Here is a 144,179-nt window from a genome sequence, read left to right as displayed (position 1 = left end):
ACTCTGTGGGGATGGCCCAGTCTGATCAGCACATAGGGACTGTGAGGGGAATGAACATGCCCAGTACAGATAGAACCTTCAGAGATGTTAGCTGCCAAACTAACAAATTGCTACTGAGTTTGTGCAAACTGCCATTATTCACCCACTTATTTGGGCGAATTTTCACAGGGATGGTGAAAAACACATCCCTAACACTAGCATAGCCCTCTGGGCCTCCCACCAAGTTTTAAATCCCTGCTCCAAAGCACAGAGATGTTAGAGCTTCTCCTCAAAAAATGATTGTCAGAGGGCAAAATAGCATTTTTCTTTAACCTCATTTTCAGAAACAAATGAGCTGTTCTAGCTGAAACTTTTCAAAAGATTACAGCCCTAGAAGACACCTGGCATAGAATGTTTCAGCCCAAACATTTTAAGTTTGGCAATGTTACAAACCACTGAAAACAGGATTGTGTCCTGGGAAGTGTTGGGCAATCTTAACTATAAGCGTCTCCACCTGTGCCGCCTATAATTTAAGGGTGCACAAGGAAGTTAAGCTCTGTAATATTATGTCAGTCTTTTTACTTGAGTCATTGCCAAGAGTTATGAGAAATGTAAGGTTTTATGATGTGTGTGACACATCTGTCATATCCATTGATCTTAACAGATGACTATGTAGCAAATATAGTTAGGAGTTACAGCACTTGCAAGATTTGGGTTCTATGATTATTTGCTGACATATTGCAAAATACAGCAAGTTATGCTGAGAGATGCTGTTTTTCATTAAAATAAATATCCTGTAAGCAATTTAACTAGGTGTGGTAAATAATTTGACTATTCTGCAAGTCAATTATAATTTAATGGTTCATGTTATGGCAATGGGTGCTAATGTCATGCATATTATGAGTGATCAGTATATAAGCACTCCGAATTAAATTCTCCATGGCAAGAGTTAAAGGAAACTCAATGCATTAACTGTACCCAGACACTTGTTAAAAGGGGATTGCGTGGGTTAAATTACTGTCCTTTGTCTAAGTGGGCAGTTAAACCTATTCTAAAGGTTTGTCTGCTTGGTGCATTAGTCCACACCAGAGGGTTGTGGATGTTAGTCTTCACGAGCGCATAGTACACAAACTGGCCCATATGGACCCTGCTGGTGCACATTAGAAATTCCCTAGAGTGCATGAATGTAGTCCTGCTTTTACTGCATACTAGCGAGGTCCACACAGGCCAGTTAGTATGCAACATGCTAGTGCACACTAGAATTTACACCCCGCTGGTGTGGACTAAAGCACTGTGTAGACAAGCCCTAAGGTTCATTTGTGTTTCAGAGCAGATGCACAGAAAGAGAATAAACTCCCAGGCTCACCTTACCAGACCATATGCTCCAAGATAAAGAGTTTTGCATTGGAGGTTACCAAGGTGAAAAACTCAGGGGCCAAAGCTAGAAAAGTAGAGTGTGGTAAACAGGAAAGTTCAAGGCTTAGTCTACATTAAGACTTAGAGGTGGGATGTTAGCACTTGTGTTGCCAACATTTGCTAACATCCCACCTTAAAATCCTAGTCTATACAAGGCCCAAGAGAAACCAGGATCAAGAAAGAAGCTTCTTGGAGACTGGACAGTGGTGTCTTAGCTGAAGGGTTTCTGCAAGAAGGAACTGCCTTTGTGGTGTCTTCACCACTTCTGTTCCAGGGATATATTTGTAAAGAAGTCAATTACACTACAAGAGATCTTTGTTCTGCATCACCAATTTTTCCTCCACCAAAGAAAAGCTGACTTGCAAGACCTCAATCTGCTAGTGCTCAGCAAAAGGGCAACAGTACTACATAGCCAAAAAAATTTTGGCAAATAGTACATTTTAAGAAAAATGCATTTTGTGGGGCACCAAAATTTTTTCGTGAAGTAGGGTCAAATTCAGCAAATAGTTTCAGCTGAAAAAAAAATGAAAACAAAAATGTTGAAAAGAAATGTATTTGAAAATTGACATTTAAAACATTTCACTTGACCCAAATGATTTTTCCCCCAGTTTTTCATTTCATTGAGTAAAACAAAAACAAAATCAGTTTTGGTTAAAAACTAACCATTTTTTTTTGCCAGTTTAGCCACCAAATTGAAAAAAATCAATTATTCACTCAGTTCTACTATATAAGTACATAATATTCATCATGTTCTTAAGTGTGTGCAGGATCAGGACCTTAAAAAACCAAATTTCTTATTATTTTTAAATTAATAATTTAGTATTGTTTTTACTTAGTAACCAAAATCTTGTATTATCTTTATTTACAATAAACTTCTACTTAGTAATTTTTTTGCCATGTATTACTAACATTACTACAAGAGAGACAAGGAGGGTGAGGTAATACCTTTTATTGGACCAGCTTCTGTTGGTAAGAGAGAAGTTTTTGAGCTTACCAACTCACCAACAAAACTTGGTCCAATAAAAGATTTTTTACCTCACCCACCTTGTCACCCTGTCTGGGACCAACACGGCATACAACATTGCTACAAATTACTTATACAATTGAAACGTTATATTGCCACTCTTTGAAAGTTACAGTATTCTTTACAGGAGCCTGCCCTGCCCCTGGTGCGCGTTGGGCTGGAGCCTGTCCCCCGAACCCCTCCTGCAGCCGAACCACCTGCACTGAGCCCCCTGCCGCACCCCGACCCCCTGCCATGAACTCCCTGCCACACCCTGCACCCCAACCCCCTGCCTTGAGCCCCCTGCCGCACCCCGCACCCTTCCTGCACCCTGACCCCCTGCCCTGAACTCCCTGCTGCACCCCGCACCCCTCCTGCACCCTGCACCCCAACCCCCTGCCACACCCCTCCTGCACCCCACACCCCAACTCCTTGCCCTGAGCCCTCGCCACACCCCACACCCCTCCTGTACCCCCTGGGGGCAGGAAGGGGGCAGAATTGGGGTGGGAATTTTGGGGAAGGGATTGGAATGGGGGCAGGGAAGGGGGAAGAGGTGGAGTGGGGGCGGGGCTGAGGGTGTCGGGGGGAGATGTCAGTAAATGCAGCTCTCGGGCCAATGTACTAGTCCTCATGTGGCCCTCATGGTCATTTGAGTTCGAGACCCCTGCTCTATTGGAATCAAGTACAACCGAAGAAAAAGTCAAAACTGAATGAAGAGAGAAATTAGTAGAAGATGAAGTGACAGTCACAGATAATGGAGAAGAGAAACAATTCAAGGGAGGAAGAAAAGACCAAGTCCTGCTCCTAGTGAAGGCAACAGCAAAATTCACTTCCATGGAAGGGAAGAGATGAAAACATAGAACAGAGAAGGTACAGGTGGAAGGAAGAAAAATGGAAAAACCCATTCTGAGAGCTATTTCTGACCTCTTATCAATATAAGTGAGAAATGTCAGCTCCATAACAGAAAATTCAGGTGGCATCAAACGATTTAGAAGCAATAGGTAATGACTTATTAAGGAACTAAAACTGTGTGGGAAGAAAATACCAGACAAATTGGAAGAACAGAAGAAAGGATGATAATATTTGCATTAGAATGCTTCAATATTTTATCAGTGTAACAGATTGCTTATGAGATGCTCATCTCAATATGGGATTCAAAATCTGTAGCAATCTCAGACTTTTCTTGATATTTCTTCCTCTCTCTGCCATGTAATCTGAATTAGTTACTGTACTTGTTACTGGCTGCCCACAGTGCAGTGGCTGTGCAGCTGGATACCATTATGTATTTGGCAGCCTCAATACCTCTCTTCCCATCATGCTTGCCCTATGTGCAGTAGGGCTGTGCTGGCCAGTCCTGCTCTTAAAGGGACAGTATGTCCTGTGACAGAAAGCATTACCTCCCGGGCTATGCTGGTGGAAAACGGTGGGCTTTTATCTTCCATACATCTTGCTGTTAGGAAGTGTGTGGATTTGCTACTGCTTTTCCCATGTGTTTTGGGGAGGAACTGAGTTTTTCAATTGTTTTTCTCCCTTCCTTGCATGTTTTGGGGAATCCAGAGAGCAGGATACATGCATGTTACTGGTACTTTGTTAAGAGTGCAGGAATGCTAGTGCTTAATACTTCCCCTTTCATACACTTATCAGAGAAAGCATGGATTGTTGCTTTGAATGGCACTTTCCTTGTTCTGAGCGAGCAAAGCAGGACAAGTCAACTGTCTCAGAAAACACATACCAGGGTTCAGACTGCTCTAATCTTTCCTCCTACTGCCCTCTAGGGGCTCAGTTAGGAATTCTAGTCTTTCCATCCTGTAATTAGATACTACAACTTTATATATAGGGCACATGCCAACTCTTTTTCTGCCAGTTTTGGTAAATCCTCCTTTACTAGATGTGTACTTGAGTTTCTGTTGAGAACCAGCAAGGAGCCGAAATACTGGGCCTATTGCTTGGACTGCCTATACTAGTGCCTCTGAGTTTATTGTAAATGTAAATGGTGTACATGCTAGGCAGTTTCCATACATTTAGAAGGATGGTCACTTATACAAGGTGTTTATAGCCCAAGGACAGAGGTTAGGGGAAGGAGAATGGCAACAGGAAATGTATACACAATCTGTATATGCCAATATGAGTCACTGTAAGCAGAAGTGGTTCTTTAAGATGGAATTAAAAGTGGCCAAGATACATTGTGGATGAACTCATGGAGGTCATACCATACACCCGGCATTATGTGGAAGAAGGCATGGAGGTTCTTGTGTGAGAAGCAGACAGATAAGAGGACCAAGCTGGGAAATTGGCAGAGCGACAGTGATGGGGACAATGTGAAGCTTGACAAGGGAGGACATGCAGGGAAGAGCAGAGTTGTGGTGAGTTTTTAAGATGGTGCCAGAACCTTAGATTTGCTGTGATGGCAGACGGGGAGCCAATGGAGGGATCTGAAGTGTGGAGTTACACAATGAAATCAAGGGGCAAGGAAGATGAGTTTACCTGCTGTATTAGATATGGATTGAGTGGGGGGCAAATACATATGTTTGGGGGGGCAGAAAGCAAGATGTTGCAGTAGTAAAGATGGGATACAATAAAGGCCTGAGTAAGAGATATGGTTGTGGGGATAGAAAGAAAACAGTGGGGTTTGGATACGGCCAAGATGTTTGGGGCAAGTGTCTCACATAGTATTCTACCATATATCTAAAAGGGTTTGGTTACCCTGGCCCTCATGATGACACCCTGAGGGAAAATTGGTAATAGTATTATTACAAAGCAACACCCTTCTCAAGTGAATCAGAAATATGCTAAACTGCTGACCATGTGACTGAACATCAGTCTTGACAGCCCTCTTGAGCTCAGCAGACTTCCATAGATATCATTTCAAAGAATTTTAAAAACTTGTATATCAATTCCACTATTATCTTGTGGATGCCCACAATATGGGTGCCAGAGAGACACTCCACGCACCCACATTTTCCTGGGATATTCTTGCTTTCATATATTGGCATCCCATGTCCCAGCTGTTATATCCTTGGGGGCAACAGTTTTAGGAAGAAATTACTGGAGACACAGAGAGCTGTAAACCTTAAAAGCAGCCATTTATTGCCACACACTGAACTAACAAAAACCAGCCAAAACTGCCTAGGCTATCCCCTAATAATCTAACTCAGTTGCCATAGCAACAACAAGATTCTATTACCACAACAACTAAATACACAACACCAGCAGCAGTTCTAGTGGTCCCAAATGTAATTGTTTGGGGGTATTAATGCTGTTGAATCTAAAGAAAAGTTTTCTAGAAGTGGTTTTGCACTGTATCTGGGATTTAAAAGTCCAAGCCTGAATTGCTGCATGCTGCTCTTTGGTGGTGGCACTATGTCTGGCCAACAGCACCATTTGTTTTAAAGCAAACTTTTAATTACGGGCTGAATGCAGTGAGCTCATATGGGAAAAAGGGCTCAAGGTTTCTGGGACTCATTCACCATTCATTTACTTCATCAATTATTAAAAGTTGCTGCAGTAGTAAACTGCAGCTAAAATAAAACATATGCATTTCAGAGCATTATTATAGAATTAAAGACACACTTTTACTTTAATTTATCACAAAGAACCTAATTATTACTTTCAGTACAACAAAACTATTTTTATATAATATTCTTACCAAAACATCAGAGAGCACCTGGTAGCAAATTACACTCTGTGCACCCTGCAGATTATATCGTTTGTATCTTATGCTATGTGTACCAACTGTAGATACAGCTGGACAGATCTGAAGATGTGAATTATTAAACTAAAGAGTAGGATTAATTATTGTAGAGCGTATTAGGAATCATAGACCATGGAGAAGGGATGGGATTTGAAAAAAAGCCATAAAGTTACATTTTGTTCTGAGTAACATAAAGGCTGTTCCAGATAATAGGAACAGTATTTCCACTAACACTATAGAAAGGAAGTGTGTTTACACTCTGATGAGCGATGAAACAGCTGCATGAACATCAACTACATCTAAGGCTATGTCTATGCTGGTGCACATACTTGGTTACTTGACCATGTACATGCTTGCGCACGTTCTCTATACCCATGCCAAGTGTCCACATATGCTGTGCTGGACACAGGTGTAACACTATTTACATGCATATACCCGTGTCCTCATGGCCATTTTTGTTATACAACTTTAGGGCAACCATTTCAGGAATGGTTTCCCAGGATTCTGTGCACAGAGATTCTTTACTATGTGCTGTTGATATTGGCCCCTGCTTTTACACATTTGCGATGGCAATTCCTGCTCACCTCTCCATCAACTGGATGATGATCTGGTTCTGCTCCAGCTCCTTATTGCAAGACAAATGTTTATGCAGTGGAGTAGGCAATAGGTAAGATGCTGGATGGAATCGGGAAAAGACTTTCTGACAACTTGAAGATGGTAGTATGTATGATGACAAACCCTCCAGGAGTGACAGTTTGAGTCTTTTGTCCTCCTGTACAGAAGCCTCAAGTACCCAGCTGTGGGCTAGAGGCCAGTGAATGATCACCTTCTCCAGCCTCTGTGAAATTTTCCAGGTCAGGTGAATTTTCCTTGCTGCTCCGGGCCACATCAGGGAGTCAGGGACCTTTATAGTTTGGGTAAGGGTCAGGCAGAAAAGGGTTCAGTGCACTATGGGAATGAGGTTAGAGGACCATTGACATTCAAGCCCTGGTACATACACCTTGCCCTCCATTATGAAAAGGTCCCTTGACTGGTAGAAGGGTCCTCATAATATTTGCATGGGGTTCTCTTCATTCGACCATCGTTAACATTAGTAATAATAACAGATGCATCCCTATTGAGACAGGGAGCCCATCTGGATGCTCACATGGCTCAAGGCAGGTGATCACCTCTTGAATTCACACTACATATCAACTTGCTGGCACTCACAGCAGTCAGTGTGACACTGGCAAACCAGCTAACCTGTGTATGACCCATAATGTCTTAAAAAGAGGCACTGCAATTGTAATCAGGAAATGTACTTGTATGTCAATATCAGAGATGTACTAGACCAGCAAACACCAACCCATTCATTTGTAGTAACAGAAATCAAGGGCAGATGCTAAATGTGTTTGTCTATGTAACTATATCCTGTTAGAAGTTTGCCAATGTAACCAAATTAGCTTTTTAGATGCTAAATCCTTTTCATGTCTCAATTGTCTTATGTATGGACTGCGTTCAGTTAACCTTAACATCAAACATGTGAGACACTGCAGGAAACTAATAATATTATCTACATTGTCTTCATCTTATCTATCCCTGTTATAATGAATGGCTGGCTGTTGCCTTATGTAAATGAGTGTAACTAGATTACCTGTGTATGCATAGGAAATTGAATGTTAACTTCAAACTGGTGGGTCAGTGTGTGCTCAACAAAGAAGAATCTTCAGTCACATGCGGTGCTCAAAACACTTGACAACCTGCTTCAGCTATACAAGGGAAACCTGAGGCCTGAACCTGCATCTCTAGTCTGCTGAACTTTAAACAAGGAAAGGTTCAAGCCATAGGACTGGGATCTCCAAGTAGTTTCTTAAAATATCATGGAAAATGCGAGGAAAGACTCTAACAGACTCTACATCTAAGGGTACGTCTATACTTACCTCTGGGTCCGGCGGTAAGCAATCGATCTTCTGGGATCGATCCCGGAAGTGCTCGCCATCGACGCCGGTACTCCTGCTCGGCGAGAGGAGTATGTGGAGTCGACAGGGGAGCCTGCCTGCCGTGTGTGGACCCGTGGTAAGTTCGAACTAAGATAGTTCGACTTCAGCTACGTGAATAATGTAGCTGAAGTTGCATATCTTAGTTCGAAGTGGGGGGTTAGTGTGGACCAGCCCTAAGCTGCATTTGGATTCTAACCTTTTAGGAAGATACAAGAGAGACTTTTGCAAGCCAGCAGACTCCTCTATCACTGCTACAAATCTGATATAAAAACCTTACAAGCATTTCTAATGTATATAATCTTTTTTAACCATTCAATAACTCTAATAAAATCTTTCGTTAGTTTACTAAGGATTGGCTGACAGTGTGGTATTTGGGTAAGATCTGAGATATATATTGACCTGGGTTAATTGTCTGATCCTTTGGGATTGGTGAACCTCACAAATGGTGAATTGGGTTTTCCACAACCTCTCACAATATTAGACCTGTTTGTCTGGATGGGAACCAAAGCCTGGAATGCCTAAAGAGGACTGTATCTGGCTACTTGTTAAGTGGTACTACAGAAGCTCTTTCATTACTGGTTTGGTGAATCTAATTATAGAATAAATCATCATTTTCTGGGGTGTGCCTGCCCTATTTCTTGCACTCTGCCCTGTTTCTTGCGCTCATTCTCAGTGTGGTCCATTCTAGGCACCAGTCACAGTCAGAAGTGCCTGTCTCCATTTTCTTCCATTGATCAGGGCAAATACATTAATTTCATGACAGACAACATGCCATGCATGTTTTATATCAACTGTCAAGGGGGAGCAAGATCATCCACCCTCTACAACGAAGCAGTGAGGCTCTGGAATTGGTGCACTGGAAATCAGATAATCTCAGCAGTTTACCTTCTGGGCATGCAAAACATCACAGCAGATGCCCATAGCAAGGCACTTCTCACGGGATCAAAAATGGGAAATAGATTCCATTACACTCCACCACATATTTCAATGTTGGAGAGTCCCACAGATAGACCTGTTCGCCACAGCCAAGAAGACGCCACAGCCAAGAAGAAGATAGACCTGTTCGCCACGAACAAGAAGTCCGACCAGTTCTGTTTGAGAGGTGAACTGGGTTGCCACTTCCTGGCAGATGCCTTTCTCCTTCATTGGAGTTCAGGCCTGCTGTATGCTTTCCCCCTAACTCCCTTGATATCTAAAGTGTTAATCAAATTCAAGACAAGGGTTATTCTAGTACTTTTGACATGGCCAAGACAATCATGGTTCACCCAGCTCGCTGTTTGTTAACCGATCTCCTTCCAAATCATCCCCCATCTTGTCTCTCCAGATGCTGGTGAAATTCTTCACACCAACCTCAAGGTTCTTTGACTCAAGGCATGGCTGACTGACAGTTTGCAGAGTTAGAAACAACCTGTTCTGAGGATGTAAGGAAAGTGCTATTACATAATAGGAAACAATCCACTTGTAATAAGTATCTGCAAATGTGGATAAGATTCAGTCACTGGTGTGACCTAAGATGTTGTTCATCTGCATCCTCTCTGCTGTCAGATATCTTATAGCTAAAAATGTTGAGGATGTCCATAAACTCTGTTAGAGTACACTTGACAACTATTACGGCCTTCCATCCTATGTTGGAGGGTTTTTCCATGTTCCCTCATGCTACTGTGATGAGGTTTCTCTAGGGATTGGAGAACTTCTTTCCACAAATCAGATTCTCTACTCCAGTTTGGGACCTCAGCTTGGTGCTTAGATGCCTTATTAGGCCTTGCTTTGAACTTATGGCTACCTGCTCCCTTCTAAACTTGTCTATGAAAACAACCTTTCTCATAGACATTACTTCTCAGCTCAAAGAGTTGAAAAGATGGGGCTCTGATGGCATATCCTCCCTTTTTGGTATTTTTTTAAGGATAAGGTCATGTTGCAACTGTACCCTAAGGTTTTATCAAAGGCATCCTTGTACTTCCACATAAACCAACCTATCCACCTTCCAGTGTTCTTCCCTGAACCACACCTGGATAAGGGAGATGCGGCATTACATACACTCAGTGTCAGAAGGTCATTAGCCTTTTACCTAGACAGGACTAAGTCCTTTAGGAAATCTCCCAGATTGTTTCTTTCCTTTGCGGACAGAACTGAGCAGGGCTTAAATTCAGCAGGAGCTGTCCATAGCAAAGCTCCAGTAAATATTTTCAACCCCCCTGGACGTTTTATAGCATGGGGAAGTGGGGGAGAGGGGACCTCTGGGAAATACTCTATGAGAATTTAAGCCCTGTCCATCATCCAAAACTTATTACTTTTATCCACTATATGAAACAGCTTTAAAAGTAGTTCTTTCATCAGTGGATTGCAACATTGATTTGGGCTGCAGAGGTTCAATTCCATTCAAAACCATCTTGTGAAATCATTCTTAAAAGAGTTGCTGTTAATCCGAAGCAGCAATTTAATGTTACATTGCATCCCTCCCCCACTACTCCCCTTTCCAGTTCAGAGCAGGGAACAATGTTTGGACAGAATTCAACAGTCTCACTTTCTGGATAGACTCTCTAGGAATGAGGAGGGACTTGAATTCCCTCCATATGTCATTTCCTTTCCTCTAATGGCTAGAAAAAATAAGGCTGGTGCAGTCCATATAACTTACAATAGAATGTACTTTTTTTTTTAAAAGGCACTCATATTCCATTCCCTAAAAACAGTCTAGCAAAATTTGACCTGACTTAGGCGGGATGGTTTTTCTCCCACTTTGGTTTCTATATTTACTATCTTCCTCTCATCCTATCTTTATTAAATATATCAGAACCTGAGGACTGAGACCGGAATTGGGGACGGGCCAAAGAAAAGTATCTAGGAGAGGGGAGGCATCAGGTGTGCAAAATATGAATTTAAACAGACTGAGAAAACAGCAGAAGCAGCTGGGGGCAGGAAGGCCTCAGGTATCTGGTAAGTGTCTGGTAAAAACAGCTTTCATAGCAAATACATCATAGAAATTAGAGTTAAGAAAGACATAGTAGTTCATCCAGTCTATCCCCATGAGCCAAGACAGATTGTTCCCTACAGTACTTCCTCCAGTGCTTTTGTCCAGTCTAGTTTAAAAATCTTTTATCTATGGTATAACCAATATCCTATACTTCAAATAAGTTTAGGAGACCGAGCTTTTGTCTGTCATATAGTACTGTGGATTAGCACCTGTCAAGGCTGCTTCCCCACTCTGAACTTTAGGGTACAAATGTGGGGGCCTGCATGAAAGCTTCTAAGCTTAACTACCAGCTTAGATCTCGTCCGCTGCCACCATTCCCAAAGCTAGTTCCCTTCCCTGGGAAGCCTTGAGAAACTCTTCACCAATTCCCTGGCGAATACAGATCCAAACCCCTTGGATCTTAAAACAAGGAGAAATTAACCATTCCCCCTCCTTCCTCCCACCCACTCCTGGTGGATCAAGATCCAAACCCCCTTGGATCTAAAAACAAGGAAAAATCAATCAGGTTCTTAAAAAGAAGGCTTTTAATTAAAGAAAAAAGGTAAAAATCATCTCTGTAAAATCAGTATGGAAAATAACTTTACAGGGTAATCAAACTTAAAGAGCTCAGAGGACCCCCCTCTAGCCTCAGGTTCAAAGTACAGCAAACAGAGATAAACACTCTAGTAAAAGGTACATTTACAAGTTGAGAAAACAAAGTAAAACTAACACGCCTTGCCTGACTGTTTACTTACAACTTTGAAATAGGAGAGACTTGTTTAGAAAGATGTGGAGAACAAAGAGCACAAACAAAAACCTTCCCCTCCCCCAAGATTTGAAAGTATCTTGTCCCCTTATTGGTCCTTTGGGTCAGATGCCAGCCAGGTTACATGAGCTTCTTAACCCTTTACAGGTAAAAGGATTTTGGAGTCTCTGGCCAGGAGGGATTTTATAATACTGTACACAGGAGAGCTGTTACCCTTCCCTTTATAGTTATGACACGCCCCCCAAATCACAGATAGTGTTGGACAGCCGTGCATTTCTTCCTGGAGCTCTAAGAGAAAACAGAGTTAATAAGACACATGCACCTTTAGACATACTAGTGATTATATAAAAACTAACAATATGTTCCACATTCCAAGAACAATTTTTAACCAGTTGATTCTGGGAAACTTTCCCGGGAGAGTGCATCAGCAACTTTGTTAGAAGCCCCTGAAATGTGTTGTATTTCAAAATCAAAATCTTGGAGAGCTAAACTCCACCGAAGAAGTTTTTTGTTATTCCCTTTGGCGGTATGAAGCCACTGTAGCGCAGCATGGTCGGTTTGTAGTTGAAAACGCCGTCCCCAAACATATGGGCGTAGCTTTTCCAGCGCGTACAAAATGGCGTAGCATTCCTTTTCGCTGACTGACCAGTGGCTTTCCCTCTCAGACAGTTTCTTGCTGAGAAACACAACAGGATGGAATTCTTGATCCAGTCCTTCCTGCATTAAAACTGCTCCTACGTCCCGCTCGGACGCATCTGTGGTTACTAGGAACGGTTTGTCAAGGTCTGGGGCCCTTAACACAGGGTCAGACATGAGTGTCGCCTTAAGCTGGTGAAAGGCCTTTTGACACTCATCAGTCCAATGAACTGCATTTGGCTGTTTCTTTCTGGTTAGGTCTGTCAGCGGGGCGGCGATTTGGCTGTAGTGTGGTACAAATCGCCTATAATATCCGGCCAAGCCTAAGAAGGATTGGACCTGTTTCTTTGACTTTGGAACCGGCCACTTTTGGATAGCATCCAGTTTGGCCTGTAGGGGATTTATAGTTCCTTGACCCACCTGGTGCCCCAGGTAAGTCACTCTGTTTTGGCCTATTTGACACTTTTTAGCCTTAACAGTTAGTCCTGCCTGTCAAATGCGCTCGAAGACTTTTTCCAGGTGCTCCAGGTGTTCTGTCCATGAATCAGAAAAAATGGCCACATCATCAAGGTAGGCAACTGCAGATTCTCCCAATCCCACTAGGAGACCATCTACAAGTCTTTGGAAGGTGGCGGGTGCATTTCGCAACCTGAAAGGGAGTACATTGAATTCATACACCCCTGCCTGGGTGACGAAGGCTGACCTTTCCTTAGCGGGTTCATCTAGTGGTACTTGCCAGTACCCTTTGGTTAAGTCTAAAGTAGAGATGAATTGGGCATGTCCCAATTTCTCCAATAGCTCATCTGTGCGTGGCATTGGATAGTTGTCAGGACGAGTTACAGCATTTAGCTTACGGTAGTCCACGCAAAAGTGTATTTCCCCATCTGGTTTGGGAACTAGAACCACTGGAGATGCCCATGCACTACTAGAGGGGCAGATTATACCCATCTGTAGCATGTCCTGGATTTGCCTTTGTATAGCAGTTTGGGCATGAGGTGACTCCCGGTAGGATGGGGTTCTAATTGGGTGAGCATTACCTGTGTCAATGGAGTGGTATGCCCGTTCGGTCCGTCCAGGAGTGGCTGAGAAAATTGGTGCAAAGCTTGTGCACAGCTCCTTGATCTGCTGCCGCTGCAGACATCCAAGGGTCGCGGAGAGGTTCACCTCTTCCACACCACCATCCCTTTTTCCTTTGTAGTAGACACCTTCAGGTCACTCCGCGTCATCTGTTTCCTGGGCTGTAAACTGGCAAACGTTTAATTCTCTGGAATAAAAGGGCTTAAAAGAATTAACATGGTATACCTTAGGCTTTATGTTGGAGGTGGGGGAGGCTATGAGATAGTTAACAGCTCCTAGGCGCTCCTGGACCGTGAATGGTCCTTCCCACGACGCTTCCATTTTATGGGCCTGGAGTGCCTTTAAGACCATGACTTTGTCTCCTACTTTGAAGGACCATTCTCTGGAATGTTTATCATACCAGGCCTTTTGCTCTTCCTGAGCATCCTTTAGGTTTTCTTTAGCAAGGGCTAAAGAGTGTCAGAGGGTGCTTTGTAGGTTGCTTACAAAGTCTAGAATGTTAGTTCCTGGAAAAGGCGTAAACCCCTCCCATTGCTGCTTCACCAACTGTAATGGCCCCTTAACCTCACGGCCATACACAAGTTCAAATGGTGAAAACCCTAAACTGGGATGTGGTACAGCCCTGTAGGCAAAAAGCAACTGCTGCAACACTAGGTCCCAATCATTGGAGTGTTCATTTACGAATTTATGTATCATGGCCCCCAAAGTTCCATTAAACCTCTCCACCAGGCCATTGGTTTGATGGTGGTAAGGGGTGGCAACCAAGTGATTCACCCCATGAGCTTCCCACAGGTTTTTCCATGGTCCCTGCCAGGAAATTAGTTCCCGAATCAGTAAGGATGTCGGAGGGCCAACCTACCCTGGCAAAAATGTCTGCTAATGCCTGGCACACACTTTTAGCCGTGGTGTTGCTTAAGGGTACTGCTTCCGGCCATCGGGTAGCAAAATCCATGAAAGTCAGTATGTACTGCTTTCCTCTGGGTGTCTTCTTTGGGAAAGGACCCAGAATATCCACAGCTACTTGCTGAAATGGGACTTCAATTATGGGTAGTGGCTGGAGAGGGGCTTTAACCTGGTCTTGGGGCTTTCCCACTCGTTGGCACACCTCACAAGACCGGACATAATTAGCCATGTCCTTGCCCATTCCCTCCCAGTGGAAGGACTTCCCCAACCGGTCTTGGTTCTGTTCACCCGAGAATGGCCACTGGGATGATCATGGGCTAAGCTCAAGAGCTTTACCTGATACTTAGTGGGAACTACCAACTGTCTTTGAGGATGCCAGTCTTCCTGGTGTCCACCAGAAAGAGTCTCCTTGTATAAAAGTCCTTGTTCTACAACAAACCGGGATTGGTTAGAAGAGCTGAGAGGCGGTGGGGTGCTCCGTGCCGCTGCCCAAGCTTTCTGAAGGCTGTCATCTGCTTCCTGCTCGGCCTGGAACTGTTCCCTTGATGCTGGAGACATCAGTTCCTCCTTGGACTGTGGACTGGGGCTTGGTCCCTCTGGAAGCGATGCAGGTGCTGGGGCTGTTTCCATTGACTGTGAACCGCTGTCCGCTGGTGCACTATGTGGTATTTCAGGCTCTGGCTGAGCCTCTTGGGTAGGGTTATCTGCTGCGTCTGCCAGGTCAGGCTCACTGGTGCCCTCTGGCGTTGGAGTGGAAGACGGGTTTGCAAGCGCTGGACTCAGTGCTGGCAATGGGTCTGTTGCTGGTCGCCTTGCCAGTTCCAGTTCTGGGACTGGCTTTGGCTGGGTCTCTGGGATTGGATCCACTACGGCTGTTGCAGTCGTTGGCAGGGGATTCGGTTCCACCACCTTTGTTTGGGTCTCTGGTAACACAGACAGGGCCCTGGTGGACGGCTCAGGAACAGGGATGGGGGTGCAAGCTTGCTTAGTCTGGCTGCAGGTGACTATTCCCACCCTCTTGGCTAGCTTCACATGGTTGGCCAAGTCTTCCCCCAGCAGCATGGGGATGGGATAATTGTCATAGACTGCAAAAGTCCACATTCCTGACCAGTCCTTGTACTGGACATGCAACTTGGCTGTAGGCAAGGTTACAGACTGTGACACGAAGGGTTGAATTGTCACTGGAGCCTCCGGGTTGATGAGTTTGGGGTCCACTAGGGATTGGTGGATAGTTGACACTTGTGCCCCAGTGTCCCTCCAAGCGATAACCTTCTTTCCGCCCACTCTCAAGGTTTCCCTTTGCTCCGAAGGTATGAGAGAGGCATCTGGGCCTGGGAATCTTTGGTGTAATTGGGGTGTAATGAACTGTAATCGGTTGGGGTTCTTGGGGCAGTGAGCCTTTATATGTCCCAGTTCATTACATTTAAAACATCGCCCTGCTAAGGTATCATGGGGGCGATGTTGGTTGGTGGAGACTGGTGTGGTGGGGTGAGAAGGCATCTGGGGTTTCCCTTGGGATGTGGGTGGGGCCTTGGGTTGTCCCCGGTGGTAAGGTTTGGTTTCGGGTTGCCCCTTCTGATATTCGCTCCAACTGGTACTATTTTTTTCTTTTCTGCCACCTCCACCCATTTGGCTCCAATCTCCCCCGCCTCGGTTACAGTTTTGGGCTTCCCATCTAGGATGTACCTTTCTATTTCCTCAGGAACACCCTCTAAAAACTGCTCCATTTGCATTAGGAAGGGCAACTCTTCCGTAGATTTAACATTTGCTCCTGATATCCAGCCATCCCAATTTTTCCCAATGTGGTAGGCATGTCGGGTAAATGACACATCGGGTTTCCACCTTAGGGCTCTGAACCGCCGACGGGCATGCTCAGGTGTTAGCCCCATTCTGATTCTGGCCTTGTTTTTAAAAAGTTCATAACTGTTCATGTGTTCCTTAGGCATTTCAGCCACCACTTCTGCTAAGGGTCCACTGAGCTGCGGCCTCAGCTCTACCATGTACTGGTCTGCAGTGATGCTGTATCCAAGGCAGGCCCTTTCAAAATGTTCTAAGAAGGCCTCAGTATCATCGCCTGCCTTGTAGGTGGGGAATTTTCTGGGATGGGAAGGGGTACCTGGAGAGGGGTTGCTAGGATTGGCTGATGTATCCGGCCTAGCCCTTGCTACTTCCAGCTCATGCTTCCTCTCTTTTTCTCTCTCCTCCATCTCTTTTTCTTTCAGCTCCATAGCTCTCTTGTGGGCCTCCTCTTTGGCTTTCTCTTCTCTTTCTCTCTGCTCCATAGCTCTCTCATCAGCTTCTTTCTTGAGTTTTTTTAATTGAAGCAGTCTCTGATGTTTTCTTTCATTTTCTTCTGCTTCTAGTTTGACCAGTTCTATTTTGTTAGCTTCTTCTTTGGTAGTCATTTTCCTGTTTTCTTGTGCTGGGCCACACCCCTCTGCAGTTGACTGAAACTGGGATGCACTCAGCTCAGGCTGCTGCTGAGGTAACAGAGACTTTCTAACTAGCTATTTCCGAGGAGGTAGAAAGAAAAAAAAAACAGTTCAGCTTGTAAGTTCCTTTTACCAACTGTTTGCTCATTGATTGAACCCTTCTCTTAACAAAGGCCCTTGCTAAAAAAAACTTAACACCTCTGCCTTCAGGCAAGGAGAGATAAGATATGCATCTACCTTCAGCTCTGCTTTCCAAGCAGCTAGAAGGAAAAAAAAAAATCTTACTGGCTTTTGGGTTTAAAATGAATCCCACCGCTCTGCCACCATGTCAAGGCTGCTTCCCCACTCTGAACTTTAGGGTACAAATGTGGGGGCCTGCATGAAAACTTCTAAGCTTAACTACCAGCTTAGATCTGGTCCGCTGCCACCATTCCCAAATGAATTCCCTTCCCTGGGAAGCCTTGAGAAACTCTTCACCAATTCCCTAGTGAATACAGATCCAAACCCCTTGGATCTTAAAACAAGGAGAAATTAACCATCCCCCCTCCTTCCTTCCACCCACTCCTGGTGGATCAAGATCCAAACCCCCTTGGATCTAAAAACAAGGAAAAATCAATCAGGTTCTTAAAAAGAAGGCTTTTAATTAAAGAAAAAAGGTAAAAATCATCTCTGTAAAATCAGTATGGAAAATAACTTTACAGGGTAATCAAACTTAAAGAGCTCAGAAGACACCCCTCTAGCCTCAGGTTCAAAGTACAGCAAACAGAGATAAACACTCTAATAAAAGGTACATTTACAAGTTGAGAAAACAAAGTAAAACTAACACGCCTTTCCTGGCTGTTTACTTACAACTTTGAAATAGGAGAGACTTGTTTAGAAAAATGTGGAGAACAAAGAGCACAAACAAAAACCTTCCCCTCCCCCAAGATTTGAAAGTATCTTGTCCCCTTATTGGTCCTTTGGGTCAGGTGTCAGCCAGGTTACATGAGCTTCTTAACCCTTTACAGGTAAAAGGATTTTGGAGTCTCTGGCCAGGAGGGATTTTATAATACTGTACACAGGAGAGCTGTTACCCTTCCCTTTATAGTTATGACAGCACCTATAAGCATAAGTGCAGTATTCCATGGTAACCGACGCACGGATACATTTTAACCTCAGGAATAAACATTACACAAACATCCTAACTAAACAACAAGTCTACTTCCTCCCAGGTAAGTATACTCTGTATACTTACAGAATATGGGTTAAACTCAAAGAAGGTCATAATATCTTTCTAGAAATGTATTCTAAATACTTATTATTTTTTTAGCAACCAAAATTATGCTAGGCACTTTACGACAAACGGGAGCAACAAGGCACTTGTTCAAAGAGCATGTCATCTGAGGCCTAGATCCTACAATTGGATCCTGAGGAGTGAGAGGGTATATATGCATTGAGCCCTGTGTGGCCAGAGGGTTCCATCCATTTGGATCCAATTGCAGGATCAAGGCCTCATATTGGACTTCAGGCTGCCTCTAAATTCTTTCTTTCTTTCTTTCTTTCTTTCTTTCTTTCTTTCTTTCTTTCTTTCTTTCTTTCTTTCTTTCTTTCTTTCTTTTATAAAGCAGCATCTTTCATGAATAATGTTTCAATTTTTCCCCTCAAGAGGTTTTAGCCATGAAATCAAATTATGTGAAAGATTTTTCTTCAGATCACATTTAGCATTTCAACAGTCCCTTTGACCTTCTTAAATATCTAGGCTGTTCTCTCTCTAACTTGCAATCCCTCTTGTCATTTTTAGGATGAAATATACAAATGGCATTTTATAAATTGGACTAGGCCATTCATCACACTTTCCTTTAAGTGGCCATGGATGGTAGTTGAGGATATGGAATATTAAACTCAGCAATACAAAATAACAGATGACTTGATGGTTGGGTGTTCCCCCCGACCCTCCAAAATCACTTCCACGATTTGGAAGGTTGGATGACACCACTGAGGTCAAGCACATAAGAAGCTCATCCAGATTCTGAGATATGTAAATGTCTCATATAACACTCCAGCAGTTATTATTAAAAAATGCTGCTGAGTTGGATTTAGCAATTGGAAAGAAGTGAAAGGATAATTCTAATTTTTGTTCTTTTGACTCCTTTGTGCTTTACTGAATCATTACATCATAGGATCTATGTTCTTCACAGACACTGAAGTTTTGTATGTTAATATCTACAAAATTGTTATATATAGATAAGAGGAAGCAGCATGGGTTGGTGGTCAGAGCTTTGGAGTGAAAGCCACTTGGCCTGGATCCATTCCTGACATTGAAAGATTTGTTTTAGGACTTCAGGCAACTCACTCCACTTCTTGGTGCTATAGTTTCTCCATCATTAAGGATAACAATATTTCCCTTCCTCCTGGGATTATGAGTCTTAATTAACTATTGTAAAGTGCTGTGAGCTCCTACACATGAAATGATCTCTAGAAGAATGTGTTGTTTATTATTATTTGGATATTTCCTCCTGAATTAATCTCATGCCTGAACCTAAATCTTTGGAGGTATTACTAACACAATCCACATGCAAAATCTCCCATTTACCTCAAGGACTCCAGATCAGGACCATGAGGTGATGCTCTCTGGACAATTATATTTGATACCACTATAAGCTCCTCCATCCAAAACCCCTGCCTAGTCACAGGAACTGTAATATGGGATCAGACCAGGGCTTAACTTCAGCTGGAGTTGTCCGGAGTGGAGCTCTGGTAAATATTTTCAACCCCCCTGGAGTTTTCATAGCATGTTGAGGGAGGAGGGGAGAGGGCATAGGGGGCTCCGGGAAATACTCTATCAGAATTTAAACCCTGGAATTAAGGGATCTTCAATTTCCAAGCAAAGACTCTCTGGATGGATATCTGGCTGTATTACCTATTGCTATCAGTCTCATGACCTTCAACCTTCTTCTAGAGCAGGGATGGCCAACCTGTGCCTCCGGAGCCGCATGCGGTTCTTCAGAAGTTAATATGCGGCTCCTTGCATAGGTGCTGACTCCGGGGCTGGAGCTACGGGTGCCAACTTTCCACTGCTCAACCCCAGGCCCTGCCCACACTCCACCTCTTACCCTAAGCCCCCCACCTCTTCTTGCCCCCTCTCCTGAGCCTGCTGCACCCTTGCTCCTCCCCGCTCCCTCCCAAAGCCTCCTGTACTCTGCGAAACAGCTGATCGCAGCGGGCAGGAGGCACGGGGAGGTGCTGATCGGCAGGGCTGCCAGCAGGCAGGAGGTGCTGGGGGTGGTGGCAGAAGGGGGGGGGATGATGGGGGCTGCTGCTGAATTACTGTGGCTCTTTGGCAACGTACATTGGTAAATTCTGGCTCCTTCTCAGGCTCAAGTTGGCCACCCCTGTGCTAGAGTGTTAACACACTCTTCAGTAGCCTTTCTTAAGAATGTTCCTGTCACAGACATATGTAGAGCTGCAACCTCGATCTCCATTCCTACTTTTTCTGAACACTATGCAGTTACTCAGGCCTCAGCCTCAGATGCGATGTTTGGCTCTACTGTACTGTCTTCAATCTTGGACTTGACTCCTGTCATAACTATAAAGGGAAGGGTAACAGCTCTCCTGTGTACAGTACTATAAAATCCCTCCTGGCCAGAGACTCCAAAATCCTTTTACCTGTAAAGGGTTAAGAAGCTCGGGTAACCTGGCTGACACCTGACCCAAAGGACCAATAAGGGGACAAGATACTTTCAAATCTTGGGGGTCGGGGGGGGGGGGAAGGCTTTTGTTTGTGCTCTTTGTTTGGGAGTCATTCGCTCCTGGGACTGAGAGGGACCAGACATCAATCCAGGTTCTCCCCATCTTTCTAAACAAGTCTCTCATATTTCAAACTTGTAAGTAAAGAGCCAGGCAAGGCATGTTAGTTTTCCTTTGTTTTCTCAACTTGTAAATGTACCTTTTATTAGAGTGTTTATCTCTGTTTGCTGTACTTTGAACCTGAGACTAGAGGGGGGTCCTCTGAGCTCTTTAAGTTTGATTACCCTGTAAAGTTATCTTCCATACTGATTTTACAGAGATGATTTTTACCTTTTTCTTTAATTAAAAGCCTTCTTTTTAAGAACCTGATTGATTTTTCCTTGTTTTTAGATCCAAGGGGGTTGGATCTGTATTCACCAGGAGTTGGTGAAAGGAAGGAGGGGGGATGGTTAATTTCTCCTTGTTTTAAGATCCCAGCGGGGTTGGAACTGTATTCACCAGGAGTTGGTGGGAGGAAGGAGGGGAATGGTTAATTTCTCCTTGTTTTAAGATCCAAGGGGTTTGGATCTGTATTCACCAGGGAATTGGTGAAAGGTTTCTCAAGGCTTCCCAGGGAAGGGAATTCATTTGGGAATGGTGGCAGCGGACCAGATCTAAGCTGGTAGTTAAGCTTAGAAGTCTTCATGCAGACCCCCACATTTGTACCCTAAAGTTCAAAGTGGGGAAGCAGCCTTGACAACTCCAAAGCCCCATGCCTCCCTAGAGTGTACTGCTCAGTGGTTACCTAGAGTGGAGCATCCATAGGGACATTACTCAAAGAAGAAGTGAAGGTTTGTCACATTGTGCAGTAACTGCATTCCTTTGAGATGTGTCCCCCTGTGAGTACTCTACTACTCACCCTACTCCCCTCTGCTTCAGAGTTCTTTGCCATGGAGTTTTGCGTCAGAGAAGGAACTGAGGGCAGTTCACCCATGGAACTCTATATAGACACAGGCTTCATGGAGCACATGTGCAGGCTGAATGGGCACTGCTACTTAAAATCTCTGATCTGAGGTACATGGAGCACATATGCACCTCGAGTGGAGCACTCATGAGGACACACATCTTGAATAGAGTTGCCAATGTTCTTATTGCAGAAAATCGAACACCCTTGGCCCGCCCCCTGTCCCACCCCTTCTCTGAAGCCCTGCCTCCTCCCTCCAGCCCCCCTCCCTCTGTCGTTCTCTCTCTCCAACTCTCATTCACTTTCATGGGCTGGGGCAGGGGGTTGTGTGTGGGAGGGGGTATGGGCTCCAGCTGGGGGTGTGGGCTCTGGGGTAGGCCAGATAAAGGGGTTTGGGGTGCAGGAGCGGGCTCCGGGCTGGGGCCGAGGGGTTTAGAATGCGGGAGAGGGCTCAGGGCTAGGGCAAGGGGTTGGGGTGTGGGAGGGAGTTGGGTGGGCAGGCTGTGACCTGGAGCAGGGGAATGGGGTATGGGTAGTAGGGGCATGGGGTGCGGTATCTGGGAGGGAGTTAGGGTGCGGGAGGGGGCCCTGACCTGGGGCAGGAGGTTTGGGGTTCAGGCTCCAGCCTGGTGGCACTTACCTCAGGCGACTCTCAGTCAGCGGCGCAGTGGGGCTAAGGCAGGCTCCCTGCCTGCCCTGGCTCCGCACTGCTCCTGGAAGCAGCCGGCATGTCCAGCCCCTAGGCAGAGGCGTGACCAGATGACTTTACACGGTGTGCGCTGCCCACGCCTGCAGGCGCCACTCCTGAAACTCCTATTGGCCATGGTTCCTGGCCAATGGAAGCTGCAGAGCCGGTGCTCAGGCAAGGACAGTGTGTAGAGCTTCCCTGAATGCCCCTGCACCTAGGGGCTGCAGAGACATGCCATCTGCTTCCCGCAGCTGGGTGGAGCCAGGGCAGGCAGGAAGCCTGCTTTAGCTCCTTTGCGCCGCCAACTGGACTTTTAACAGCCCGGTCAGCATTGCTGACCGGAGCCACCAGGGTCCCTTTTTGACCGGGTGGTCTGGTCGAAAACTGGACTCCTGGGAATCTTAATTCTTGAAGAACCAGTTACTGCACAGGGTGAGTAGCCTTCTCTTATGGCAGAACCTTGCGCTTGGACCCATGTACAGTTATAGTGTATTCTCACCTTAAGGGTTGGCTACTTTAGTTATCTATGTAATGTTTCACTGGGTCCACATAATGTTGTTTTTGCTAGTACTTTATTCTTTTCATACTCTCTGAATTTTAGTTGTTGTCAAGAGCAACAGTTTATATACCTCCTGAGTCATAAAGTATGATGTCTGAATTTTGTTTAAACTCCTTAAAGCTGTTTTTATTCCACAAGTGACATCATCAAGTGTCCAATTTTCAAAGTCTTCTATGAAGCAAAGGGAGTACAAGGTGTGTATGTGGGAAGATGTTGTATGAATGTATCTTTGCGTGTTCTTATGTATGTGTATTTGTATGTATGCATGAGTATGTGTAGTATCCATTTTTGTGTTTCTGTGCTTGTCTTCATCTGTCCATGTATGTACTCATCTGTGATTATGCATGTGGCATATGTACACTTTTATGTGGGGGTGTGTGCATGCATATGTTTGTGTGCATTCATGTGTGTGTGTGTGTGTGTGTGCGCGCTTGTGCTGATATGCTTGTGCATTTGTCTGCGTGTTTATCATAGTGACTGTGCAGAAGTGTGCATGTGAGCACCTGTATAAATCCTTGTGAATTTGGGTATGTTTTCTGTGCTTGATAAATGCAAAGTAATGCACATTGGAAAAAATAATCCCAACTATACATATAAAATGATGGGGTCTAAATTAGCTGTTACCATTCAAGAAAGAGATCTTGACGTCATTGTGGATGACTCTGAAAACATCCACCCAATGTGCAGCGGCAGTCAAAAAAGCAAACAGAATGTTGGGAGTCATTAAGAAAGGGATAGATAATAAGACAGAAAATATCATATTGCCTCTATATCAGGGGTGGGCAAACTATGGACCGGGGCTGCATTTGGCTCTCCAGACATTTTAATCCGGCCCTCAAGCTCGTCCCGGGGAGCGGGGTCTGGGGGCTTGCCCAGCTCTGACACTCCAGCTGGGGAGCGGGGTAGGGAGCTTGTCCCACTCTGCGTGGTATGTAGGGCATGTCCCCCCTCTGGCTCCTATGTGTAGGGGCAGCCAGGGGGCTCCACATGCTGCCCCTGCCCCAACGCCACCCCTGCAGCTCCCATTGGCTGGGAACTGTGGCCAATGGGAGCTGCAGGGGTGGCGCCTGCAGACAGGGCAGTGTGCAGAGCCACCTGGCCACGCCTCCGCATAGGAGCCAGAGAGGGAACATGATGCTGCTTCTGGGAGCTGCTTGAGGTAAGCGCCGCCCAGAGCCTGATCCCTCTCCTGCTCTCCGAACCCCTCGGTCGCAGCCTGGAGCACCTTCTTGAACCCCAAACGCCTCATCCTCAGCTCCACACCCGAGTCCGCACCCCCAGCCAGATTCCTCCTGCCCCGGACTCCAAACCCTTGCCCCAGCCCGGAGACCCCTCCTGCATCCTGAACTCCTCATTTCTTGCCCCACCACAGAGCCTGTACCCCCAGCCGGAGCCCTCACCCCCTCCCACACTCCAACCCCCAATTTCGTGAGCATACATGGCCCGCCATACAATTTCCATACCCAGATGTGGCCCTCGGGCCAAAAAGTTTGCCCACCCCTGCTCTATATAAATCTATGGTATGCCCATATCTTGAATGTTGCGTCCAGATGTGATTGTCCCATCTCAAAAAAGATATATTGGAATTGGAAAAGGTTCAGAAAAGGGCAACAAAAATGATTAGGGGTATGGAATAACTTCCATATGAGGAGAGATTAATAAAACTGGGACATTTCAGTTCGGAAAAGAAACGATTAAGGGGGGATATGATAGAGGGCTATAAAATCATGATGGGTGGGAGAAAGTAAATAAGGAAGAGTTATTTACTCCTTCTTACAACACAAGAACTAGGGGTTACCAAATTAAATTAATAGGCTGCAGGTTTAAAACAAACAGAAGGAAGTATTTCTTCACACAACGCAGCCAACCTGTGGAACTCTTTGCCAGAGGATGTTGTGAAGGCCAAGACTATAACAGGGTTAAAAAAAGAACTAGATAATTTCACGGAGGATAGGTCCATCAATGGCTATTACCTAAGATGGGCAGGGATGGTGTCCCTAGCCTCTGTTTGCTGGAACCCGGGAATGGGCAACAAGGAATGGGTCACTTGATAATTACTTGTTCTGTTCATTCCCTCTGGGGCACCTGGCATTGGCCACTGTCGGAAGACAGGATACTGGGCTCGATGCACCTTTCGTCTGACCCAGTAGGGCTATTCTTATGTGCACATTTTTGTCTCTGTGTGGCGAGGAGCATGTTTCTGAGCCACACATGAAGGTACCTGCTTCTTTTGGAAACGCGTGTGTCCATGCCAATACATTCCGATAGAATTGAATAGTGTGTGTGCATGCACGTGCATGTGTGTTTGCATGTGCGTGCGCACGTGTTGAAGCGTGTGCATAGGCCAGGGCCAGCTCCAGGCACCAGCCTGGCAAGCAGGTGCTTGGGGCGGCCACTCCAGAGAGGGGCGGCATGTCCAGGCAGGGCTGGCTCTAGGCACCAGCAAAACAAGCTGGTGCTTGGGGCGGCACATTTTTAGGGGCGGCATGGCTGGCGCCAGAATGCTGCCCCTAAAAATGTGCCCCAGCCGCCCTAGCTCACCTCCGCTGCTGCTGCCACAGCGCGCGACACAGCTGATTCGCGCGCCGCTACTCGCCCTCCCTCCCAGGCTCTCAAACCTGGGAGGGAGGGGGAGCAGCAACGCGTGAATCAGCTGCACCCGCGCCGCGGCCACTCCGAGTCTCCCCCTCCCTCCCAGGCTCTCAAACCTGGGACGGGGGGGGAGGGGGCGGCGAGATCCCGAGTGGCTGCAGCGCGGTGCCGCTTCTCCCCCTCCCTCCCTCCCTCCTAGGCTTGAGAGCCTGGGGGGAGGAGGCAGGGCTGGGGATTTGGGGAAGGGGCGGAGTTGAGGCGGGGCTGGGGGTGGGGTAATTAAATAAGGGGGTGGGGGCGGCCAAAATTGTTTTTGCTTTGGGCGGCAAAAATCCTAGAGCCAGCCCTGTGTCCAGGTATTCGGCGGCAATTCGGCGGCCGGGCCCGCGCTCCTGCTGGGAGCAAAGGACCTCCCGCCGAATTGCCGCCGCAGATCGCGCTCGCGGCTTTTTTTTTTTTTTTTTTTGGCTGCTTGGGGCGGCCAAAACCCTGGAGCCGGCCCTGGCATAGGCGCAGGTGTGAGTGCTGCTGGACTCTCCCCGGGACACGTATCTCTGTTGCAGACACTCTGGGAATTACGGTTACTCGCTCACACACAGACACGTCCCCTAGGCTCCCGCCTTCCGCTCCCGAGTCAACAACGTCCCCGCAGCGCCGGCCAGCGTCGCTGGCGCGCGTCGGCCGCCGGGGGTCGCTGGAGGCGAGTGCGGCGCTCTAGGCCGCTACACGCTCAGCCGGGCTGGCTCTATGGTGCTCCCTCTGCGAACCCCGCGGCCCCCCCCGCACCGCGGTCACACCATCCGCCCGCCGGCCGCGGCGCTGCGTCAGCCAGACAAGATGGAGACCGCCGAGGAAGGTAACGCGCTCGCTGGCCGCTATCACCCCTTCCCGGGTGCGGGGGCCAGGCGGGGGGAGCGGGTCCCGGGGGTGTTTACACTCTGGAGGGGCCGCCCCCAACCCCGCGCCTGGGGCTGCAGGTGCCTCGCGGCGGCTGGGGGGGGGGGGAGTCTGGGCAGTGTCGATGGGGGAGGGGTTGCTGGTGGGGGCGGCGCGTGCAGGGGGTGTCGGTGGGGGAGGGGTTGCTGGTGGGGGCGGCGCGTGCAGGGGGTGTCGGTGGGGGAGGGGTTGCTGGTGGGGGCGGCGCGTGCAGGGGGTGTCGGTGGGGGAGGGGTTGCTGGTGGGGGGTGTCGCTTATGTAACCGCTGCGGGGGTGGGGGTGAGTCTGGAGCCAGCTCGGGGGGGGAAGGTGGCAGGCAGCGGGGCCCACCTACGCTGAGCCGTGCGGGGGGGGGCGGCCGGCTGGAGACGCGGCTCGCCGTGCGGGGATCCAGTGGCCGCAGGGTTTATTGTGACGCCCAGCCCCCCGCTGCGCCCATGTCCGCCCGGTGCGGCGGGCGCTGCTGGCGTTCAAAGGGCGCTGGGCACTTCGGGGGCGAACTCCGCTTGCAGCGGACTAGACGGGCTGCTTCGGTGCACGGACAGTGCGCCGCTTTCAGTTCCCTCGGCAGTGCAGCTTGCCTAGAGCAAAGTCACTCCGCCTGGAGGAGGGGAAATCTTGTGTGAGAGGTGCCCCTGTCCACCGTCAAACATGTATTCTTCACAGCTCCCTATTCTCTGCCCCCAAAATATCTTCTAGTAGGGAAAGGTACTTGGTGCCACTCTACTTACGTCTTTCGGGAACAGTTAAATATATTCTGTGTAATTCTTAAAAGTGAAAGATGATTTGGAAGGTCTGTTTCTTTTAAATACAAATCTTGGGTAATGTCAACAATATAAGTGATTAGGGCTCTGCTGGGAGGTGGCAGATCCATGTCCAGATCCCTTTTCCTCAGCAGGCAGAGGGGAGACTGGAACTGGTCGTTTCCCATGTTCTCAGTGAGTAAGTACCCCAACCACTGGGCTAACGGATATAATGGAGTGGCCTTCTCTTTGGCTATTTTGTGTGATGTAAGGCAGCCTCTGAGTGAGTGTGCCTAGTGGATCGGGCCCTACAGGCATAAGAGCAGCCATATTGGGTCAGACCAATGTCTCTAGCCCCAGGGTCCTGTTGTCTGTCGGTGGCCAGTACCAGATGCTTCAGAAGGAATGAACAAAAAATGGTAATTTGTCCAGCGATCCCATCCCTCTGTCATCCAGGCCCTGCTTCTGGCAATCAGAGATTTAGGGACACACACAGCTAATAGCCATTGATGGGCATATCCTCCATGAACTTATCTAATTCTTCTTTTGAACCCAGTTATACTTTTGGCCTCCTCAGCATCCCCAGCAAAGAGTTCCACAGGTTGATCGTGTGTTGTGTGAAGAAGTACTTCCTCATACTTGTTTTAGAACTGCTGCCTATTCATTTCATTGGCTGACCCCTTAGTTCTTATGTTTTGTGAAGCAGTAAATAATCCTTCCCTATTCACTTTCTTCACACCATTTACGATGTTATATACCTCTATCATGTCTCCCCTTAGTCATATCTCTTCTAAGCTGAATAGTTCCATTTTTTAAAAATTTTCCTCCTGTGGAAGCTGTTCCATACCCCTAATACTTTTTGTTGCCCTTCTCTGTACCGTTTCCATTTCTAATATATCTTTTTTTGAGATGGGGCGTCCAGAACTGCATGCAGTATTTAAAATGTGGGTGTACTACTTAAGCTGATTTTAGTGATACGTTACCTACCACAGTTAGTATAGTAGTTCTGCAATTTTATATTTGAGTTTCTTCAGAACTTTTGAGTGAATACCATCTGATCCTGATGACTTATTGATGTTTAATTTATCAGTTTGTTCTAAAACCTCCTCTGACTCCTTAATCTGGGACAGTTCCTCAGACTTGTTAAGTTGCCTTAAAAGAATGGTTCAGGTGTGGGAATCTTGCTCACATCTTCTGCAGTGAAAACTAATGCAAAAAATTCATTTATTTTTTTCCGCAAGGGCTTTGACTTCTGTGAGTGCTTCTTTAGCACCCTGATTGCCAGTGTTTTTTTGGTAGGCTCCCTGCCTCTCATGTACTTAAAAAGATTTTTGCTATTTACTTTTTAAACTATTATTCTCTCAAAAAATCAGTTAAATCACTGGTGAGGGTTGAGTTTTGAGGTTGTGAAAAAGTGTAATAAAGATGACCTGTAAATTGTCAAAAAAGAAAAAAAATGCAGTTAAGGTATTTGTTGACAACCCTACAAAAATCAAGACGAGAGGCATTAGTTTTCATTTTTCTTCATGAAGGTTGGACCTACTTACTGCCCACTGGGGCATCGTTCCTTACTCCTAGTTTTATTCAGTGGTGTGTATGAGGTTGACAGCATGAAGGCTGTTGTTTTGAGGAAAAGTAATCATGTATTTTATATTTCAGTTTTTTGAAAAAAAAAAGTATTAGAAAACTGGGAAATAAAAGAAAATAGGTACAGTCTACAACTTCCTGCAATTATTTTATCAAACGGGGGTAGGTGACTCTCAGTGGATCTGCACTTCATGGTCCTGCCCTTCTTTGTTGTTGATTCTATGCATTCAGCACTTAATGCTAAAGTCAAACTTTAGAATCAGTTAAAAGCGCACTTGCAAATGTTAAATAACTGCTTAGGTCTTTTATGCTGTCTTCATACTGGCCATATCTATTTTTGGGCTTGTGATGAGGTGCGCTGCAAATTTATCTTAAGTTTCAGCTGATTGTTTAGAACAGGAATGTTATTTATGAGTACGGGATACTTTCAGAACAAAGAGAAAATGTTAGTGCACTAGTTTTTTTAGTACTGAAATAAACTTAAATAGTTTCTAGATAAAAGAGAATACATTGAATTGAGTCAAGTCAGAGGCCAGATCTACACTAGAAAAATTACCCATTGCTGACACCAGTTGTCAGCAGTAGGTCCAACACTGGTTAAACTGCACAGCTTAATTGCATTTGGAGAACAGGACACACAATGTTCAGCACCATTTGAGAAAACCCTGGCTAAGACTTGCTTGGAATACATTTCATTTTATTCATTGTTTTCTGAAATGGTGTTGATCATGAAAAGCCATGCTCTAAACTTGCAGTGTGCTGCTGCTACCTCTTGTCAGCAACGGGTAATTTTTCTAATGTGGACCAGGCCAGACTGGCTAGTTCTTTAGTACACTGAGAATCATTAAGGCTGTTCCAGTAAGCCTCTGGAATGCAGTATGTAGGTTATGTCTAGTACGTCTTGGAATGTTAGTATGTTACTCTGGAACTTCATTTGCCCTCAAACTCTACAGTTGCTCTGAAGGACTATCCAAAACACTTAGAGATTTTGCCCTCTCCCTCAAAGCTAGGACTTTGGGGCTCAGACCCTGGCATCCATCTTTCATTTCCAAGGAGTTTCCCTTTTAAGAAGACTTCAGCCTCCTCCAGAAATAACTCACCAACAACTGCAGAGTCTGCTAGCATCATAGGGGTATGGAGACTAGCTAGGCTTCCTCTCACTGCCCCGCAAAGCCAGGAAGACTTCAGGTGAACATGGCCCAAGCAGCCTCCCCTTTTCCCAGGAGCACCATGGTAGTGCCTTTACAGCCTCAGTAGTCCTTATTATGTCTTCATTTCTGGACTCTGAGCATCATGGGGTTGGGAGACTAACTGGGGGTGGGGAGGGTGTGGAAAAGGGGGATGATTTAGGGGTCAAATAATGAGCAGACCTGAATGATAGTTTCGCAACCCCAGACCATAGTGGTATCAGAACATATGCTCCATAACTGAGCAAAGGATTTGCTGCTCAGTAGCACCTGACATGTTTATGGATTCACCTCTGTTAACTGGGTAGCAGCAGTGTGTGTCAGAAACCTCAGAAATATTGGTTGCCTTCCTGCTGCACCCAATGGCGATGTGGGGCTTATATACAGAATAGGGCAGGGATCGGCAACCTTTGGCATGCAGCCCGCCAGGGTAAGCATCCTGGCGAGCCGGGACAGTTTGTTTACCTGCCGAGTCCGCAGGTTCGGCCGATCGCGGCTCCCACTGGCCGCAGTTCGCTGTCCTAGGCCAATGGAGGCTGCGGGAAGCGGCGTGGGGCGAGGGATGTGGTGGCCACTGCTTCCCACCGCCCCCATTCGCCTGGATCGGCCAAATCTGAGGACGCGGCAAGTAAACAAACCAGCTCGGCCCGCCACGGTGCTTACCCTAGCGGGCTGCATGCCAAAGGTTGCTGATCCCTGGAATAGAGTCTTGTTGTCTGAGGGAATCATGGGGATAGTTGTTTTAGGGAGCTATTAGTGCTAGTAATGGAGTATAGCCTCCTGAGGAGGATAAACAAAATAATAGACAACAAGCCCATTTCTTGGGGTGGGGGGTGGGGAGGGGGTGTGTGTAAATGTTAAAGGAGCTGAGGGAATACACTTGACAGAGAATTTTTGAAAAATTGAAATAGTTCAGATTACCAAACTGAGCATGTTGTTAGCCTGTGAGAATGTATGATAGTACTGTTACCCTTGTCTTAACTATTGTTACAGATGTTGTTTTATCTTAATTTAGGTCCCAATCCTAAAAACATTCATAGAAATAGTTACATTTAGGGGATTCCTCACATATATAATGTTAATCATGTATAAATATTTACAGGCTTGGGGCCTTCGATTGTAAGCTCCATGTACACTTATATGTTGTAGCGCAGGAGTGGGCAAACTTTTTGTCCCAAGGGCCACATTGGGGAATAGAAATTGTATGGTGGGCCGTGAATGCTCACAAAATTGGGTTGAGGTGCAGGAGTGGGTGCGAACTCTGGGGTGGGGCTGGGGATGAGTTTGGGGTGCAGGAGGGTGCTCTGGGCTGGGACCGAGGGGTTTGGAGGGCTGGAGGGGGATCAGAGCTGGGGGTGGGGAGAGGCTCAGGGGGTGCAGGCTCCGAGCGGTGCTTACTTCAAGCGGCTCCCGAAGCAGCGGCATGTCCCTTCTCCAGATCCTATGCGGAGGCACGGCCAGGCAGCTCTGCACGCTGCCCCATCCGCAGGTACCGCCCCTGCAGTTCCCATTGGAGCACGTAGGAGCCGGAGCGGGCCCATGCTGCGGCTTCTGGGAGCCGTGTGGTGCGGCCCCTAACCCAGCGCCCCGGCCGGAGCGGGGCCGAGCTGCGCGGTGTGGCTTGCGGGCTGGCTTAAAATGGCTCCGGTCTGTGAGCCGTAGTTTGCCCACCCCTGTTGTAGCGTGATGAGATGCAATTGTGTTTGAGGTTTAAGGGGACTACTATAGTATATACAAAAGCATTAATTTTAAATTTAATATTTAAACTTTTATAGCACATACAAGTGGCATTTTCTCACTCAACCATGGGGAATGGATGAGTGACTTTTTCAAGTCCTGGTTCACACTTAGTTATCAGTTTGCCCCCATGTTAACAGGATATTGGTATATGTTGAAATGTAGTAGCTAATAACTCTTTAAAAGCTGGATTAAAACTGTAGTTAGCATTCTCTGATTAAATCTTCTCTAAGCACATGTTGTTAAGGTCATGCTAATGTACTATATAAGGAGTGGGCAAACTACGGCCTAGGGGCCGCATCCGGCCCTCCGGACGTTTTAATCTGGCTCTGAAGCTTCCGCTGGGGAGCGGGGTCTAGGGGCTTGCCCCGCTCTGGCACTTCAGCCGGGGAGCTGGGTAGGGGGCTTTCCCCATTCCACATGGCATGTGGGGCATGTCCCCCATCTGGCTTCTATGTGTAGGGGCAGCCAGGGTGCTCCACACCCTACCCCTGCCCCAAGCGCCACTCCTGCAGCTCCCATTGGCCAGGAACTGCGTCCAATGGGAGCTGCAGGGGCAGCGCCTGTGGACAGGGCTGCAGGCAGAGCCACCTGGCCACGCCTCCACATAGGAGCCAGAGGGGGAACATGCTGCTGCTTCTGGCAGCTGCCTGTGGTAAACGCCGACCAGAGCCTGCACCCATGACCCCCTCCTGCGCCCCAACCCTCTGCCCCAGCCCTGATCCCTCTCCTGCCCTCCAGACCCTTTCCTGAACCCCAAACCTCTCATCTGCCGCTCCATCCCAGAGCCCACACCCCCAGCCAGAGCCCTCCCACCCCCTCCGGATCCCAACTCCCTGCCCCAGCCCGGACACCCCTCCTGCACCCTGAACTCATTTCTTGCCCCACCACAGAGCCCGCACCCCTAGCCGGAGACCTCACCCCCTCCCGCACCCCAATCCCGATTTCATGAGTATTCGTGGCCCGTCATACAATTTTCATACCCAGCTGTGGGCCTCGGGCCAAAAAGTTTGCCCACCCCGGACTATATTATGTCACCATAAAACTGTCAAAACTCCATCACCACAGGACTGTATCCATATGTGTATCTTTTATAAAGGAACTTTGAAAGGCTAAAACTTCCATGTATAACAAAATCCAGTTTGTGCTGGTGGAGGATACTCCTATTGCTTTGCAATTAAATTTTAGTCTATAGTTAAATATCTTAATCTCCAATTCTAGGCATCGTGATGCCGAAGAGAGATTTCTCTAATGGGGGAAATAGAAGACTGAAGTGTTGTATGCAGAGAAAAATAGTTAGGCAATCTGGCTTTAACAACTTTTCTCAAGATAAAGAATTATATACAGACAGCATAGGTTTCCCTGCACATTGCGTGTCAACAGAGGGGAAGATGAGAACTGTATACACAAGTAGAAAACTACACTTGTTAGGCAGCCAGAACTCATTTTGAATGTTGCAATGTACAGGCAATAATGGCAATAATGTGTGTAATTAATTCCAGGAGGCTGCCCTCAGGAGACAGAGTAGATTGAAGCTGACTGTTGCCTTTACAGTCTGTTATGTTAGGCCTAATATATGTGTATATATTTGGATTTCTACAGTAATAAAAAACACCTATCCAAAAGTTCTCAGCACCCCCTGACACCAGTTACACAAACTTATTTTGACAGCCAGGAGTAAAATTCCTTAAAAAAGCACAGAATTCCACTCTCCACCCACCCTCATAGATATAACACCATCCTTTACAGCAACTTCCACAAATTCATGTGCCTTGCAGCATGTCCTTCAGAGAATGTATTACCTCCAGCCTCCTTTCTTTGAAATCAAAGGCGATCCAGATCAGGCATCTTGACCATTCAAAGCTGGTGAAGTATGCTGTGGTAGTGAGATGTGGTCTCTCTAGGGGGAATATCTAAAGTCATGTAGGGCTTTATAGGTCAAAACTAGAACCTTAAATTCCATCCAGAAGAAAATAGGCCACCGGTACGGATCATATGATACTCCAGGGAAGTAATACTAAAGGGTATGTCTTCGCTAGCAATGTTAAAGCGCTGCCGTGACAGTGCTTTAACGTGGCTGTGTAGTCATGGCACCAGTGCTGGGAGAGAACTCTCTCAGTGCTGTAAAAAAAAATCACCTCCACGAGGGGAGTAGCTCCCAGCGCTGATGCACTGTCTACACTGCCACTTTACAGTGCTGAAACTTGCAGCGCTCAGGGGTGTGTTTTTTCAAAATGTGGCAGCTTAAGTTTCTGAATTGATTTAAGTTGTATCCCCATGTAGTGTGCATTGCAGTAATCCAGTCTTCAGGCGACAAAGATACAGATTATTATTTTGTTTAAGGATCGCAGTAGCACTTACAAGCCTCAAACAAGTTAGACATAGTGTGTGAGGGTACAGAGAGGTGAAGTGACTTGGTCATGGTCACACAGTGTCAGAGCTGAGAATAAAACCCAGGTCTCCTGACTTTAAGCCAAGTGCCCAATTCTTCAGATAGTGGTGTCTCCCTTCTGGGTTATTTTAGCAGGGTTGCATCTGAAAAAAGTCACATTGCCCAATTCAGATGCATTTGGTTAAAAGTACTTCTGGACTCTGCTTCTGTGTTTTCACTCAGCCACAAATGAGGTTAAAACACAACAGCCAGGTTGCATGCCCATGGAATAAATGGCAGACAAATGTCCTTAATCAGCAGTGACATCCACTTCAATGTATCATTTGGCTACTTCCCCTAATCTACCAACATTATTTCAATTTTATGTGAATTGAGCTTGAGTCACCTAGTTTTCATCCATGTCCCAATCTGACCCCAGTATTGGCATAGGCATTCAACAGCACTGATTGGATTGGGTGATTAAAAAAACTGGGTGTCATCAGCATATTAAAGTACTAAGAACTAAGCTTCTTAGGCCTTGGCTACACTTGCAAGTTAGGGCGCATTAAATCAGCCCCAGGTGCCCTAACTCCTGAGGTGTCTACACTGAAAAGCACTTAGAGCGCCTGGACTCTGCAGCTGGAGCGCTCCTGGTAATCCATGTCCACAAGAGGCATAGAGCTTGCTGCACCCTGGCTGAAATGCCTGGGTGTCAGTGCGGATGATGTGTTACATTACTGTGCTGTGATTGGCCTCTGGAAACATCCCATAATCCCTTGAAGTCAAGTGACCCACTCTTGTCATTTTTTTTTTAACTCGGCTGCAGGCATGTGGCTATCCTCTTTCAAAACTCCATTTCTGACAGCTGACATGCTTATCTGCTCCGGGACAAAGCAAACCATTACTGTGGAATGCTACTGCCACCGAGGCAGGTGTGGGGGCTGATGTCGGGGTTTTCCCCTGCTGCTGTCTGAACTTACAATACAGCATGCTGACACACTCTCTGCCCCCCCAAAAACACTGTCTCTCCCCCCACATACACACAACACACTCCCTGTCACACTCCACCCCCGCCCCCCCCGCCATTTGAAAAGCACGCTGCAGCCACTTGCACAGTGGGAGAGCTACCACAATGCACTGCTCTCTGTGGCATTGCAAGAGTTGCTAATGTGGCTATGCCACTGCACTTGCAGCTGACAGTGTAAACATATGGCAGCACTTTCCCTGCTGCAATCTCCAAGGGCTGTGGTGCTCTACATCTGCAAGTGTGGCCATGCCCTTAGGCTATGGCTACACAGCAATGTAAGTCTTGGGTTAGTGCAGCATTTCTCAAAGTGGGAGTCCCAACCCAAAAAGGGGTTGCAAGGCTATTGTACAGGGGTCATGAGATAACAAAAAATATTGCTGGAGGGAATGGGAAGGGGGTACAGCAGCTGCCGCTCTCTGGCTACTCAGCTCTGAAGGCAGCACCGCTACCAGCAGCAGTGCAGATGTAAGGGTGGCAGTATCATGACTATGCTCCTAGGAGTGTGTACAGTAATTTGCTATCACTTTTTTTTTTTTTTTGGCAGGAGGGATTGTTATGGCCTGAAATATTGTTAAAGAGGGTTCCAGCAAAAAAAAATTTGAGAACCCCTGGACTAGAGGGACTCAAGTCAGCTGACCCATGTCAAGGAACCCTGGGCTTAAGCGTCTACATTGCATTTTAACTCTACGTTAAGAATTTTTTGACTGTGCTCAAACCTAGGGCTCTGGCATCCACACTGCAGTGCACAGATCTGAGTCAAAGTAACCATATCCCAGAATATCTAGTTGCCCCCTCCCCCCAGTGTTGACACTCTAGCCCAGGGGTTCTCAAATGGGGGGTCGTGACCCCTTGGGGTCACAAGGTTATGTAGGGGGGTTGTGAACTGTCAGCCTCCAGCCCAAGGTTATGTGGGGGGGAGGAATAGCTCAGTGGTTTGAGCATTGGCCTGCTAAACCCAGAGTTGTAAGTTCAATCCTTGAGGGGGCCATTTAGCGATCTGGGGCAAAAATCTGTCTGGGGATTGTTCCTGCTTTGAGCAGGGGGTTGGACTAGATGACCTCCTGAGGTCCCTTCCATCCCTGACATTCTATGATTCTATGAAACCCTGCTTCACCTCCAGCATTTATAATGGTGTTAAATATAAAAAAATGTGGGTTTAATTTATAAGGGAAGTCGCACTCAGAGGCTTGCTGTGTGAAAGGGGTCACCAAAACAAAAGTTTGAGAACCACTGCTCTAGCCTGAGGAATGTGGTACACTGTGGGAAAACTATACTGACTACATTCATGGACAGGCTTGGATACTATTCCCACCAAATGACATTGACATAAATGGTATTATGTGCTTGGGGGTGGGAGGGGAAACTGGCTCATTTTGTGGGGGGAGGGGCAACAGTGCTTGTGAGAGGGAGTGGTCTTGATGGAAAATAAATGTATGGTGGGGGGACGGGGGGAGTGAAGTGAATGGGTTTGTGAAATGGCTTGACCGTATCGGTTTCCACTGAAAACCCTGGAGACTCTCTAGTCGTGTGCTTGTGCAAGTTGCAGATCACTTGCTCTTCAGGAGGAAAACCCTTAGTGGGATATACACTGCATCAGAGTCACTGCCCCATTTAAAGTTTTCTAACCCTGGCTCAGCTGAACACTGGGGCAGAACCAGCCTCCAGTGTTCAACTGATGGTGCTTCTTACTCCCACTTTTCTAACAAGTCTCCAGAAGCAGCCAACATGGGTGACCCACTAGTCTGCTTAATAATCAAGGTTTTCATTTTTTGGCACTCCCGCATCAAGGGCCGCAGAAGTAGCTACTTCCTTCCATGCTTCATTCTGACCAGAGTGTGTGTCCCTGCCCAAGTGACCCAGCTTGGGGGATCATTGCTCTCCTCCCAAAGATCCCATCCATTAAAACACCCCCCCACACCCCTACCCACCCACCAGCCTTGCTGCGGAGTGGTGAAGTGCATACCCAGGGCTTGGGTGCAGTGTGCTCCAGCACCTCCAGTCAAGCCATTATCCCTGCCCCCACTGAAGGCTGCAGGGAAGTTTTGGGGCTGGCTCCCTCTCACCGACCTGACAGTGCATGCATCCAGGTGCCCCTGCACATGCAGTCCCAGTGAGGGCAAGGGGAGCCCGGAAGCAAGAGCCGGGGAGCCCGGAAGCAAGAGCCAGAGAGCGAAGCGGGGACCAAGCACTGCCCTGTGGATAGGATTGCCAATTTTGGTTTGATGTATTCCTGGACATATTCATCATATGACACAATCTTTAAAGAGTCATCTTTAATTCCTGGAGATTCCAGGACAGTAGTGGAGGGTTGGCAACTCTATGCTGTGGAGCTCCCAGCTCAGCCTGGCCTGGGGAGGGATGACCCCCCAATATCCCGAGAGCCAGGAGTCACCTCCGGCCTGGCAACTTTACCACCTGCTCCAGGCAAGTGCTGCACAACAGCAAGGAGGAGCAGAAGCTGGAGCCATCATTGCAGGAGGAGCAGGAATGGGGACCATGCTTGGGCAGGCAGTAATGATGCTTTCTGCTAGCTGTGCTATTACTCTGCCACCAGTAAGGGTGTGATCTATCTGGAGGACACCTGGAACCCAAATCAAGCCAAGGCCGCATGTACATAGGAAAGCGGGAGGACTCTGACCCTTGGCCCTAGCTTGACTCGGATTCAGACCCTCCAGGGTCCTGGGACCCTGGGTCTGAGCCCTAGGTTAGTACAATTGCAGTGTGGACACAAGGGGGGTTTGCCTTGAGCCTAGGCTCAGACTTGGGCTTATACTGCACCCTTGAGCCTCTCCCAACCCCCTGCCCCAGCTCTGATCCCCCTCCCACCCTCCAAACCCCTCGATCCCAGCCCGGAGCACCCTCCTGCACCCCAAACCCCTCATCCCCAGCCCTACCCCAGAGCCCACACTCCCACAGCCCTCCTTCCAGCCCCCTCCTGCAACCTTGAACTCTTCATTTCTGGCCCCACCTTGGAGCCCGCACCCCCAACCAGAGCCCGTACCCCAACCCCAATTTTGTGAGTATTCATGGCCCGCCATACAATTTCTATTCCCAGATGTGGCTCTCGGGCCAAAAAGTTTGCCCACCCCTACTCTAGAACATCTCAGCAGTGCCCACAGGGAGGAGGAGCAATTGTTCTACACCATCTTTTGAGAACACTGAATAAGAAAGATATACTTACGTACCTAAGAGCAACACGATCCATTCCTGCTGTCCACAGATGAGTCAACCACACTTCATGTGTATAGTGATAATCCTCCTGGCTAATAGTGATAGGTTAATAAAAAGGTCTTATCACTATGTCTTATGAGGTAATAAAACTAACTGAGGCAAATTCAGTGCTGACCATATCAATCTGTAATATTACTGATGCTGCATTCAGAATGTTTCTGGGCTTACTGAATTTTAGCTTTGTAGTCCATGTAAATGATCCAGAGACCTGAATCAAATGTACCAATTTATTCTTCCTCCTCTTATCTCCTGAATTACTTATGTTTTTATGGCCAGTCTCTGAAAACTGAACTTGGGATGGACTATCTTAGCCTCATACACAGAGGCTGGTGTTCAGTACATACTTTGCAGTCTGTGGATGAAAATAGCTATGTATTGTTTCTGATTTTTAGAGAAAGTAAAACATTAACAGTTTGAGTTCCAGCTGAGCACAAAAAGATATGAACATAAGATGTGGCACTTTCTTGACTCTTTGATACAAATGTTTAACACAAGGCATGGAGCTGATGTTTTCATACAGATGATTTTTGGCTAGGATAATAACTCTTAAATATTTTATTTACTTAAGTGTTCCATCTGTATTGGTTGTGTTTAGCTAATTGTCAAGAGCATCTAGAGTTGGGATAGGCTTTGTGTCTGCTCTTATAAACAGAAATAACATGTTTTTCACTTCAGAAAATCTCCCACAGCTATGTTAATTCAGGAGAAAGCAGGTGATAGGGTTATGGAACAAGAGGCAGAATTTATTCTGCTCTTCTGTAGCTCCTGAAACCAATATTGCTTCTAATTAGGTAGAACTTGCGTCCACTTGATCAAGTATACCTTTCAGCTTTTGTTACTTTAAAGCAGTGAGGGTTTTTTTTATATTTGTTTTTTTAGTTCCTCTAAAGTGCTGAGAACAATAATTTACTAGGGTCAGGGCTAATATCCCAAATGACACATCCTTGGTTAGACCTCAGACCTTCCTGTCTTCTGTTTACTTAGCATAAAACTTGTACAACTATTCTCAGCTTCCAATGCCAAGTTGAGAGGCAGCTGTCTGGGAGCATCAGCTTATGTCCTCAGATGACCCCTATGTGTTGCTGTTTTAGCAGTACAAATATCTTCACATCCAGTGTGCTCAGGCATGCATCCTCAGCAGTTGTATGGTTGTATATACTTGTTAATTCCAGAACCTTTCATTCTGTTTTTTTTGTGTGGTAGAGATTTTTATCAATTTTTTACGGTGGCAGGGTGTTCAGGAAGCAGAAGCAGAATTCTGTTCTGCTCTTCTGGAGATCATAGACTCTTTATTTCTCCAATTAAGTTCAAAATATGTCTTGTGTATTTTTCAGTTTATTTCATTTTAAATCGGTCTGGTTTTATTTTGCTCTGTGGCATGATCCTTGACCATAATGCTATATTTTCCATTATTTTTTATTCTTAATTTATTTTGATATTAAATGTGTGAGAAACTTTAAGCAAAATGATAAGTTTCTTGTTTTGGCCAGCAGACATATGTAGGGTGTGTCGGTCTGAAGGAACACCTGAGAAACCCCTCTATCATCCGTGCGTGTGTACTGGCAGTATTAAATTTATTCATCAAGAATGGTAAGTTTTAATTTTTTAAACAGAACACAAATGTTTTCTAAAAGGGATACTTGTTAGGTCTTCAGAATAACTACTTTGTAAACAGAAAAGTTAGTTTGTGGAAAAATTATATTTAAATGTAAACTTTTGGATGGTTCTTACAGGTTAGCTTGCATTGTCCGTTTTCTGTCTATATAGCATAAAGAGCATGTGAAAACCAAAGTATGTGCAACCTACATGTTGTAACAGTCATTCCTGCTTACGAATACAGTAGTATTTGACTGGTAGTCTTTTATAAACTGTGTGCATCAGGAAGATAGCTGACTAAACTTACTAAATTATTAGTATATCTTTCTGCACCTTTATAGATATGAATTAGAGTGTAAAGGTCTAATGCCCAAGGGTAAATATTATATTTAAACTTTTAAAAATCCGATATTAATGCAATATTATGATTGCACAGTTAAGTATGAAAATGCCAAAGTTAAAGCTGCCCCCCAGTGTGAATGGATTATGATAGTGGTTAATTACACAATCACTTACTATTTCAACCGTAGATATGCAGGTGTACTTTGTACAAACAGTCCTCAGAGAGGAGAGAGGGAGGGAGAAAAAAAATTACAGGTCCACATTAATAGAGGTGCACGTGCCCTGTGTGTGTTAGCCTTTCGGATAGTAGTGTCTATAAGATTTGAGTTAATGCACACCCAAGGAGGGCACATCATCAGTAGTACAAACAGTCTCTTTGAAGAGTCTCAGTTACCAGTGGTAGCCCACCCTCCTTTTCCATTTTTGCATACCAATTTTATTTTCATAGTGGTCCAATCTATCTGTATTGATTTAACAGACTTAATATATTTGATAAATTAATAAATCCAATTATTGGCTTTTCAACTGTAATTTTTTTAGACTTGAACTTTTCATAAGTGGCAGGAAATCAATTGCTTGGATGTCTTAAATTTTTAAGTGTAGACACATTTTAGCTCCATGTTCGTGTTTCTCTTTATTGCAGCTTAGTTCAGTGGCTGAAACACAGCAGAAAAGAATACTGTGAATTATGTAAGCACAGATTTGCTTTCACACCAAGTAAGTATATAACACCTTTTCTAGCTTTTTCAACACCTTTGTTTCCTTATTTTCTTATTTGTGATATTTATAGTAGTGATTGGCTTTTTTTAAATTTCTAAGTGTATCTGTATTGATAGTTTTGGCCTATGTCTCTTATTCTTGTTTGACCCGCAGCTCTTTTGAGTAGATCACAATATAGGCTTTTAAAAGTTTTTTCTTTGTAGCAAATAATACTGATTTTTTTCATCCACCTAGTTTCCAAGAAAGAATATTCAGTATCTTTTTGTTGATGCCCTCAGTTCCAGTTCATGGACTGTGAGCTGAGTTTAAATGAATTAATACATACAGTTCATTTTCAGTTAGTGTGTGAAGCAGGAGTAAAGTTCTGAGGAATCTGGAAGTTTTAGACTGCTAAAATGAGGTGAATCAAACCTGTAATCTATAGTTGACAAACGTTTTTCAATTGCTTTTGAAGTATCTATCTATAAGAACATTACTTAGCAGAATTGACTTAGTATCTTACTAACTTCTTCCTAGCAACACAGTTGACACTAACAACGTGAGTTGATTCATGTACCCTAATGTTCTCCATCCATTCTATCGCTACCTCAGTCAAAGTTGAGTAGCTACCACAGATAATTGTCGTGTTAACTTCAATTTTCGTTAGTTGAATCTAAGCAGTTGAGTTAATTTTTAAAAACCTTAGACTCAAGAGCTGATCTTATCTCTATGCAGTTTCTGATGGGATGCATGTTCTGTTCTACTGGGTAACAAGAAAACTAACATTGGGCAAAGTGTCAGATAAGTAAGGCCCCTGACCTATGTGGCATATTAGGCCTCAATCATTCCCCATTGCCCCCTCATTGCCTGTCCAATCAGTACAATATTCCTTATATTATTTATTTTGATTCAGTTTACAGTAGAACCTCAGAGTTACTAACACCAGAGTTACAAATTGACCAGCCAGCCACACACCTCATTTGGAACCAGAAGTACACGATCAGGCAGCAGCAGAGACCAAAAAAAGAGTAAATTACAGTACAGTACTGTGTTAACTGTAAACTACTAAAAAGAAAAAACTTCTGTGTACTAAAGTTTCGAAGCTGTATTAAGTCAATGTTCAGTGTTAAACTTTTGAAAGAACTATAACAGGGATCGGCAGCTTTTGGCACACGGCCCGTCAGGGAAATCCGCTGGCTGGCTGGGACAGTTTGTTTACCTGCAGCATCCGCAGGTTCGGCCCATCACAGCTCCCACTGGCTGCGGTTCCCCATTCCAGGCCAATGGGGGCTGTGGCAAGCGGCACGGGCCAAGGGATGTGCTTGCTGCCACTTCCCGCAGCCCCCATTGGCCGGGAACGGCGAACCACAGCCAGCGGGAGCTGCGATTGGCTGAACCTGCAGACACTGCAGGTAAATCGGCCCGCCGGTGGATTTCCCTGACAGGCTGCGTGCCAAAGGTTGAACATTTTGTTCAGTTACAAACACTTCAGACTTGCAAACAATCTCCATTCCTGAGATGCTCCTCCCAAATTCTAAGTTTTAAATGTGCTGCGTAAAGAGACTTGTTTTTTTTTTTTTTAAACTAACGAGTCCCTGCATCCTAGGAACTGTCTGGGATGGGGAGGGAAGCTGGCGGTTTGAATAGTTGGGTGTTTTTTGTTATCCAGGAGGCAGTTTGGCTCTTGCTGCTGGAGGACATCTTTTTTTTTTTTTTTTTTTTTTCCCCCCTCACCCTCTGGATTCAGTTGCCTCTATCCCCAACTCACTAGGGGAGGAGTATTTTATTCTCCGTTCCAGGAGCCCTTCATACCAACTAGCTGTCACCTTGTAACCAACCCCAAAATCTGTCATAGCAACCATAATAACATAAAAGCATATTAGACTGATGCTACTACTAACATGATCAGAAAATAAATAGCTAATGTTGACAGTTTGGGGTTAACACCAAACAGATGAGTGGAGCATTAAGCATCTTTCAGAGTTACTGTTTCAGACTGGTTGGTAGACTCTGACATATGTTACTGCATTGGTTATACCCGCTTCTTGGTTATACTTCTAGCTTGCAAGGGTTTCCTCTTAAACCTTAAAAAATGAGGTGGATAAAAATTATTTTTAAAAAATCAGTGTTTATTTAAATAGTTTTGGTTTTTTTAATAAATTTATTTGACATTAGGACAACCTATGCTAAGGCCTTAACTTATTATAATTTATTAAAATAATTGAAGTTAAATACAAAAAAATAAAATAAAGTACATGTTTGCTGTCAAGTTTTAAGAAAAGTCAGACTACTGAGCTGGTGGAAGTCACTAATCTAAGCAATTTATTGAAATGGGACCAGCTTATGATAGCAGTAGACTCTTCTGTATGTGCAGAGAGAATATTTTCTTCATTTCATTTTCTTCAGCTAGTTCAGTTCAATAGCTAGTTGAGAAAACATTTGGGAGTTAAAAAAGTAGGGATGCTTGTTTTGCAATCTCTGAATAAACACTGGGTATAAGAAGATGAGATGTGCTAGTGCTAAAAACTTGTAGAACATGGTGACCAGAAACAATCAGTTACTACAGATATTTCCTTTATTTAATAAATCAGTTATTTTTAAATGCAAAAAAAGTTTTGATAAACTTTGACTAACTTTTTTCTTGTGTATCCAGCATTTTTAATGTAGTTTTATTTGATAAAAAAAATTAAAATGCTGTTTTTGTGTATTTTAATTGAATTTGAATGTCCATCCGAACAGACCTTGACACAAATCACAACTAAATCATTACTCATCTGGTTAATAAGAAATGCATCATTCATCATTTTCTAGTATAATAAAAATTAGGAATCTGAATAAAGAAGTTAAATTTTATAGTTGCGCAAATAAATGTGATTATAAATATAGTGTATCCTCTGGTTACACTAAATTTGGTGCTGCTTTTTGCTAAAGGCTATATTTAGTTGCAACAGAAAATCCACCTTGATTCTGGGGCACAACTGTGTGGCATTCTAAGAGAAATCCATAATTTTGCAGCAATCAAAAGGCCAACTAATTGAATTTTACATGGGGCTCTGTTAATAACTTACTTCCATTGTTTTGCAGATATATTTTAAGTATGAGCAATACAGCACTTACCTCTAAAGAAGGCAGGAGGCATTTAAACACAGTTATGAAAGGTGAAGAGAAAGTTTGAATGCTTGTGCACATATGTATTCCAGTTAGGGTGTGTGTGCATCCAGTGCATTCGGGTCAGAGATGATTGGGCAGCAGTACCCACTGGGATGCTTCTAGCTGAGCGCATAAAGGATGGGGCCACCCTGACCCTTCTCAGTTTCTTCTCACCATCTGCAGCTCACTGTCATTCAGTACTTATTAGCACTCTTGTATATAGTTAGCTTAGTTTACATAGTAGTTAGTGACAGGCTTTTTTAAAATCATGTTTTCTTTTCTTTCTGAGTTTTTGAGAGAAGTCTCTTTTCTATTTCCTTGGGTGGTACTCCTGTACTACTGCTGCTGCTGAAGTTGTCAGTCAGAAAATCCCCAGGTTTTAAATAACATCTGTTCTCTCAGGCTGTCATGCTGCTAAATGATGGATGTACAATGGTTCCTGTTTTGTTTAGAAGGCCGCATTCCAGAGAGGTTCATCTATGTAGCTCCTTCTCCATAAGAGCAAAGAAATCTAGAGAGAACTGGCTGAGAATGTATCTCGTGGAAGAATCCATGCTCCTGGCCTCCGGTACCAAGTGTCCCTGACTATCTTTCAATAAGGAGTGTTCTGGCAGCCACTCTATATTTGGTAGACACTCTGGTGCTGAATACCTCTTCCTCTGAAAGAGGGTGAAAGCACTAGGAGTCGACCAGAATGGAGGCACCAGTCACAGTCTCCAGGGCCATCACTTAAACCCCGTAAGGGTATACCTACACAGCCCGTGGGAGCAAGCCTTCCAGCCCACGTCAACAGACTTGGTCTAGTGGAGCTCAGCTAGCACTTGAAAAACAGCTGTGTAGACAGTGATTTGAAGTTGCAGCTCATGTTGAAGTTTGGGCTCTGAAGCCTAGAGTGGAGGCTTATACCTCAGTGGGGGGAAAAGGGTAGCTTGAATTCTGGTACACCCTTTTAGCCCATCTACGTCAGGCCTTGACCACAGCCTCCTTACTACCCACATGTAAAAAAGCTGATCAACATTATCAAGTTCCAACACTGGGTTTCAAACAATTCTTACTCCATGCAAGGATCGTTTGTAGTGGTGGCTGTAAATGAGAGGTCCAGGCCAGGACAACAGAAGTCTAACCCTAGGGACAAGGAACTTAAAAAGCTTGACTAGCAAGGCAGAAAAAGCTACTCCACAGTGAGCTTACAGATGAGAATCACAAATTACCAAGCGGATCTCTCCAAATATAAGTTTATTAATTGGGACTCCCTTTCAGTATTTACGGACAAAATGCCCAGTGATCTCAGCTGGAGTTCAGGCTGTAATAACCAAGGGCCAGCTCATAGCCGGAACATCACTTCTGGTGGTCTTGACATGACAGACACAGCCTCACAATCTGTGACAATGGCCATTGTGAGGTGAAGGTCCTCATAGCTTCATGCTTCCGGTTTCCCTAAGGAAGTACAAACAATTGAGGGGCTTCCCTTTGAAAGGTGCAATCACTTTAGGGACAAAACAGATAAGGCCTAGAGATCAATTAGAATTCACATGCTTGCTCCCAAAGGGAGGCATTATAGGCCCAGCCTTATCAACCAGTCTCTTTTCCACCTAGACAATGTGATCCAGCTAGGCAAAGACATAAATTTCCTAGGCTTCTGCCACACTTGACCTCTCATCAGCATTTGCAAACCTCAAAGCAGCAGGTTTAACTGCTTACTCAGGAGCAGAATTCACGTTGTACCAGATCTTCCCAACCTGTCCCTCCCTTGGGAATTAGTTGTACCACTTCCACGGGGTCTGGAATGCCATAACCTCAGATTATTGGGTTCTAGACATTGTGGAATTTGGGATTAACCATTCCCTTTCAGTCCCCCATTCATTCACCTTTCCACTCCCTGTTCAGGGTCCCTTCTCGTGAGATTGTACAATCTCTTCTCGATCTTGGAGTTATAGAGCAGATTTTTCCAAAGCATAGGAGAAGTGTTTCTTATTCCTATTATTTTCTCATCCCTAAAAAGAAAAATTCTAAGGCCTGTCCTAAACCTAAGAGTCCTGAACACCTTTATCAAAACAATGGTGTTCAGGCAGTATTCCTTCTCTCGATTTGAACGACTGGTGTGCTGCTCTTGATCTACAGGATGCCTGTTTTCGTGTGTCTATCCACCCCAGCCACAGGATATATCCTAGCCATATACAGTACTTCTGTTCAGCCTCTCCTCAACCCCCAGAAGCTTTTATAAAGCTTATGGCAGTGGCTTACCTAAGGGTATCCAGGTATTCCCGTATCTGGACAATTGACAAATCTGTTGTCACTACAGGCAAAAAGTCACAGATGGCATCCATCAGATCCAGGCACTACTTGGTTGAGTCTGGAAAATAAACATGGACAAATTGACAATGTGTCTGTTTTAGAGAATTGAGTTTATTGAGGCCATTCTTGGCTCAACATGTGCAATCACATATCTACCTCTGGGAATGTTCCAGTCCATTTTAACCCTATGCACCAGTCTATGGTCTCCCTCGAGAACAACAGCAAGTTTCTGTCTCAAGCTGCTGGGACACGTGATATCCTGCACACATGACTGAGCTTGCCAGAGTTCTTTGCATGCACTAGCTGAATTTGCACCACCAATGGACAGCCCTGTTTGAGAATCGCCTAACTTGGAATATTTATGTATACAACCACTTGAATAAATGATTACTTACCTCTACAATAACTGGTTCTTCAAGATGTACCATGTACATATGTATTCCATGACCCACCCTCCATCCCTGCTACTCTGAGTCTGATATCAACTAGGATTCTGGTATGAAGGAAATAGAGAAAACAGGGGAGGGGAGGGTGGCCCTGTCCTTTATGCCCTTCATTGGAGGCACTGAGAGCACATAAAATTCATGAACTCCCCTGATGGGTACTGCTGACAAAAGTGTCTGGCTTGAGTGCACTGGACAAACACATCTGAAATGGAATCTAATTGTGCACCACACATCTCGAAGAACCACAGTTTCTATGTATTAACAATTTAGTTCCCTTAAAAGTAGAGTAAAAAGGGGAAGCGATCCCAAATCAATTGCAAAACATACATCTAGACCTAAAAATATGTACATAAGTATGTATTAAGGGGAATGGAAATACTTTTTACCTGTCAGGGCTTAAGTTTCAGTCCTTGGGGATCTCTCTTCTATAACATCTGGTGACCGCAGTTAACACCTAAACTGTGCAGGAAACTGTGTTTTTTACACTCCTTTAGGTGTGAATGAAATTATTAATTGTAAGTGGGATAGGAACAGAACCCTCAGGTCTTGGCAGGAAAGTGCAGGAGTTGATTTCAGCAATTGTATATTAAAGTAATTGGCCAAAACTTGAAAATCAGGTCACTTTATTAGATGTTTGAAAACAAATCCAGAAGCCTAGTGTAATTCTAGACATCCATTTTTAAAAATTTGCTCTTAGTTGTGGTTAGTCAGTCTACGTGTTGACTGAACAATAACTGTAAAAATAATTTGGAATCCATTTTTTCATTATTTCTGTAAAAAGCATTTCAGTTCACTTTTAACTAACTATTCTTTCTTCTCTGGGTTTCTAAAGAGCAACTGTTCCACAGTCCCCCACTTGCCTCCATGTGATACCCTAGCAGGCACTCTAACATCACACCAAACAATCATTAGTACTGGAGCTTGCCTACTGAGATAGATAAGTTTATTTCCCACTATTGTATAATTTTAAAAATCTATCAGTATTCCTACCTGACATCCTGTAGGATGTGAAATAAGAGCATTAAAAACTAGGGCTGTCGAGTGTTAATTTAAAAAAAAATCATGATTAATCGTGTGTTTAAAACAACTAATTGCAATTAATTGCTCTGTTAAACAGTAATAGAATACCATTTATTTAAATATTTGTGGATATTTTCTACATTTTCAAATATATTTTAATTAAAACACAGACTACAAAGTGTACAGTGCTCACTTTATATTTATTTTTAAATATTTATTTGCACGTAAAAAAACAAAAGAAATAGTATTTCAATTCACCTAATACAAGTACTGTAGTGCAATCTCTTTATCATGTAAGCTCAACTTTCATTTGTAGGATTATGTACAAGAAAAACTGCGCTCAAAAATCAAACAATGTAAAACTTTAGAGCTTACAAGTCTACTCAGTCCTACTTCTTGGTCAGTCAGTCACTCAGACAAACAAGTTTGTTAACATTCATGGGAGATAGTGCTGCCCGCTTCTTGTTTACAATGTCACCGGAAAGTGAGAACAGGCATTCCCATGGCACTGTTGTAGCCGGTGTTGCAACATATTTATGTGCCAGATAGGCTAAACATTCGTATGCCCCTTCATGCTTCGACCACCATTCCAGAGGACATGCTTCCATGCTGATGATGGGTTCTGCTTGATAACGATCCAAAGCAGACGCATGTTCTTTTTCATCATCTGAGTCAGATGCCACCAAGAGAAGGTTGATTTTCTTTTTTGGTGGTTCGGGTTCTGTAGTTTTCATATCAGAGTGTTGCTCTTTTAAGACTTCTGAAAGCATGCTCCACACCCCGTCCCTCTCAGATTTTGGATGGCACTTCAGATTCTTAAACCTTGGGTCGAGTGCTGTAGCTATCTTTAGAAATCTGACATTGGTACCTTCTTTGTATTTTGTCAAATCTGCAGTGAGAGCATTCTTAAAATGAACAACGTGCTGGGTTATCATCCAAGACTGTTATAACGTGAAATATATGGCAGAATGCAGGTAAAACAAAGCAGGAGAAACCAGAGTTCAGTCACAAATTTAACGCATTATTTTTTTAATGAGCATCATCAGCATGGAAGCATGTCCTCTGGAATGGTGGCTGAAGCATGAAGGGGCATACAAATGTTTAGCATATCTGGCATGTAAATACCTTGCAATGCCGGCTACAAAAGTGCCATGTGAACGCTTGTTCTCACTTTCAGGTGACGTAAGTAAGAAGCAGGCAGCATTATCTCCCATAAATGTAAACAAACTTGTTTGCCTGAGCAATTGGCTGAACAAAAAGTAGGACCGAGTGGAGTTGTAGGATCTAAAGTTTTACATTGTTTTGTTTTAGAGTGCCGTTATGTAACAAAAAATGTACATTTGTAAGTTGCACTTTCAGGATAAAGAGATTGCTCTACAGTAGTTGAATGAGGTGAATTGAAAAATACTATTTCTTTTGTTTATCATTTTACAGTGCAAATATTTGTAATTAAAATAATATAAAGAGAGCACTGTGCCCTTTGTATTCTATTGTAATAAAAATCAATATATTTGAAAATGTAGAAAAACATCCAAAAATATTTAATACATTTCAATTGGTATTCTATTATTGTTTGATAGTGTGATTAAAACTGCAATTGTGATTAATTTTTTGAATCACGATTAATTTTTTTTAGTTAATTGCGTGAGTTAACTGTGATTAATTGACAGCCCTATTAAAAATATAAGTATGAAAAAATGCATGATACCGAGGGTGGTAGAAATAGGCTTGTCTGGTCTTTGGATGGACACAGTTTTATATAAAGCAAAATAAGTTGCTCACCTTCCCATCCAACACAGTCTGCAATGCTGATTAATGGTGGGTTTGGCATTGCCATCTGAATTAATACTGGGCTGTTAAATGGAAGGAAACCAGTAGTGGGGTATCAGCTCTTCAATCCCCAAAAGACTAACTTGTAAGTTAAATAACATGTTCTGAAATGTGCTCTTGCCTTGTGTGAATTAAAAAAATCAAGATGTCTTTGTACGTTAACCTGAGTAGTGCTCATATTGTTGTAATCCTTGTCCTTTCTCACTCATTCCCTTCCTGCTGTTTATCACCGTTCATGCGTATGTTCACTGTCCTGGTTTATTGAAGTGACAGTTAAAAATGTGAATGGATTGGCTCATTTACCTAGTTATTCTCAAGCAGTCAGAACAAATTCAATGACCATTGAAACAGAACATTGCACTATATTATTTTATTCCACCATTGTCATATTATTTTACAAAAAGAGCCATGATGAGAGAGCTCTGTTTACTTGCATTGAAAGAAGATTCTGATTGTTTCTGCAGCGGTTGTCATAAGGTGGGATAGGATCCTGGATCTGCTATTAAACAGCATTTTTTAGCAATTTACTAGGGGTCAAGTAATAAACAGTTACATGATTTAGGGCACTTACAGACTCTTCTGAACTACTTTTTGCAAATTGGGACACTTAGCATGGTGTATATACTCATTTTTAAAAAAAGCTTTTCAGACATGTATACTTGCAAGTTAGGTCAGGTCTGCTGTATTTTAAACTTGTAAAAGTTAAATCTGAAACTATTCAATTTTGGTAATAATGTGCAATTATTGCCTAGTTTTTTATCGAGATGTAACAGAACAGCAGGTGATCATGTACTCTGAATATGATCTTGTACTGACCATATCATTGTAGTATCTGGGAACTTTCCAGTTAACTGGCATGATTAATGCTATCATATATGGTTTATTCCTTGTCTCATCTTCTCCCCAGGGGAAAAATTGTGTGCTCAGTGCATAATTTGCATTGGATCATAATTGTTTCACTACTTAAGTAGAGAGGGGGATGAGGCAAAGTCTAAGGATTGGCAACCTTTGGCATGCGGCTCGCCAGGTTAAGCACCCTGGCAAGCCGGGCCGGTTTGTTTACCTGCCACGTCCGCAGGTCCGGCCGATCGCGGCTCCCACTGGCTGCAGTTCACTGCTCCAGGCCAATGGGGGCGACGGGAAGCAGCTGGTGGTTTAAAAAAGATCATTGCGGCAGGCTTGAGTTGGTGCATAGTTTCTCCAGTAACTTGCCAGTGGCAACCTCTCGTCTGATATGAAGAGGAGCAATATTGCTCAGAACTGGAAGCCATGGGAATGGAGTCGGACGCAGGGTACCAGAGATGATGCGCATGGCGGCATGCAACTGTGTATCCACTAGTTTGGTGTGTGACTATCGACTCCAAACTGGTGTGCAGTACTCCGCCACTGTCTTTCAGTAGTTTGCCAAGTCACTTTGCATGTCTTTTTTTAAAGTTGTAACTGTAGACCTGAATTGCATGGCAATAGTGTCATGAAGTGAGCTTATTAGGGGAAAGAGGAAATGTTAAAACTGGCTTAACCTGTAGTGGTCCAGTTGATAACTTCTGATTTAGATTTGGTTGTCATTGGCATGCTGTGTCCATATTGCCAAGAGGTAATAGCTTTGTTGAATTCATGTCAGTTTCTTGCATTTTTGATGGTTTAGTGGAGATGTTTTAGCAACAATGAAAAACGAATGAATACTGGACGATTGATACAAAATCCTTACATCCTTTGACCCTAACTTTGAACATGAAAGCTGCTAGATTATTTTTACACTTGACTGCAAACCACTCCTTACCTCAGAAGTGATAACTAATTTACTGTGCAAACCATCCAGATAATGCCGGAAAATAGAACTTCAGTGACTAATTGCATTTTTGTCTGGAGGGGAATGGATGTTGGGGACTCTCTCCTAGCCAACCACTTTTTCAATTTGGCAAAGAGGATTAAGTTTTTTTTAAGAGGACCTTTTTTTTTACTTTTGGCCACCAGTCCATCTAGAATTAGTTTTATTTAAGGAAGAAAGCTGAGCTAAACCATAAGGGTTTTTTGGGTTGTATACTGATGCTTCCATTTCACCTTCCTAATTCACCAGTTGATAATCCTCTCAGAGGCCATTGGAAGCAAGAGAGGCAGATTGGATATGAGGAGATATTAGGAGGAAGAGAGAGTGTCTCAGAAAGACATGGGCTCTGGGGTGCCAGGGGATGATGGGGGGAAATTAACAGGGATGTGTTCTCATTACCTGAGCCCACCCAAATCCACCACTTACAACACATCCCTACACCTACTTCTGTCTAGGCTTGCCATGGGTAAGGATCTGTGGCTGGGGTAGAGGCAACCCGGTGTAACCTTTATGCCAGGCACTTTCTATTGAGGGGCTACCCAAAACACTATTGTTTTTATATGGCTGGGAGCCATGAAGTGCTGATGATGTCTTTGTGCAGACTCTCCGGGCTACCCTCTGTATGGTCCTGGTCTCCTCCCCACATATTGTATCATCCCCTCCTGGATTTCTTGACTTGTTATGCTGCAGCACCTTGAGGAGCCAGGGGGAATGGTAAGAAGGATGGGGAGTGGGGCTTGAACAGAGAGCACAAGGAGTTTGAGGGCAGCAAATCAGGCTATGCACTAGGTTTTTTAGAAGTAGCTATCAAATTTGATTGAGACATTAACTTTGATAGCTATTTCCATCCCTACCAAAGTTGTTGAAGACTTCTTAAAAACTTGGAAATTTTCTCCAAATAAAGTTTGTTAAAATTAGCTAAGTGTCCTGAAGTCGTCATACCACCAAAACAGCAATTGAAAGGCCACCTTCTTCACATTTCTTCAGCTCACTCAAATTAATTACCCAAGACACACATGCCTACTCCCATTACTTCCACACAAAACATACAGTCTCTAATTGCAATTGTTACAACACATCAGCACATTTTTAACCATTCCATATGATCAGTATTAAAGGCTACATTTTATGTGGAGGTCAGAAGAGGAGGAGGTATGTGTTGTAAATGGTGGATTTAGGTAATGAGAAGATAAAACAACAGCTGTAAGTTGTGTGGGCAGAATGGATTGATTTAAATAAAAGTAATTTAAATCAAGTGGAAAGCCTTGATTTAAATTATTTTAATCAACTTCTCCATTTGTACTTCAGATAATTTTCTGAAGAAAGGTGCATTCTCATTCGTTTATATAACCATTAAAATGTTGATTTACAACTAAACAGAGCCTTTACAATAGATTTGATAGTGTACAGCAAAAAGATGTGTATATATATACATTTATTTAAGAAGTTATATAGCTCATTATTTTCAGTTTCTTATTAATTGTATATTTTAGTATGTTAGAAAAGGGTGAATAATATATTCCTTATTTGCCACTATTGTGCCATATTTATGAAGCTTGACCTCAAAAGTTAGATGTTTTTCCCCCTGATTTTTCTTTATATAAAAAAACAGCCTTTAACTCAAAGTTTTTGATACAGGCTTATTGATTCAATAAATTTATTTTTTATTTAAATGTTTTAAGAGATTATTATAAAAAATGTACCCTTTAACATATTTTTGTATTAAATTCAGATTTCATTTTAAACAGGTTTATTTTTAAAAAGAAATGTATTGTAATTTAAATAACAAAATAAAAAAACTCCCAACTTGTGTCTCTAAAATAAAAAAATTCCGATTTAAATTTAAAATAACCGATTTGTATCCACCCTGTGTACACTTGAGCAAACTAAACTGGTTGTTAATAGTTTGGAGGAATAGTCTGTAAAATGTACTATAATAGTTACAGACAAGCCCAAAAATTAGGCACTTGTGAAAGGGGTATGTGTTGGGGAGATTTACCATTAGAGAATGGCTTCACTCTGCAGAAGGGTGCCATGATAGTATAAGGTCAGTAGAGATGACTGACCCTGTGGGGTACAAAATAGACATTTAAAAAAAAAAAAACTTTATAAAATGGTGCAGTAGCTTTAGTCACTTACCTGATCTTCATAAATCAGTTTGTGATGTCATCTATATAGTTGAATTATGTGTGGAATGTCCCTCTTAACTCTGCTATCTTGGACATTATGCATATAAATCTAAAATGGATGGATTTTTCTTAAACCTATTTGTAGATTCTTTTAAATGACAATAATCTTTGGTTTATTCTTTCCTGGTTTTAGAACTAAGCAATGACACATCCCATTTTGATATCAACTGTTTCTTACATGTTTAGTTGATGCAAAGGATGCTGAATGGGAAAACCTTCTCCCCCCGCCCCCCATTTAACCTTCTGTTTATTTAATAACATAGTTTTAAAACTAGAATGGACATTTTAAGTATTGTTAAAGTAAGATGTATATTGGGTATTCTCTGTAAAATATTTAGCCTTTGGAGGAAGTTCTGATAATTAACTTGCCCATCTTCCTATTTATACTGTCAAGTTGTCTTTTAAATTGGTAAACACTGGCTTGTAAATCGTTATTTCAAAAGTCACACAAGTTGAAAATAAACTGTAAAATTGCATTTTAAACTCCTGATTCTTAAATTAAAAACCTGTCCTAATTCACATATGGGCAAGGAGAAGGTAAACAGTTGCCTCTTTGGTAAAGCAGTTTTAATTTTATTACAAGCAATATGCTGCAGTTTTTAGAATAAAGCTAGCAAATGGGGAATATCAGTTTAAAGGCCAGACTTGTGGAAGCCAGCCTCTGCACTCATCGTTAATGTGCCTTGTGTGACCAAATACCTGATTTGTGGGTGTGATCTCTTACCTGATTTCTTGGGTCTGCAAATTATCGTGGGAGCAAAAGAGAAGTCCACAAAAGATAGGGCTCAGAATTTTGACCAAAATATTTGCATCCCAGGCGGTTGTACTTTCTAGAGTTAAGTCTTGTAGATGCTCATATTATACAGCAAATGGAATATTCAGTGTCTTGCTTAATTTTTGAAATACATTTCTTGTTAATAAAATAAAAGTTTTATTTCCTTATTGCTGTTGATAGGTTGTGTTTTGTGGCTCTGAGTGTCCAAGAAGTTTAATGTAGGGAGTATATGATTGCACTGTATAATGAAACCTGGACTTCAATGTGTTCACTTTTATAAATGTTCATATATAATAAAATGTTTAGTTGGACTAGATTTTTTTTTAAAATAACTCTTCCTATTGAGCAGTTGCATGTAAGAACATACAAAAAAATCATATTAGTAAGTCAGAGCCTGACTTTTGGCTAGCTGTAAGGTATGCAGGAGCCAGATGAAGTGGTTAGAACTTAAAAATTATATAGTATGGAAAAGTTATTGAAAAATTAGACCAAAGTTTTTGAAACTTCCCAGACAGCTGAATGACATAACCATTAAATGACATTTTAAAAGAAGGAAAAAATATTGGATTGGAATAGCTATGGTGTAAACCTTTGGAGTTTTGTTGTGAGAACTGTTTTGAGTTAGTCTCTTATGGTTTTAGATCAATATTTTTTAGTGACTGCTTTTCTCCTTGTGCTTTTATCCAACAGCTGATATCATCTGGAAACAGTTCCTAGATGTGTACATTTTAGATGTTGGGTATTCTCTCTGGAGGACCCTTGAATTTGGAATTTTCTTCTCCCTTTCTTGGCGGGGCCTGAGTTTGTTGACTTTTCTGCATGATCTGTTGCTTAGTTAGCTTTCTCTCAGGGGGCTAGGTTGAGTAGGGAAGTCTCTTGTGATAAAGGAGGGGAGTTCTATATATTTGGGTGATACTGTGTTACAGAATTTTAAACTTTTGGTTAGTTTTTTCTCTCCTTTCAAGGCCTATGGTGTTGGGCTTGTTCTGAGGTAACCTGGATTTACTGGTAGAGATGACGGTGTTAATGCCCCAAAACAAAAACTTCTCAAACTCTGAAGTGTCTGTAAAATAGTTGTTCTATAAAGTTAAATACATGAATTAAGGAGAACTTGTGGTTTAAAGGTTTCATTGTCACTTGCCTGAGATGGCCTGTAGTGGATGTATAAAGTGTGAAAACAGAGTAAATGTTCACTTATTCTTGGCTTTGTGGCTATTTGTTTGTTGTTGCTGTACATTTTTCTTAAATATAATTTAAAAATTATGCTATTGCCTGCGGGGCTATATTATGCTTTTATTGCAAGCACATACAAAAACTGTTTTATAAAAGTGTTTTTCTTTTCCTCTCCTTAGTTTATTCCCCAGATATGCCTTCACGGCTTCCAGTCCAAGACATTTTTGCTGGACTGGTTACAAGTATTGGCACAGCAATACGATACTGGTTTCACTATACGCTTGTGGCCTTTGCATGGTTGGGAGTTGTACCTCTTACAGCATGTAAGTATTAAGTTTTTGCATTGAAATACTTTCATAATGATGTTCTTATAACAAGCTTGCAAATAGCCATCAGCTTTAATACTTCTCATGTGTTATCAACTTTGTGACTTGACCACGCATTTTATTTCAGATGTTTATATTTTGCAGTATTTTAATTACTTTATCTAAGAAACTATCCGATTCATAAACCAATAGCATAGTGCAAACAACAGCTAATAGGTAGGAAAACAGAGACCATTTTAAGGGAATGTTAATGAAGCATGAGAATACAGGACAGCATTTCAAAAGGAGAGCACTAAAAATATTTAACATACTGTCAACAGCCCTAGTCTCAACCCAAAGGTCCCTCCCAAAACAAACCTGAAACTACATATTTTATAATCTAAATAAAACAAATGTTTAACAAAACACCCCTGGAATTAAGATAGGTGCATGCAGGGCTGGTGCAAAGATACTTTGTGCCCTAGGCGAAATTTCCACCTTGGCCCTTCCCCCCACCCAATAACATCGATTCATTGAGGGGCAAATCCCAACGAGCCTTTATAGACCCCAGGGGCCAGCCGTGCCTAGGGGCTGCTCCCCAGACCAGGTTCTCCCCTCCACGCCCCCTGAACTCCCCTGGAGGGTGCACAGCCCCCCTGCAATCCCTCCCCTCCCCTTCCTACCCCACCCCGGCGGCCCCCGCCCCGAGTCCACTCACTGGCTTTGCCGGGCTTGGGCTGCTGCAGCAGCTCGGCAGGGAGGAGCCGCATTCTGGGGGCTCATGCAGCAGACGCATGTGGGCAGAGACCCCTGTTTGCCCCCGGCTTCTCCCTCGCTGCGCTTGGGCTCTGCGGCTCCCGGCAGTGTGAGCCGCCGCTGCCCCTCCCGGAGCAGGCTCAGGGCCCCGCGTCCCGGTAGCGGATCACATGCCTGGGAGCCACAGAGCCCGAGCATGGTGAGGGGGAGAGCTGGGGGGTGCATGGGGGCCTCTGCCCTCATGCATCTGCTGCAGCCTGCAGGAGCCCCCCGGGGGGGCGCCAGGCCACAGCCTGGGCAGGAGGGGTGGGGGGCACGGCTGCTCCCCGCTAGCGGCACCCCTGCCTTTGCAGGGCTCCTGCCCCCATCCACGCCAGTGCTGGGAATAATATGTGAATAACAACTATATAGTAATACCTGTTGTGACTTATGTCTGAATGAAATCTTTTTGCACATCTGTATTGGTTCCCACCCCTTTGTTACTAGGGCTAAGAGCAATCTGGAATAAACTAGTAATGGTCACTTTAGAGAGTTATTCCCTCATAACTGAGGGTATTTACAGCACTTTGTTTCTTTTATACAGGCCGTATCTACAAGTGCTTGTTTACTGGCTCCGTGAGCTCACTATTGACACTGCCGTTAGATATGCTGTCAACGTAAGTACTAACCAGCCTGATATCTGTGACTTTTTAACCAGATGCCTATTAAAGTTGTGGCTTTTGGTACTCTCAATTCCCAATTCTTTTTCATTATCTTTGCAACTTGCTCTACTGATTCCTTCCCTAACACTCCCTCTTCATTAAATACTTGGAAAATTACTTTTTCTGCCACCATCTAATATTTTAACATTATTGACTTCATTCTGTAATCATTCTAATTAACATTTGTTTGTGCAATAGCTGATTCTAATTCCTTGGGCGTTCATGGAGATTGAAAGGCAAATTGAAGCTGTCAAGCAGAACTTGTACTGAATCAAATCTGAAATGAACATTTCTAAATTAAACTACCGTATATACTCGTTCATAAGCTGAATATTTTTGGTAAAAAAGTGACACATCAAAGAGCGGGGGTTGGATTATAAATGGGTCTACACCAAAATTTGGTGATTTTAAACTCTATGGAATCATTGAATTGAATATCTAATACAGGGGTCGGCAACCTTTCAGGAATGGTGTGCCGAGTCTTCATTTATTCACTCTAATTTAAGGTTTCACCTGCCAGTAATAAATTTTAACGTTTTTAGAAGGTCTCTTTCTATAAGTCTATAATATATAACTAAACTATTGTTGTATGTAAAGTAAATAAGGTTTTTAAAATGTTTAAGATTCTTCATTTAAAATTAAATTAAAATGCAGAGCTCTCCGGACCGGTGGCCAGGACCCGGGCAATGTGAGTGCCACTGAAAATCAGCTTGCGTGCCGCGGGTTGCCTACCCCTGATCTAATACATTGCCATTTTGTTTACCTGGAGCACCTGCAGGCATGGAGCCCCTCGGCTCCCTGTGGCTGCGGTTCGCCGTTCTCAGCCAATGGGAGCTGCGGGAAGTAGCGCCATTTCCCGCAGCTTCCATTAGCTGGGAACAGCGAACCGTGGCCACAGGGAGTTGAGGGGCTCCATGCCTGCAGACGCTCTAGGTAAACAAAACATCCTGACCTATCATCGGCTTACCCTGATGGCCAGGAGCCAAAGTTTGCCAACCCCTGAAATATAGGGTCGGCTTATGAAAGGGTCATACAGTCTTTGCTATTTTTACCTAACCATCTTGGGGGGTCGGCTTATAAACAAACGGGCTAATGAACGAGTATATATGGTAAATTGTTTCTTACAGAAATTTAATTTGCGAGTATCTTCTGTTTTTTCATGTTGTTCTTGAGGACTATTTTCCTTGTGTTTCTCCTCCGGCTTTATCCTGTAGTGAGTCAAATCTCTTACAGAAGTGTCTCCCTGGAATAACTAGTTCTTCTTCAAGTGGTGTCCCTGTGGATGCTCCACTTTATGGGCACCCCTTTCACTTTTGATAGCAGTGTTTCTTCTCCTGGTATATGTGCCCTACACATCCTCATGCTCTGTACCAAGGCTATATAGGGCTGCGTCGGTGAACTGCCCACAGTTCCTTCTCAGCCAAGCAGTCTACAATATGCCTGTTCGTTGTGTACCTGTTTTCCCCTTTTATTAGTATTTTTGTTTTATAGATGGTTCTTCGTACTAGCAATAGTAGTAGGTTTAGTACCTTAGAGTTGGAATGTTTGTTCTCCTTTTCCTTTAAAAAAAAAAAAAAAATTGTTTTTCCTTTTCCCCTATTGAGGGACTTGAACAACTTTTTCTTCTGTTGAGGATACCGGGCTCCCTGAGATTTAAAAGGTGCCTCTTTTGTTGAGAAGCAGTCCCTGTGGGTGGTGGTTGTGACGGGTTGGATCACAGAAACCCCCTTGGGAGCTGCCACCTAATGTGCCAAGACTACTTCTGCTCCTGTTTTCCCTGCCAGCTCAGGACTCCAGCACCCTGTCTTGCTGAGCCAGACACTCCCGTCTGCTCCAACAAAGACTCAGGGTCTAAATTACTTGCCCCAAAGCTGCAGGTTTACCTGAAAACAGCTCACAGTAGTGTGCTTGTCTTTAGCACTCAGATGCCCAACTCCCAATGGGGTATAAACCCAAATAAATCGGTTTTACCCTGTATAAAGCTTATGCAGGGTAAACTCATAAATTGTTTGCCCTCTATGACACTGATAGAGAGATATGCACAGTTGTTTGCTCCCCCAGGTATTAATACATACTCTGAGTTAATTAATAAGTAAAAAATGATTTTATTAAATACAGAAAGTAGGATTTAAGTGGTTCCAAGTAGTAACAGAACAAAGTAAGTCACCAAGCAAAATAAAATAAAATGTCTATGTCTAATCAAACTGAATACAGATAACCTCACCCTCAGAGATGCTTCAGTAAATTTTTTCCTCAGACTGGACACCTTCCAGGCCTGGGCACAATTCTTTCCCCTGGTACAGCTCTTGTTCCAGCTTAGGTGATACCTAGGGGATTCTTCATGATGGCTCCTCTCTCTCCCTTTGTTCTGTTCAACTCCTTTATATATCTTTTGCATAAGACGAGAACTCTTTGTCCCTCTGGGTTTCCACCCCCCTCCCCCCAGAAAAGCACCGGGTTAAAGATGAATTCCAGTTCAGGTGACATGATCACATATCACTGCAAGACTTCATTACCCACTTACCAGCACACACACATACAGGAAGACTCATAGGTAAAACACAGCCATCTGCAGACAATGGTCCTGGTTAATGGGAGTCATCAAGATTCCAAACCACCATTAATGGCCCACACTTTGCATAATTACAGTAGGTCCTCATAGTTATATTTTAGATTTTTAGTTTTAGATACAAGAGTGGTACATTTATACAAATAGGATGATCACACTCAGTAGATTATAAGCTTTGTAATAATACCTTACAAGAGACCTTTTGCAAGCATATTCCAGTTACATTATATTCACTTATTCATTATATTCACTCCCTTGAAATGGAAATATTACTTGTATGTACATTCCTATTAAAGGAGCTGGGAAACGTAGCTCTTCAGATCACAAAATGAGAACTTAGTTTAACTGATTTTGACTGAGGGATTCTATGTGAACAAAAATGATTAGAAATTGTTCTTTTTTTTTTTTTATATTAACATAAATGTCTTGTTCTTTTTAACAGGGAAAATTTATTGGCAGACTGTTTGCAGGGTTGTTTTGTGGTGACATGCACACTCTGTGCATTTATCAGTCTAGTGTGGTTACGTGAACAGATTGTCCATGGAGGAGCACCACAGTGGTTGGAACAAAATCAACAGCCACCCAATGGTCTTGGCCAACAAAATGAGGTAAAAGTTTGTAAAATGCAAATTAGTTTAAAATAAAGTTGTGGAGGAGGGGAAAAAGGGGGGATGTGCACATGGAAGAATAAATGGTGAAAAACCTGTCCACTTCAATTTAATACATTTTACTGCAAGGGGATCTTATTTCTACACTTTCAAATATACAGTCCTATGTAACGAGGAGTCCAGTGACACCTTAAAGACTAACAGATTTGGGCATAAGCTTTCGTGGGTAAAAAACCCCACTTCTTCAGATGCATGGAGTGAAAATTACAGATACAGGCATAAGTATACTGGCACATGAAGAGAAGGGAGTTACCTTGCAGGTGGAGACTCAGTGTTGACAAGGCCAATTCAGTCCGGGTGGATGTGGTCCACTCCCAATAATTGATGAGGAGGTGTCAATACCAAGAGAGGGAAAATTGCTTTTGTAGTGAGCCAGCCACTCCTAGTCCTTACTCAAACCCAATTTAATGGTGTTAAGTTTGCAAATGAATTGTAGCTCTGCAATTTCTCTTTGAAGTCTGTTTTTGAAATTTTTTTGTTGAAGAATGGCTACTTTTAAATCTGTTATTGAATGTCCTGGGAGATTGAATGCATCCAAGGGTGCTGAGGGAGTTGGCTGATGTGATTGCAGAGCCATTGGCCATTATCTTTGGAAATTCATGGCGATTGGGGGAGGTCCCAGATGATTGGAAAAAGGCAAATATAGTGCCAATATTTTAAAACGGGAAGAAAGAGAACCCGGGGAACTGCAGAGTGGTCAGCCTCACTTCAGTCCCCGGCAAAATCATGGAGCAGGCACTCAAGGAATCCATTTTGAAGCATTGGAGGAGAGGGAGGTGATCAGGAACAGTCAACATGGATTCACCAAGGGCAAGTCATGCCTGACTAACCTAATGGCCTTCTATGGTGAGATAACTGGCTCTGTGGATATGGGGAAAACGGTGGATGTGATATATCTTGTCTTTAGCAAAGCTTTTGATACGATCTCCCACAGTATTCTTGCCAGTAAGTTAAAGAAATGTGCATTGGATGAATGGATTATAAGGTGGCTAGAAAGCTGGCTAGATTGTTGGGCTCAATGAGTAGTGATCAACGGCTCGATATCTAGTTGGCAGCCGGTATCAAGTGGAGTGCCCCAGGGGTCGGTCCTGGGGCTGGTTTTGTTCAACATCTTTATTAATGATTTGGATGATGGGATGAATTGCACCCTCAGCAAGTTCGCAGATGATACTAAGCTGTGGGGAGAGGTAGATATGCTGGAGGATAGGGATAGGGTCCAGAATGATCTAGACAAATTGGAGGATTGGGTCAAAAGAAATCTGATGAGGTTCAACAAAGACAAGTGCAGAGTCCTGGACTTAGGATGGAAGAATCCCATGCACTGCTACAAGCTGGGGACCGACTGGCTAAGCAGCATTTCTTCAGAAAAGGACCTGGGGATTACAGTGGATGAGAAGCTGGATGAGAGTCAGTAGTGTGCCCTCGTTACCAAGAAGGCCAACGGCATATTGGGCTGTATTAGTAGGAGCATTGCCAGGAGATCGAGGGAAGTGATTATTCTCCTCTATTCGGCACTGGTGAGGGCATACCTGGAATATTGAGTCCAGTTTTGGTCCCCCCACTACAGAAGGGATGTGGACAAATTGGAGAGAGTCCAGCAGAGGACAACGAAAATTATTAGGGGGCTGGGGCACATGACTTACGAGGAGAGGCTGAGGGAACTGGGGTTATTTAGTCTGCAGAAGAGTGAGGGAGGATTTGATAGCAGCCTTCAAATACCTGAAGCGGGGTTCCAAAGAGGATGGAGCTCGGCTGTTCTCAGTGGTGGCAGATTACAGAACAAGAAGCAATGGTCTCAAGTTGCTAGAGTAGATATGGGGACAGAGTAGGCAATAGGGTTTGTTACAGGGATTAGTTCCTGGGTTGGTGTTTCTGTTGTGTGATGTGTAGTTGCTGGTGAGTATTTGCTTCAGCTTGGGGGGCTGTCTGTAAGCAAGGGCTGGACTGCCTCCGAAGGTCTGTGAGAGTGAGGGATCGTTTTCCAGGATAGGTTGTAGATCATTGATGATGTGCTGGAGAGGTTTTAGCTGGAGGCTGTATGTGATGGCCAGTGGTGTTCTGTTATTTTCCTTGTTGGGCCTGTCCTGTAGTAGGTGACTTCTGAGTACCCGTCTCGCTCTGTCAAGCTGTTTCCTCACTTCCCCAGGTGGGTATTGTAGTCTTAAGAATGCTTGATAAAGTTCTTGTAGGTGTTTGTCTCTGTCTGAGGAATTGGAGCAAATGCAGTTGTAACTTTGGGCTTAGCTGTAGACAATGGATTCCTGGATAGAAGCTGGAGGCATGTAGGTAAGTATAGCGGTCAGTAGGTTTCTGGCATAGGATGGTGTTTATGTGACCATCACTTATTTGCACTGTAGTGTTCAGGAAGTAGATCTCTTGTGTGGACTGGTCCAGGCTGAGGTTGATGGTTGGGTGGAAATTGTTGAAATCTTGGTGGAATTCTTCAAAGGCCTCCTTCCCATAGGTCCATATGATGAAGATGTCATCAATGTAGTGTAAGTAGAGGAGGGGCGCTAGGGGATGAGAGCTGAGGAAGCGTTGTTCTAAGTCAGCCATAAAAATGTTGGCATACTGTGGGGTCATGCGGGTATCCATAGCAGTGCCACTGACTTGAAGGTATAAGTTGTCCCCAAATCTGAAATGGTTGTGGATGAGGACAAAGTCACAAAGCTCAGCCACCGCGAGTGCCGTGGCCTCCTCAGGGATACTGTTCCTGACAGCTTGTTAGTCCACCCTCTTGTGGAATATTGGTGTAAAGAGCTTCTACATCCAGAGTGGCCAGGATGGTGTTTTCAGGATGATCACCAATGCATTGTAATTTCCTCAGAAAGTTGGTGGTGTCTCGAAGATAGCTAGGAATGCTGGTAGCGTAGGGTCTGAGGAGAGCATCCAAATAGCCAGATAATCCTGCTGTAAGAGTGCCAATGCCTGAGCTGATGGGGCGTCCAGGATTTCCAGGTTTATGGATCTTGGGTAGCAGATAGAATATTCCTGGTCGGGGTTCTAGGGGTGTGTCTGTGTAGATTTGTTCCTGTGCTATAGCAGGGAGTTTCTTGAGCAGATGGTGTAGTTTCTTTTCTTAGTGGGGTCAGAAGATAGTGGCCTATAGAATGTGGTGTTGGAGAGTTGCCTGGCAGCTTCCTGTTCGTAATCCGACCTGTTCATGACGACTACAGCACCTGCTTTGTCAGCCCCTTCGATTATAATGGAATAATTCTTTGAGGCTGTGGATGGCATTTCGTTCTGTACGGCTGAGGTTATGGAGCAAGTGATGCTCTTTGTTCACAATTTCAGCTTGTGCACATCTGCGGAAGCACTCTACGCAGAAGTCCAGTTTGTAATTTCGACCATCAGGAGATGTCCACGCAGAATTCTTCTTGTAGTGTTGGTTGGAGGGTTCCTGTGGGTCAGTCGACTGTTCAGTGGTGTGTTGAAAATATTCCTTCAGTTAGAGACAGCAAAAGTAGGCTTCCAGTTCACCGCAGAACTGTATCATGTGCATGGTGGTGGTGGTGGGGCAGAAAGAGTCCCTGAGATAGGACAGACTCTTCTGCTGGGCTAAGTATGTGGTTGGATAGTTAAGCAATATTGTTGGGTGAGTTAAGGGTACCACTGTTGTAGTCCCCTGTGGCATGTAGGAATTTAGATAGTTTACTGTCCTTTTTCCTCTGTAGAGAAGTAAAGTGTGCATTGTAAATGACTTGTCTCGTGTTTGTAAAGTCCAGCCACATGGAAGTTTGTGTGGAAGGTTGATTTTGTATGAGTCTCCAGTTTTGAGAGCTCATTCTTGATCTTCTCCTGTTTGCTGTACAGGATGCTGATCGGGTGGTTCCTCAGTTTCTTTGAGAGTGTGTGGCACAATCTCTCACCATAGTCAGTGTAGTATGTCAATTGCAATGGATTTTTTACCTTCAGTCCATTTGGTATGATGTCCATCTGTTTGCACTTGGAAAGGAAGATGATGTCTGTCTATATCTGTGTGAATAGGAGGAGCCAGTAGGAGAACATTTCAATCTCCCTGGACATTCAATAACAGATTTAAAAGTAGCCATCCTTCAGCAAAAAAAACTTCAACAAAAAAACTTCAAAGAGAAACTGCAGAGCTACAATTCATTTGCAAACTTAACACCATTAATTTGGGCTTGAATAGGGACTGAGAATGGCTGGCTCACTACAAAAGCAATTTCCCCTCTCTTGGTATTGACACCTCCTCATCAGTTATTGGGAGTGGACCACATCCATCCTGACTGAATTGGCCTTGTCAACACTGGTTCTCCACTTGTAAGGTAACTCCCTTCTCTTCATGTGCCAGTATATTTATGCCTGTATCTGTAATTTTCACTCCATGCATCTGAAGAAGTGGGTTTTTTTTACCCATGAAAGCTTATACCCAAATAAATCTGTTAGTCTTTAAGGTGCCACCAGACTCCTCGTTTTTGTGGATAGAGACTAACATGGCTACCCTTCTGATACTTAGTCCTATGTAAATTCACCAGATCACAGCTGTAATGTGTACAATATACATTCCTGAACCGTAGATGTAGAATCTTACGGTAGTGTTTACTGTGATTATGCAGTAAATAATTTTCTAGCTATCATGGTTCTTATGACCCCCTATGTATATAATATATTAATTCTTTTAAAATAGGATTTAGTGCCTGTGAAGTTGAATTTGTAACCATAATAAAGCAAGTTTGAAGTGATGTGGTGAGGTCATTTTTTTTAAAATGACTACCTGAAAAATATTTGTTTCTGATAGAACAAAATTTTTCACTGGTCTATGGACAACTGGGTGATCTGTGGAACACTTACTGGTCATCTAGGGAGAGCTGGCTTGCATGTGGTGCTAGCTCTCCTTCTTTCCAGCCTTAAATTGCATTAAAGAAACTAAAAATATATTTTCCTAATAATACTTCCACTTCAACAATTGTAGTTGCCTGAGAACATCTCTTAAAGTTGTGTTCCATACTTTGGTAAAGTTTAAGTCTTCTGTGCTAGAATCCCTTTAAAACGGTATGTTCTGAATCATTTATTTTATTTTTAAATTTCATTTTTTTTCTCCATAACTATTGATGATCATAAGGGTCTGTCATCAGGAGAGAAATTGAATATTCACAGATTACTGTCAAATGCACAAACTCAAAAAAACCCCAAAAAACAAACAAACAAAAAAAACCAAAACACCTTTCCCCAACTTTTTCATAAGTATCAATTGTAATTATATAGATACAAAATGTTAACACAGAAATATGGTTCTTTAATTTAACAGTGTTCTTAAATAATGTATCTTTCTTGCATACCACTAAATTGAATCTCCAGAAATCCAATAAGATAGTGATACTGTCAACATTTTAGGAGGTATGTCATTGCCAAAAGCAATGGCTTGTGTTATGATTTAAGTGGAACCAAAAAAGTTGCCTTTGAATATGTTTGTTTTTCTGAACATTGATCAAAGCACAACAATACTTTAATTAATTTAAGTGACATTGCACTGAAATCTTGTCCCTGCAGGCTCAGGGGGTAGGAAATGGTGGAGGTGAAAATGCTGCACTTGATCAACCTGCTAACCCACCTGCTGAGAATGCAGTTGTAGGCGAAAACCCAGAAATTCAGGAAGAACAGGGAGATGAGGAAGAGGAAGACAATGAAGATGAAGAAGATGCTGTAGTCGAAGATGCAGCAGATGCAAACAATGGAGCCCAAGGTAACAGGTGACACAGAGCAGGAGCATTTCCCTAAAATGATCATATAAAATAGTTATTGAAAAGAAGTGAAAATGGAAATTCTACTTTTGTGGCTGACATCTACATTTGTAATTAACCTATATAGGGAAACTACCAAAGCCAGTAGGCTCAGAGTTCAGCCTGCTTACCTCATCTCGTGTGTGTTGCAATGTTTATGTAGTTTATTTTTTAATGAGCACTAAAACACTTTTTGCAGTTAAGAAAAAGCCAAAACTATAAGCAGCTCTGTGGTTTCAGGCATCCCTACAATAAGAAACTACTCTGCTTCTATTGTCAAAAGGGAAATGGCAGTAAGGAAATATTTGTTTTAACTTTTGAGGAGAAATTAAACTGTAAAGAGAATAATTACTTTTAAAATGTTCTTTTGACTTGTATCCCCATCTGATATACCGAATGAGCTAAATGGTGTTTTTGCTAGTTTAAATCATAATACAGCTCTGACTAATGTGCTGCTTTGCGTCAGTTGATACCTTTAACAATTATTATATCTCTGTAGATGACATGAATTGGAATGCTTTGGAATGGGATCGAGCAGCAGAAGAGCTTACATGGGAGAGAGTGAGTAAGCCATTCTCCTGAAGTATTCTGAGCTTTCTCAGTCACTGACTTGTATTTGAAATGACTTTAAACCTAATAGAAAATTGGTTCTGATACTTTGATTTCATGTAAAATTTGACTGTGATAGATATTAGTGACCCCAAAAAGTAATTACGTTAAAAATACTGTATACCGTATTAAGGAACAATTTAAAAAAGCATTTCCTTGATTACTGTGAAGAAACATCGCTAAGAACATCTTTCAACAAGGCACTTTTCTGAGATCTTCAGTTTTGCTCCTAAATTTGCCAGTAGATGTTAAATGGTGCATAGCTTAAAAAGTAATCTTTCTGTGAATATATGTATAGATATAGTAAAAATAAGTATACACTTTTATAAAATCAAACAAGAATATGTACAAGAATGATTTCCAATACAGGCTCATCTCATTTCGTTTTCTAGTTTATAAATTCCATAACTAAAACTTTCCCACAATCTGTAGTATGATACAATAAGGAGATGGAAAAGGTCCTCTGTTAACGATACAGAATGCTAACTGCATTGTCTTGTTTAATAGACATTTGGTCAAAAGGACTCAATATAAACTCAAATTTCTGACCCTTTCTTACCTATTGGACTTTCCTGAAAGGAGTAATTAGCTCTTTTGTTTTCTGCATAAACATTATGCTCACTTTTTTTAGTGATATATATATTCCAGAACTATCTTGCATACTTGAAAAATATTTTAATTATTTTCAAAAACTTTTCATGAATACATACGTTGTCTTCAGCATTTTACAAAGTTTAAATGCAATAGTCTCATAAACCTCTCTTAGATCTTCTGTGGCAGTCTGTGCGTTTGGGTATAGTCCCTTCTTGCCTTCCTGATGGGGACAGTACATTGAGAATTCTTGGTGGTGTCACCCTTGAATGTAAAGTTTGGAAGCTCATCTGAAATTTCAGCAGTAGTTTACATGATGTTTATTAAGTGAAATATCTGAGAACCATGAGACCTTGAAATATTAGCTTAAAATTTGACATACAAGAGAGCACCAAACTGTGAACGATTCCATTAATCTTGAAGTGAAGGAGTCTGGACTGGCATAGAAGATCTTAGAGGAGAGGGAAAAGAAAATTCCTTTAAAAATCTTTTTCCGTGTTTTGTTTTTTCCGTGTGCACTTTCTGAAAAATATGTACAACTAAACAGAGAATATTTTTCCCATCTGCAAGCCCATTCCTGTTTCAAACTTGAACAGCATGAGATATGACTGGTCTAGAACTGAGAGCTGTTTCTCCATTATATTCTTGATTAAATCTCATCTGCTCTTATTCTTTCATGGGTAATACTCTGCATCTAGAAAGCAAAATTATATTTACACAAATCTTGATATACAAGTTCTCTGACTTCAGATTTCATATGTATTTAAAATTCAGTTAAATCACTAAGTAAATGCTGAGGCTGCTATAATAAGATAAACAATTCATTTTCTGAGCTAAATTAAAATCTTCACTGTTCACATTCTTGAAACAGCACTCCCTCTGAAATAATCAGTTAAATTGTAGACTGTCTTTGGTTTACATAAACTACTATACATTTAAACAATTGTGTATTAAAACATTGCTGCCGTTGATTAGATTACAATACTGAACTAGACCGTTTGAGTTCCTTACTATAGGTTTAAAAACTTGTGTTGGGGAGCTGGTCTGATTGTCCAGTAGTATAAGGCATGCAGCTAACCAGGACAGTAAAAAGTAGGTTTGAAAAAGGGTGACCTTGAAGCTGGTTGTGGGAGTATGAAGATTTTTGAATATAGAACTGTGAATGAACTCAACTTTCTTTTATTCTTAGATGCTTGGGCTTGACGGATCTCTGGTTTTTTTAGTAAGTGAAGTCTTATAGTTCAAGAATAGTTTTTGCAGTAGGCTTATTTTTAAGGAAACTAATAACTTGTTTTATGTAGACTTTAAATAAAAAGTCTGTTCTGTAATGTATGAAGCAGATTTCAAATGTTGCATCGATGTGGTAGCTTTAAACAGATTTTCTTACTTTATCATAAACTTGATGTGTCATGCATTCACATGGATGATTTAATTTTTTGTGGCAATCAGATACCGCTGTGGTGGGTCCTCCATAAGGATACAAATTTCAAAAGGGCCTAAGTAACTTTGATATTTTTTTAGTGGGATTCAGTTCTTTTTGAAAACTCCATGCTAGATATTTGGGCCTTGTATACACTTAAAGCAGCAAAAAACTTTTAGAATTAGAATGCCAAAGCCCTCCTTGTGTAGTCACACCCCTTACCAACATAGTTATGTTGGTAAAATTTTATGCTTAGACCCAGCTTTAGGTAATATAGGCTACGCCGGTCATTAGTTACTTGTGCTTATCGCATTTTTAATTCTGTTGACGTGCAGCAATTTTCTTAGCTTTTATTGTTTAGACCAATGAAAGGAAAAGCTTAAATATAACCTATTGAGTTTTAAAAAAAAATCTCATAACAATAATGGGTTTAGCCAGTGGAGTACATCTAGTTAAAATGATTCCAGAGTTTCCTCCTATTTCTTAAGCTAAGGTTTTATTTTAGTAGAGCACTCTCTAAAAAAAAAAAAAAAAAAAAAAAGTGTGTACAAATATTTTTACACAGAACTTGCTGTTATTCATCTATTTTAAACTTAAATTTGCCCAAAAGTTTAGATTTTGTAAAAACAAGTTTTTATTTTATGATCAATAAAAACATTTCCACGCAAACATCCACATTCCAAACAGTTTTTAAACCAGAAGCATTCCTCTGCACTTTTTAAAATCCAGGCATTGCACCACTAAACCTGAAATTGACTACACTGGTTTTCATTGTCCTAGCTGAGAGAAATACAAGTAGTACATAAAGAACAAAAGGACAAGTACACTGAATGTTTAAAAAAAAATCACTGTTAATAGAGTACTGTGTTATTAGTAAGTTAGATAAACAAGTTTTGTTTATAATGTAAATATAGCCAACTGTGTCCCTTTAACTATAGCAATGACAAGCAAACACTTGCTATTATTAACCAAAGTAAGAAACAAGAATCCCTTTGCAAATTAAACTGGAAATAATTTTCCTCTTTTTTTGAAAATATAAATTCTTTGTACTTCTAAAGTAAGCATAAAAAGTAGTATAACTATTGCCATTTATATTTACAGACCTGGGTAGATTATCTGCAAAACACCCTTCCTAACCCTAGCCACAAAGAATTTCCATTATAGCTGCCATTTTCACTCACAACATTCACTTTCATTTTGGGGGCTGAAATTTAGAAAATTCTAAGCTTGCCACTTAGGAGAAGAAGGAATAATAATGAGCTAAGAACTCAAGTGCAGTCATTTGCTTATTATGTGATTTATATGTTTTTATCCCCAGCTTTTACTGAAATATGTTTTACTTTCTTCCCCAGGAACATGTCTTCTGGGTGGTGTCTTTAAACACACTGTTCATACTTGTGTTTGGTAGGTATTATTATTTGTTCTTATTTCAAAACTAGCCTTTTCTTTGTGAATTCTTGATAAAAATTGGTTTTTAGACCACTTTTATTCTCCGAGAAAAACAGTGAGTCTAATTTTTTAAAAAACTGAACCAGAATAAAAAGTGAATAATTAAATGTGAATAATAAACCTTTCTTACTAATCGTATTACACAGATCCTGCAAACACATGGATGTGAGTAGACCTCAGTGGATTACTTGCATCTTATTGTGTAATTTTAGTTCCCAACGTGGCATGTATTGCATCCAAGACAGATATGTTTTCCTTTTTATTTTGTTACTGAAAGTAATTTTTTTGGATTTGGTTTTAAAAAGTTTGAGCTGTTGCTTAAGCTTTATTGCTGTTAGTTAGAGCTGAGAACTATATATTTGTGGAATAATATTCAGGAGGGAATTCCTGGGAGTTACTTTATGAAGTTCCCCCCAAAATTGTGCGGACAGATGGGATATAATTTCCCTGCTTTCATTCTTCCCTAGATATTGCTAAATGACCTTTCAAGTGATACCTTTTGTGTCTGAGGCTCATAAAATCATTTCTGAAGAGAGTGTGTGTGTATATTTATTTATTTGTTTGTTTGCCCCCCATCCCTCCTCTGGAGTGCAGCAGACTACACACAGTGTCAATTATTGTTTTAAAAAAGTTTCCAGGAAGTTTATCCTGTTACTTTCAGTAAGGCCTTTCAATCCCATTCAAGTTGAAGATTGTGCTGTTCTGTCTGTACACTCAATGTACATGGGATAAAACACTAACATTTCCAGTAGAGTGCCCTTCATATCTGTTTGCTTTCCAAATGATGTTGCTTTCCTCCTTGGTTATGGTTAAGATTATTTTTGTTTAAATGGAAGATCAAGTGAACAGAATCCTCAGTCTCTCACCTCTTTTCTGTTAAAGGACATCATACACCTCTGGTACATGGGGTTTATCATAGGCTAAGGGAAGGAAAATCTGTGGGATCACTTTTTCTTAGATTATTGGCAGAACACTATTGTATTTTTGGTGGGAGATGTGTATTATGCTGGGCTTTAGGGGTAGCGTGTGAGAGGAACCAATGGATTCGCTGTCATAGGGACCCACAGGCTGAAATCACAAATGCCCCAGATGGATAGAAGGGGACCAGCAGCTATGGCGCATACTGTAGCCTTGAGACTGCAGTAGTTGTCTTGGAGCAGCTCCATTAGTACTCTGTACTTGGGAGGAGAGTTTCTTCCTCCAGAGAGTAGCCCTGCACCAAACCAGTACACTCAGAATTGCTGCAGTGGAGCAGGTTTGGTTAGAAGTGCACAAATGTGTGGTGTGGTGTGTTTTTTAAAAGACAATAGTAGTTATAGAAGGACCTATCTGCCTCCCTTTTTTGGTGGAGAAAAATTAATTCTGTCAATTGATTGACTTTTATTGTATTAACCTAGCAATATAGAAAGGATATTATATCTGGACTTTTCCACTGTAATCTGTAAAAAAGCCTTTGTTTTGGTATGTTGCATGCTTTTACCTCAATAACAGGTGGGATGCAGAAGACTCCAGTGATAGTCATGTACAGTTGAATAATATTGTTTTGTTCTGTTTCCATGCTGCTGATAAAGTTGATTTGCTCCCTTAAATATTTCAAAAACGGTTTGCCTCTTTGTTATGTTTTGGTGCAAGATATCGGGAATCACCTAATGTGAAAATATTTGTATTTTTGGGGCTTAAGAAAATTACCAGATACCCACTAGCCACAGTTAGATAAAGAAGATGAGGATATAGGGCTCCTCCAGAGAAGATGAGTGGCAGGTAGTAAAATGACCAGCCTGCATCCGTTAGCATGATGTTTCTCCCGAACTCTTACTCCTGGGGGGATTCTGTGTGACTGCGTGCCCACAGAAAACACCCCTCTCCCCCACCGAATTCCTATGCTTCCCTGCCGAAAATGGTAGGAAAGCAAAGGGAAGCCATGCCGGGGCGAGGGGGCACGCAACAATGGGTGCAGTTTGGGGAGAGGGATTGCCCCCCCAAACAGCGGCGAGGCATGTGGGGGCGCACGGCATTACGTGCCAATGCCGCCCCTCGTTTCTGCAAGCTCAGAGCTGCCCAGCTGAAGGAGGCTGCATCTCCGCTCCACTGACTCTGCAGCTGAATGCTGCCTCCTGGGTCCTAGTGCCAGTCGTGTCCGCTTCTGTGTGCTGGGAGCCTTCCTGTTTTCTGTGCAACAGTAAGTGCTGGCAGTGGCGCTGGGTAAGGAGCGTGGGGGAAAATGAGGGAAGGGGGTGGGGGGAAAGAAGGGTGGTGGAATAGGGCAGGGGGAGAGGAATGTAGGAGTGAGGGAGGGGGAGGAGGCATGGAGCAGTGTGGAAGGGGGATGAGATGGGGAAGAAAAGAGGATAGGGAGAAGTCAGAGCCTGGCATGCAGCGTCTCACTGGCAACAGCTGTGGTTCCCCCATTAAGCAGCCCCATCGAACCCTCACCCTATCAAGCTCTACCCCCCAACACTTGGACTCCTCTGAGCCCCCCACACTCAGACCCCCTACCCCACTGATCCCCAAGCAGCTGCACCTGGACCCCCACCCCATCAAGCCCCACTCCCCCAGCACCCAGACCCCACCCTGCTGAGCACCATCTCCTCACAGCCAGACTCCTCCGCACACACACTGAGCCCCAACCATCTTCACCTGGGTCCCCTGCAGCGTCCCATTGCCCCTGCACCCGGAACTCTCCAACAAGCCCCTGTGTATCCAGATCTCCCACTGAGCTACCCACACCCAGATTGCCCCACACAGGAAATCTCTCACCACAAACCTGGATCTCCCCACACTAAGCCCCTCCACACTTGGATCCTGCTGGGCTGAGCCAGCCCACCCACAACTGGCGCAAAGGGACAGGGCCCTGAGGTGTTTCTGGGGCAGGTCCAGCCCTTGCACTGTATCTGGGGCAGGTGCAGCCTCATTGCAGAGTCCTTGTCCCTGGGCGGGGGGCTTCAGGGTGATCTCCTACCTCAATGCAGCCAGTGGCCGGTGGAGCCACATTTAAATATTGACAAAATTTGCAGAATTTTGTAGAATTGTAAAATACTGCGCGCAGAATTTTAATTTTTTTGGCACAGAATTCCCTCAGGAGTAAACTCTACTTGGGATCTTGAGGAGTCCATCTTTCATATCAGCCTCTGACTAGCAAATTTTGGATAAACTGGATAAACTTGAACAAATTGGAGAAATGGTCTGAATTAAACAGGATGAAGTTTAACAAAGACAAATGCAAAGTGCTCCACTTCGGAAGAAAAAAATCAGTTTCACACATACAGAATGGGAAGAGACTGTCTAGGAAGGAGTACGGCAGAAAGGGATCTAGGGGTTATAGTGGACCACAAGCTAAATATGAGTCAACAGTGTGATGCTGTTGCAAAAAAAGCAAACATGATTCTGGGATGTATTAACAGGTGTGTTGTGAGCAAGACACGAGAAGTCATTCTTCCGCTCTACTCTGCTCTGGTTAGGCCTCAGCTGGAGTATTGTGTCCAGTTCTGGGCACCGCATTTTAAAAAAGATGTGGAGAAATTGGAAAGGGTCCAGAGAAGAGCAACAAGAATGATTAAAGGTCTTGAGAACATGACCTATGAAGGAAGGCTGAAAGAATTGGGTTTGTTTAGTTTGGAAAAGAGAAGACTGAGAGGGGACATGATAGCAGTTTTCAGGTATTTAAAAGGGTGTCATAAGGAGGAGGGAGAAAACTTGTTCACCTTAGCCTCTAAGGATAGAACGAGAAGCAATGGGTTTAAACTGCAGCAAGGGAGGTCTAGGTTGGACATTAGGAAAAAGTTCCTAACTGTCAGGGTTGTTAAACACTGGAATAAATTGCCTAGGGAGGTTGTGGAATCTCCATCTCTGGAGATATTTAAGAGTAGGTTAGATAAATGTCTATCAGGTATGGTCTAGACAGTATTTGGTCCTGCCATACGGGCAGGGGACTGGACTCGATGACCTCTCGAGGTCCCTTCCAGTCCTAGAATCTATGAATCTATGAATGTGCACCCCATCTAGCTGCCCAAAGGGCGAAAGAGTTTGGTGTCTCCTCCTCTTGAGAGGTGCTTGCTATTGTAAAGAGTGGAAGGTCTCCAGTAATGTGCTTTGTTCTCAGAGCCTCCTTGATATTGTGAGGAGACCATGAGAAGATGTCTCCACTTTTCCCTGAAGCCACCTTTTTTTGGAGTGGTCCTCCCCATCAATAAATCCCATAACTGCTTCTGCTATTGCTCAATACTTTCCCAAGTAGCAGTATGAAATTGTCCCGATTTGTTGTCAGTTTCATTATGTTGTTCTTATAAAAAGCACACGGGATCTTTTCAGGGAAAAGGCAATATGCCGTGTTTAATGAAAATATACCGTTCATAAGCCGAATTTTTTTTTTAGTAAAAAAGGAAAGCATCAGAGAAGGGGGTTGGCTTATGAACGAGCATAGTTCATATAGTCTCCCCCTCCCCCCAACAGAGGGGGCAAGGAGAGGCAGCAGAGCCAGAAGGGAAGAGTCTCTCCGCTTCTGGCCACGCTGTTCTGCTGCTCTCCCTTCAGCCTCCAGGAAGCAGCTGCAGCTCCAGGGCTGGCAGGCTGTGGCCGCACCGCCCGTCCCCGTCTCCCCAGAGCAGGCTGCGGCACCTGGCCCGCTGGCACACGCTGCAGCTGCGCCACCCAGCCTGCTGGAGCAGCTCCGGCCAGGCCAGAGAGATCCTCCCCTGGCCCGCCCCAGCTAAGGTGGGAAGGGATGGGATGTGGAGAGTGTGCGAGTCCTGGGCTAGGGGTGGGGTCATGTGGGGGGTGGTCACAGGGGTTACTCCCCTGACCTCCAGTTTCTCCCTCCCCCCAAAATTTCCCCACCAGTTGCTGTCCCAGCCCGCCAGGGTAAGCTGCTGGCAGGCCAGGACACTTTGTTTACTTAAGTTTACCTCCATGCCTGTGGACGCTCGAGGTAAACAAACCATCTCGGCCTGCCAGCAGCTTATCCTTATGGCCCGGGAGCCAAAGTTTGACGACCCCTGAATTATAGGGTTGGCTTATGAATGGGTCATAAAAAATTTCCATTTTTATTTCTCCATCTTGGGGGGGTTGGCTTATAAACGAACCAGCTTATGATCGCGTATATACGGTAACAATTTAGCATATGTATTCAAACACACACACACAGGTCCTGCAGATGGTCTTATAGTTACCAGTCTGTTGTAGCTCGAGTCAATCTAATGGCCAGTTAGATTGAGCACGAGTGAGGAGCTGGGTTCTGTCGGTCGCAATCGATGCTTTGCAGGACTGAACCCAGAGTTCTATGGCAAAACACCCCAGCTTTATAGTTGTAAATTCCCTTTCGTCTATGGATTTTGCAATGTCATTCTGTAATCGTTAGTCCTTAAATGGTGTTAATCTTGGGGTTTTCCGCTGTTATCTCTTATTTGTTGTCTCGCCTTCCGGGGTGTTTGCGTCACCTCTGAGGTTGTCAATGCTTCTAACTCGTTTAGTATCAGATACAGTGGATGTTTTCTGATTGTTTCCTGCTATAACTCCAAGTCTCTCACTTCTTTTTTCAGAGTAGCAGCCGTGTTAGTCTATATCCGCAAAAAGAACAGGAGTACTTGTGGCACCTTAGAGACTAACAAATTTATTAGAGCATAAGCTTTCGTGGACTACAGAAGTGGGCTGTAGTCCACGAAAGCTTATGCTCTAATAAATTTGTTAGTCTCTAAGGTGCCACAAGTACTCCTCCTGTTCTTTTCACTTCTTTTTGACCATCTGGACATCTGTGATGGCTTTCACACTCATTCTTAACCATGCACACATCCTTTACTCACACCAAACAATTTTACAGAGAATTTCAGACAGAATTACTTTTTAGAAAGGGTTATATGGTTACTAAAGGGATTACAAAGGAACCTTACACAACTTCGTTTGCAATGCAGATAAGAAACAAGACATTATAGCAAATACTGTAATGAAAACTTATCCTAAAACAAAAGGTGACCATAATCAGCCATAAGGATTGTTCTGGTCTGGTCCTGCCTTAACATCAGTTCAGACACAGGCAGCCTGTCTGATGCGTTTCTGCCAATGGCTCCTTAGACCATTCCTTTCTGTTATTCAAAAAGGGTGGCAGGCAGGATATGGTTAAATCATACATCAATACATTTAATACATGCTACATTATTATATCCTTCATTCTAAATTATCCAAAATACAAACATAAAATCCTACTACTACAACTACTGCCACAAAGTTTTAGGTAGTTCCAGGAGCCTGATTGTAAATTCATGTGGGCAATGCTGTACTTTTATAATTGGTATGCATTTTGAGAGGTTGTCTCAGCAACCCAAAGGATTGGACACATTATTTAAAATACATTGTACATAGCGCAGAAATAGATGGCTTAGGCCATACGCTTGCCAGGGAAAATGTCCCACTTGTAGTATGGGCTACATTTTTTTCAAGCAGTGTAATGATGTACACAATACTTAGCTTCCTGCTGTAAACAAGATATGGCATCTGCATTATATATGTGAAAACAAACTAGCACATCTAAAAAAGAAAATGAATATAGGGAATAATAATGCATGTTTTATTTACATAAAACCTAACACTTTCAATCATTTCTATTTAATATTAGAATTAGAAAAATCAGAAATTTCCTGATGGCAATGACAGGTTAAAAATAACTTTGATAATCATGTAGCACAATTTCTGACGTTTCATTAGGAGCTTTGAAATGAAGTTCTGTATTACCCAGTTATAAATTTAGTGCAGTTTAAAATAAATTTAAATCCGAAACTAAAGTTGTCAAGGGATACTGTAATTGTTTGGAATGAGTATTTTAAATTGTATATAATCTGTGAAAATCCTGCTTTGTAATTAACTTGAACTAGAACAAGTACATCATACTCCAAACACCTGACTAGCAACTAGGGATTGCACCTTTCAGTCAAGTTTGAGCTATGACTTTCTATGGAAACTTGATAGGAAGCATGCGTCTGACGAAGTGGGCATTCACCCATGAAAGCTTATGCTCCAATACATCTGTTAGTCTTAAAGGTGGCACAGGACCCTCTGTTGATAGGAAGCATTTTCTAGTGACTAAAACAAGGAACTGGGAATCAGGACTCCTGAATTTGATTTCTGACCCTGCCACTGTCTTGCAGTGTGTTCTTGAGCAAGTTACTTAAACTCTGACTCAATGTACACATTTTACAGATCACTAGAATACTCACAGGGAATTCGTGAGGCGTTCACACTTTGTTTCCAGGGGGACTGTCAGGCAGAAGTTGGGCCCATTTAAAAAAAAAATAAATAAAAAAAAGAAGCAGAAGAAAAAGGGGGAAAAAAAGAAACTAAAAGTAGTTTTGAAAACCGTACCTAATCCATGGTCCCAACTTTTAAGGTGATTCTCTCCCCTTTCTGCTGTTTGCAACTTAAGCAGGTCTAAATCTGAGTCTTTTGACTTTATAGGGACTTCTAGAGTGATGCTTCCTCTCAGCGTGTTCTCCTTTTTCCTGTGGAGAGATCCTGAGAAGTGGAGATTTTTTTTTCTCCCTGACTTTACACATTTGCCTCTTATGCTTACTAAGCCACATTGAGAGATCCTGAGGAGTGAAGAGCTCCATACTTTTCCCTTATCTTTCCTCACTGCCATCACCTACTGCCATTGATTCGATGGAAGGGATTTGGACAAGTGAAGAGTCTCTGCCAGGCATGCTGCTCCTGCTCTTTGACCCCATAGACAGGACTAGGGACTAAAGACTCCCATCTCCATCTTCCAAGTAGTCATGTGGAACAGATTAAGGGGTAGGCAATCTCCAATTCTCTTCATCTGATACAGTGGAGCAGATAGAGGTAGAGAATGAGAGCTTCCAGCTCTTGCTTCCCCTTTCTGCTTTGAGGGCTAGGAGAAAGCACGAGAAGGGATGCCAAGGGGGAACACGGATATCTTTTCTGCTTCAGACTTTTCTCTCCTAGCTCTAATAGGGGACCTGAGGGAGACTAAGGCCTGGTCTACACCGGGGGGGGGGTTCAAACTAAATTATGCAACTTCAGCTACGTGAATAACGTAGCTGAAGTTGACGTACTTAGATCTACTTACTGCTGTAAATCAAAGGCTGACACTCTCCCGTCAACTCCGCCTGTACCTCTTGCCCTGGTGGAGTACCAGAGTCGACGGGAGAGCGCTTGTCGGTCGATTTATCTCATCTAGACTAGACCCGATAAATCAACCCCCAATGGATCGATCGCTGCCTGTCGATCCAGCGGGTAATGTAGACAAGCCCCAAGAGAGCATACCTGACCCTACTGCACCTAACCACTTATGAGTCAATAATATGAGATCTTCAAGTGTGGGAAAAGAAGACTCCCTCATGACTGCTTCCTTCCTAAACTCTGGGAGTGGGTGGGAGGAATCTTTAGGATTGTGAATGAGATACCATCCTTGGCTCAGTGATCTGGGAAAAGGTGACAGACCTCTTAAAAGCTCCCCTTCCTGACTCCTTCGTTGGAGTGTGTCTTACCTTCCCCCTGATATATTTTCTTCTTTGCTCCCTTCCCGGACTTCTGCAGGAACTGCGTTTCTCTGGACAATCCCCAAATCTTTAAATCCTTAAATTTCAAATGTCAGATTCTTAAATTATGTTTACTAAAAGGGAAAGTAACACCCAACTGATCTATGAAAGAGCAACTCCACTCTTCTGTAGTGGTTGGGGAAAGGCATACAGGCAGATTCCTATAGCAGCGTAGAAGACTTCTATAAAGCTAATGAATGAAACTAGGAAATAAAGCTGATTCAGAGCACTGTCAAATGAAAGCTGAATAAGGAACAAAATCATTGTTCCCATTTTTCAGTTGTAGTAATCATAGATTACTTGTAATATTGCAAGTTAAAAAAAAATTCAGAGAAATGAGTCTTGAGCTACATTACTCCTTAAAAGTTTGCAATGTGATTTATTAGTCTTGAGTGCCACGGAAATGTCAAGTTTTATAATGAAACTTTCAAACTACATTGGATGGATAGTTACTTTTTTGTCCACTTTGTTAAACTGGTGAAAATTCAAACTATTGCCACGCCACAGAACAGAGACTTTTCAGCATAAGTCTCACATTGTATTTGATAGAGCAATTTTTATCATTTTCTCCATCCCCCTTCATGTTTTCCAGCTTTTTGTCCTTACCACATTGGTCACTTCTCTGTTGTTGGCCTGGGTTTTGAGGACTATGTAAGTATGGTTATTTTATAATTTTGATGTTTTAAATTCTTCAAAATGTGTGCAACATAAAATGGTTGTGTTTTATAGGAACCCCTGATTTTTACTCTAGGACAACAGAACAGCCTGGGAAGTTGTCCTTGTCTTCATTCTAGGACCTTTCTTTGCTTTTAACTGTTTACCCTCCCCCCAAACTTCATTATTGTAATACCTGTCTAAGACTCCCCCTTTGTAAGGTCACTGAATTTGGCTTTTTAATATTATATTTTTATAAAATCTAATATATTTTATGGTGGTGTTCCTTGATTGCATGGGGGATAATGCTTCATAAATTACTATTGGGGGGAGGGATAGCTCAGTGGTTTGAGCATTGGCCTGCTAAACCCAGGGTTGTGAGTTCAATCCTTGAGGGGGCCACTTAGGGATCTGGGGCAAAATCTGTACTTGGTCCTGCTAGTGAAGGCAGGGGGCTGGACTCGATGACCTTTCAACGTCCCTTCCAGTTCTAGGAGATGGGATATCTCTAATTATTATTGTTATTAGTGAATGCCAGGCAAAGGAGTAGGATATATGGCAGCTCCTCCTGCAAGGCTGGCAGCTTTGCATTATGTGGTTTTTCTAATGGATGCAAACTTATTTTCCACTTTTTTTGTTGAGGATGCCAAATGATTAGTAAAGAGAGTTTATTGATTAAATATTTGTCCTACTCATGGTGTAGTGTAAAGCAGCCTAGGAACCTTGTAATTCCAAATCCCAGCTGCCCAAGTGGACTCTGTCATTAATATTGAAAGAGGACTGAACTTTTTGAGGAATAAAAACTAACTAAAATTTAATGGAAAATATTTAAAATTTCCTTTTTTTTTTCCCCCCCCAGGTTCAAGCATCTCACTTTGAAGGCCTAATTACAACAATAGTTGGCTATGTGCAGCTAGCAATAACTCTAATTGTTTGTCATGTATCCTTTCATAAGTAGTTGCCTGACTCTGTCTTTAATTCTGTCTGTGGATCATTATCTTTAGCCATGTTGAGATCAGGGTTAGAAATGAAGCAGGAGCACTTTCTTTCTCTTTTCGCTTTGTTCTTATGATGAAACAAAGAAAAAAGGTCTGTTTTAGGTAAAAATTTGGATAAAATCTGTTTAAGTGCTTGACCATCCAAACTTAATTTCAAAACAGGCTGCATATTCAGAACAATAACAGCTTTGAGACTTCACTCAGCCCAGTTTTCCACATATGATAGTCTGTTTTATGGGAATGACATTGGAGAGGTCTTAACATGGAATCAGCTTCTTCCCCAGCTGACTGTCAGCTAACCAGGATAAAATTTCACAAGGCCGTAGATGGAATGCATTGCTTTCTTCCTGAATGGCAGATCCCTTTCTGGAGGTCAGCCAAAGAAAAGGGACAGTGTGGTACAAATATTTCCGCCCTCTTCACTAGCCACTAAAATACTAAAGGGGTGTCCCTTGTTCACCATACACCATAATAGTCCAGAAAGAATTTTGCAGCAGTTTTAGGGACTGCATTCAACGTTAAACTTGAGAAACGTGCTTAAAAGCTTTGCAGAAATGAAGTCATGATTGGGAGGGTAAGAGTGCCCCTGTGATCTGGCAAGGCTTGCAATTATAATTTTTGTGATCTAGCCTGATAGACAGGTATGGAGCCATCCATTTCTCTCCACACGTAGGCTTCTTGTGGGCTACACAGCTGCAGCAGAGATAGAAATAGGCGTACAGAATAATAACTAGGATTTGTGCCACGTGGGATGGGAAGCTCATCTACATAAGTTCTCCTGTTTCAGGCAGCTTCTCCGGATATGTTTAGCCAGCATGGGTATTCAGAAACATGCTGCCTCTGCTTGAACTAGCATGCTAGAAATAGTAGTGTGAATACGGTCTCATGAGCTGGCCGCCAGAGTACAAGCCCATCTGACCCATTAGGTACATACTTGGAGGGCTAGTCTGTGCTGTAGTCCATGCTGCCATGACCACACTGCTATTATTGTTTGAGGTAGCTTTGATCTGTACTTACGCATGCTGCAGTCACACCTCCTGACTGCAGTATAGACATACCCTTAGTATGTCTTCCTTGGTTTCTGCACCAGGCCAGTAGCATTCAGAGCTTTGTGCAACTTGAATTGCTCTTGGGTAGCAATTCACTTGGCTGCGCTGGAGAGATTGAAGTGACTGTTACCGCTATCTTAGGGTTTTGAAAGTCTGGGGAGACTTGGTCACAGACAAAACTGTGTATGCTTTAAAAAGATTAAATTGATTTCTGTTTGAAGGAGTAAATTTATTTGCTATTTAACACACTATATTGCAGTAGCACTTAGAGGCCACAGTCAGGTTGGGCCTTGTTGTGATAGGCACAGTACAAATACAGTAAAGTATTTGATGCCATGTCTCTCTTGAGATCCTCTGACCTACTAAAAGGAGACCGTTATCCAGGAATTTAAAGATATGTAGGCATTGTGCTCAGGGTTGCAACACGTTAATGATTTAGGAGCTTAAATCTCATTTTTGAAAGGGATTTAGACTCTTGGGAGCCTAAATCTCATTGACAGTCAATAGGATTTAAGCTCGTAAGTGTCTAAATCCCTTTTTAAAAATTATATTTAGGCTCCTAAATCACTTAAGAGTTGCAATCCTGAGCACCACAACACCTAAATACTTTTAAAATCCTGTGACTAAATTTTCCAAAAAACCTGACACACACACACTAGCTCTGCTGTGAAGAGATGAGAATTTCTCTGACCCCATTAAAATGCATATTACATTAGACCTCCAGACTTGTAACTGCACTGTTAAACTCTTGGTGGTAAATATTCCTGCATAATTTTTTTCAAAAGTGATTTCTGGTATCTCAGTTTTCAGTCCCCAACTTCAGATGCCTTTGAAAGAGGGCTTGATTTTCAGAGGATGGGTGCTTAGCACTTTGGTAAACAGGTCCCTTTAAGGTGTTTTAAATTAGGCACCCAAAATCATCATTACTTGTGAAAGATTAGAACCCCAGCAATAGTATTCACACTTTCACATTAGTGCTTGACTCTTGCAGAATTTCCTGCTATAAAATCTAGATTACACAGTTGCTGATATAAATTGTATCATACTCTCCTGGTCCTGTTACAACATTTCATTTAGTATATTTCCTTGACCAGAGTATGTAGGGTTTGGCTGCGCTTGTAAAATTCCAAAGATCACGTCACTTATTGGGAGTCTGCTATATTGTTGTTAAGGTAATTATAGGCTTCTGAAAGCAAAAGGTTTTCAACTATAATTTTGTTAGTGATTTATTCATAGTTACTGAGTAATTTTTTTTCCTTTTCCCTGAAGGTTTCCTTATTAGTGGTTGTAGAAATTGGTGTGTTCCCCCTTATCTGTGGCTGGTGGCTGGATATATGCTCTTTGGTAAGAACAGAAATTATTGGAATGTAGGCCAAGTCTTACACTGTTTTTTTTTTCTGAGGAGAAAGTTCTTTTGCCCTGGAGAAAAAAAAAATTGATATAAACTGGACTTGCAGAAAATGTCTCTTCGCTTTTATTTTTTATACTTTCATTGTTTCAGAGGTCAAAGGTAGTTTGTTCTAACGCACGGTGCAATACAAAGTCTATGTTCCTGTAGGCAGTTAAAGTCTACAATCTACGTTTAAAACAGAGGAAAAAAACCATCATTACATTTTTTGAAACAGTTACAAAACACTGTGAAAAGTCACTTCTCTGCTATGCTAAATGTCTTACCGGCAACTCCATGACTGAGTTTTCTTTATTTGGCTACCTGTGGGGAAATTCATACATGGTTCATCTTGTGGTATTACTATGAATTTTTCCTTCTGTGTATTGAATGCCATATGAGAGAGACTATTTTTATTGTAGTCTGGGGCAGTGGTTCTCAACCAGGGATCTGGGGCCTCCTGGGGGCCCGCGAGCAGATTTCAGGGGGTCCACCAAAATAAACCAGAGAGGGGCCGGCATTAGACTTGCTGGGGCCCAGGGCAGAAAACCAAAGCCTGAGCCCCATCACCTGGGGCTGAAGCCGAAGCCCAAGCAGCTTAGTTTTGTGGGTCCTCCTGTGACATGAGACCCTGGGCAACTGCCCTGCGTGCTACCCCCGAATGCCAGTGGCTTTTAATGTACTGGATATGCAGAAAAACAGGCGCAGGTGGACCGTGGAACTTTTATAGCATGTTGGGGGAAGGGGGGCTCAAAAAGAAAAAGGTTGAGGACCCTGGGTCTAGGGAGTGCAGGGGAAAGGAAGGGGAAATTATCATAACTTTTAAAATGTCACTTCCCCAAAAGCTAATATAAGAGATTACTATTAAATGTTTATATGGGAAAAAGCAACCATTTTGCTCTCAGCATTAATAAGATACCCTATTTCTAATGAGAATAAGTGTACAGTACAGTTTAGTATCAGCTGATATGCTCATGCTGATATGCTTTGTAGTATTCTATATTAAATGTTAGTGTTTTCCTTGTTTTAGTTTCCTTCCCATTCTTAAAACTATGTGGAGTAGAGAAATATGTCACTATTTGCCATCTCCAGCGTCAGTGCTATAAGTATGTTGTAAGAACTGTGTAGTTTTCAGTGGCACTTATGACTTAAATAGACGTTTTTGTTTTCTTGAATGCTCCTCTAAATATTTATAGTTTTGCAATAGGTTGAGATTATTTAAATGTAATATATAATCCAATTTAACCCTATTTGCTAGGTACAAATGGGGTAAATTAAATGGTTAACCAAGGAAGAGTATTTGGTAAACGTTAATCGTATGTACTTTTTTGTATAGGAAATGTTTGATGCTACTTTGAAAGACAGAGAGTTGAGCTTTCAGTCTGCCCCTGGTACCACAATGTTCCTACACTGGTTAGTGGGAATGGTTTACGTCTTTTACTTTGCATCTTTCATTCTCTTACTGAGAGAGGTAAGTTCTTATTCAGGTGAGATGATTATAAAATATATTTGAACAACTTTATGTACTGAAGAGTTCATTAGCTCTTCCCCATCTGTGTGTTTCTGTTATGATGTTTTTAATACATATCAGGCTTCAAAATTTTTCTGCCTTAAAAATTGAACAATCATGCTGGTTACAAGTGAATATGGGAACACCCTTAGGGTGCTAGCCAATTGCATGCAAAGGAGTTTTTAATATGGATGCTGCTTTTGTTTAAATACTTCTTAGTATCTGTGAACTGAAATTTATTTGAAAGTAAAGATTTTTAGTTAAAATGTTTCCACTGTGGCCTAGTAGTAATGCTTTGCAGTGTTCTTCTGAACCTCTCATTGTTGACTCTTGTATTGAAAAGTTCTTCATATTTATATCTCACAGCCTAGTTGCTTCTAACACCTTTTTTCCAACAGAAATCTAACTCTGTTAATTAGACAACATGCTAATAATTCTTACGTTGCTTGCATTTTTGTCTTTTTAAACTCAAACGTAAATATCTGTTTCAGGTACTGAGACCTGGTGTCCTGTGGTTTCTGAGGAATTTGAATGATCCAGATTTTAATCCAGTTCAGGAAATGATTCACTTGCCCATTTATAGACATCTCAGGAGGTTTATTTTATCAGTGGTAAGGACTTTTTTCAAACTTGTCCTTGAATAATTTATATTCATTTCTTTCTTGTTGTTGCAAATACAGTGCTAGCCTAGCTGCCGTTTTGAATATTAACATGTTTAACTTTCCTTTTTGATGTGTGTTCATTTTTTAGTTACTAAAATAAAACTGAAGTTTCCTTCTTCAGAGGTGTTAGTTGTAACAGATGCCCCACTTCAGATTATCTGAAATGCTGGTGGGAAATTTTTAATTAAAAGTTTTAAAATGTTTGTCTAGTACAGACAATCACAAATCTTCCTCTTGTGCTAAAGCCACAATGACTGCTTGTATCACTAGCCAACAGTTACTTTATTACTATGGATGGTGGAGGTGGTCCCTTGAGGTCACGGTGCTGGTCTAAGCCATTTATTGCAACAAACATTCTGGGTCCCAATTCAGTAGAGATGGGTCTGATTCGTGTTCCTGTCTGTCTTCGGGTGGACCATGATGGCCTGGGCAGTGGTATCTACTACCAGATGTAGCTGCAGGCTGTTGAATTATTGGGGAAACACCTAAAGTCTTTCCTGGCCTCCCCAAGCACTTTCCAGATGTTCACCCTGATGTCTGTCTGGAAGGCCTTTAAAGCAACATCTCAGATGGCCTGCTTTGGCACTGGTTTTGCAGATACAGGCCCTGAAGACTGCATACCTTTGAAACAGACTGCTGTATGGGATACTGTGATGCTGATATACCGTTAACACATCAACATCCTCTGTACCTTGTTGGATCACCCTAGTGGTGCTCAGCATACACTCTGAGGGTAAGACCTCCCTGCCATATGGAGAGGAGTGCTGGTCAGTCATGCTTAGGACTCTAGAAAACAGCAGGATGTATTGGCCTTTTGTCATCTTATAGCCACACTGCTTTGGCTGCATCAGGGATGTATGTGCCACATCAAATGACCCAAACTTAGTCCAACATATAGTTCTTTTTAAAGCTCTCAAATGCATGGGTTAGCAGAATATAATGGAATTGTTTTTTGCCTAGTGAATCAAGAAATGAAGCTCTTGGCTAATTATCATTCTCTGAAGGTATGAGTTGAAATGATTTCAGAACCTTCATTAGACTCGCAGTGGTACCATGGGCCCCATGAATGATGATCAATTACAGCTTATATATTCAGAGATTAAACAACTTTCTCTTCTAGTTTATACATTTATTTCTCTTTATGGAACATAGACTACCAAAATTTGAGAGGAACAGGTTTTAATTTAATCATGGACCTTTGTCATACCTTAATTCAAAACCTTTGCAGATGGTTTACATCTTCATTGGCCCATCCATATAAAAAATAAGGCCTCATATGAGTCTTGTAGATATAATATGTATTTGTAATTTTCTTGTTGCAGATCGTCTTTGGGTCAATTGTCCTGCTCATGCTTTGGCTTCCTATACGTATTATTAAGTATCTCTTGCCTAATTTTCTTCCATATAATGTCATGCTCTACAGGTAAGTTTTTATTTTCATTCTGAAAGATGTTTTTGGTGATTAGACAGAGTCCTCCTTGCGTACTTCTCAAAGGCCATGTCTACACTTACAAGCTTACAGCAGCACAGCTGTACCAATACAGCTGTGCCGCTATAAGAGTGCTCATGTAGCCGCGTTATGCCCATTGACATAATAAAACAGCTCAACGAGTAGTGGTAGCTGTGTCGGCTGGAGAGCACTTATGCTGGCAAAACTTATGGCGCTCAGAGGGGTGTTTCTTCAGTGTATTTTCCACTCCATGCATCTGATGAAGAGGGTTTTAGCCCACAAAAGCTTATGCTCAGATAAATTTGTTAGTCTCTAAGGTGCCACAAGTACTCCTGTTCTTTTTGCTGATACAGACTAACACGGCTGCTACTCTGAAATAAGTGCTAGTGTAGACATGGCATAATTGTACCACTTTCACCATTACTTTGACATTGCATTCAGGCATGTAGAAATTGAACAAATTATTAGTTTTACTCTATAGATTAGATACGCCATAGGTTATCATCATGCTGTAGTGGGGGGAAGTGGTTAGGGCTGTCCATAAATTGCAGTTAACTTACATGATTAACTCAAAAATTAATCGCACTGTTAAACAATAGAATACCAATTGAAATTTATTAAATATTTTTGGATGTTTTTCTGCATTTTCAAATATATTGATTTCTATTACAACACAGAATACAAAGTGTATAATGCTCACTTTATATTATTATTTTTATTACAAATATTTGCACTGTAAAAATGATAAACAAAATAAATAGTATTTTTCAATTCACCTCATACAAGTACTGTAGTAGTACTGTAGTACTCTTTATCCTGAAAGTGTAACTTGCAAATGTAGGGGGTTTTTTTTGTTACATAACTGCGTTCAAAAAGAAAACAATGTAAAACTTTAGAGCCTACAAGTCCACTCAATCCTACTTCTTGTTCAGCCAATCACTAAGACAAACAAGTTTGTTTCCATTTACGGGAGATAATGCTGCCTGCTTCTTATTTATAATGTCTCCTGAAAGTGAGAACAGGTGTTCGCTTGGCACTTTTGTGGCCGGCATTGCAAGGTATTTACATGCCAGATATGCTAAACATTCGTATGCCCCTTCATGCTTCGGCCACCATTCCAGAGAACAGCTTCCATGATGATGATACTTGTTAAAAAAATGCGTTAATTATATTTGTGATTGAACTCCTTGGGGAAGATTCATAGATTCATAGATTATAGGACTGGAAGGGACCTCGAGAGGTCATCGAGTCCAGTCCCCTGCCCGCATGGCAGGACCAAATACTGCCTAGACCATCCCTAATAGACATTTATCTAACCTACTCTTAAATATCTCCAGAGACGGAGATTCCACAACCTCCCTAGGCAATTTGTTCCAGTGTTTAACCACCCTGACAGTTAGGAACTTTTTCCTAATGTCCAATCTAGACCTCCCTTGCTGCAGTTTAAACCCATTGTTTCTGGTTCTATCCTTAGAGGCTAAGGTGAACAAGTTCTCTCCCTCCTCCTTATGACACCCTTTTATATACCTGAAAACTGCTATCATGTCCCCTCTCAGTCTTCTCTTTTCCAAACTAAACAAACCCAATTCTTTCAGCCTTCCTTCATAGGTCATGTTCTCAAGACCTTTAATCATTCTTGTTGCTCTTCTTTGGACCCTTTCCAGTTTCCCCACATCTTTTTTAAAATGCGGCGCCCAGAACTGGACACAATACTCCAGCTGAGGCCTAACCAGAGCAGAGTAGAGCGGAAGAATGACTTCTCGTGTCTTGCTCACAACACACCTGTTAATGCATCCCAGAATCATGTTTGCTTTTTTTGCAACAGCATCACACTGTTGACTCATATTTAGCTTGTGGTCCACTATAACCCCTAGATCCCTTTCTGCCGTACTCCTTCCTAGACAGTCTTTTCCCATTCTGTATGTGTGAAATTGATTTTTCCTTCCTAAGTGGAGCACTTTGCATTTGTCTTTGTTAAACTTCATCCTGTTTAACTCAGACCATTTCTCTAATTTGTCCAGATCATTTTGAATTATGACCCTGTCCTCCAAAGCAGTTGCAATCCCTCCCAGTTTGGTATCATCCGCAAACTTAATAAGCGTACTTTCTATGCCAATATCTAAGTCGTTGATGAAGATATTGAACAGAGCCGGTCCCAAAACAGACCCCTGCGGTACCCCACTCGTTACGCCTTTCCAGCAGGATTGGGAACCATTAACAACAACTCTCTGAGTACGATTATCCAGCCAGTTATGCACCCACCTTATAGTAGCCCCATCTAATTTGTATTTGCCTAGTTTATCGATAAGAATATCATGCGAGACCGTATCAAATGCCTTACTAAAGTCTAGGTATACCACATCCACCGCTTCACCCTTATCCACAAGGCTCGTTATCCTATCAAAGAAAGCTATCAGATTGGTTTGACATGATTTGTTCTTCACAAATCCATGCTGGCTATTCCCTATCACCTTACCACCTTCCAAGTGTTGGCAGATGATTTCCTTAATTACTTGCTCCATTATCTTCCCTGGCACAGAAGTTAAACTAACTGGTCTGTAGTTACCTGGGTTGTTTTTATTTCCCTTTTTATAGATGGGCACTATATTTGCCCTTTTCCAGTCTTCTGGAATCTCTCCCGTCTCCCATGACTTTCCAAAGATAATAGCTAGAGGCTCAGATACCTCCTCTATTAGCTCCTTGAGTATTCTAGGATGCATTTCATCAGGCCCGGGTGACTTGCAGGCATCTAACTTTTCTAAGTGATGTTTAACTTGTTCTTTTTTTATTTTATCCGCTAAACCTACCCCCTTCCCATTAGCATTCACTATGTTAGGCATTCCTTCAGACTTCTCGGTGAAGACCGAAACAAAGAAGTCATTAAGCATCTCTGCCATTTCCAAGTTTCCTGTTACTGTTTCTCCCTCTTCACTAAGCAGTGGGCCTACCCTGTCTTTGGTCTTCCTCTTGCTTCTAATGTATTGATAAAAAGTCTTCTTGTTTCCTTTTATTCCCGTAGCTAGTTTGAGCTCATTTTGTGCCTTTGTCTTTCTAATCTTGCCCCTGCATTCCTGTGTTGTTTGCCTATATTCATCCTTTGTAATCTGTCCTAGTTTCCATTTTTTATATGACTCCTTTTTATTTTTTAAATCGTGCAAGATCTCGTGGTTAAGCCAAGGTGGTCTTTTGCCACATTTTCTATCTTTCCTAACCAGCGGAATAGCTTGCTTTTGGGCCCTTAATAGTGTCCCTTTGAAAAACTGCCAACTCTCCTCAGTTGTTTTTCCCCTCAGTCTTGATTCCCATGGGACCTTCCCTATCAGCTCTCTGAGCTTCCCAAAATCTGCCTTCCTGAAATCCATTGTCTCTATTTTGCTGTTCTCCCTTCTACCCTTCCTTAGAATTGCAAAGTCTATGATTTCATGATCACTTTCACCCAGGCTGCCTTCTACTTTCAAATTCTCAACGAGTTCCTCCCTATTTGTTAAAATCAAGTCTAGAACAGCTTCCCCCCTAGTAGCTTTTTCAACCTTCTGAAATAAAAAGTTGTCTCCAATGCAGTCCAAGAATTTGTTGGATAGTCTGTTCCCCGCTGTGTTATTTTCCCAACATATATCCGGATAGTTGAAGTCCCCCATCACCACCAAATCTTGGGCTTTGGATGATTTTGTTAGTTGCTTGAAAAAAGCCTCATCCACCTCTTCCACCTGGTTAGGTGGCCTGTAGTAGACGCCTAGCATGACATCTCCCTTGTTTTTTGCCCCTTTAAGCCTAACCCAGAGACTCTCAACACTTCCATCTCCTATGTCCATCTCTACCTCAGTCCAAGTGTGTACATTTTTAATATATAAGGCAACACCTCCTCCCTTTTTCCCCTGTCTATCCTTCCTGAGCAAGCTGTACCCATCCACACCAACATTCCAATCATGTGTATTATCCCACCAAGTTTCAGTGATGCCAACAATGTCATAGTTGTATTTATTTATTAGCACTTCCAGTTCTTCCTGCTTATTCCCCATACTTCTCGCATTTGTATATAGGCATCTAAGATACTGGTTTGATCTTTCCTCCCAGTTTTTTCCTGACTCTCCTTTCTCTCTGCCAATATAGCCCACACTCCCTCTTGTTTCCGACTCATTTCCCCGGTCTCCATGTTCCCCACTTACCTGTGGGCTTTGCTCACCTGTCCCCGTCGAACCTAGTTTAAAGCCCTCCTCACTAGGTTAGCCAGTCTGTGTCCGAATAGGGTCTTTCCTCTCCTCGAAAGGTGAACGCCATCTCTGCCTAGCAGTCCTTCCTCGAATAGCATCCCGTGGTCTAGGAAGCCAAAGCCCTCCTGGCGACACCATCTTCGCAGCCAGGCATTCATCTCCATGATGCATCTGTCTCTGCCCGGGCCCCTACCTTTGATAGGAAGAATTGAAGAGAATACTACCTGCGCTCCAAACTCCTTCACCCGTGCTCCCAGAGCCCTGTAGTCACTCTTGATCCGCTCAGTGTCACACCGCGCAGTATCATTTGTGCCCACATGGATGAGTAGCATGGGGTAGTAGTCAGAGGGCCGGATAATCCTCGACAATGCCTCCGTAACGTCTCGGATACGGGCCCCCGGCAGGCAGCATACCTCCCGAGATGAAATGTCAGGGCGACAGATGGGCGCCTCCGTCCCCCTCAGCAGAGAGTCTCCGACCACCACTACCCTACGTTTCCTATTCGCAGTGGTGGCAGCAGACTCTCCAGCCTTAGGGGTACGAGGCTTCTCCTCCTTTACTGTAGGGAGTGATTCCTTCTTTCCTGTGTCAAGAAGAGCATAACGGTTACCTATAACCACGGCAGGAGGGTTCGGAGCAAGGGTGGAGCACTGCCTGCTGCCAGAAGTAACCAGCTGCCAGCGTCCACCCTGAGCCATCTCCTCCTCCACCAGTGGTGTATCAGCAGTCCTGTGTACTGGGACAGCTACCTCAGCTGTCTCCACATGGACACTGTCGAGGAATTGCTCGTGGATACGGATGCTCCTCAACCTAGCCACCTCCTCCTGTAGCTCTCCCACCTGCTGCCTGAGAGATTCCACCAGCAGGCACCTTTCACATTGGATGGTCCCCCCAGCCTGGATATCAGTGAGTGGAAATTGCAAGTTACAGTCTTTGCAAAACCACACCAGGATCTGGGTAGAGGCATCCATGCTTAGGCACTCTGTCTGGCTACAGGCACAGGTGGAGGAGACAGCAGCAGTGCTGGCACAGGTGTTGCGTGTCTTCCTAACCATCGTAAGCCTCCCTCTGTCAAACTCCCGTCTGCAGCCCCCTGTCAGCTGAAAGGGTTGTTTAAGCAAACAGTTAGAATGTAGTTGCTTTATAGGTATTAAGGGGAATCAAGAGAAAACAGATGGAACCGGCAAGGGACCCTCGCCCCCTTCCTGCTCCCTTCCAAACTCCCTTGCGAAACTCCCTGTTAGCAGCCCCTGTTCGCAAAGAATTATATGTCTCCTGTTCTGTTTTACCCGCATTCTGCCATATATTTCATGTTATAGCAATCTTGGATGATGACCCACCACATGTTCATTTTAAGAACACTTTCACAGCAAATTTGACAAAATGCAAAGAAGGTACCAATGTGAGATTTCTAAAAATAGCTACAGCACTCAATCCAAGGTTTAAGAATCTGAAGTGCTGTCCAAAATCTGAGAGGGATGAGGCGTGGAGCATGCTTTCAGAAGTCTTAAGAGCAACACTCATATGCAGAAACTACAAAACCTCAACCACCAAAAAAGAAAATCAACCTTCTGCTGGTGGCGTCTAACTCAGACAATAAAAATGAACATGCGTCGTCCGCTCTGCTTTGGATTGTTATTAAGCAGAACCCGTCATCAGCATGGATGCATGTCCTCTGGAATGATGGTTGAAGCGTGAAGGGATGCATGACTCTTTAGTGTATCTGGCATGTAAATATCATGTGACGCCGGCTACAACAGTGCCATGTGAACGCCTATACTCACTTTCAGGTGACATTGTAAAGAAGAAGCGGGCAGCATTATCTCCTGCAAATTGTAACCAGACTTGTTTGTCTGAGCGATTAGCTGAACAAGAAGTAGGACTGAGTGGACTTGCAGGCTCTAAAGTTTTACATTGTTTTATTTTTGAATGAAGGTTTTTTTTTGTACATAATTCTACATTTGTAAGTTCAACTTTCATGATAGAGATTGCGCCTCAGTACTTGTATTAGGTCAATTGAAAAATACTATTTCTTTTGTTTTTTACAGAGCAAATATTTGTAATAAAAATAAATATAAAGTGAGCACTGTACACTTTGTATTCTGTGATGTAATTGAAATCAGTATATTTGAAAATGTAGTAAGCATTCAAAAATATTTAAATAAATGGTATTCTATTGTTTAACAGCGTGATTAAGCGCGATTAATTGACAGCCCTATTTTGTTTTTGTTTTTAGGAACACTTCAGATAATGGAAGATACCTTTCCTAAAGACTTTTCGTAAAACTGGCTGTTCACATTAAATTCCTAAACACTACTAAATTCTTCCCCAGTGCTCAGAAAAGTATGCAAAAAAAAAAAAAAAAAAATCTTGGCTATTAAAGTCTAAGAATTGTCTGTGATGGAATCCTACTTAGCCTTTACTGTTTTACTGTTTGTTTAGTCAGATATTTGGTTATAATAGTCTTGGTTTGTTAAAATGTTTGTAGGAAAGTCATAAAATTTTAGAATAGTCCTTATATGTCTGCCGCCTTGTTCTTTCCCATTGTTTCTAGTGATGCTCCAGTGAGTGAACTTTCTCTGGAGCTGCTTTTGCTTCAGGTGGTGCTGCCCGCTTTGCTTGAACAAGGACACACGAGACAGTGGTTAAAAGGTCTTGTACGAGCATGGACTGTTACGGCTGGGTATTTACTGTAAGTGTAAACAGCCAATATCAGTTATGTGGCCTGTTTCACTTTAATCTTTTTAATATGGAAGAAATGTATTATTTGGCTAGATACCGTAACTGGAACATTATGGATTACTTGATGCATAAATGTGTGCATAGCAGAGATGCATGAAAATTTATGTAGATCAAATTATTGTACAGTGAATCCTTGAACATGTACTGCAACTTCAGAATATGCCTTTGCAATTAATTGTATTTGCTGCACTAATACAACTTTCGTTTGGTAAAAAATGATATAGCTGAATCTGAATAGCAATTTCTGTAGTCCCTCTTTCTGTGTTTTGCTTTCCATTATGTTCATCTTTTCGGAATGAAATTTTTGTTGCTTTCTTCTTCCATAGACTCTTTGGAAAATATGAGCAAAATTTACGTGTACATCTCTGGTGCTATTTAATCCATGCAAAAAATATAAATAAATCCACCCCTGAAAACCCTCCTGTGTGAGGGCATAAAGGCTGTGACCCTCCCTCAGTTCTCTCTTACCACCCGTGACAGAGATGGAATTTGAACAGTGTCCTATGGGCTATAGTTTTTTTTTGAGCTTCAATCTTAACCCTTATGTGAAGAAATACCATTTCACTTTTTCTCTTTCATTGCTCATGTACAGAAAAAAGTACGAAGAGACTCTCCTATACAACCTCTCCATACAGAAGGGTGAGGCACTTCACACCAACTGCCAGTATGGCCTATTGTAAACCCACAGGGTTTAAATCTTGTCCATTGTGCGTCAGTCATATGTCCTTAATCAGTGGTCTCAGCAGGTGTGTTTTCTGCCTTGAAAGAGCACATCACACAACCAGCGCTTCATCTGCCACTTCTTGTCCCACACCTGAAAACTGAGAGATGTGTGTTTGAAATTAAGTCTCTTGAAGCAATCTTTAAAGGTCTTATATGATCTTGGAGAAGAGACATCCTCCAAACTGGAGACAAGGAGGTTATATACAGTAAGTGTTCTGGTAACCAGACACCATGCCTCTGGTTCTAGTAGGCAGAAATCTAAAAAGGGTCCATGGAATTGGCACCATGAGCCTTCAGTGCTGTGTGCATCAGTACCGACTCGGGGGCAAAGAGACCTGGCTCCCATATCATCCACTTTGGATGCCAAGCAGCATACCTCCACCATGCGTAAGCACAGCTCAAAGCATGCAACAAGCTCATTGCATGAGAAGGACTCATAGCATTCCTCCAAAGGTAGGTCTTCTAAACCTTCCTTAGTGTTGAGGGATGGGAGCAAAGCATCGTCTGTGAAAGACTCAGGAGACCACAGTACTGATGCTGACGTCAACACCACTGGTGCTAATCAATGAGCCTTTCCCAATATCAAGATGTGCCTTTGAGGAACTGCCTTTGCTGCTTGTTTTGGTACCAGCAGAATCAGTACTGGTCCCATATCTAATGGCACTGCTGTTCCTGGAGATGTATTTCGCCTCGCCATGTCCAAGCCACTCCTCTCTGACTTCAAGCATGGGATCAGACCAAAATAGTACATTAAGGGTGGCTCTGGAAGTGCCCCATATCTGGCACTGACGCACAGCTGACAGTGGACAGGCCAATCACAGCCTGGCCAGTAACTGTACAATTTACCTTTGTGGCCCTGTTGGGGACCACCTTCCCAGAGTGGAGCCCTATCATGTGTGTCTGGGAAAAGCAGGTTTCACTCTTCATCTGGCATCAATAGCCAGATCCCTGTCACAGGACCAGAGAAGTGTCCTTGTGAGGTAATGGCTCGGGAAACACTCCAGTTGTCTTCCCCACCTAATCCTTCTTTTTTCCAAATGAAGCTGTTGCTTTGACCCGACACCAATCATCAGTGACTATAGGGCCTTTCAGACCTGCTCCTGAGGATAGCTTGCTGAAATCTTGGACTTTGAGACAACCGTGATCTTAGGTTTGTTCTCTGTTCAATATCCTCAGTCCCAACTGGGATTGTGCTACTAATCATAGTATATTGGACCCAGCAAAAGGATTGTGGCACACCTCAGCCTTGCTTTCCCCTACTTCAAACTGAGTATAAAAGTGTTATCAAGTGCAATCCAAAGGCTTTGAACTTTCTTATAAGCATCAGACACCAGAGTCGCTTGTGGTGTCTGTGGTCCAGGAAAAGATGCCCCACAGGTCTCCAGTTGCTGCATAGACATACCCTGAGATGATCGTAGTACAGACCAAAGAAGTGTTTCTCTTCCACTAGTGATCCATACACAGCTGAGTAAAAATTTAATTGAATCATAACAAGACAAGGAAGGCCTCACCTGCAGACCCCATACAGTCAAACTGTCAAGGATTCCATCCAGACCTGAAGTTGCAGGACCTGACAACCTGGATATTGACTGGTTGAGTGCCATGGAAAATCAGGAAATCCTGACGTAGAACAGAATACTGCGCAAGAGAGACTTATTCCTCCAAATGGATAGGATAATCAATATGCGCAACCCACCATGGCCTAAACACATTGCAGGCCCTGATACCAAAGATTCTAAACTACTTGCTGCAGTTAAAACATTCTGGACTTTCATTTAGCTTAGTCAAAGTTAATCTAGTGGCAGTCTCTGCATATCATCAAATGATGCATTTGGTCTCAGTCTTCTCTCATACCGATGGTATCCAAATGTGACAAGGGCCTAATGCTTGCTTCCCCACTGGTCAGAAGATCTGCTCTGGTATGGGACCTCAGCATCATCCTTCTAAAGCTTGTGGACTACTCCATTCACCAGCTTACTCTCAGAATGGTGATTTTGGTAGTGATCACCTCAATCCAGAGAGTGAAGAAACTTCAGACAGTCATGGTGGAACACCTGTACTTTTGTTTCCATAAAGACACAGTGATACTAAAACCTCATGCCAAATTCCCAAGGTGATTTCCAAATTCCATTTAAACAAACCTGTATTCTTCCCAAGACCTCATTCCACATGAGGGGAGAAGAAACTCTGCACTCTGCACAAACCTAGAGTTGCATGATGATATATTCATAGCTGTGGGGAACAATAGAGGATTTTCTTCTATTTGTGGCCACAGTTGGGTGCTTCAAGAGCCAAGCTGTTTCATAGAATCATAGAATATCAGGGTTGGAAGGGACCTCAGTGAGCAGGGGGTTGGACTAGATGACCTCAAAGCAGGACCAATCCCCAGACAGATTTTTGCCCCAGATCCCTAAATGGCCCCCTCAAGGATTGAGCTCACAACCCTGGGTTTAGCAGGCCAATGCTCAAACCACTGAGCTATCCTTCCCCCCCTTTGTTATGAAGATGCAGCTGATACTCCTTATTCACACCATCCTGAGTTGATATTGCTTACCAGTCACCTAGAGTGACTAATGCTCAAAGAAGGAATGGTTACTAACTCTACAGTAATTGTGGTTCTGTGAATTGTTATAGTCAGTGTGGATCCCATGACCTACTCTTCATCCCCACTTTTCCAAGTCCTCAACGGTCACTCATAGGCTTTGAATTGCAAGGGAACTAAACGGGGATTGCTGCCACTCCACCTTTTTATGCCTTCGCACAGAAACTCAAGGAAGCTCAGGGCATGTGTGTGGCCTCACTGGACTCTGCTATTTGAAAGATTCTGAGCTTACACACATGATGCACGTGCACCTAAGAATCCATACTGACTACAAGGAACTGTTCTGTTTTAGTAGTTTTTGACTGTTTCATAATTTGATTTAACGAAGTGTACTTGCACTCCCCAAAGCCTGTACTGCTCATTAAGGGGCATGAACATAATATTTCAAGTTTGAAGGTTTTTTCTTGACTGAATTATTCTTATGGAGGCTTGAGAATGGGATGGAGAGTGAGATACTTTCTTCCTCGTTGCAATAATCTTTTCAGCTTTTCATGCCTGAAAAACAAATGAGATTTTTAGCTCCAACTTAATAGAAAAATTCACCTTCCAATACAGTCAAAACATGGATAACTCATCCCAAAGATGAATACGAATGGAATGTAGGTGACGGAGGGTGGTGGAGATGAGAACCAAGTTGGGCGGATAACAATGGGAACTATTACGCATCTTCAACTGTTGCAGTTACCAGTAGAGATGGCTCTAATAAACATTCCTTCAGCCACTTTTTAATTAAGCAATGGTGAAAAAAACTTAATTACCATTTTTAAATCCACATTCTTATGGGGTTATCAGAGTTGTCTGAAGTTTGGAGCTTTATGTAAGTAGTCGTTTAAGGAGGAGTTCTTGCTAGATTTGGAGACGGGGAATGAAAAATTGCTTCTGAGCATACGTAATAAGTACTTGATTTTAGCAGACCCCCATAAAGTCCTACCAGTTAATGGCATTGCATAACAAAGATGGCATCCCTCTCTACGCAGGTTCACTGATGCTCTCAGACTGCTGCAAGGACAATTTTGAGGGGTTTTGTAGCTTTTTTAAAAAATTGAGACTTATTAGGGATAAAAGAAAATGTATACCTATAGGGAAAACACTTTAGAACCTGTGACTTCTTTTGTCCACAAATTCTAAACTGCTGTTCAAAGGTTAAGAACATAAGAACAGCCATACTGGGTCAGACCAAAGGTCCATCTAGCCCAGTATCCTGTCTTCTGACAGTGGCTAATGCCAGGTGACCCTGGCAAACAGAGGCTTCTGGCAAACAGAGGTTAGAGACACCATCCCTGCCCATCCGGGCTAATAGCCATTGATGGACCTATCCTCTATGAACTTATCTAGTTCTTTTTTTAACCCTGTTATAGTCTTGCCTTCACAACATCCTCTGGCAAAGAGTTCTACAGACTGTGCATTGTTTGAAAAAATACTTCCTCCTTCTTCGAGTGCATGCTCATATCAATTCCAGTTAGGTGTGTGCGCGCGCCGCGTGCACGGCTGTCGGAAACTTTTCCCTAGCAGCTACCCGTCGGGCCGGCTGTGGAGCCCCCTGGAGTGGCACCGGTATGGCGCTCTATATACGACCCTGCCGGCTCGACCCCCCCCCTTCAGTTCCTTCTTACTGCCAGTGATGGTTGTTGGAACAGTGGTCTTTTACTTTCAAGTTGCACTAATCCCTAGCTCTTCTGCCAGTCACTGTATATAGTTACCCATTTGCCTAAAGCAACTCCTTATGGAGTCAGCCCTCCATCCGCAGCAGGACCCGGCCCCAAGCGCCTGGGTGCAGAGCACACCTCCTGCGGTGCCGAGAAAGGACTCGGCACACCAACCCAGGAGCCGCCGGTCCTCCGGGCCCCAGAAGCGCTCTCATTCACTGGCTGCCCATAAGAAACAGACCAAGGAGAAGTCCCCACAGCAGCCTACTATGGGTACTGCTCCCCGGAAAGGGACGGTGCAGGGAATGGGCCTCGGGCCAGGCACAATCGTCGCAGGCCTGTGTCTCCCTAGGAAGCACTGCTCTCCTGGACTCACCGCGGCTGCATGTGGGGGAAGTTATGATGCCTTCCACCCCGGACCACTTCTTAGCTGCTAGGGGGCTCATGGAGATGACGGCATCTAAGTCTCCCTCTACAAGGAATAAGCCGCCACTTCATCAAGGCACGGCACCGTCCAGAGGCAAGCCTGCCATGTTTGGCCCATCTGCCCCCTGACCCGGATCTCGGCGCTGCTCTGAGTCCCAGCGCCGCGCCTACACCCCGCACTGGTCCGACTTGCGGCATCAGTCCGACTTGCGGCACTGGTCCCGCAGCCCCAACCCTCGGAGCTGCTCCCACTCGAAGTGGTTGTTGGCGGATAGGTCATGGTCCCGCTTGAGGTCTAGGTCCCGCTCTGTGACCTCATGGCACCGTTCTCAGTGCCGGCCTCAGTCTGCATGCCGCTCACCTTCCAGGTGTCGCTCGACAGACTGGCTCACCGCTTCACTTCGCGGCACCTCTCTCCGCTTCGGCACCATCTTCGATTGCAGCATGGCTCCCCTCATTGGCACAGCTCCACATTGCAGCACTGCTCTACTTTGCAGCACCACTCCACATTCCGCCATCACTCCCTGCAGCAGCACCGCCCTGCACCGCGGCACCGATCGACATTGAGGCCCCTCTATGCTTCACAGTATGCATTTGGTCCATCAGAGGAGGATGCCTCCGGTGCAGGCTTGCACCGCTCCCCCCCGGCTATCCCGCTCGAGATCACCCTCCCTCTGCTCAGGCAGGGCATCGTGGGCATCTGAGGCACCGAGATCAGGACCGGTGAGCCTAAGGCAGGACTCTTCGGTGCCTCAATGGCAGCCTTAGTGGCAATTCTGGACTCCTTGGGCGTACCATCAGGCCCAAGGTGCCCCTCCTGGCTTCCCACCACCTTCCCGTTCGGGATCTAGCCTTCCAGAGGCAACTCTCAGCTGCCCGCCCCAGGACCCTCCACAAAACCTGGACCCAATCCCACATCTGCCTGTGGAGGCTATGTCCAATGCTCGTGGGGACCCGGTCCCCAAGGATTAAGAGGCCACCACGGAACCGATCCTGCTGGTAGCTTCTTCCTCATCGTCCCCTGACAAGGCAGTGGCAGGCACTTCAACGTCCGGGCCACCACCCGTGGATTACAGAGCCCTGCAGGAACTTCTCCGATGAGTAGCCCTGAATATGAACTTCCAGGTGGAGGAAGTGGTCGAATAGGAGGACCCTATGGTATGATATCCTAGCACCAGAGGGGCCCTCTAGCGTGCCCTTACCCATATAAAAACTATTCAATCCAACGCCAAAACTATTTGGTAAACACGTGCCTCCATTCCTCCTATAGCCAAGGGGGCTGAACATAAATACTTTGTTCCCACTCAGGTATATGAGTATCTCTTCACCCACCCTCCCCCATGCTGGAGGCAGTGAATGAAAAAGAGAGGCAAGATCAGCAGGCCCCGCACCCAAATCAAGACAGGCTAAACGGCTTGATTTGTTTGGAAGGTAAATTTATTCCACAGGGGGGTCTCTCTCTCAGGATCGCTAATCAACTCCTTCGGGGCCGCCCCTGTCAGCAGATGGAATCGCAGGTGCAGAATGATACCTAATCTTTCGAAAGTGTCTTTCTCAATGTCAACAAATCAGTGTTCACCCCAACTCACAGGGTAGAGTTCATTGGAGCTGTTCTGGATGCAACTCAAGTGAGAGCGGTCTTGCCAGACACGCGTCAACTGGCCCTCTTGCAGATAATCAGCAACCTTTGCAGCTTTTCCCCACCACCACGGCGAGGCAGTGTCTCAGCTGCTAGGCCATATGGCATCCTGTACTTACGTGGTTCAACATGCCAGGTTACGACTCAGGCCCTTGCAAGTGTGTCTCGCATCTGTGTATTGCCTGGGCCACGACAGTCTGGACATGGTGCTGACCATCCCTCGATTCCCTACGGTAGTGGCTGGATCTCTGCGTGTCCTTTTCACCCACCCCAACCCACCTTGACTTTAGTCACAGACCCGTCCGCATCGGGCTGGGGAGCGCATCTCGGAAGCCTGACAACTCAGGCCAAGTAGAGGAACTGGCTCTACATATCAACATCAAAGAACTCAGGGCGATCCGCCTGGCCTGCCAAGCTTTACTGACTCGTGTGCAGGGCCACTGTGTAGCGGTATTGACGGGCTACACCACGACCATGTTTTATATAAACAGGCAAGGCAGAGCCCACTCGTCTCCTCTCCATCAGGAAGCCCTCCTACTGTGGGAATTTTGTCTAGCCCACTCCATCCTTCTCCAGGCCTCATACCGGACGGGTGTTCAAAATGTGCTGGCAGACAGTCTGAGCAGATGTTTCCTCACGCACGAGTGGTCAATTCACCCGGACATCATCCACGCCATCTTCCGCAGTTGGGGGTTCCCCAAATTGACCTGTTCGCCACATGGGCCAATAGGAAGTGCCCAACCTTTTGCTGCTTCAGGAATCACAGCCCAGGCTCGGTTGCAGATACCTTTATGATTCCTTGGCCCAGTCAGCTGCTATACACCTTCCTGCCATTCCAGCTCGTCCACAAGGTGCTTCTCAAAGTCCGCAGGGACAAGGGGGAGATCATTTTGGTGGCCCCAGCTTGGCCTCGCCAGTGCTGGTACCCCACCCTCATGGACTTGTCGGTCCAGGCACCAGTACAGCTACCTCTCACTACTGACCTCATTACACAAGACAATGGTTGCCTCCTTCACCCAGGCCTTCAGTCTCTGTACCTCATGGCCTGGAGAATCCATGGCTGAACCTGCCAGAGCTTGCCTGTTCGGATCCAGTGAGGCAGGTACTTCTGGAGAGCCGCAAGCCGTCTACTAGGGCCACATACAGGGCGAAATGGAAGAGGTTCTCCAGCTAGTGCGCCCAAAGGCAGGTACTCCAAGCTCCCATTCCTTGTATCCTGGACTATCTTCTGTACCTGAAAGACTGGCATCTGGCATTCGGTTCTCTCAAGGTCCACCTCGTGGCCATCTCGGCTTTTCACCCAGGTGATTCTGGGTGTTCGGACTGGAGAAGATACATCCCCCGATGAAGCCCTCCATCCCGGCATGGGACCTTAACCTAGTCCTCTCCCGCCTCATGAGCGAGCCTTTAGCTTCTTGTTCGCTCCTTTACGTCTCTTGGAAGGTAGCTTTTCTGGTGGCTATCACCTCAGCATGACGTGTCTGAACTACGGACCCTCACCTCTGAGCCTCCATACACTATCTTTCATAAGGACAAGCTACAATTTAGACCTCATCCAGCTTTCCTTCCCAAGGTGATGTCCCACTTCCATATTATCCAGGACATCTTCCTACCAGTCTTCTATCCAAAGCCGCACAACAGCCCTCAAGAACAACAGCTGCACTTGCTGGATGTTAGGATGGCGCTTGCCTTCTATATCGATCGCACAAAGCCGTTCCGAAAAACAACTCAGTTGTTCGTTGCTATAGCAGAGCGGATGAAGGGTTTGCCAGTCTCTTCCCAGCAGATCTCCTCCTGGATCACAGTGTGTATCCGCACTTGTTATGACTTAGCGAAGGTTCCTCCGCCTGCCATCACAGCTCACTCCACGAGGGCACAGCCCTCAGTGACAGCCTTCCTGGCCCATGTACCTCTCTAGGAAATCTGCAGGGCTGCGACGTGGTCTTCAGTGCATACTTTCACGTCACACTATGCCATCGTCCACCAATCTAGGGATGATGCGGCCTTCGGCAGAGCGATACTTCGGTCAGCAATACCTTGACTCCGACCCCACCTCCGAGGTAAGGCTTGGAAGTCACCTAACTAGAATTGATATGAGCAAGCACTCGAAGAAGAAAAAACGGTTACTCACCTTTTGTAACTGTTGTTTTTCAAGATGTGTTGCTCATATCTGTTCCATTCCCCACCACCACCTTCTCCTCTGAGTATCTGGCAAGAAGGAATTGAAGGGGGGTCGGGCTGGCAAGATCATATATAGAGTGCCATACCGGCGCCACAGCCGGCCCGATGGGTAGCTGCCAGGGAAAAGTTTCCAACAGCCGTGCACACGGCGCGCGCACACACCTAACTGGAATAGATATGAGCAACACATCTCGAAGAACAACAGTTACAAAAGGTAAGTAACCATTTTTTTTGCTTGTTTTAAACCTGCTGCCTATTAATTTAATTTGGTGATCCCTAGTTCTTGTGTTATAAGGAGGAGTAAATAACACTTCCTTATTTACTTTGTTCACACCAGTCATAATTTTATAGACCACTATCATATTCTCCCTTGGTTGTCTCTTTTTCAAGCTGAAAAGTCCCAGTTTTATTAATCTCTCCTCATACAGAAGTCATTCCATACCCCTAATCATTTTTGCTGCCCTTTTCTGAACCAACTTTTCCAGTTCCAATATATATTTTTTGAGATGGAGCGACCACATCTGCATGCAGTATTCAAGATGTGGGCATACCATGGATTTATATAGGGGCAATATGATATTTTCTGTCTTATTATATATCCCTTTCTTAATGATTCTCAACATTCTCACACCTTTTTGTCAACTGTCTGAAATGGGCCATCTTGACACTACAAAAGTTTTTTTTCCTCTTGCTGATAATAGCTCATCTTAATTAATTAGCCTCTTAGAGTTGGTATAGCAACTTCCACCTTTTCATGTTCTCTGAATGTATATATATCTTCTTACATCTGTTGAAGTGGGCTGTAGCCCACGAAAGCTTACGCTCAAATAAATGTGTTAGTCTCTAAGGTGCCACCAGTACTCCTGTTCTCTCAACATTCTGTTTGCTTTTTTGACTGCCTCTGCACATTGAGTGGATGTTTTCAGAGAACAATCCACAGTGACTCCAAGATCTCTTTCTTGAGTGGTAACAGCTAATTTAGATCCCATCATTTTATATGTAAAGTTGGGATTATGTTTTCCAATGTGCATTACTTTGCATTTATCAACATTGAATTTTATCTGCCATTTTGTTGCCCAGTCGCCCAGTTTTGAGAGATCCTTTTGTAGTTCTTTGCAGTCTGCCCGGGACTTAAACTTGAGAAGTTTTGTATCATCTGCAAATTTTGCCACCTCACTGTTCACCCCTTTTCCCAGATCATTTATGAATAAGTTGAACAGTACTGGTCCCAGTACAGACCCCTGGGGGACACCACTATTCACCTCTCTCCATTCTGAAAACTGATCATTTATTCCTACCCTTTGTTTCCTATCTTTTAACGAGTTACCAATCCATGAGAGAAGCTTTCCTCTTATCCCCATGACTGCTTACTTTGCGTAAGAGCCTTTGGTGAGGGACCTTGTCAAAGTCTTTCTGAAAATCTAAGTACGCTATATCCACTGGATCCCCCTTGTCCACATGTTTATTAACCCCCTGTGACGTTATCTAATTAAAATATGACCATATAGATCATTGTTGCAACCACTGTTATATACTTGCAAGATATCTTGTACAAAATGTGGCATGTGAGATGTCTATGGAAAGGTTATGATTTGCTGAATATGATTATGCTATATGTATGCATATATCATTTTTGTATTTGAAGTTATAAATATTGGCTCTATACCTGGATTTCAAATGTTTGCTCCTGGGGTAATGCCCACAAGGTACTTAGCCAGGACATCTTGGAGAGACTATTCAAATTAAGTGGCTCATCAAGAAACACTTAACTGACAATAGAACACGCCCATCTACACTGAATGTACTGTCCTGCAAATGTACTCTCTGGAGTATAGGTAATGGCTTCCTGCAATGACTAGGCGAAATGCATGGATATGTGACTTGTCCATGTGACTGCTTTTATGGCTTCTTGTTAGCCAGCTTGGTGAAACAGAAGTTTACTTTTGTTGTTGTTTTGGTATGTCTTATGGAAGAATAGCCACCAGTTTCGGGTTGTGTTTGCCCTATTTCTCAGCAGTTTGTCCTGAATTTGGCATCCTCAGTTGTGACCCACTGAGGCACAGTTACACCCCCCTCAAATCTAGTAGATTGGTGAGGCATGATTTCTCTATACAAAAACCATGTTGACTCTTCCCCAGTTATTACATTGAAGATACTTTTCACAATGTGATATGTTGTTGTCCTGTTAGTTCCTTACATGGCTGGATTAATCTCCAGCCAACATAATAGCAGTAAAAGTGAGAACTCTTACATCAGTGGAGCTGTACCTGTTTACACCAGCAGAGATTTTGACAGAGTTTTCCTCCTCTGTTCATGACATTTTTGTAACCAATATTGTTTTTAAATAATAAGATGAATGACTCAGGGTGTTTAGATTGTAGCTGTGCTGCCACTGTTTTTTAACCTGTACCCAAATTGTTTTTCTTCCAAGCTTTGTATGTTCTAACTTACATTTAAAAAACAATGGGTAGAACACGTACAGAAAAAAGAATGAAACCTGCCAAATGCTGCTTTTTATGTGTTGCTTCATGATATTCCAGTGATCAGTCCTTTTACCTTGTTCATTAAACAAACACTGATGAATATAGCCGTGAGGTGTGCTTTCTCTAGGTTTTCATTCATGTTACAAATCCAGAGGAAGTTACACAATCATTTCATGCTTTTTGCCACAGGGACCTCCATTCTTACTTACTTGGAGACCAGGAAGAGAATGAGAACAATGCAAACCAGCAACCTAATAACCAGCATGCTCGCAATAATAATGCCATTCCAGTTGTGGGAGAAGGTCTTCATGCAGCCCATCAAGCCATACTTCAGCAAGGAGGACCTGTGGGTTTCCAGCCTTACCGTAGACCTTTAAAATTCCCACTCAGGGTAGGTAGATCGAACACTTTAAAAAGAGGACTATCTTTTTGCTAGGTGCTGTACAAACATAGAATATAGTGGGGTCCTGGTCCATCACTAGGATTCCTAGGAACTACAGTAATATAAACAAAGAAAAAAACATAGGGTATCTTTTAAGGAAGATTTGATGGTAGCATCATTTTTGGAAGCTAAATAATTAAGGCCCCACACTTTACTTAGTATCTTGGACACTGTGTATTTTGTTAGCAAATGTCTTCCTAGTTTATACTCATGTAGCTGACTTTAATATCATTTTTTCAGTTTGAAACATATATAACCAGCCCTCTTGCATCCAGTTACTATAGATCCCATACACATTGTGATCCACGATGAGATATGAATGCTCAGCTTTGTTTATCTAGTGTTTTTAAAAAAATTATAGAGATAGGAAGAAGAGTGTGTGTGTGTGAGTGTGATATATATATTTTAATGAAGGCAAATAGATAATCAAAAGGACCTCTACTAGTTCCAAGGAATTGTAAAAGTGGTGTCTCCACTTCAGTTTAAGCAAAAGTCATGTATGTCCCTGGGAGTAAACCATCAAAGGAGTCTAAACTGTTCAGAGCTGTCACTAGAGGGGGCTGAAACTGTGCCAGCTTCATTTAGTGGTGCCAAGTGTACCAGAACTTGTCAGGTCCATAGTATGGAACAGAGATTTTCTCCTGCAGAGCTAAAGATAAGCTTGTGGGGGGCTTCTGAGTTTCGCAAGAGTGACCTAAAGGGGTGTCCCGGAGCAGACCACAGAGGAAGCAGAAATGCAATTAACCCTGGAACTGTGACACACATGCATTTCAAAGGAGACACAGGAGTCGTTGCCTCCCAGAATACTGTGTAAGATGGTATTCTCCTCCTGCCCCCAAGTAGTTGTAGCTGATGGAACTTTGTTTATTTTTGTTTTAAAAACAAGAAATATATCAAAATGCCCAAACCAAGGCATAGAATATTAGAGTATCAAAATGAAAGGGTCAAAAGATGAGAAATTCTAAAGATTGCCTGTGAATCTTGAGCTCTGCTGCCTTGTGTATTAGCACTACAATATTTTGATGACATAATTAAATACTGTTTTTTCCATAGTACTGCTGCTCATTTTTATACAGGTTGGTTGGTGAATAAATCAGGGTTGTATAGCAAATGGAGCTGGAAACACTCAAATATCTGAGTCTGAGGGAACAACAGAATCCTGTGAATAATTGAGGAGCTGAATAATGAGTCAGCAAGTTTGACAGTCTGCTCTCCTATCTGAACTAAAATAACTGGAACAGAAATTTTGTGTGTTGCATTTACTATCTAGGCTACTGATTTCTAAATGGATGCATATCTTGATCCTTTAATGTTTTGCTAACAATTAGTTAAGCAACTTTCAGTTTTTCTGTTAACTGTCTTCCTTTGTATTTTGTCTTTCAGATATTTCTGTTGATTGTTTTCATGTGTATAACATTACTGATTGCCAGTCTTATCTGCCTTACATTACCAGGTATGTTTTATGCTACGATACTGTGTTAAAACAAACACCCCCATACATACATGGCAATAGTTGGTTTAAAATTAAAACTGTGCAATCACAGAAAAATGTTGGGAACGTGTTTTTTAACCTTTTTGAAAGCTTAATATTCTAAATTCAAAATGACAGATTCATAAAGGAAAAACAGTATCTTTTTCCAAATGTCAATACAGTGGAAGGGAGACTGATGTCCATTATAGCATCTTATTGTCACAGTTCAGAGCAACTGCACCTCTATTCCCCCTCCATGGTCCCCAGAGGGAACCCACTTTAGGCTCCCAGCTCTTCAGTTTTTACCCCTGTTGGGCAAAGACCTGTGTGTGTCTCCCTCCTGACCAGGGGCTTTCCAGGTGCACAGTTCCCTGCCTAGCATACAGTGTGATATCTCTGGCAAGCCAGACGATCTAAAAGGCCAGGGTCTGTGCTTTCTTTTCTCTCCAGAGGCTGTGAACAATTTAATTGCTACGATTACAAGTTACCACACTGCTCTTTCTAAGCAAACATGTTTATTCTTAAGGTGAAAGCATTACAGAAAACATTAAAATAATAAAAAAACCCTCGTATATACTAAAGCTTACCAGAGGTCACCTCAGCTCCAACCTCTGACTCTGGTAGGTGTCAGTGCTTCAAAACCCACAGCTGAGTTTTTCTTGTGGTTATAAATTTATAACGCTCTCAGATTCAGAACCCGAATAATCATGAGTAGTTCAGTCTTTCCTTTAAAGACTGAACTGTAAAAGACTGAAAATGGGGGGAGGGATAGCTCAGTGGTTTGAGCATTGGCCTGCTAAACCCAGGGTTGTGAGTGCAATCCTTGAGGGAGCCACTTAGGATACTTGGTCCTGCTAGTGAAGGCAGGGGGCTGGACTCAATGACCTTTCAAGGTCCCTTCCAGTTCTAGGAGATGGGATATCTCCATTAATTTATACAACTTGAGCCTTTGATCTTGGCCTCACATAACAGGTGATCAGAAGACAATGGTTCACTCTTCAAGGTGTAACTTCAAAAGTCTGGGTTTTTGCATAACTGAGGGAGGGGAATTTTCATTCATCTTCTTCCCTTATATATTCCCCAGGAAACCCACTTAGTACTTTTTGTTTCAAAAAGTCCATGCTTATCTGGCACATTGTTCACGATAGTCCTCTGAACCCCCAGGTCTCTCATCTGTCGTATCTCCCCGTAGAGAAGTTACTTATAATCCCAGCTCACAGGAATACATACACCAATCATTTAATACTGTGTACCCCAATGATACTTAAAAGTAATTCAGTAAAGTCTCCCAAACATGTTTCATGAAACTGCCACATCTGTCATGCACCAAGATTATCTTCATGACTTTGAGGTCAAGATTGGATTTGATTGAGACTAGCATCCGTCTGATAAGTGTTGAAGGAGCGAATGAGACTTCATATTGCACATGATTTGTATATTAGAGGTTGCAGTACTGATACGCATTGACTCTGTTTTCATGGACAGAGTATTAATCAAATTTTTATAAACTGTGTATCTTCATTGCATACTTCTGAAATTGTTTGACATAACAATAGAGATTCTGTTTTTTGTGGTTTATTAATTTCATTTTTTCAGGGCTTATGTCTAGAATTCAAGTTTTATATAATGTCCAAAAATCAGGGTTTTTTTATTTGTGATATATTGTAATGAATAATATATCTTCTATAGTAATCGCTTTTTAATCTTCCCTACTGTGCTATTTGAAACAGTACATGTTACAATGCACTAGGGAACTTCTTGGGTCTGCATGGATGCATGCATGTTAGTGCACTTTAGAAATCATACCCCCACCGTTCACATTATTGCTTTGTGTAAACAAGCCCTTAGATACAAGTACTCATTTCTAGTGTTTTTCTGGTTTTTATTGGATAAACTTTTGGTTTTTGAGGCCTTTGGGGGTGAATGCTATCAGTGTTTATTGGAGCACTTTGTAATTAATTGTACTTTAAGTGAGATAAGTGAAGTTGTTTAAACCGTTAGCTAGGGAATTCTAACCTCTGGCTACTGTGGCTACAGAAGTCCTGGTGGTATTCTTATTAGTGACCAATAAACCAGTACACTTAGTGATTAAATTAAGCTAATGAATGATCTTGAGTTGTGTCCTTTTGTGATGCTTTGATATTATATGCAGATTATTACATTATAATTTTATTGTACTGAAAGCTAAGTAAACTATTATTTTTAAAGGGTGGGGGATGAGTCTTCCTTATTTGTGTGGTAGTGTTGGAAACTCTTGTTGATAAATTTTAGGACTTATGCAGAAAGGGGGGATCATTTCAGCGAGGCATCATGTGGGTTGCGTGTGTGCAAACGTCACTATGCAGCTTTGTAAACAAGATATCTGGCCTGGCTTATGGAAACCATAAATAATTGATGTAGCGTAGTTCTCAGAGAATAATAATTGTAAGATGACTGCTGTAAGGGAAAGGGTGTAAGAAAGAATGGGGACAGAAACGGTTCACTGGTGATCCAGTGTAGAATTTTAATTTTGCTTACTGGTAAAAGGCTGGTGCACCAACCCATTTCATTACTTATCTCCCCTGAAACTCTTGATTAGTTATAGTAACCTAAACTAAAGCAAAATGAAATGATAAATGATAGTGTATGGTATATTGTAGCTAAAACAACATGTCATAATGTCATAAATGTACATGATATTTAAAAAACAAAGTATGCAGATCAGGTTGGCACTGTATCTTGATACTTATTTGTGTAGTGCCTAGCGCATTTGAGCTGTGATCTCCATTGGCACACTACCATACTATCAGGTTAATCAGAGTAGCAGCCGTGTTAGTCTGTATCCGCAAAAAGAAGAGCAGGAGTACTTGTGGCACCTTAGAGACTAACAATAAATCTGTTAGTCTCTAAGGTGCCACAAGTACTCCTACCATACTATAAAGTTCTGTTATGCACAAAGTGATGCACTTTGCCTTTAAATTGTCAGTCTGGATACAGCCTTGATATCCTTTTTAAGGTTTGCCTTCACTGAACAATTAGGTATCTTAGAATATGACCTTGAGGAGTTGTGTAAACTTAACATGTTAAACATGATTTTGCATTCTGTGTAGACAGGAACAAATAGTGCGTAATATTACATCATATGATCGTGGGTAAATCCTACTGAAACCACATTTTTAACCATGACAAGATGACATGTTAAACACAACTTGTTCTTGTCTATATTAACTATAAAATCACATTACACATCATATTAGTTAACACAACTTTTAACATGGACTAATTATCTAGTGAAGGCAAACCCTTTGAACTCTTTTTAGTGCTGTTAGATGCCCAAATAGGCAGGGTGGCAAACAAATCCAACTGTAACCTTTAACTGGTTACTGACCCACTAAGTGGAGATTGCACCCCATCCTAGCAGTTGCAGACAGGGCAAGCCTGATCCATGCATTTGTGACTTGCAGTCTTGATTGCTGCATCTGATAATTAGGAATGAAACCAAGAAAGCACCAGCTGGTACAAAATGCAGCAGCTAGTCTGCTTAGCAATAGAAGTTGTTGTGAACATCCCTTCTGGCATTATTCTCTCTGCCTTTACTCTCAATTAAATAGTCCAGTTCCTGGTCTCTCTCTTGATATTTTATGCCTTCCATGAGATGGTTCCTTAGCTACATGAGAAAGCGCCTTTTTGCAACCATGTCCTCCTACAATAACTGTTCCCCCCCAGAACATTGAAATTGTCAACAAGTTGGGGAGGCTAGTAAGTTTTTGGAGATGGTATTTTTCACAGGAGATGTATCTAAATTATAAGGAGTCTGGTGGCACCTTAAAGACTAACAGATTTATTTGGGCATAAGCTTTCGTGAGTAAAAACCTCACTTCTTCGTAACTTCCTACCTGTGAGAGATGAGTGAGATAATGACCATGGACCTGGACTTCTTTCAAACTACTCTTTTCTTTGACTTAATTTTTTCTCAGTAACTTCACACAGACACACAGCACACCCAGCCTCTCCTAAACATAAGCAAGCAAGCAAATCTATAAATAACTGCAAGTCACAAATCTATAAATAAGACAATGGAGCAATTTCTCCTATAGCCTGGGACAGAAGAAAGACAGTTAGTTATTGTTTCTATTTTTAAATACTTGGGGTGCTCTCATGGTCCCCACCATCATGGTACTAAGAGTACTTCTGTAGAGAGATTGTAGTATTAATGGAAAATGAGCCAGTTTCAAGCTTCCTGTTAGAATGTATCTAAATGTTTTTGTTGCACTCTAGACACTTTTTTGTGCTAAATCGAATGCCACAAATTGAATTGAATGCCATAAATTTTGAGATTGAACCATTACTATTTCAGCTTTGTTTTTAAATTTATCCTTGAAATTAAAATTCATGAATCTAACTGGATGTTTTATTTTTGTCTAGGATGTGAGATAACAAATCAGTTGAAATTTGCAATATTTGTGCAGCACAAGATTTTGAAAACTCATATTTTACATTGGGTTTAAGACTGAGGCAGATTTACTATATAAATTGCCATCCTTCACTAATAGGTAAAATAATCCTGCTACTTAAGATATTTATCAATCTCTACATTTCCAGTATTTGCTGGCCGTTGGTTAATGTCATTTTGGACGGGAACAGCCAAAATCCATGAACTGTACACAGCTGCTTGTGGTCTTTATGTCTGCTGGTTAACCATTCGGGCGGTGACCGTTCTAGTCGCATGGATGCCGCAGGGTCGCAGAGTGATTTTTCAGAAGGTTAAAGAGTGGTCCCTCATGGTAAGTTCTTGATAGAAGAAAGCTTTTGCTATATTATCAAACAGCGTATTCTGCTTTTTTTAGGTGTTAATGAGATTTATACTTGCTTCCTCCTACTCTCAAACTCACCTTGTACTGTGTTTTCTTTTTTGCTCCCCAGCGCCCTTCCCCTAAATCTACTCAATCTGTGTTTGGACTTCTGAACAGTAATCACTGTTCTGTTGGAATCAGTATTCCAACAGAATGTTAACGAATCAGTCCTTTGAGTGCCACAGTACTAACTATGTAACTACTATATTTCATTTAAATGTGAACGTAATACAGGATACTATCCAGTGAAAACCTGTGTCACGTGATCTCAAGAAATATTTGTTTACAGTTGTTTACTTCTATTCTGTATATAGTAACAGATGAAAATTGTGAAGTGTTCACCTGTTTAGAGACTGAACGTTATTAGTGAAGTGGCAAAAATAGGACTGGAGTTGATTATCAGTTATGGGAAACCATTTGTTTTGTACAGGCATATGTTGTGTACCTGCACGGTGCACATTTTCAGAAAATTCTTTCAGATCACCAAATTTGTGGTGGTGTTCAGATGAATACATTAAAAAAATAAACTTCCTCTCCAGTTATGATGAGACAGAATTTTCATAATGGTTCTTGCACTAGCAGTGACTTTATAACACTGAGGGAAGTTTTCCTCATGATCAAGGCAAGCCCTCACCTGTCTCAGTTAGTTTTAGTTATAAAGTTTCCATACTCAACCTTGCTATAATTCTGGAATGGTAACACATTTTTTTCCCTTTATGGATACATTTTAGAGATGCATGGGGAATGGAGTAACCTGTGAAAGATCCACTCAAGGTTGCATCTTACTGGATGTTTACAGACAACAGCAGCTTTAATAGATGTTTCATGCCATGACTGTCTCCCTGATTAGCACATTCTTTACTTCATTTGTAGTTTCTTTAGTTTGCCAAAGGAAATTGCCAATATCAATACTAAATTATATCCTCGGGTCTGTCCTCTGCACCCCTGCGCTGACAATGTTAATTAGATCAGGATGCTTTTGCTTTTATTATATTCTCAAAAAAATCAAGGACAGAATTACGTTGAATCTGTTAATCAATTTAACAAATACTGCATAACATGTAAATAACAAAAAACTCACATCTTGATCATAACTGTGTGTGGGAGGGGAAACATTGGAAGAATCCTTCCTGATTAAGTACTGGTCATTGGGTACTTTACATACCTGTGACAGTCAAATATGAGTATGTGATTTAAAAAAAAGGAGGACATCGTTGAGGATCCTGTTAATTACTTTTTTGGGCTAAAAAGGATTAAAAATACAGATTTTGTAACTACAGGTGTGTATTGTAATTTACAGTTAACAGAACTTAATTTTGCATATATACTAATTCAATATCAATTTTTTCTGCCTTTTTGTTTTTCTCTTTTAAGAGTAAACATGCAAAGACTTTAAACTTTGAGAAATTGAGAGGTGCAGCTTTGACCAGAACTAGCTGTCTGGCATCATTTATAAATCAGACTTTTTGTGTTTTAGATAATGAAGACACTGATAGTAGCTGTGCTACTAGCTGGTGTGGTTCCACTTCTGCTTGGTCTTCTGTTTGAACTGGTAATTGTTGCTCCTTTGAGAGTTCCTTTGGATCAGACACCTCTATTCTACCCATGGCAGGTCAGTTAATTGCTGGTTTTGTTTTTATTTTAATTCAGGCTTTTCAACACTACCTTGCTTTTACTGGAATATGAGGTTCTCTAAAGGCTTTTATAAATACAGTATGAGGTATGGTTTCCTATTTGATTAAGTATTAAAGCATTTTTCAGTTTCTGTGCAAGTGTAGTGTTTAAAAAAAAAAAAAAAAAAAAAGGCAACTAGTAGGTTGAGGGTTCCTAGCACTGTTAAACTAGAAGGAGGTTGCTTGACTCTTTGGGATCACAGGTTCAGATTTTCACAAGATCTGTTTTACCTCCCATCTTTGACATCTATAACTTAAGTACAACCCTCGTGGGAGAGCCTGTGTCCATGAGGGAGCAGAGAGGAGGCAAGACTGGGAAAGGCAGAGAAAAAACCTTGATATTGTTTATTTTTTTATGTTTTCATGTATTAATCCCCTGCTCTTCTGCACACTGGAAAAGGGATTAGTGAAAGACTTATGTTTAAACTTTTTTATTTAAAGATTATGCTGTAAAGGGCTTTTATATTTAAGAACACTTCTGTTTTACACTGTTAATACATGGTGAATTGTATAGTAATACGCTGTATTGTAGCAACATTTCTGAGTTACACAATATGTAGTCATTAAGAAAAAATGGCCCACCAAAAGATTTTAGTGGATTTTTGTGGCCTTATGCTAACTTAAGGTTGCCCATTCCCCTGGCCTAGGTACTTGAAAATAGTAATGGTCATTCGCCTCCTACCTGTGTAAAGACACATAAGGAGGAACTGTTGTCCCAGATTATCCACGTTAACTCTGAATTTCCTTGCTAATTGGATTCGATTAGCAATTTTAAGATGGACTAGGAAAAGAGGGCAAAGATCCTTTAAGGGGTTGATACAGTAAGTGGAGTTACTGTGGGCTGTAAGTGACAACTAGGTGTTTGTTTCATCCCAGACTAAACTTTGAATACGTTTTTTTTAATCACATTATAAGATAGCATGTAAAAGCTGCATCTACCAAGTAAGAAAAAGTATTCTGAGATGGTGAATCTCTAACTTATATGCAAACAAGTTTTTATTTATTTACAATAACTAGGTGTGTAAAACAGACTCAACTTGAAAGAGAGAACTTAATTTACATATTGAATCTCACATAACTTCTTTGTATTTGTCCACCACTTTGGAGTTATGTCTTTATAATATACATTGTTGTTACTAATAACAGTTATACAAGTCTGATCATGATTATTCATAAAACTATCATTACATAACAGTGGGAATAACAAGAACAAAGAATTTCTAACTAAAAAGATTATCCAGAAACTCTGTCTCAGTTCCAAACAAATATGAACTAGGGAAACACTCAGAAGTCTGGAATTAAATTTAATAAAATCTTTCATTAATCTTGTTAACAAAGCATCCTGAAAAGATTGGATTATGGATGCGCCATATAGTGACTCCATAGTTAAGATTGCAGCAGAAGTTGATTCTTAAGCTCTTAATCTTTCTTCTAGCTGTACTACACAGTGCTTGAAATTTCCTGAAATAGGTTTTTTGTCAATGACGACCTTTTTTATAAAACTTAGATTTTTGTTGTAAAAAGTATCAACGTTGTCAAATTTTCCTTGCAAAAAAGTGCCTCTTTTCCATGTGTTTTTTTTTTTTAAATTACTGAAAACTCTTTTGAGAGTTATTGACATTTTTCATTTACCAAAAACTGTATTTTTGTAAAACAAAAAAGTTTGATAACCATTTTGGGGTATGTTTTTATTGGAGTCTGGGGGGCGGGATTAAAAACTGATAACACTTCTTAAAATGAAAACAATTTTGAAATGTTTATGAAAATAGGCTTTCATTCTTTGACCAGCTCTAGGTATTATAGGTAAATAGGTATTAACAAAAACTGTTTTAAACAATCTGAATACAAGTTTGCCATTTTATGATCTGTGATGTCTTTGTGGTGATTTGAGGAGCGTATGTATTACAGTCAAACCTCACGATAACACGCCCCACCATAACGTGAAATCGCATATAACGCAATCATAAGTTGGCTCCCCTTTAAGGCCTAATACCAGTGGTTCCCAACGCCATGGCGCCCGCCGAGACATTGATGTGCCCCCGCCTAGTGAGAGAAGCCGCGGCCCCGCGCCTGCCGGGGACAGAGAGCACTGGCACCCGCAGCCTCATAGTTCTCTGTCCCCGGTATGCGCAGGGCCACGGCTTCTCTCCCCTGCTGGGCACTAAGCGGCGCACATCAATGCACCGCGTTGGGGACCACTGACTTAAACTGATCGGCTTGAAACCCTGCTATACCGCGACCCCACATTTATCACAGTGGAATTTTTTGGACCCCAAACATCGCGTTATAGCAGGGTTTCACTGTACTTAGGAATTCTGGTTGATATTATGTTCCAAAGTTGTTTTGAAAATTGCTGTGTCATGAATCCCTCTCTCATTGCTTACAAGCCTTTAAGCATGTACCTCCCTGTCCCAGACCAGGGACAATAGCTAATCATTAAGAACTGTCAGTACATGAATATGCCTTACAAAAAAGTAACTACATCTTAGGGCAACCAGTTCTTTCCATTCCCCTCAACAGCAGGTTGAGAGAATGGAAATTCCCAAGCCAAGGCGAAAAGACAGAGATGACAGAGCACGAGGTTATAAATAGCTGGGGGCCTCAATGAGAGAGATAAGACGTTTGGGCAGCCAAGGTCAGAGTAGCCAAGCAGACAGAGAAGGCTCCATGTTTCAGAACTTAAGCCATGCACTGTGATAGAAGGACCCTGGACGGCCCAGACAACCCTGACCCTAGCCCAAAGAATGCAGAGAAATGCAGGTAGGGTTTTATTGCATTCCGGGGTGCATTCCAGACCAGTGAATGGTTGTGTCACCGCTTGCCCTGCAACCTTAGGTGCTGTACCGTGTTTTGCTGTGATCAGCCCAAGTATTACTAAACACTGCTATATTGTTGACATAGGCCCTTGTAAGGTCCTGTAATGCATTTAACGTTCAGTTGACCAGCCTCTGAAAAGTGACTCCTGCATTAACTAACCCAAATGGTAACACTTTGAATTCATACAGGGATAGCTCAATGGTTTAAGCATTGGCCTACTTAAACCCAGCATTGTGAGTTCAATCCTTGAGGGGGCCATTTAAGGAACTGGGGTAAAAATCTGTCTGAGGATTGGTCCTGCTTTGAGCAGGGGGTTGGACTAGATAACCTCCTGAGGTCCCTTCCAACCCTAATATTCGATGATATTCTATATCATTAATTAAAGCAGATTTTTTTTTCTGTGCATCATCATCTAAAGGAATTTGCCTGTACCTCTTAACTAAATCAAAAGAATTGAGATATTAAGCTTTGCTTAAAATATCCAGCATATCATCAGTTGTAGGTGTGGGATCAGAGTCTGGCACAGTGATAGCACTGAGTTTGCTATAATCAATACAAAACTTTATGGTGTGGTCTTTCTTAAGGACCAACACCACAAGTGACACCCAAGAGCTGGACTCGCATGTCCTGGGTGCTATGTATTACTATTTGAATTTGCTCTTGAGCTTGCCCGTGGTACAGTAGGCGCTGCTGGGAGACGGCTGTGATCCTACAGTAATGATTTTATGAGTCAGCAAGAGAGTCTTCCCTGGCTTGCTAGAAAACACCTGTCTGTGTTTTTGCACCACAGATAACTGTGTGCTGTGGCCGGCAGTTGGAAGCTGTGAGCTTCTAAACAAGGTTTGAAATCTAGAAACCTCTGTTCATTGGCTGATTCTTAGTCAGGGGGCGGGGCTATCAGGAAGGCCAGGGCTTTATAAAGCAGTGAGTCAGTGAACAGGGAGTTCGGAAGGGGAGTGGGAAGAGGGCGAGGTACACTTGCCGTTCTTTAAAACCTTTAAACTAAGCTATAATCAAAACTTCTTGATTTAAACAAAAAGCCTAGCATTAACCTAGGTAGCTGTAGGAGAGAATGCAGGCAGAAGCCCAGCAGCACAGTGGGGGCTATCCTGTTTATTGTGCTGAATGCAGCATGTATGATTACCTGCCTTGTGGGCGGGTGGCGTATGTGTGCATTTGGTGCAAGTAGCCCTCACAGACCGGGTACGGGCTTTGGAGGCCAGGGTGGCAGAACTGGAGGAGCTAAGGGAGGCAGAGAGGTATGTTGATGAGGCTTTCCAGGACACTGTAGATTTGTCCCACCTCTGGTCAGACAGCCCACTTTTAGAGAGGATGAAAGACTCAGGGAAGGAGAGCAGTCAACAGGAGCAGAGGGAAACTTTCCCATAGTTGGGACCCTCCTTCCAGATGATGTTGGGGTATCCTCTCGCACTGAAGTTACCTCTCCGGGGGAGGGAACTCCAGTCATTAGGAAAAGGCAGGTGTTAGTAATGGGAGATTCTGTCATTAGAAACATAGATAGCTGGGTTTGTGATGACCGGGAGAACCGTATAGTGACTTGCCTGCCTGGTGCGAAGGTTGCGGATCTCTCGAGGCATCTAGATAGACTTGTGTGTATTGCTGGGGAGGAGCTGGTGGTTGTGGTACGCGAAGGTACCAATGACATAGGGAAGGGTAGAAGAGACGTCCTGGAGTCCAAATATAGGCTGCTAGGAAAGAGACTGAAATCCAGGACCTCTATGGTGGCATTCTCAGAAATGCTTCCAGTTCCACGTGCAGGGCCAGGTAGGCAGGCAGAGCTTCAGAGTCTCAATGAGTCAATGAGACGATGGTGTAGGGAGGAGGGGTTTAGATTTATTAGGAACGGGGGAATCTTTTGGGATGGGGGATCCTATACAGGAAGGATGGGCTCCACCTAAACCAAAGTGGATCCAGAATGCTAGCACTTAACATTAAAAAGGTTGCAGAGCAGTTTTTAAACTAAGAGATGGGGGAAAGCCGATTGCTGCAGAGGAACACGTGGATCGGACAGAGACTTTTCTTAGAGGAGAGTCTATTGATAGAGATTCCCTAGGTTTTAGTCAGGAGGAGAGGATGGAAGAGGATAAAGTATGGGCCAGATCAGACGAGAAATATTCACATAAAAAAGAATCTGACACATCAGAAAAGGGCAGACAGATAAACAGTGACAAGTTTTTAAAGTGCTTGTACACAAATGCTAGAAGTCTAAATAATAAGATGGGTGAACTAGGGTGCCTCATGTTAAAGGAGGATATTGATATAATAGGTTTCAGAGTAGCAGCCGTGTTAGTCTGTATCCGTAAAAAGATTGATATAATAGGCATCACAGAAACATGGTGGAGTGAGGACAATCAATGGGACACAATCATTCCGGGGTACAAAATATATCGGAAGGACAGAACAGGTCATGCGGAGGACATGGGGCGGGAGGGGGAGTGGCACTGTATGTGAAAGAAAATGTAGAATCAAATGAAGTAAAACTCTTAAATGAATCCACATGTTCCATAGAATCTCTATGGATAGTAATTCCATGCTCTAATAAGAATATAACAGTAGGAATCTATTATCGACCACCTGACCAGGACAGTGATAGTGACTATGAAATGCTAAGGGAGATTAGAGAGGCTATCCAAATAAAGAACTCAATAATAGTGGGGGATTCAATTATCCCCATATTGACTGGGTACATGTCACCTCAGGATGAAATGCAGAGACAAACTTTCTCGATACTTTAAATGACTGCTTCTTGGCGCAGCTGGTACAGGAACCCACAAGGGGAGAGGCAATTCTCGATTAGTCCTGAGTGGAGCGCAGGATCTGGTCCAAGAGGTAACTGTAACAGGATGGCTTGGAAATAGTGACCATAATAACATTTAACATTCCTGTGGTGGGAAGAACACCTCAGCAGCCCAACACTGTGACATTTAATTTCAGAAAGGGGATCTGTGCAAAAATGAGGAGGTTAGTTAAACAGAAATTAAAAGGTACAATGACTAGAGTGAAATCCCTGCAAGCTGCAATTACACTTTTCAAAGACACCATAATAGAGGCTCAACTTAAATGTATACCCCAAATTAAAAAACACAGTAAAAGAGACTAAGACAGAGAATATCTTATTGCCCTTATATAAATCTATGGTACGCCCACACCTTGAATACTGTGGACAGATGTGGTCTCATCTCAAAAAAGATATATTGCCATTAGGAAAGGTTCAGAGAAGGGCAACTACAACAATCAGGGGTTTGGAACGGGTCCCATATGAGCAGAGATTAAAGAGGCTAGGACTTTTCAGCTTGGAAAAGGGGAGACTAAGGGGGGATATGATAGAGGGATATAAAATCATGAGTGGTGTGGAGAAAGTGAATAAGGAAAAGTTCTTCGAATGATTGCTCATGTGTATTCCACTATAGATGTGCGTGCTCGCCACGTGCACTGGTGCCGGAAGTTTTTCCCTTAGCAGTACCCGTACTGGGGGAGCACCGCTGCGACCCCTGCAGTGGCGCCTGTATACCACGCCATAAAGGGGGCTGCGTGCTCCCCCCCTCCCAGTTCCTTCTTGCCACCAGTGAAGGTAGTCGGAACTTTGTGCTCCAGCCTTGGCTGCAGCGATTATAGCCTTAGTGGTATCCCTTTCATGAGTGAACAGTTTCTCTAGTTAGTAGCCTGGCTCGGGGCATGCCCCGTGGCCCAGGCTTCAAGTCGTGCGACTCTTGTCGCAATTCTATGCCCAGAAGCGATCCACACTCTGTGTCTTCGCTGTCTGGGCGAGGCTCACATCAGTGAGCGTTACAAGATTTGCAAGTCGCTCAAGCCTCGGACGAAGCATGAACGTGATATCCGACTCCGGGCCCTTCTTATGGAGTCGGCACTGGCCCCGGCCCCGACGCGTCGACTCGACCCTGCGCCGGGCACCGCGTCTTCGGTGCACAGTGAGGCCCCATCTACCAGTTGGCACCGTTTTCCTGCTAAGAAGCAAGGGAAGACACAGCGGCGTCAAGACAAGGATGGGGTGAGGCCAGACCCGAGTCGGGCAGCCCACGATCCCCGTCGGGACTTAGACCTCCGACTCGAGCTGAGCGGAGTAGTCCGGTCCCGTCCGCGCGTGCCTGCCTCTCCGGAAGCGAGGATGCAGTTAACACCGGAGGCAGCCCAAGCCGCGCGCGACATTCTCGCTCTACCGGTGCCGAGAGCACTACCCCAGTCGGGCCCCCGGTCCCAAGGGAAACCACCCTTGGGCGCACACCAGGCCTCCCCGGATACATTGGAGGTGGAGGTGCCTCCCCATGTTGAAGGGCCTGCCCAAAGCCCGCGGCAAACTTCCACCCCGCGAGCCAGGTCTCCTGGGAGTGAGTCAGGCTCCTCCATCCGGAGGGACTGCAGGCGCCGGGACAAAAGGCAACGACGCTCCTCTTCCAGTCAGAGTGAGAGGAGCTCCTCTTCCAGTCAGAGTGAGAGGAGCTCCTCTTCCAGTCAGAGTGAGAGGAGCAGGTCTCGACGCCAATGGCACAGGCACTCATACTCCAGCCCCCTCCGGGATAGATGCCGCACTCGGAGTGCAACCTGGGCATCCCCGGCACTGAGGCGTCGTAGTCACGGTCGCCGACGAGACTTGAGAGACAGATTTCTATCTCGACCTCTGACATTTACCTCTCTTCATCGTCGAGGTCGAAATCTTGGGGTCAGAGATGTCATGGCCGGGACCGTCCAGCCGATCGTACAGCACCGTACGCTCGTCAATGACCTCTGTGCCCAGCCGCCCTTCTCCAGGCCACACTGCACCGGAAGAGCAAGCAGCTGTACCGGGGCCCCACACGACTCAGTGGCAGGGAGCGCCCTGGCAAGGACAATGGTGCCAGTGGGCACCGTGGCCCCAGGCGCCCGTACCGGCGAGACCCCGTTCCATGGCCGGGGCTTCTCAGGTCCATTCGGCGTCTCTGCCCCGGCACCGTGACCAGTCCTCGGGGACCGAACCACCGGCACCGATCCCGGGCCCGGATCCGGGGCTCGACCCAACGGAACCACTGGATGCTGTAGGCACAGCGCCAGCTACCTCCTCAGCCCCACCTCCTGTCTCTCAGGAGGACTTCAAGGCTCAACAGGATATCCTTCGACGGGTGGCCTCGAACCTCCAACTCCAAGCTGAGGAGATGGAGGAGCCGTCGGACGCCTTATTCAATGTCCTGACCTCTTCGGCACTGGTCCGTGTGGCTCTCCCTCTGCACCAAGGGGTAGCCAATATTTCCAACGGACTTTGGCAGACCCCAGTCTCCCTGGGGCCTATTTCTAAGAATGCTGAACGGAAGTATTTCGTGCCCGAAAAGGGGCATGAATACCTATATACCCACCCGGTCCCGAACTCTCTGATTGTAGAGTCAGTCCACCATCATGAGAGGCATGGCCAGTCCGCGCCCACCCCCAAGGACAAGGATGCTAGGAGACTTGACACCTTTCGAAAAAAGGTTTATTCATCAGCAAGTTTCCAGCTCAGAGTAGCTAACCACCAGGCACTACTGAGCCGCTATGATTTCAACCTGTGGGGGTCCCTTCCAAAGTTTGAACTCCTCCTCCAGGATAAGGACAGGAGTGAGATCAGGGCCTTGGTCGACGAGGGTGCAGCGGCGGCCAAAGCAGCTCTCCAGGCCGCTTCGGATGTGGCGGACACAGCAGCCCATTTGATGGCCTCCGCCATCTCCATGCGAAGGGCGTTGTGGCTCTCGCTGTGGGTGAAGTCCCAGTCCATCATGCAGGACCTGCCGTTCGATGGGAAGACCCTGTTTGCGGACCAGACGGACACTCGTTTGCACGGGATGGAGGATTCCCGTACCACCCTGCAGACACTAGGCTTGTATGTCCCGCCTGCCAAGGACAAGCCCAGGCCTCAGACCTCAGCTCCTCATTTCGGGGCAGATACGAGGCCCCGCCTAAGAGGCAGAGGGACCAGAGGCGTAGGTCCCAGCGCCAATCGCGTTCGGCCCCGCGACCTGGCCCCTTGAAGGGCAAGAGGCCAGGGAAGAGGTGCTTTTGACTCGTTGTGGGGGGTCACCAGGCCTGTTGCCAGGGAAGCCCCCCAGTTAATAAAGTTGATGTTTGCCAGACGTTTATCTGCCTTTTGACTGCAATGATCCCGTATAACGGACCGATGGGTCCTCAGTACCATCTCCCCAGGGTACAGGCTGCAGTTCGCTTCTCCCCCTCCCCACCATCCTCCGTCCTGGGAGCCTCCTGGGGACCCGGCGCATGCCCTCCTTCTAGGCTGGGAGGTAGAGTGCCTCTCGCCCTGGGGGCGGTGGAGAGAGTACCTCGGGAATTCCAGGGCAAAGGGTTTTACTCCAGGTATTTCCTGATCCCGAAGGTGAAAGGCGGTCTCAGGCCCATCCTCGATCTGCAGAATCTCAACCAGTTTTCCGGTTCATTGCAAGTTCCGCATGGTGTCCCTGGTCTCTATTGTTCCATCCCTAGATCCGGGGGATTGGTTCACGGCCCTGGACCTCCAGGAAGCGTATCGTCACATCCATATTTTCGAGGGGCATAGGCATTTCCTCCGTTTCCTGGTAGGTCAGGACCACTACCAGTTTACTGTCCTTCCCTTGGGCCTTTCTACGACCCCCAGGGTTTTTACAAAATTCATGGCGGTGGTGGCGGCCCACCTCAAAAGGAACGGGCTGCAGATCTTCCCCTACCTGGACGACTGGCTGCTCAAGGGCAAGTCTCGTTCTCAGGTGTAGGAGCAGATGAACTTCCTGCTACACACCTGCGCGGCTCTAGGCCTAGTGGTAAACGAGGAGAAATCCATGTTAGTCCCGGTTCAGCGCATACACTTCATGGGGCGCTGTTAGACTCCCAGGTGGCCACGGCCTCCCTCCCACGGGACAGGTTCAAGACGCTCAAAGGTCTCATCACCTCAGTCACGGCCTTCCCGGTAACCATGGCACGGGTGTGCCTTCAAATACTGGGCCATATGGCAGCATGCACTTATGTGGTGCAACATGCCAGGCTCTGGATGAGGCCCCTCCAACTCTGGCTGGCCTCCCAGTATTCCCAGGCCACGGACGACCTGGACAAGGTCGTCACGTTGCCACCCAAGGTGGTGGCAGACCTGCAATGGTGGTCCCTCCCGAGCAACATGCTTCAGGGTATCCCCTTCCGAGAGCCCCCTCCCTCATTAGATCTGGTGTTGGATGCCTCAGACCTGGGATGGGGAGCCCATGTGGGGGGCTTCAAGACTCAGGACATGTGGTCACCCGCAGAACTGGCCCTGCACATAAATGTCAGGGAGCTCAGGGCCGTGCGCCTGGCGTGCGTGGCCTTCCGCCAGCACATAGGGGGGAAAGTGGTCAGAGTCCTCACGGACAATATGACCGCTATGTATTATGTCAACAGGCAAGGGGGCACGCGTTCTGCGGCCTTGTGCCAGGAAGCCCAGCTCCTGTGGGAGTTCTGTATAGTCCACGACATCCTCCTGAGAGCTTTTCACCTGCCCAGCGAGTGCAACATGCTCGCGGATCACCTGAGCAGGGTTTTCTCCCAACAGCACGAGTGGTCCCTGCACAGGGAGGTGGCCAGGTGGCTCTTCCTTGAGTGGGGCACTCCCAGGTGGACCTGTTCGCCACCGTCCAGAATCGTTTGTGTCCACGATTCTACTCCAGGGTGGGAGAGGGCGACGGTGCGATATCGGATGCCTTCCTGATTCCATGGTCGGGGCCCCTGTTTTACGTCTTCCCGCCCTTCCCCCTGATAGGCAGAGTCCTACAGAAGGTGAAGTCAGACGGGGCACGGATTATCCTTAAAGCCCCGGACGGGGCCCGTCAACATTGGTACGGGACCTTACTGCAGCTCTTAGCGGCTCCCCCGCGCAGGCTGACTCTTCGCCTAGACAGAACCAGGCCATTTAGGAAATCCCCCCAGCTGTTTATTGCATCGGCCGAGCACATGAGGGGGCGACCGGTTTCCACCCAGCGGATCTCCCACTGGATCACCTCGTGCATACGCACATGTTACAACCTGGCAGGGGTGCCCCCGCCTCCTATAGTGAAGGCTTATTCGACGAGAGTGCAGGCCTCGTCAGCAGTCTATGTGGCTCACGTCCCTATTCAGGACATATGTAGGGCTGCTATGTGGTCCTCTGTCCACACCTTCTTCTCGCACTATGCGATCGTCTCCCAAACACGGGATGACACTGGGTTTGGTAGGGCGGTACTCCACCCGGGTAACTCTTAAAACTCCTACCCACCTCCATCAGATATAGCTTGGAGTCACCTATAGTGGAATACACATGAGCAATCACTGGAAGAAGAAAGGACAGTTACCTGTTCCGTAACTGGCGTTCTTCGAGATGTGTTGCTCAGGTGTATTCCACATCCCGCCCTCCTTCCTCTCGGAGTTGTCTGGCAAGAAGGAACTGTGGGTGCGGGGAGTGCGCAGCCCCCTTTATGGTGCGATATACAGGCGCCACTGCAGGGGTCGCAGCGGTGCTCCCCCAGTACGGATACTGCTAAGGGAAAAACTTCCGGCACCGGTGCACGTGGTGAGCACGCACACCTATAGTGGAATACACCTCACAACACATCTCGAAGAACGCCAGTTACGGAACAGGTAACTGTCCTTTATTGTTCCCATAGTATAAGAACTAGGGGCCACCAAATGAAATTAATGGGCAGCAGGTTTAAAAAAAATAAAAGGCCATTCTTCTTGCTACAGCGCACAGTCAACCTGTGGAACTCCTTGCCTGAGGAGGTTGTGAAGGCTAGGACTATAACAGGTTTAAAAGAGAACTGGATAAATTCATGGAGGTTAAATCCATTAATGGCTATTAGCCAGGATGGGTAAGGAATTGGTGTCCCTAGCCTCTGTTTGTCAGAGGGTGGAGATGGGTGGCAGGAGAGAGATCACTTGATCATTACCTGTTAGGTTCACTCCCTCTGGGGCACCTCGCATTGGCCACTGTTTGCAGACAGGATACTGGGCTTCCATGCTGTGATAAGCTTTAAGTTTGTTTACATGTAGAATGTGGGACAGCATTACCATGAGGCCTCTTAACATATGTACTTCTGTCACTCTTCTATCACCTCAAAAGGTCTTTCCCCAGAATTTTGCATTTTTTCACAGGGCTTAATACGAATACCATGTCCTCTATTTCAAAAGGTTTCAGAGTAGCAGCCGTGTTAGTCTGTATCCGCAAAAAGAAGAACAGGAGTACTTGTGGCACCTTAGAGACTAACAAATTTATTTCAATCTATTTCAAAAGATTGTTTAGAAGTATGTTGGTCATATCATGCCTTTTGTTTGGACTGACTGTCCCTGAGTTTAGGCTGAACCATATCTGTGTCTTTTAACTCTTTTCTAAACCTTTGTACATGTTCATTTACTGGCTCTCCCTCTGTCTCTTCAGAAAACCACTCCCCATATTCCCTTACTGGGGCTCCCTCTAAGACATATTCCCTTATTCATTCTAGAGTGCAGTCTGTGGTTTGTCCATCTGCAAAACATTGACAGCTGACAACTGCAACAGCTTCTTCAGTAAGGGGTTAATTCCTCCCCTGAGGGCATGTATCTTTCCTCTGCCATACAGGAGCTGGCCTTGGCCCCTCCTGCACCTGGAAACACACTGATTTCTTCTGCTGCAGTGGAGCTGGAGGGACTTTCCCCTCTCCACTTAGCAATTTCTGGGTCTTTATAATTTCCTCCTGGAATCCCAGCACAATATTCCCTTTTACTATGGGTTACAATGTTCACAGCCTTAGTCATATGCAAAATATTCCCCACAAGCATTTCCATTCGGATACTATTTTGCACCCCCACTACTAAGTCACTCTTTAAACCTTCCCATTCCAAATGAACTCAAACCAGAGGCACAAGAATTTTATGTTTCCCCAGTGCCAGAAGCTCTACCTCCTGGCCAGGCAACAGGTCAGTCCTTTGGACCATGCTTTCCCTGACGAGAGAGATCTGGGCACCAGTATGTCTCCACCCTGTGCATTCTTCACCATTCACTTTGGCAACTTTAATAAATTCCAGGTCTACATCCACAGGGTCAGACCTGACAAAATTCATCGGAGGAGCTGCAGGGGTCCTGTGTTAAGGGCAGCTGCATTCATCTGGGCTGGACAGGGCTTGGGCTTGGTTTCTTTTAGTTTAGGGCATTGATTTCTCAGGTGTTCAGTGGAGTTACACTGGAAGCACCTTCTTGGACCATTTTCCTGTCCCGGAGGTCTGTGGTGGGGATTTCTAGGAGAGGAATGATTCTGGGGTGGTAAATGTCTGGGCCCCGAACCTCACTATTTCCTACCTGGGGTGGGGTCCCTTTACCCTAGGTTTGTGCCCCTCATTCTGTGTCTTGCACTCATTAGACATCTGAGCTTGTACAAAGCAATCAGCCAGGATGGCAATTTCCTGCACAGAATGTAAAGCTTTATTCCATTTTGCATGTCTGACCTCCTCAGAAGAGTTGCTTAGGAAATGGTCTTGAGCAAAGAGATCAAACAGTTGGTCATAGTTCTCAGCTCACTTTCCCTTTACCTCTTTTCTCATTAGATCACACATTTTATAGACATAATCAGTACGACTCATGCCAGCACATTTCCTGGGTTTCCTAAATTGCAGCCTATACACTTCAAGAGTAATTTGAAACCTGTGCAAAACAGCTTTTTAAAATTCAGGATATTTCAAAGCCTCGCCAATTGGCATTTCATTAAATATATTTAAAGCTTTACCAGAGAGTTTTGCAATCAGTGTGGGGACTTTCTTGTCCTCTGGAACCTTACGAACCTCACATAGCTATTCAAAAGTGTTAAAATATTCGTCAGTACAGTCTGTTTCCTTGTATGCTGTGCACAACTTATCTCAGCTGAGTATCAGGGGGTAGCCGTGTTAGTCTGTATCTACAAAAACAACAAGGAGTCTGGTGGCACCTTAAAGACTAACAGATTTATTTGGGCATAAGCTTTCGTGAGTAAAAACCTCACTTCTTCGGATGCAACTGAATGCTCCTTGGATGAAGGGAATGCCTGGGCACTGTGGGATCTATCCATGTCTTGCCATCATATCCAGATTATACTCTCTCTTCTCCTTTTCTAGGGCTTCTTTGTCTTTCAGTTACATGGCTCGTCAGCATGCAACTTCCTGCTGCTGCGTTTCTGCCTTCCTCTCCTTGGCTTTCATGTCCGTGTACCACTTCTGGTGTTCACACTCTGTCTTTTTGTTCTTTCTCTGACCTAGCTTTATAGTTGCTTCTGTGGTGCTCATGTTTATGCTTTACTATTCTATTTCTCTTACCCAAAATAAACAAACAGAAAATAACAAACTGTAAACTCTCTTTATTGTTCCCAGCCACCACACTTGAGACTCACTTAAAACTGTTATACCAGTGCTTAAAGTGTAAATCTCCATTAAAATACCAGTCTTTGTATAAATCCTGTTTCGACAACGCCACTGTCACATTCTTGGGTGCAATCCAGACCAGTGAGGGATCGTGTCATCGATTGTCCTGCAAACTTTGATGCCTCAGAAAGCTTTGCTGCTATAGCTCCCAACTTGGGTCGCTCTCAGTCAGCCTGCAGGTCACACTCTGAGGCCTTGGCTACACTCGTGGATTCACAGCGGCAGCACTGTGAAGCGCAAGTGTAGCCACACTGCCAGCGCTGCGAGAGCTCTCTCACAGCGCTGTAAGTACTCCACCTCTCCGAGGGGAGTAGCTTGCAGCGCTGCGAGGGAGCGTTCAGCGCTGCAGGCGCCGATTACACTGGAGCTGTTCAGCGCTGCGCTGGGGGGGGGGGCGTTTTCACACCCCCGAGCGCAGCAAGTTGCAGTGCTGTACAGCGCCAGTGTAGCCAAGGCCTGAGTATGTATAGTGTCAGCCCTGGTCCAGTAACTCTGATCCCAGCAGCCTGTCAGCAACACTTCAGTAACACTTTGGCTCCCAGCAGCCTTGGTTGTTGACTTACAGGGTGACCCCCAACACGCTCCCAGTCCCGAATTTTCTCAGAAATGTGTGTTCTGCACTGTCCATCCCTCTCCTGGGCAATTCAGATATTAGAGGTTCCTTGCTCCCGTAAGGAGTCAATATGCAACAGTTTGCTACTTTAACTGGAGTTTACTCAAACAGTTCAATTCAACCATAGCACTGGATTAGTTTTGAAGAATAAAACTAATTTATTAACTACAAAAAGAGATTTTAGGTGAGTACAAGTACAAGGTATTACAAAGTCAGAAATGGTTACAAGAGAAATAAACATCTGACGCTTCCTAGTAGCTAAAACTTGACAAACTAGACTTTGAATCAAGGTATAATCCTTACCACACGATCCCAACAACAGTGCTAAAGTCAGGATCTGTCCCCAAACTCCAAAGGGCTGTTCCTTTGTATTCTTAGGCATGTGAGAGAAGGAGGGGGGATGTTTTTGCCCCTCACTTTTGTAGTCCAGTCCCTCTTTGAAGTGGATTCTTCTGAGGATTACTCCTCAAAGCAGAGTTTATTCAAACATTAAAGAAGGCCACATGGAAGTGGCCCCATGCTCTTTCTTCTCCCCTGAGTATGCTGAAATACAGATTTGCCTTGTCTCACTCTTGCTGTCTCAAGAACCCTGTTTACTACTTTTATGTAAATTGAGGTAAACACATTCCATTGTATAAGATAAACCTGTTTAACCACTCTTGCCCAGGGTTGTGTGGGTTTGAACATGTGCCACATCATAGAGGGGGAATTCATAACTTTACATATAATGTTGCTACATACATTTCACCATGATATTATTGACCAGCGCATTATTGGTTTTCAGATGATACCTCACAAGGCATATTTTGTACAAAGATTATTACATAAATGTGTAGGGTGTGAATACAGGGGTGCATTCGGTCATAGGTTTATTTTTGTATAAATCTGTTTCTTTCTTGTGCTGTTAAAGAGAGCTCTGGTGGTTTAAAATTTTATCCAAAGTACACTTAATGCTATGGTGGCACAGCTGATTCAGTGTAGACATTACCTATGATGTCATTACCTTGCTGACAGGAGAATCTCTTCCATCAGAGTAGGTAATCCGCCTTCCTGAGAGGCAGTAGCTAGGTCAACCGAAGAATTCTGGCCTCTGTTTACACCTACCACATGCTCCCTTGAAGAGATAAATCAGAAGACATCTTTGTGTGGAGCTCTGGAGGAGGGGGTATTTAAGCTATGGGTGAAGCATGAGGGATCAGTACTGGACCTAGGGGCAAGGCAGGGGGCCATGTGATCTAAGCTCTCAGGATGAGGTACTCGACGGAGGAGTTGTATTCCAAAAATATACCTGTGGACCTCAAGATAGTGGCAGTTCCTGGACTCTTAATCCTCTAGAGTCTGAACAAACACCTGGGAAGTCAGTGGTTAGATCCCCCGTAGCAGTTTGCTGAGGGGCCAAGAGGAGACGCTTGTCTGGGGCTGTTCCGGTCTTCCTAATCTGTAATGAGTCAATCCTAACAGTTCTGTAGCTGTCCATAGCGCATTTCAAATAAAATAAGGTATACAAGAACTGAATTTCTAATGTCAAAAGTTTTTGAAAAAACCTTTTTGCTTTTATTATGTGTATAAACAAACAAATAACCCCATTGTTTTTTGTTTGCGGGCCACCTTTAAGGAAAGACACTCCATGGATCAATAGGCCTAAAACCTAACCTACACTTAAAATCCCCCTAAAAATCCATAGTTTGTTTACTGTGAACTCCCCTAGTTGAGGGCTGCAACATAGATAAAACACCAACTTTTCAGCTGGGTGGTTTGTCATCTACATATAAAGGGTATTGATTTATCTCACTCACCTGGGCATGCATCACGTCTGTCCTTGTGAACAGGCAAGATATTTAAAATCTCTGAATTGCTTCAGTACTTGCATATTTCTGTGCCTTGCATTCTCCAAGAAATACCATAGAACCTCAGAGTTATGACTACCTCAGTAATGGACGTTCATAACTCTGAAATTTTTGTAACTTTGAACTAAACGTTATGATTCTTTCTGAAGTTTACATCTGAGCATTGACTTAGTACAGCTTTGAAACTTTACTATGCAGAAGGAAAAGGCTGCTTTAAACCATCTTAATTTAAATGAAACAAGCACAGAAACAGTTTCCTTACCTTGTCAAATCTTTTTTTAAACTTTCCCTTTATTTTTTTAGTTTATGTTTAACACAGTACTGTACAGTTTTCTTTTTCTGTATCTCTCTCTCCTGATGCCTGATTGCATACTTCCAGTTCCAAATGAGGTGTGTGATTGACCAGTCAGTTCATAATTCTGAGGTTCTACTGTAGATGTCTTGCAAAACCAAAATAAAACTAAATTATAAATAAAAATCTTAACAACCTTACCTGTCCAGTTCAGGAGTGTACTGAAAGAGTGTAATGTTTATATTATTTTTTGTCATTGGTTTAATAATAGCTGGGACTTCTATAAATGTCTTTTGTACAAAAATCTCAAAGCTTTTTACAAGCACTCAAGCATCGCAGCATCCTTTTTTTCTTACGAGTTTGCAAAAGATGCCATCTTTAAACTACCTCACTTTGTAAATAAAAAAGCAATTTTCTAATGGTTTTAAGTAATTTTGATATTAAAAATTTGCTGTAGTAAATCTTTGGCTGGTCAAGATACATTTAGAAAATACTGACAGTTTACTTTTACTATTATGTTCACTTTTATAAAATTAGGACTGGGCTCTTGGAGTTCTGCATGCCAAAATAATTGCTGCCATAACTCTGATGGGCCCACAATGGTGGTTGAAAACAGTTATCGAACAGGTAAGAAAGTAACATTTTTTTTCTTTGTTAGAGCACATTAAAATATAAGTTAAGGATAAAAAAGAACAAAAACAAGGAAGGACCTGAACCGAAGATTGGTAACTCCTATTTCAAAAGCCATGTATATCCATCCCCCACTCCATTTGAGTTAACATTATTTAGCAACTTTTCTTTCTCTAAATACCTGGTTATGTCCTGCAATGTTTTTCCTTCAAATATTTCTTAACAGTCTTTTTCTTGGTGCTGATTTTTCTCATTAATCATAACTTTTTTTAAACACCTGGTCCTTGATTATCTGTCTTCTGATTTAGATATTACCGGGCACAAAATTTTGTTAACTGGGATTCCATGTTGTAAATAAAAATTAGCTATGTGGAAAAAATCTTTGAGAATAGTGTAGTCTTTTTGAAAAGTTTTGATTTTTTTTTTATATATTAGCTAGGAAATTTAAAGTTAAGGTTAACTTTGGAAATTATAATGTATGGAAATACACAGTTAAAGTCATTCATTCAGTCTTAACTAATTGTCTGCCAGCTGTGCACACACTGTACATGGAGACTTCTTGCTAAAGGTTCTTGTTTATGACTTTAAGTCTGTAATCTACTAAATCTACTTTATTTGCGTAGTTGGTCTGTGAAGTTGAACTCAGGAGTACATGGCTTTGTACGTACATGCAAATTGCCTGCCGTGCTGTGCCCATTGGTATAAACTACCTAATATGAGGTCCAGCCTTTAAAGTATAGTTGTAGGCCATATCTGGAGTATTGCGTTCAGTTTTCAGCTTCAGAAAGGATGTGGACAAATTGGAGAGTCCCGCAAAGGACAACGAAAATGATTAGGGGGCTGGGGCACATGATTTTGAGGAGAGGCTGAGGGAACTGGGTTTATTTAATCTGCAGAAGAGAAGAGTGAGGGGGGATTTGATAGCAGCCTTAAACTGCCTGAAGAGGATTCCAAAGAAGATGGAGCTCGGCTGTTCTCAGTGGTGGCAGATGACAGAACAAGGAGCAATGGTCTCAAGTTGCAGTGGGGGAGGTCTAGGTTGGATGTTAGGAAAAACTATTTCACTAGGAGGGTGGTGAAGCACTGGAATGGTTACCTGGGGAGGTGGTGGAATCTCCATCCTTAGAGGTTTTTAAGGCCCAGCTTGACAAAACCCTGGCTGGGATGATTTAGTTAGGATTGGTCCTGCTTTGAGCAGGGTGTTGGACTAGATGACCTCTTGAGGTCTCTTCCAACCCTAATGATTCTGTGATAATCTGTTTTAAAATAATACCTGTGAGGGTCTATGTTTATTTTAATAATCCTAGATCACATCTGTTCAATTTATAAGTAAATAGATGGTCTTTCTAAATACCAACCTTGTCAACTCACCCTGGAAACAGAGGGTCAGCCTGTATTACTTCTGGTTCACAAATCATGAGCAGTAGTAATTTTACAGCAGTTCAGTGCAGTAATGACTTCCTGTTATAATCAGGATTTGGGACTTCATTGAACTGGATACTGTAGAAACACATAGTAAAGAGACCCTGTATGTCCAAAAAAATAATCTAAAGTAAAATAATCTGTTTTATTAATGGTGGAATAGAATCTTACTTTCTTCCATAGCTGCTGGCTTTTCAGTGTTAACAAGGAATACAAAGCAGTAAACATTTATTTTAGTAAAGTTAAGCAGCTATATGCTTAGAGAGAGTAACTGTTGTACAAGAAAATGCCATTTTTACATAGTCACTTCTCAAAATAAAATGGTGTTTTAAGAAGTTTGTAGTGCCAGATACCACAGCTATATGTCTCTGCTAAATCTCTGTATGACCATGCTTTCATTTGAAACAGGGTATTGTTTTTGGTAATTGTCCCAAACATTGTCTCATTTGGTGAAGTGAGGTAAATGCTTCACTTTATGCTATATGGGCCCTATATAAATGCCAGACAGTCAGAATATTTTACTCTAGAGACATGGGTACTTTTGTTTAAGTCTCTCTTACTCTTATTTCAGGCTCAGCTATATCACTTCTATGTTTTGGGATCAGTAGCAGGGTGATGGTACAGTGTTTGAGGGCAGGATTGTTTCTTGGTGTTCATTGCTCTGTAGATTACATCAAGTAAAAATGGTTTGGGTGAAAAGGGGAGTCAGGGATAATGGAGGAGCTGAGGGAGAGGGAAGTAATTGCTGGGAAGGAACCTGGAAGTGAACTTGGGGAGGGTTGTTGTGTGTGGGTGGGAGAAGTATGGAGCAGATCTTTTTAGGGGGGAAAGAATTGTTAGAGAGTTGGGGAACCTCTCCCATGTAGGCCCTGGCAGACCCTTAGCCTCTCCCATTCAGTCAAGCACATCTGCCCCATCCCTGTGTGGCCCTGCACCTCTATTCCCCCGTCTCCATGTGTCCCTGCATCTCCACTTCCCATTTAGCCCCTGGCTCAGTGTTATCACCCACTCGCTCCTATGCCCCTGCTGTACTCTGTCCCTCCCACTAGCCTTTCTGAACCCCAGTCTGTATAACCCCTTCTCCCAGCAACCCCGTGTGCCCCGCTCTGTCTGTCCTGGGCCTTCTCACTTGGCCACATGGGCAGGGCGCTGTGAGGAAGGCAGTCGCTGCCCCCTCCCTCTCCGCGGTTGGCTGCTGCACTCCATGAGCCAGCCAGCTGCCCTCTCTTCTGGTGCCACAGCAGCTCCTGGTGGGCAAAAGGTGTAATTGCACTGTGACCCCTCTCGCAGCTTCTCTTCACCTCCCCATCAGAGTCAATTATTCTGGGGGGGAAGGAGGGAAATGTGAGGGGAACATTAATTCTGTGCTTGTACAATGGTGCAGAATGCCCCCAGGAAAAGTGTATAGACACTTCTATAGTATTTATCATGTTAGTATCTGAGCACCTCTTCAAAATGAAGATATATCACTTACCTCTGGAAGATGGAACTCTTCTCCTTTTTCTAAACTGCTTTCTTAGTCCTTTCCTACATATGCTAGGGCAATAGTTAGTTGCTGACAGCAGTTCTTCCTGGTTCCATTTCAGCTAATTTTAAAAGAAGTTTAACTGCTAATATAGACTGGATAAAACAATTCTCAATAAGGTTACAGAAAGTATGAAACAAATTTGTTGGAACCACTTTGGAATTTCTTCCCTTGACTTTTCAGAAGAGCCTATATTTGAGCTTCAGATCATGCTGCCAACACTCACTTGTTCAGTCAGGCTCTTAGTTCAATGATGTTTTGTTTTTAGTTTGGAGATTTTGGGGTAGTTTTATTTTTTGGTGGGTTGGCTGATTTTATCATAATATTCTTATCACCATATTTCCTTTCACACCCACTGCATACAAGTTACTTGTTTTGCATGTACACATGCCTACTGAATGGCATTTTGGTACAAGTTTACACTACATTACTTTATACTTATACACCAACGATATAACTGTAGATTTAAAGGTGAGGAAAAATCTAATAGTGACTACTGTTTTAGGAGACAGAGAGTCCTGTGGCACCTTATAGACTAACAGACGTGTTGGAGCATAAGCTTTCGTAGGTGAAGACCCACTTTGTCAGTATTCGGTATTTAAGTATGATGAAAGTTAGGATAGAATGGATGGGAGGTAGACTAGATGCTACAGTTCCTTGTTTTTGCAGTTTACATTGCTGACATTTATGGAGTAACTGAAGTATAATAAAACCTATTAGAAAAAGGACCACTGAGGGAGAAACAGAATGTGTTGTGTGTTACAGTAGTATGTGTATCTGTGGACACGCAGATGTCTCTGAATTGAGGAGTAATGATGGTGTGAGAGAGAGAGAGATTGTGTATTATTAAAATTAGAAACCTGGACATATTTTAAAGAATGTAAAAAAACTTAATGTATAATGAAAAATTACATAGGTATGTATGCTAAATACTTTCATAATTATGGATCAAAATTCATGGAATAAAAAATTTAATTAACAGTTGTTAAACACCTGCTTTATTAAAAACCAGTTACTGAAACATTTTTGTATTTCCACAACATCACTAGCAGTACTAAAAATAAGTTTTGCAGTTACTGCTATTTTTTCTACAGTCATAGCCATTTCTCCAACTGTCCTGAAAAACAGCATTTCTTTAGGCCTAGTCTACACTAAAAAGCTAGATTGACCCAGCTACACCACTCAGGCATGTGAAAAATCCAGACATCTGAACACTGTAGTTAAGCCAACCTAACCCTTGGTGTAGACAGCGCTGGGTTGATGGAAGAATTCTTCCATTGACCTAGCTACTGCCTCTCGGGGAGGTGGATTACAGCTGTGTCGCTCTAGCATTTCAAGTGTAGACAAGCCCTAAGTCTGTGGTAACCTGTGAAGGTTTCACCACAATTATTTAACTAGGTACATTTAAGAAAAATATTGAAGTACTAACAAAGAAACTTGAATTATGTAAAACGCTTTTATTTACCAAAACCTGTAGCGATTGTTTCTGATTCACTCTTCCTAATTGTTTTGTCTTTCTCCTTAGGTTTATGCAAATGGCATTCGTAATATCGATTTACATTTTATAATTCGTAAACTGGCAACACCTGTCATCTCTGTTCTATTACTTTCGCTTTGTGTACCTTATATCATAGCTTCTGGTGTTGTTCCTTTGTTAGGTAAGTATAAATTATAGGTATTTGTTTCGTTATCTGGCCATTGTGCGGAAGAGGGGCTATGTGTACACTACCACTTCTGTCGGCAAAATTTTGTCGCTCGGGGTGTGAATATTCCACCCCCCTGAGTGACTAAGTTACGCCAGCATAAGTGCTAGTGTGCACAGCACTATATAGGTGGGAAAGCTTCTCTCACTGACATAGCTACCACTGCTCGTCGGGTGTGGATTAATTATGTCGATGGGAGAGAACTCCCATTGGGATAGAGCAGCTACACAAGAGATCTTACAGCAGCACAGCTGCATCGTTCTCTAGTGTAGACATAGCCTTAGATGTAATAAAGGAAATACAGTATAGCATCAATGTTAACTAGCAAATTTAAATGCTTAAATAGTGATGTCACCATGCATTTTGTTTAATTTTTATGATACATTGAATATAAATATGTTTTAATGAGATATTAGAGAGACTAAGTGGGTGAGATAATATCTTTTATTGAACCAACTTCTGTAGGTGAGCGAGACAAGCTTTCAAGCTTACACAGAGCTCTTCGGGTCTAGGAAATGTACGCAGTGTGTCACAGTTAAATACAAGGTGGAATAGATTGTTTAGCATAAGTAATTAACACTCATTTCATTTCAAGGTAAAGTGGCCAGTTAACATCTCTCCAATAATTTGGGGGAAGGTGGGGTTAAGTGGATTTTATATATATATATTTTATATATTGTTGTAATAAACCATTAATCCAGTGTATCTATTTGGTCCATGATTTTAGAGTCTAGCAAAGTTAGAAATTTAAGCTCCCAGGCTCATTTTTTTGAAAATATTGTGCAGGTTTCCACTGAGGATGACAACTGAGAGGTCAGATATAAAGTGATTGCTTTGTGAAAAGCAGTCACCCACAGATGATATGGTGTTTTCATCTTTTATCATTTTCTGTGCGAGTTCATTAGAGAGCTAGTGATTGTTTGGTTTCACCCACATAGTTGTTGTTGGGACATTTTGTGCATTGGATAAGTACACCACATGTTGCGATAGGCATGTGTAGGACCCATGGATCTTGAAAAGTGTGTCATGGGGGATGTTGATCATTGTAGCAGTGGAGATATGTCTACGGATTTTGCATCTGTTGTTCTCTGGTGCTGCTTTGAGTTGGTGTCCTGGTCTGAGGAGAGTTTGCTTCTGATGATGAGCTTGAAGAAGTTGGGGGTTGTTTGAAGGGCAGAAGTGGGGGTTCAGGAAAGATTTCTTTCAGGATGTGGTTCCCATTGAGTATGGATTATAATTGTTTAATGATACCATGTATGGCTTCCACTGTGGGGTGGTAGTTGATACCCGTAGTTGTCAAATATCACAGAGGCCAGGCACCTTTTAGTGTAGGTGGACATATTAAAAGCTTATTGAACTGAGGAAAAGGAGTTAATTCTTAGAGAGGGTGTGAAGGGAAGCCTAAAGTAGATGAAACTAATTTATTTTGTTTTGTATTGTTATCACTGCATTAAAGTTGTTAAAATGTTTCTGAATTTGAGTTCTGCTTAAATTTGAGTTCCATAGATGTGGACTGTTTCCACCTGCTTTGTAGACCAGTAACTAAATTGTGCAAATTTCAGCAGAAACATCAATAAAGAATTCAAAGTTTTGATGGAACATCAGTTTTGGTTACCACTGGTTTGTTGTTGATAAGCTTTTATATGTGAGGCAGTTATGGATATAGGGAGTCCAGTAATTGTACCAGTTTGTCATTCACCTCTTACATGAACGTAGGTGAACATCTCATCATATCTGAAACTATATATATGTTAGTAAGCAAGCAGGACTCCTGCTCACTATTTGGTTTTGCAACTTGGGTTTTCACGATGCTTACAACTTCAGGGCCAAGTGCCCAGTTGTTATGTTGGATCTTTTAAAATTCTGGAAATGTTGTTTGCCTGTTCTCCAATAAAAGTGTAACATAAATGAGCACATACAAACTGTTTACAAACTCATGATTTTAATTAAATGAGGGAGTGGGGGTAAAACTAGATACTAGCAATAGAACTGAAGATATGCTTGTTTACAAGGGTAGGAAAATTAGTTTATTTTCCTCAATTATGATTCATTTGATACATAGTATTTAGAAATGCATAGCCTTACTTGGGGTAGTTCACTGGGAGAGAGGGGGAGAAAAGTGCATGTTCTGTTCAATAGTGCTGTTGGATAGTGCAAGATGTAATGGATATATGTGGACCTAACTATATATATTTTGCAGGTGTTACTTCTGAAATGCAAAATTTAGTACAGCGCCGAATTTATCCTTTCCTACTCATGGTGGTGGTTTTGATGGGGATCCTGTCCTTCCAGGTCCGCCAGTTCAAGCGCCTTTATGAACATATTAAAAATGACAAGTACGTACACATCACCTGCCCTGTAGCTGGACATTTTTCTTAAATTGTGACAAGTGAGGTCAGACCTCTTTTGAATTCAGAAATGATGTAATGCCGTGCACCATTTCATTGCTGTGTCACGTGATGGAATGGGCACATTCTTCATGCACATTCTTGGCACCGATCATATATAATAATTAGAAAGCATATTTTCTTTAACATATTTGAACAAATGATATTTGCTGTGTACTGATTTTTCTCAATGCAACATATTGGAGAAACACTGAGGAATTAAATATTTACCTGAAAAATCTCAATGTGTGTAAGTTCCTAATAAAAGTGCAAGATTCCTTCTCAATAAAATATTGTTACTAAGGGACTGGATGGCTAAAGAAACATGCAATGGATTTCAGGTTACCAGTTCAAATATGGCCTCCGCTGGTATTTGGTAGCAGTGAAAAGTCACTAAAATGTAACCGCTCTAGATGATTTTGTTTCATGAGAACAGCCATTCTGGGTCAGATCAGCTGTCCATCAAGATCAGTATCCTGTCTTCTGATATGGCCAGTGCCAGGTGCTTCAGAGGGAATGATCAGAACAAGGCAATTCCAAGTGATCCATCTCTTGTCATTCAGTTCAGCTTGTGGCAGTTGGAGGTTTAAGGGCACCTAGAGTGTATGTGTGTGCGGGGGTTCCCTAGTAGATGTATGTGCTTTACAAAACTAAACCTGAATGGCTCTCTTATTGACATCACTAGAGAAGCCAAAGACTGGATAAGTGAAATGAGTGCGCAAACATCTCACCACTAGATGTGGCCCTTGCAGCACTATGGTGAGGCACAGTGGTAGCACAGCTTGGGAAAGTACAGCCTGTGCTGCATTTGTACTGTGAATAAGCAGACTGTTTTGCCCTAAAAGGTTTTCAATTTGATACTCCTCCACTTTATTAAAAATGTAGCTACTGTTCTGTACTTGACTGAAGAGCAGTACACATTTCCTCTCTGTAAGTAACCTTATTTTACAACAAATCATGTACTTGTAGAAAAGGGGAACTTACACAATCAGATTTTGAAGTAATTTACAAATAAAGCATATGCATGTAAGGCCTGGTCCCCACTAAGTCCCCACTTCGGACTAAGGTACGCAAATTCAGCTACGTTAATAACGTAGCTGAATTCGAAGTACCTTAGTCCGAACTTACCGCGGTCCAGACGCGGCAGGAAGGCTCCCCCGTCGATGCCGCGTACTCCTCTTGGCGAGCTGGAGTACCGGCGCCGACTGCGAGCACTTCCGGGATCGATCCGGGATCGATTTATCGTGTCTTAACCAGACGCGATAAATCGATCCCAGAACATCGATTGCCTGCCGCCGGACCCTAAGATAGTGCAAAGTTAGTTCTTTAAACTTAACCTTGTTGAATTAAATCATTGATATAGCACAGAACATCAACAGGGAATGTGGCGTATGCGGTTTACGTGAAGTTGTAAAATAAGTGCACATGACAAAAGGTGACAATATGGAAAAAGGAACATTGAGAAAAGACTGAGGAAGAGAATGATAGATTGGTTCCTGAAGGAAGTGGGTTCTCAGGAAGAATTAGTAGAAAGAGGGGGGCTTCTGAACATGGGGATTAACATTGAAAAAAGGCATGAAACTGAGGGCAAAAGGCAAAAAGCAGTAATGTGACAGGATTAAGAAGAATGTAAGGAGCGATTTGGCAAGGGGGCAGTGGTAGAAGGAAATTACATTGTGCCAAGGTCAACAAACTACCGCCTCTCAAGGAGGTGGATTAACTATGCTGATGGTAGAAGCTCTTTCATCTGTGTAGCATTGTCATTGAAGCACTATAGCGGCGCAGCTGCATCCCTACTGATGCAGTGTTTTAAGTGTAGACCTGCTCGCAGGCGGCTGTTGTGAAAAAGAATTTGAAAATGTAACCCAACTACAAAGGGTAGAAATATTTCTTTAAAATAAAAGCTGAGATTCTGAGGTAATCAGGACTTAGGTCCCTAGACACAGACCAGTAATGCCTGTGTCTAATCCTGCCCTGCCAAGAAGGTGCAAACTAAGAACCTGATTTTAAGTAAAAGGATGGAAGGAAGCCAGTGAGGAGGTTCAAGCGTGGAGTAACAAACTTGGTTGGAATGACAGGGGAGGTTACGTTAGTAGTAGTGCTTTTTCAATACACTGGACAGTAGAGGGGTGAGAAAAGTGCATTCATGACATTTTACCATTTTGTTGAATAATGACTGTTTGTCTTTAAAATCCCAGGTACCTTGTTGGGCAACGACTTGTGAATTATGAGCGAAAATCTGGTAAACAAAGCACATCAACACCGCCACCTCAGTCTTCACAAGAATAGAATGGTCACATTAAACACCTCAACCTTTTCTTTGCCTTTACATGTCCTTTTTCACAGACTTTTCTTCAGTCTTTGGATATCCTTCCCAATGATCTTCTCAGCAGTGTTTTTATTTTTTGCTTCTCTTTGTAGCATTCAGATAGCAGTTAAGGTTCTGCTCCTTTACCTGCATATTCTGATGTTATCAGTGCTGTCTGAGGTCTGTAAATGTGTAAATAGAAGTATCCCGATACCTAAAACCTTGGATTAAAAAGAATGTGCATTGTACATCTTTAAAAAAGTATATTAATTTATTAAATCTAGTTGTCACTTTATTTTGGACTGCTGTTCTGTTGACAAACAATGTGCCACAAAGCAATGGTGCAAAGAGGCAAGTCATTTTTATAAAAATTGGAACATATTTTATGGTGTTCATGACAGTCTTATTACAGTAATATTAATATGATTTTCTTGGGCTGGAAGGCCACACTGGGAATATAAAAAGGAAATAACCACCCTTCCAGTCAGCAGTGAAGTAAGTGGCTGTGGTAAGAACACAATGAACTATGTACCTTACTGTCAGTCTTTTTTATTGTTTTGTATAACACCAAAGCTGTTGTACATTTTCTATTGCCTGATTATTTTTTTCATGTGTCTGGGTTTGTAATATTGTACAGTTACTGGTAGGTCAAGAAAAATATTTCCTTATTTAGACAGTACTTTTAGGGGCTCAGCGACATTAATTCTTCAGCACTGGAAATCAGGATTTCATGATTCTAAGCACTAAATCAAAATTCAGTAGCGCTAAATGGTGGGAGCACTTAAACCTGCCAATTGAGGGGTATGTAAGAAGACTACAGTTCTAATTCTCAACCAATATTTCCCTGACATCTCTACAGCTCTGCATTTTAAATGATTACAGTAAATTTCCCTGATGTTATATTTACTCAGGAGAAGCTTAGCTGACGTGCTTGCACAGGACCATAGTGTAAGAAACATGCTGTGAAATGTTCTTTCACTGAAGACCTTGGAAAACCTGTTTTTTTCTTACAACCAAAGCTGCAAATTATACTATAAACTTCATATTAGATCACATAAAAATAAAATAAATCTTTACCTTTTCATTTGTATGGGAGTAACACTAGAAACTTTCAGTGAACATGTACAGAATGTTACCTGTGGTAAAAGAAATCCACATAGTATTAAACAGAGTTAAAGAAAAATGAACTAATTTCTTTGCAAGGATACAGCCAAACAAGAGCCACCAAAATCAAGTTCAACGATTTCTGATATTTTTATATTTAGATAGAATTTTTTTCAGTGGTGATAATGATTTTTTACGTAGATGTCTTTTAAAGAAAAATACAGAACAATAATACAAAGCTTTAAGTAGAGTTAAATCATGTGCTTAGATGCAGTTATCCGTTTCTGGACTGCATGAGGAAAAAAATGTATGGAGATTTACTGTGGTAATCAGAAAACTAAAGGAACATGCTTAAATTACTACTCAGCATTCTCCCTGAGCATTGCATACTTAATTATATGTATATATAATATGTGGGATATATAAGATACTGCATCTCTGCCTCTGATTTGACAGTGAAGTTTGAGAGCTGTATTGGTCCAGGATTTTTTTAAACCGAATTAATATCTTGGTATTAGGAGCCTAAATTCCTTGACAGTGGACACATGCCAAATGCATCTGTGTTAAGCAGTAGGAGGATTGGGCTATTGCTACCAAGAGGCCAACAATTGGTATTTTACATTACGTTATTCTAGTCATTTTGAACTATAATATGTGAGCACTTCGGAGTGATTCTTAGATAATGTCCAGTAAAATGAAGTAATGGAAAAATGGCCAAAACATTTTCACTGTTCATGTTAATTTAAAGTTAAATTGAGTATTCACATCCCAAATACTTTTGACATTCAAATGTTTTACATTTGAATATTTATAGTGGTGTACTTTCTGTAAGATAAATATTTTTCAAAAAGATTAAATTTACTGGTAACGCTTTGAGTTCCACAAAGATCTGATCCTGGACATAGTCTTTGGTAAACAATTCCAAACAGTCTTACCACTCACATATTGCCAGCACTGCTGTGCTTCTTCATGTAGCATTTTCAGTAGTGCACTCTTGTAATTTGTGTTTTTTATCCAGATAAACTGGTCTTCAAGAAATATTAAAGTTTATTAAGAAAAAGCCTTTGTGCTTTGTTTCTCATTACTGTTTGTTTTTAAAAATCATAATACAAACCAAACCTGCATTTGGGTCAGTTAGGTAAGCTTGTTAAACATTTTGCACTAAAGATAGACATATGAATACATGAATTATGTTTGTTTTTCTTAATGAAAATAAGTTGCGTTATTTTATAGCTATTTAAGGGAGGTGACGTTTCTTGATGTATATTGCTGCTGTAAACTTCCAAAAGTCTTTTTATCTCAAGATATTCTTTTATTCTGAGAATATTTTACACATTTGTTCCACACAACTTTCACTGTCTTTCCTAAGAGAGACAGAGTTGAGAAGAAAATATAAAGCAGCTTTTGTTTTAAGGTTTAATATTTTAGTTAAATAATACTCTGGATTATTGTCCTGTGTGATAGAGATTCAACAATAAAGGCTTTATTATGGCAGTTAATTCTTCACCATTGTTAAGGGAGCCGAGAGACTCTGCACCAGTGACATCTGTGTCTGAAGCAAAAAAAAAAAGGACTGCTGGGGTAGCACGTAGTGCAGTGGACACTGCTATGCTCTTTGAAAAAGTGCAGTGTGCACTTCCCGGGTCAATAAGTGCTTTAATCTGAGGACTGGCGTGGAAGGGGTGAAGCCATTGCCCCACTCAATCAATCAACTCTCTTTTTGTGTTTGCCATCACTGCTGGTGGCATTATATATTTCAAGTCTGTGCACCAAGGGATTGCGAGGATGGAATTGTAGACACCCTTGCATAGCAAACAGCGCTAATCACAGCCTGAAGGTTTTAATCAAAGGGGGGTTATTTTTCTGCAACTAAGTTTGCTAATTGTTTCCTGCTGAGGAATTGACTTAATCCGTTGATACTATTTACTTGAATTTTAATTATGTAGGTAGTAAAAGTTTATATTACTTAAAATTAAACATATTAAGTACAAGTTAAAGGGAAACTATTGTAATAAAATATTATCAGTGCCCTTAAAGAGAGTAAATTGTTAGTTAAAATTTTGCATCTCTCTGCTGGCCCCCCTTCACATCAAACAAACTGCTTATCTTCACTTTCAAGGCCTTTTAGAGTATGTCTATGTTGCATTTAAAAACCTGCTGACTTGGGCTCGCAGGGCTCAGCCTAAGGAGCTGTTTAATTGCACTGTAGACATCTGGGTTCGGGCTGCAGCCTGAGCTATAGGACCCTACAATATGGGAGGGTCCCAGACCTCGGGCTACAGCCCAAGCCAGAATATCTACACAGCAATTATCAGCCCTGCAGGCCAAGTCAGCTGCACAGGCCAGCCATAGGTGTCTAACTGCAGTGTAGACATACCCCCACCCTACCTATTGTGTCTCATTTCACTTTTGAAATGTTGACTCCCATCTCCGATCCGCCAATAAGGCCAACTTCCATTGCCCACTTAAAGTTTTCACAAACACCTTTGTACTTTCTC

The 144,179-nt window shown here is 43.1% G+C and overlaps 2 protein-coding genes across 4 annotated transcripts; one reads left to right on the top strand and one right to left on the bottom strand.

Moving 5' to 3' along the window:
• Nucleotides 1-11,579: 11,579 nt before the first annotated feature.
• Nucleotides 11,580-15,995, bottom strand: LOC128832107 (uncharacterized). Its single transcript, XM_054019168.1, has 2 exons — nt 13,458-15,995; nt 11,580-13,069 (listed from the first exon to the last, which is right to left on the bottom strand). Exon 1 carries the CDS (start codon nt 15,898-15,900, stop codon nt 14,539-14,541), a length of 1,362 nt encoding a protein of 453 aa, XP_053875143.1. The 5' UTR covers nt 15,901-15,995; the 3' UTR covers nt 11,580-13,069; nt 13,458-14,538.
• A 10,077-nt stretch (nt 15,996-26,072) lies between these two features.
• Nucleotides 26,073-143,180, top strand: MARCHF6 (membrane associated ring-CH-type finger 6). 3 transcript variants are annotated; one of them, XM_054018070.1, is made up of 26 exons: nt 26,073-26,196; nt 39,654-39,750; nt 40,742-40,815; nt 55,683-55,826; nt 57,148-57,220; nt 60,277-60,442; nt 66,014-66,206; nt 66,743-66,804; nt 68,633-68,665; nt 70,216-70,267; nt 79,448-79,506; nt 80,369-80,449; nt 82,660-82,728; nt 82,826-82,900; nt 84,280-84,414; nt 84,945-85,064; nt 86,438-86,538; nt 93,331-93,468; nt 105,408-105,609; nt 107,044-107,113; nt 111,713-111,894; nt 113,441-113,575; nt 131,140-131,229; nt 135,705-135,837; nt 138,083-138,218; nt 140,468-143,180. In XM_054018070.1, the coding sequence occupies exons 1-26, from the start codon at nt 26,088-26,090 to the stop codon at nt 140,556-140,558; spliced, it is 2,820 nt and encodes a 939-aa protein (XP_053874045.1). In that variant the 5' UTR covers nt 26,073-26,087; the 3' UTR covers nt 140,559-143,180. The 3 variants fall into 3 exon arrangements, with proteins under 3 accessions (XP_053874045.1, XP_053874044.1, XP_053874046.1); XM_054018069.1 differs by having other exon boundaries at nt 39,651-39,750; XM_054018071.1 differs by lacking the exons at nt 80,369-80,449; nt 82,660-82,728 and having other exon boundaries at nt 39,651-39,750.
• Nucleotides 143,181-144,179: the final 999 nt, after the last annotated feature.

Source organism: Malaclemys terrapin, chromosome 2 (genome assembly GCF_027887155.1).
Source record: "Malaclemys terrapin pileata isolate rMalTer1 chromosome 2, rMalTer1.hap1, whole genome shotgun sequence".
Classification (NCBI taxonomy): Eukaryota; Metazoa; Chordata; order Testudines; family Emydidae; genus Malaclemys; species Malaclemys terrapin.
This window is presented reverse-complemented; position numbering and strand designations above follow the sequence as displayed.

Excerpts from the sequence above, each read along its gene's own strand:
- LOC128832107 (XM_054019168.1), bottom strand. The coding sequence starts at position 15,900 with ATGCCTTCTCACCCCACCACACCAGTCTCCACCAACCAACATCGCCCC.
- MARCHF6 (XM_054018069.1), top strand. The coding sequence starts at position 26,088 with ATGGTGCTCCCTCTGCGAACCCCGCGGCCCCCCCCGCACCGCGGTCAC. Across the intron at positions 82,901-84,279 it reads GGCTGGATATATGCTCTTTG|GAAATGTTTGATGCTACTTT; the intron begins GTAAGAACAGAA and ends TTTTTTGTATAG. Across the intron at positions 93,469-105,407 it reads GTTACGGCTGGGTATTTACT|GGACCTCCATTCTTACTTAC; the intron begins GTAAGTGTAAAC and ends TTTTTGCCACAG.